The 139,453-nt window shown below is 46.3% G+C and overlaps 7 protein-coding genes across 17 annotated transcripts; 6 read left to right on the top strand and 1 right to left on the bottom strand.

Annotated features, from left to right (window-relative positions):
* Window positions 1–30,030: 30,030 nt before the first annotated feature.
* Window positions 30,031–52,591, top strand: GRIPAP1 (GRIP1 associated protein 1). Of its 3 annotated transcripts, none has more exons than XM_064278270.1 (26): window positions 30,031–30,107; window positions 32,217–32,283; window positions 32,425–32,486; window positions 33,501–33,527; window positions 34,525–34,632; window positions 38,091–38,241; window positions 39,187–39,371; window positions 39,561–39,608; window positions 40,267–40,298; window positions 40,407–40,454; window positions 40,600–40,699; window positions 42,133–42,210; window positions 42,409–42,501; window positions 43,205–43,339; window positions 44,192–44,287; window positions 44,625–44,837; window positions 44,972–45,085; window positions 46,018–46,095; window positions 46,196–46,291; window positions 46,398–46,454; window positions 46,550–46,649; window positions 48,292–48,422; window positions 49,576–49,698; window positions 49,827–49,920; window positions 50,843–50,979; window positions 52,041–52,591. In XM_064278270.1, exons 1-26 carry the CDS (start codon window positions 30,066–30,068, stop codon window positions 52,131–52,133), a joined length of 2,508 nt encoding a protein of 835 aa, XP_064134340.1. In that variant the 5' UTR covers window positions 30,031–30,065; the 3' UTR covers window positions 52,134–52,591. The 3 variants fall into 3 exon arrangements, with proteins under 3 accessions (XP_064134340.1, XP_064134339.1, XP_064134341.1); XM_064278269.1 differs by having other exon boundaries at window positions 50,825–50,979; window positions 52,041–52,590; XM_064278271.1 differs by lacking the exon at window positions 30,031–30,107 and adding an exon at window positions 31,706–31,731 and having other exon boundaries at window positions 50,825–50,979; window positions 52,041–52,590.
* A 3,539-nt stretch (window positions 52,592–56,130) lies between these two features.
* KCND1 (potassium voltage-gated channel subfamily D member 1) lies at window positions 56,131–62,293 on the top strand. The gene is made up of 6 exons (XM_003418016.4): window positions 56,131–57,251; window positions 58,901–59,063; window positions 59,166–59,249; window positions 59,507–59,605; window positions 59,871–60,121; window positions 60,920–62,293. The coding sequence occupies exons 1-6, from the start codon at window positions 56,131–56,133 to the stop codon at window positions 61,146–61,148; spliced, it is 1,947 nt and encodes a 648-aa protein (XP_003418064.1). The 3' UTR covers window positions 61,149–62,293.
* Window positions 62,294–65,223: 2,930 nt separating this feature from the next.
* On the top strand, window positions 65,224–98,301 carry OTUD5 (OTU deubiquitinase 5). Of its 2 annotated transcripts, none has more exons than XM_003418019.4 (9): window positions 65,224–66,506; window positions 76,865–76,958; window positions 89,519–89,583; window positions 89,671–89,827; window positions 89,918–90,066; window positions 94,320–94,523; window positions 96,460–96,661; window positions 96,750–96,863; window positions 97,247–98,301. In XM_003418019.4, the coding sequence occupies exons 1-9, from the start codon at window positions 65,913–65,915 to the stop codon at window positions 97,366–97,368; spliced, it is 1,701 nt and encodes a 566-aa protein (XP_003418067.2). In that variant the 5' UTR covers window positions 65,224–65,912; the 3' UTR covers window positions 97,369–98,301. The 2 variants fall into 2 exon arrangements, with proteins under 2 accessions (XP_003418067.2, XP_010595995.2); XM_010597693.3 differs by having other exon boundaries at window positions 97,244–98,301.
* Window positions 98,302–101,587: 3,286 nt separating this feature from the next.
* Window positions 101,588–106,026, top strand: PIM2 (Pim-2 proto-oncogene, serine/threonine kinase). The gene is made up of 6 exons (XM_003418022.4): window positions 101,588–101,834; window positions 101,963–102,072; window positions 102,745–102,795; window positions 104,645–105,017; window positions 105,476–105,652; window positions 105,753–106,026. The coding sequence occupies exons 1-6, from the start codon at window positions 101,774–101,776 to the stop codon at window positions 105,914–105,916; spliced, it is 936 nt and encodes a 311-aa protein (XP_003418070.1). The 5' UTR covers window positions 101,588–101,773; the 3' UTR covers window positions 105,917–106,026.
* A 4-nt stretch (window positions 106,027–106,030) lies between these two features.
* SLC35A2 (solute carrier family 35 member A2) lies at window positions 106,031–115,842 on the top strand. Of its 3 annotated transcripts, none has more exons than XM_003418027.4 (5): window positions 106,031–108,334; window positions 109,892–110,074; window positions 112,387–112,538; window positions 113,637–114,361; window positions 115,729–115,842. In XM_003418027.4, exons 1-5 carry the CDS (start codon window positions 108,244–108,246, stop codon window positions 115,754–115,756), a joined length of 1,179 nt encoding a protein of 392 aa, XP_003418075.1. In that variant the 5' UTR covers window positions 106,031–108,243; the 3' UTR covers window positions 115,757–115,842. The 3 variants fall into 3 exon arrangements, with proteins under 3 accessions (XP_003418075.1, XP_010595996.1, XP_023413652.1); XM_010597694.3 differs by having other exon boundaries at window positions 114,227–114,361; window positions 115,729–115,839; XM_023557884.2 differs by lacking the exon at window positions 115,729–115,842 and adding an exon at window positions 109,575–109,670 and having other exon boundaries at window positions 113,637–115,561.
* PQBP1 (polyglutamine binding protein 1) lies at window positions 115,246–120,245 on the bottom strand. 5 transcript variants are annotated; one of them, XM_010597697.3, is made up of 7 exons: window positions 120,104–120,245; window positions 119,624–119,723; window positions 117,613–117,724; window positions 117,268–117,380; window positions 116,799–117,083; window positions 116,485–116,548; window positions 115,246–116,315 (listed from the first exon to the last, which is right to left on the bottom strand). In XM_010597697.3, exons 2-7 carry the CDS (start codon window positions 119,688–119,690, stop codon window positions 116,159–116,161), a joined length of 798 nt encoding a protein of 265 aa, XP_010595999.1. In that variant the 5' UTR covers window positions 119,691–119,723; window positions 120,104–120,245; the 3' UTR covers window positions 115,246–116,158. The 5 variants fall into 5 exon arrangements, with proteins under 5 accessions (XP_010595999.1, XP_003418077.1, XP_010595998.1 ...); XM_003418029.4 differs by having other exon boundaries at window positions 119,624–119,708; window positions 119,995–120,199; XM_010597696.3 differs by having other exon boundaries at window positions 119,995–120,198.
* TIMM17B (translocase of inner mitochondrial membrane 17B) lies at window positions 120,206–125,070 on the top strand. 2 transcript variants are annotated; one of them, XM_003418033.4, is made up of 6 exons: window positions 120,206–120,464; window positions 121,239–121,338; window positions 123,027–123,090; window positions 124,388–124,516; window positions 124,605–124,715; window positions 124,807–125,070. In XM_003418033.4, exons 1-6 carry the CDS (start codon window positions 120,439–120,441, stop codon window positions 124,893–124,895), a joined length of 519 nt encoding a protein of 172 aa, XP_003418081.1. In that variant the 5' UTR covers window positions 120,206–120,438; the 3' UTR covers window positions 124,896–125,070. The 2 variants fall into 2 exon arrangements, with proteins under 2 accessions (XP_003418081.1, XP_023413655.1); XM_023557887.2 differs by having other exon boundaries at window positions 124,388–124,715.
* The last annotated feature ends 14,383 nt before the right edge of the window (window positions 125,071–139,453 follow it).

The following is a 139,453-nucleotide window of genomic DNA, read 5'->3' as shown; positions in this document are numbered from 1 at the left end:
CATCACCCAAATGGAGAGAGCCTGAAAACATTCCCATCGAGACTGGTAACCAGACAAGGATGCCCTTTATCACCACTCTTATTCAACATTGTGCTGGAAGTCCTAGCCAGAGCAATTAGGCTAGATAAAGAAATAAAGGGCATCCAGATTGGCAAGGAAGAAGTCAAAGTATCTCTATTTGCAGATGACATGATCTTATATGCAGAAAACCCTAAGGAATCCTCCAGAAAACTACTGAAACTAATAGAAGAGTTCAGCAGAGCATCAGGATACAAGATAAACATACAAAAAGCAGTTGGATTCCTCTACACCAACAAAAGCAACATCGAAGAGGAAATCACCAAATCAATGCCATTTACAGTAGCCCCCAAGAATAAAATACTTAGGAATAAATCTTACCAGAGATGTAAAAGACAGTCTTTTTAACAAATGGTGCTGGCATAACTGGATATCCATCTGCAAAAAAATGAAACAAGACCCATACCTCACTCCATGCACAAAAACTAACTCAAAATAGATCAAAGACCTAAATATAAAATCTAAAACGATAAAGATCATGGAAGAAAAAATAGGGACAACGTTACCCAAAAACAAAACAAAACAAAAACCCACTGCCGATAGGACAACGTTAGGAGCCCTAATACATGGCATAAACAGTATAGAAAACATTATATAGAACGTAGAAGAAAAACTAGATAACTGGGAGCTCCTAAAAATCAAACACTTATGCTCATTCAAAAAAAAAAAATCCAAAGACTTCACCAAAAGAGTAAAAAGACTACCTACAGACTGGGAAAAAGTTTTTAGCTATGACATTTCTGATCAGTGCCTGATCTCTAAAATCTACATAATATTGCAAAAACTCAACTGCAAAGAAACACATAACTCAATTAAAAAATGGGCAAAAGATATGAATAGACACTTCACTAAAGAAGACATTCAGGTAGCTAACAGATATATGAGGAAATGTTCACCATCATTGGCCATTAGAGAAATGCAGATCAAAACTACAATGAGATTTCATCTCACTCCAATAAGGCTGGCATTAATCCAAAAAACACAAAATAATAAATGTTGGAGAGGCTGTGGAGAGAATGAACACTTCTATACTGCTGGTGGGAATGTCAAATGTTACAACCACTTTGGAAATCGATTTGGCGCTTCCTTAAAAAGCTAGAAATAAAACTACCATACAATCCAGCAATCTCACTCCCTGGAATAGATCCTAGAGAAATAAGAGCCTTCACACGAACAGATATCTGCACACCCATGTTTATTGCAGCACTGTTTACAATAGCAAAAAGATGGAAGCAACCAAGGTGCCCATCAATAGATGAATGGATAAATAAATTATGGTATATTCACACAATGGAATAACTACACATAGATAAAGAACGGTGAGGAATCTGTGAAACATTTCATAACATGGAGGAACTTGGAAGGCATTATGCTGAGTGAAATCAGTCAGTTGCAAAAGGACAAATATTGTATAAGACCACTATTATAAGAACTTGAGAAATAGTTTAAACTGAGAAGAAAATATTCTTTTGTGGTTACGAGACGGGGGAGGGAGGGAGGGTGGGAGAGGGGCATTCACTAATTAGATAGTAGATAAGAACTACTTTAGGTGAAGGAAAAGACAGCACACAGTACAGGAGAGGTCAACACAATTGGACTAAACCAAAAGCAAAGAAGTTTCCTGAATAAACTGAATGCTTTGAAGGCCAGCGTAGCAGGGGCAGGGGTCTGGGGACCATGGTTTCAGGGGACATTTAAGTCAATTGGCATAGTAAAATCTATTAACAAAACATTCTGCATCACACTTTGAAGAGTGGCATCTGGGGTCTTAAATGCTAGCAAGTAGCCATCTAAGATGCATCAATTGTTCTCAACCCACCTGGATCAAAGGAGAATGAAGAACACCAAGGACACAAGGTGATTAGGAGCACAAGAGACAGAAAGGGCCACATGAACCAGCGACGACATCATCCTGAGACCAGAAGAACTAGATGGTGCCCGGTTTCAACCGATGACTGCCCTGACAAGGAACACAACAGAGAACCCCTGAGGGAGCAGGAGAACAGTGGGATGCAGATCCCAAATTGTCATAAAAAGGCCAGACTTAATGGTCTAACTGAGACTGGAAGGACCCCAGTGGTCATGGCCCCCAGACCTTCTGTTGCCCCAGGACAGGAACCATTCCTGAAGCCAACTCTTCAGACATGGATTGGACTGGACAATGGGTTGGAGAGGGATGCCGGTGAGGATTGAGCTCCTTGGATCAGGTGGACACTTGAGACTATGTGGGCACCTCCTGCCTGGAGGGGAGATGAGAGGGTGGAGGGGGTTAGAAGTTGGCGAAAAGGACAGGAAAAGAGAGAGTGGAGGGAGAGAGCAGGCTGTCTAATTGGGGAGAGGGTAATTGGGAGTGTGTAGCAAGGTGTTGTATATGGGTTTTTGTGTGAGAGACTGACTTGATTTGTAAACTTTCACTTAGAGCACAATAAAAAATTATTTAAAAAAAAAGACCCAAATTGAACTTCTAGAGATAAAAACAATGTCTGAGATGACATTGTACACTGGATGGGATTATTGGCAGATTACGCACCCCGGAAAAAAAGATTAGCAAACTTGAAGACATAACAATAGGAACTATGCAAAATAAAATGAACTGAAAAAAAAGACTTTTAAAAATGATTATTCATAGTAGCCAAAATGTGGAAATAATTCAAATGCCCACTGACTGATGAATGGATGAATAAAAGGAGGTATATCTATACAATGGAATATTATTCAGCAATATAAAGGAATAAATTACTGATACATGCTACAACATGGATGAACCTTGAAAACATTACGCTAAATGAAAGAAGCCAGTCAGAAAAGATCACAAATCGTATGATTCCATTTATATGACGTGTTCAGAATATGCAAATCTATAAAGATAGAAAGTAGATTAGTAGTTGCCTAGAGCTGGATTTGGGGAGTGGGGAATGACTGTTACTGAGTATGAGTTTTCTTTTTGGGGTGATGGTGGTTGCACAACTCTCTGAATATACTAAAAACCAATGACTTGTATACTTTGAATGGGTGAATTGTATGGTATATAAATTATATTTCAATAAAGCTATTAAAAATGAAAAAAAATTCAATATGTTAGCATACAATTCTGCAGATAAAGTAGGAGAGGTCAAAATAAAAGCTATCTAAACATGAAAAATAAAAGAGCTGAAATAATTCCTCACCAGCAGACCTGCACTACAAGAAACATTAAAGGGAGTCCTTCAAGCAGAATGAAAATGATACCATATGGAAATCTAGATCTCCACAAAGGCATGACGAGTGCAGAATTGGTAACTACATGGGTAAATATTATTTAAATCTCTTTAAAAAACAATAGACTTTTGAAACACACAGAGAGAACAATGTATTATGAGGTTCAAAACATATGCAGAAGGAAATGTATGGCCATCAGTAGCACACAAATTGGGAGGTGAGAAATGGAGGTATACTGTTATAAGGTTCTTATACTATATGTGAAATAGTACACTCTTATTGGATGGTAGACAGTGATAATTTAAAGATATATACAATAAAGCAACTACTAAAATAACACAACAAAGAGTTACAGTTAATAAATCAACAAAGGAGATAAAATGGTCTAAAAATATTCGATAAATAAAAAAAAGGTAGAAAAAGAGAAAGGGGAACAAAGAACAGGACAAATAGAGAACAAATAGTAAGACAGTAGATTTAAATTTAACTATATCAACAATCTAATAATAGAGCTTAAAATACATGAAGCAAAAACCGATATACAAATTCATAAAAAAGACCAGACTTCTCATTAGGGGAGAGTAATTGGGAGTGTGTAGCAAGGTGTATATGGGTTTTTGTGTGAGAGACTGACTTGATTTGTAAACTTTTACTTAAAGCACAGTTAAAATTATATTAAAAAAAAGACCAGACTTACTGGTCTGATAGAGACTAGAGGAACCCCCGTGCAGTGTGATGGATAGCTTTTGTGTGGCCCTTCTCGCCAGGGTCTTGTAACTCCCACCCAAGTGATTGGGTGGGACTGTGCAAATAAGGTAATTGTGGCCCACCAAAGGAACTGGTCAGTTTTGGCATTCTGCGAGGCTTAAAGTGAGCCATTCCAGAGGCACGAAAAGAGGATCCCACCACCACCGGGGAAGAACAACCAAGAGCAGAGCGCTGTCCTGGGAATCTCCTGGAACCAGGAGACAGAGAGAGAGAGAAACTGAGTTGTAACACAGAAGATGGCGAGAAGCAGTGTCAGAGAAATGGCGGCAGGAGAGACCAGCAGCAGGAGATGGCATGGTGGGCTTCCTGGCCCACAGAGCAAGAAAGCTGAGCGCCTTTGGGAAACAGGCTTGCTAGAGGAGTAGGGTGCCTCCGGACACTTAGTCTAGGTTTGCTGATCCACAGAGCTAGAGCTGAGCCCTTTGGCGGAGGCTTACTGGTGGAGCTGGGTGCCTCTGGGAACTTATCAGCAGAGCTAAAAGAGCTTTGTTACACTTGCTGCTTGGGCCGGGGGTCAGAGAGAGGCATGCCTGCAAGCACTGCTGGGAAGAAGCTGTCCTGATGGAAGACCTGTATCCTGAGTGTTCCTGAACCTGAATTGTAACCTGTTACTTCCCTAATAAACCCCATAATCGTGAGTATTGTCTGTGAGTTCTGTGTGGCCATTGCAAGGAATTACCAAACCCAACAGAGCAGTAGAGAGTGCTGTGGGAGGGACGGCTGGTGTCAGAATTGGTAAAGATGGTGGAGAGAGGAGGCATGTTAGACCTCCACCTCACAGGAAATCAGCCTTGGGCTGTTGATCTTGATTCTCCTTCCCCCTTGTGAAGACAGAGGAGGTCATACACTGCCCCCACGCCATTTTTACACCCCGAGACTATGGCCCTTAGACACCCTTCAAACCTGGAACAGAACCCACTTGCAGAGATGGCCTTTCATCCAAACAATAGACAGACCTATAAAGTGAACAATAACACTCCTGAGGAACATGCTCCAAAAGGGCAGCATTTGCCCAAAAACAAAGCTCAGAAGGCAAGAAGGGGCAGGAAAGATGGGCAAATGGAAACAGGGAACCCAGGGAGGAAGGGGGTAGAGTGTTGTCACAGTGAAGGGATTGCAACTAATATCACGAAAAAAATATGTATAAATTGTTGAATGGGAAACTAATTTGTTCTGTAAACTTTCACACAAACCACAATAAAATATTAAAAGCAAACCAAAAGAAACAAAAAAACTGATAGAATTGTAAGGAGAAATAGACAAATGCATGAATAACCATTCAGGTTCTCCGATATTAACATTTTACTACCTTTCCTTCATCATTCTCTCTTTCTCTCCCCCTCTCCCCTCTCTCATTGTATGTATGTCTGTATGTATATTTGTCTACATATAAACCAGTACCAGTTGCAGATGAGTCCATTTGACTGATGGCAACCCCATGTGTGCAGAGTAGGACTGTGCTCCATAGTGTTTTCAATGGCTGATTTTTCAGAAGCAGATCACCAGGCATTTCTTCTGAGATGCCTCTGCCTCTGGGTAGATTTGAGCCACCAACCTTTTCATTAGTAGCCAAGACCTTAACCATTTGTGCCACACAAGGACTCCTGTTTATATTATATATTAATATATATTATATAAATGCACACATATATATATAATATATATTATATATGTATAATGGAAACCCTGGTGGCGTAGTGGTTAAGTGCTACAGCTGCTAACCAAAGAAAGGGTCGGCAGTTCAAATCCACCAGGCGCGCCTTGGAAACTCTATGGTGCAGTTCTACTCCGTCCTGTAGGGTCGCTATGAGTCGGCACTGGGTTTTTTTGGGTATATATATAATATGGAAACCCTGGTGGTGTAGTGGTTAAGTGCTTCAGCTGCTAACCAGAGGGTCGGCAGTTCGAATCCGCCAGGCGCTCCTTGGAAATTCTATGGGTGCCATGAGGAGGGGGTCATTATCGACTACTCTAAACGATTTGTGCCTTTCCACAACGTCCTTATTAATAATTAAACACACAGGTTCTTGGCTACCCCGGACGCCAGAGGCCTCAGTCACCAAAAGGGTAAGAGAGAGAAAGAGCAAGCAAGCTTACGGCAAACAAACTCCAACGTCCAAAGTCTAAGGTCCAAAGTCCAGACACCTCTGTCACTCTTGACCGCGTTGTCTCGTTGGGCTCAGGAGCACTATATCAGGCCTCTATCTCAGCAAGACTTTCGTCAAGCAAGGGTCGCGGAGGGATCGACTTCCCTTCAGACTGAGTGGAGACCGGGGTGGCTCGAAGGCCAATCGCCCTTACCTCCATACTCAGCTGGCTCTGGGACCTCGGTCAATCAACCTCTCGCACAGGGAGTCCTCTGGTAGGTGAGGGGTTTCACACCGCCTCTCCACTGTCCGAAAGAGGGCGGCTCTGATATGCAAAGTTGAGTCTTAGTGTCTCTTCTTTTATACTCATTGGGCCTCTCTGAGCCCTTTTGGTTGGTGTTGATAAGTATTTGTTTATGACTTAGCAGGAGCTCTTTGAGCCTGTTTGGTTGATATCCGTAAGTCCTTGTTTGTGACTTAGTTGGTCTCGGTTCTTCTGTTGTTTTTCTTCTCTAGGTTATATCTTCTTTATCTCCTTTCTTCACATGTTGTTTACTTCTTCATTTGCTTTCAGGTAGCCTGCTCTCCACAATGGAGCATTTCTACTCTGTCCTATAGGGTCGCTATGAGTCAGGATCGACTGGACGGCACTGGGTTTGGTTTTTTTGGTTATATATATCAGGACCCCAAGACCATCTCCAGGTTCAGTGATTCACTAGGCTTCGCAGGACTCAGCATATAGTTCTACTCACAGCTAAGATTCATTACAGTGAAAGGATACACAATAGGATCAGCAAGAAAAAAAGACACAGGGGGAGAAGAGAGAAATCCATGCACAAACTTCCTTTTGCTTGTTCCCTCCGTTGAACAAAAGGAAAAGGCACATGGGGTGAAATGAAGTCCAGAGGAAACCAGGTGCAAGCTTCCAAGAGTCTTCTCCAGTTGAATCACACAGGACACACTTAATTCCTCCAGCAATGAGTTGTGACAACATGTGAGAAATGTTGTCTAATAGGGAAGTTCATTAGAGATTCAGTGCCCAGCAATGTACCAAAATTCCAGACTCACAGAAGGAAAGTAGGGGTTTAGCATGAACCATCACCATATGTTTGTCAGTTGGTCGTACTGTGGTAGCTTGTGTGTTGCTGTGATTCTGGAAGCTTTGCCACCAGTATTTCAAATACATGGGTCACCCATGTCAGATGGGTTTCAGCTGAGCTTCCAGACTAAGACAGACTAGGAAGAAGGACCCGATGATCTACTTCTGAAAAGAATTAGCCAGTGAAAACTTTATGAATAGCAGTGGAACATTGTCTGATATAGGGCCAGAAGATGAGCCCCTTCAGGTTGTAAGGCACCCAAAATACAACTGGGAAAGAGTTGCCTCCTCCAAGTAGAGTCGCCCTTGATGACATGGGAAGAGTCAAGCTTTTAGGACCTTCATCTGCTGATGTGGTATGACTCAAAATGATAATAAACAACTGCAAATATCCATTAATAATCGGAACATGGAAAGTACAAAGTACGAATCTAGGAAAATTGGAAGTCATCAGAAATGAAATGGGATGCATAAACATCGATATCCTAGGCATTAGTGAGCTGAAATGGACTGGTATTGGCCATTTTGAATCAGACAATCATATGGTCTACTATTCCTGGGAATAACAAATTGAAGAGGAATGGTATCGCATTCATTCTCAAAAAGAACATTTCAAGATCTATCCTGAAGTACAGTGCTGTCAATGATAGGATAATATCTGTATGCCTACAAGGAAGACCAGTTAATACGACCATTATTCAAATTTACACGACAAACACTAAGGCCAAAGGTGAAGAAACTGAAGATTTTTACCAACTTCTACAGTCTGAAATTGATCAAACATGCAATCAAGATACATTGATGATTACTAGCAATTGGAATACGAAAGTTGGAAGCAAAGAAGAAGGATCAATAATTGGAAAATACAGCCTTGGTGATGGAAATGAGATCTCATGATAGAATTTTGCAAGACCAACAACTTCTTCATTACAAATACCTTTTTTTTAACAACATAAACAGCAACTATTTATATATGTGGACCACTCAAGATGGAATACACAGGAATCAAATCGACTACATATGTGGAAAGAGATGATGGAAAAGCTCAATATCATCAGTCAGAACAAGGCCAGGGGCCGACTGTGGAACACTCAATTCCTCATATGCAAGTTCAAGGTGAAGTTGAAGAAAATTAGAACAAATTAGAGACCATCTCAAGAATAGATTTGACGCACTGAACAGTAATGACTGAAGATCATATGAGCTGTGGAATGACATCAAGGATACCACACATGAAGAAAGCAAGAGGTCATTAGAAAGACAGAAAAGACCAAAATGGATGTCAGAAGAGACTGAAACTTGTTCTTGAATGTAGAGTAGCTAAAGCGAAAGGAAGAAGTCATGAAGTAAAAAAGTTGAATAGAAGATTTCAAAGGGTGGCTCGAGAAGACAAAGTTAAGTATTATAATGACATGTGCAAAGACCTGGAGATAGAAAACCAAAAGGGGAGAACACACTCAGCATTTCTCAAGCTGAAAGAACTGAAGAAAAAATTCAAGCCTCGAGTTGCAATACTGAAGAACTCTATGGAGAAAATATTAAACGATACAGGAAGCATCAAAAGAAGATGGAAGGAATACACAGAGTCATTGTACCAAAAAGAACTGGACAACTTTCAGCCATTTCAGGAGGTAGCATATGATCAAGAACTGATGGTATTGAAGGAAGAGGTCCAAGCTGCACTGAAAGTCTTGGCAAAAAAAGAAGGCTCCAGGAATTGACAGAATACCAATTGAGATGTTTCAAGAAACAGATGCCACTCTGGAAGCACTCACTCTATGCCAAGACATTTGGAAGACAGCTACCTGGCCAACCAACTGGAACAGATCCATATTTGAATGCATTCCAAAGAAAAGTGATCCAAAAGAATGCAGAAATTATCGAACAATATTATTAATATCACATGCAAGAAAAATTTTGCTGAAGATCATTCAAAAATGGTTGCAGAAGTACATCGACAGAGAACTGTCAGAAATTCAAGCCAGATTCAGAAGAGGACATGAAAAGAGGGATATCACTGCTGATGTCAGATGGATCATGGCTGAAAGCAGCGAATACCAGAAAGATGTTTACCTGTGTTTTATTGATTATTCAAAGGCATTCAACTGTGTGGATCATAACAAATTATGGATAACATTGAGGAGAATTGGAATTCCAGAACACTTAATTGTGTTCATGAGGAACCTGTACATAGATCAAGAGGCAGTTGTTCAGATAGAACAAGGGGATACTGCGTAGTTTAAAGTCAGGAAAGGTGTGCATCAGGGTTGTATGCTTTCACTATACTTATTCAATCTGTATACTGTATTCCAAGCAGTTGGACCATATGAAGAAGAAAGCAGCATCAGGATTGAAGGAAGATTCATTAACAACCTGTACTTATGCAGATGACACAATCTTGCTTGCTGAAAAGTGAAGAGGACTTGAAGCAGTTACTGATGAAGATCAAAGACCAAGCCTTCAGTATGGATTACGTCTCAGTATGGATTACACCTCAGCATAAAGAAAACAAAAATCCTCACAACTGGACCAATAAGCAACATCAGGATAAATGGAAAAAGGATTGAAGTTGTCAAGGATTTCATTTTACTTGGATCCACAATCAACGCCCATGGAAGCAGCAGTCAAGAAATCAAGCAATGCATTACATTGGGCAAATCTGTTGCAAAAGACCTCCTTAAAGTGTTTAAAAGCAAAGACGTCACTTTGAGGACTAAGGTGTGCCTGACTCAAGCCATGGTGTTTTCAATCACCTCATATACATGCAAAAGCTGGACAATGAATAAGGAAGAGCAAAGAAGAATTGATGCCTTTGAATTATGGTGTTGGTGAAGAATATCGAATATACCATGGACTGCCAGAAGAATGAACAAGTGTCTCTCGGAAGAAGTACAGTCAGAATGCTCACTAGAAACAAGGATGGCGAGACTTCGTCTCACATGCTTTGGACTTGTTATCAGGAGGGAACAGTCCCTGGAGAAGGATATCATGCTGGGTAAAGTAGAGGGTCAGAGAAAAAGAGGAAGACCCTCAATGAGATGGATTCACACAGTGGCTGCAACAATGGGCTCAATCATAACAACGATTGTGAGGATGGCGCAGGACCAGGCAGTGTTTCATCCTGTTGTACATAGGGTCACTATGAGTCGGAACCAGTTCCAGGGCACCTGACAACAGCATGAACCACGTTATTTGTACAAATAATTTAGGCACGGTGAGCCACACTTAGGGAAGTGTTTTGTATCAGTGTGGGGAACTGCTTACCAGCCAAATCCCCAGATGCCAGCCAAGGGCCTACCTTGCAAACAGGTTTTTCTAAGCAGAGGCAGTCTCAGGCCTGCTATGTTAACTCTTCTGCATAAAGACATGTAAGAGAATGACATTCTCTAATGTAACCACAGTATGATTATCAAAAGCAGGAAATTAATACTGATACAATCCTATTGTCATTCAATTTTTGCCAATTGTCACACCTAAGTCCTCATAGTCAAATAAAAAATATTATTTTCTGGTCCAGGATTCAATCCAGGATCACATGTTGCATTCCGTTGTCATATTCCTTTAGTCTTCGTTAATATGGATCAGCTCCTCAGTTTTGTTTTTTATGACCTTGATGTTTTTGAAGAATATAAGCTAATTATTTTGTAGAATATCCCTCAGTTGGGGTTTGTCTCATGATTTCTTGTGATTAATTACATTCAGGTTATGCATTTGTGGCAGGAATACCAGGGAAGTGATGTTGTGCATTATACTAGGAGGCACGGAATACCAGTTTGTCTCTATATTGGTGCTGTTAATGTTGATTACTCGGTAAAGGTCGTGTCTGCCAGGTTTCTTCACTATCAAGTTACCCTTTCTCCCAGTATAATCAAGAAGCAAATTGTGGGGCAATACTTTAGTATTATGTACCTATCCTGTTCCTCATCACACTTTCACCTACTAGTTTTAGCATTCATTGATGACTCCTGCCTGAAACAACATTACAGTAGTGGTTGCTAAATGGTCATTATCTAATGCCATCATCCCTTCTACATTTAGTAGTTGGCATTCTACTGTAAGGAAGTTTTCTCTTCTCCTCCATTTACTTATTTATGTCAGTATGGACTCATGGATCCTTTTTTTATGCAGTCTCATTCAGTGGATGCTAAAACAAGATGTTCCAGGGCTCATCTTGTACTTTCCCTGCCCTAGCCCTAGAATCGGCCATTTCTCCAAGTAGCCCTGGTTCCTTTTAGTGGAAAGTGGTAATAAGACAAGATAAATCGACTATAGGCATATGAATTGGAAAAGAAGAAATAACAATATCTCTATTTTCAGATGATATGATTTTATGCGAAGACATTCAACTGTGTGGATCATAACAAATTATGGATAACATTGTGGAGAATGGGAATTCCAGAACACTTAATTGTGTTCATGAGGAACCTGTACATAGATCAAGAGGCAGTCGTTCAAACAGAACAAGGGGATACTGCCTGATTTAAAGTCAGGAAAGGTGTGCATAACTCTAGAGAATCAGTGATAAAACTAATTCTAATAATACAAGTATTCAGTAAGATAGAAGAATATAAAATTACCACTGAGAAATCAATGGTCTTCATATATACAAACAATAACCAATTGGAGGATATAATGATAGAGAAAACCCTATTTACAATAGAAACAGAGAAAATAATATATTCAGGAAGGAACTTGAAAAGAAATGTGAGAAAACCTATGTGACGTAAACTTTAAAATTGTTGTTGTTAGGTGCTGTGGAGTTGGTTCCAACTCATAGGGACCCTCTGTACAACAGAACAAAACACTGCCCGGTCCTGCCCCATCCTCACAATCATTGGTATGCTTGAGCCCATTGTTGGCAGCCACTGTGTCAATCCATCTCATTGAGGATCTTCCTCTTTTATGGTACCTTTCATGTCTTTTACCCATTTTTTATTTTATTTTTTAAATTATTGAGTTCTAGGAGTTCTTTAAATATCCTATTTACCAGTCCTTTGTCAGACACATGTTTTGTAAATATTTTCTCCCTTTCTGTGTCTTGAGTATTTGTTTTCTTTTTAATAATATTTTATTGTGTTTTTTTGTGAAGGATTACACAGCAGTTTGGGTTCCCGTTCAACAATGTCTACACAAGTTGTTCAGTGACATTGGTTACATTCTTCACAATGCATTTTTTATTTTTGACAACCGTATTTTAAAGTTTACATCACATAGATTTTCTTTCTTTTTTTTTTTGGGCAAACGTATTTTAAAGTTTATGTCACAGGTTTTCTCGTAAACTTTAAAATACCTTTGTCAAAAAAATGTATTGTGAAGAATGTAACCAAAGTCACTGAACAACTTGTGAAGAAATTGTTGTACGGGAACCTAAACTGCTGTGTAATCCTTCACAAAAAACACAATAAAATATTATTAAAAAGAAAACAAATAGGCAAGACACAGAACAGGAGAAAATATTTACAAAACATGTATCTGACAAAGGACTGGTAAATAGGATATTTAAAGATCTCCAACAACTCAATAATTTAAAAATAAAATAAAAAATGGGTAAAAGATGTGAAAGACATCACAAAAGAAGATATACAGATAGCCAATAAACATTAAAAAGTGTTTTTTGAAGTATTTTTTATAGCTTTCCCATATGACTCCAATGTGCAGATAAGTTAGGAACCACTGTTCTGGGTTTATCATAATGTTCTGTATCTTAGTAGGGGGCTGGGTTATACAAGTATAACCCACTGCAGTCGAGTCGATTCCGACTCGTAACGACCCTATAGGACAGAATAGAACTGCCCCATAGAGTTTCCAGCTTGTCAAATTCAAAGAATTAGGCAATTAAGATTTGTGTGTTTCACTGTATGTACATTTTACATACAATAAAACCTCAAAAGAAAAAAATGTAAGCAAATACTAAATTCTCATCAATTATATTAAAAAATGCATTTTTCAAAACCTGTAAACCTTTACAGCACAAAGAATTCACGTTATGGAATTCGAAATGGTGTGGCCACTGTAGAAAGCAGTTTGGTGGTTTCTCAAAAAGTTAAACATAGAACTATTGTATGACCCAGCAATTCTACTCTTAGATATGTACCCAAAAGAACTGAAAGCAAGAATGCAAACAGAAACTTATAACACCAATGTTCATTGCAGCACTGTTCACAGTTGCCAAAAGGTGGAAATGACCTAAATGTCCATCAACAGATGAATGGATAAACAAAATATGGTATATTACTCTGCCATAAAGAGAAATGAAATTCTGATACTTCTACAACATGAATGACTCTTGAAAGCATTATGCCTAATGAAATAACCAAACCTGTTGTGGTTGAGTCGATTACAACTCATAGGAACCCTTAGGACAGAGTAGAACTGCCCCATAGAGTTTCCAAGGAGTGCCTCGTGGATTCGAACTGTGGACCTTTTGGTTAGCAGCTGTAGCACTTAACCACTACACCACCAGGGTTTCCTAATGAAATAAGTTAGTCACAAAAGGATATGTATTGTATGATCCCACTTATATGAAAGAGGCAAATGTATGGAGATAAAGTTTATTACTGGTTAATAATAGGGATGGGAGGGAGGGGCAAAGAGGGAACCTTAGTTTAGGGGTATTTAATTTTTGTTAATGGTGTTGGAATAATTTGGAAACAGGTAGTGGTGATGGTTGTGCAATATGATGAATGTAACCAATGTCACTGAACTGTACATGTAAAAAATGTTGAATTGGCAAATGTTGTGTTACATATATATTTTTTTTACCATAATAAGACAATTTAAAAAGTTGAAGCACACAAATAAATGTATTACTCGCCTGCTAAAAATGCTTCGGTGGCTTCTTATTGCCTTTGAAATAAAGTCTAAATAAAAAAAGAACAAAAAGAATGCACCTTAATGTATGCAAATTAAAAAGAAACGACCAGGAGGCTAGGGGATCCCAGTATGGAATGGAGACTGTGACAACATAATCCAACCGTATTACAAACGTATGACATAACCTGACCGAAGAAGGTGGAGGTAAAAAGGAGCTGACCTAGGTGATTTTGAAATGGTGTATTGACCGGAAAGTACAAGACTAAAGACAAAAGGAACTGTACATAAGCACTGTAGTCTAGTTGGTAAAGTTGTTTCCCACAGAGGTGTGGGTTAACAATTTTGAAACTGCTGTACGTGTACACTGGGATTGGACAAATAAGTAAATGGATGGTGAATGGTTGGTGCCAGGTTCTTACCGTTAGAAAGGAAGGTTAGAGATAAGCAGGGGGGGAAAGCTAGAACAAAGCATGTGGTACTGGAACATCTGTATGAATTTATGTTTATCTTACAATACATACAGATAGATAGATAAAGAAATATAGACATGTGTCTGTGTACGTGGGTTAGTACACATACATAGATTTCCTAGTTCTGTTTACTGAGAGGGCCTGGAAGCAATGATACCCCTATAACAATAATCACATCCAGCACCCAGATCTGGGTTTCTAATACTATTCTCCAATTAAAGGAAGCAGGGCTTAGATTTTTATTTATTGGTCCAAGAAAGTGTAATATGTGCTGTAACAAATACCTCTTGTTGCATTTGGATAAATAACACAGGAGAAATAGAACAGGATATACATAACATTAGATAACAAGCTACTTGGTTACACACTGTAACACCCTTAAAAACACCAGATTTATTTGCACTACTACAAGTAATATTCTTAGTCTACATCCTGATAGTATTAAAAACCAAAAAAAAAAAAAAAAACAAACCTGGTGCCGTCGAGTTGATTCCGAACTCATAGCGACCCTATAGGACAAGGTAGAACTGCACCATAGAGTTCCCAAGGAGCACCTGGTGGATTTGAACTGCTGACCCTTTGGTTAGCAGATGTAGCACTTAACCACTATGCCACCAGTATTAGGCATAATAAACTTTATCCTCTATTGTCTTACATACCTAAAAGGCAAACGAAAGGCTTGGGCTGAAATTGAGTCTGCTCACTTCAACAATTCAATTGACGAAAACTTTGCTCTTTCTTAAGATCCTGGTGAAGAACCAGATGGTATCCGGTGGAAAACCAGCACCGTGAGTTTAAAGAGCCTGCCATGGTCACCATCTAGGAGCTCAACTAAGTCCAGGTATTGATCATCGATGTGGTATCTCGAATCTCCGATCAAAAGGAGGGAATGATTTAGGAAATAATATTGGAGTCATTATTCCCTGCCCTTGAGCATAGAGAATGTGACCCAGCTGGGGCTGGACTCACAAGGACTCACAAGGACACATCAACTGGGCCCTGAGGTATAAAAACAATAGATAGGATAATCTTGGAAAATATCTTTTAGGGAAACTTTCACAGAAGCCAGAACAGAAAAGACTTCCCACTCTTATCTTTTTCTACTAACATTTAGTGAATAGAAATTTGTTGGACCAATGAAGACCCTCCTGACTGTCTTAGTGAAACGTGTACCAATGATTGTTAAGAAAGGCAATTCAAAATGTAGGATGACAGTTTCCAGCCAACCTGTGAAAAGGTGAAGTTTTCAATGGTTTTGCCCATTTGTAACGTTAATATATACTGATGACTCTGTAAGCTTCTTTGGCCTCGGGCAGACATGGCTGTGGCAGCATGCTTGTCCGTTTTCCCATTCTTGCTTACTCTGTAATATTTCCTTAGACTCAGGCAGACATAGCTCTGGCAACATGCTTTGTCCGCTTCTCAGCTTTTGTCCTTTTGAATATATACCGAATAAAACTTTCTTTTTGCTTTACAAAAAAAATAAAATAAAGGAAGCAGGGCTTGTTGGAGAGATGGCTGATTCTAGGGATGTGGTCGAAAAATATATAAGATGAGCCTGGAACATCTTGTAGTGCCAGAAAGTAAGAAAGTGCTCAAAAAAACAAAAGAATGGGGTAGGTCAAAGAGACACAGGAGCCAACCTGAAAGAACTCCTATGAGCCAAAGCTGGAACAATCTGAGCAACAAAATAAATAATCTAATATTAAATTATGACCCAAAGTATAAAGTAAATATATAAGTCCATTTGTTGTTGGTTGGTTGCTGTTAAGTCGATTCCAACTCATGGCAACTCCACATGTGCAGAGTAGAAATGCTCCATGGTGTTTTCAAGACTGTGACCTTTTGGAAGCAGATCGCTAAGCCTGTCTTCTGAGGTACCTCTGGGTGGGTTCGAACCTCCAACCTTTCGGCTAGTAGTCGATCACTTAACCGTTTGTGCCACCCAAGGACTCCTTAGTTCATACTGACATGTATATAAATGATTAAATAAATAAACGGTAGATAGTAGACAAGAACTATTTTAGGTGAAGGGAAAGACAACACACAATACAGGAGAGGTCAGCACAACTGGACTAAACCAAAAGCAAAGAAGTTCCCTGAATACAACCAAACACTTCGAAGGCCAGAGTAGCAGGGACAGGGGTCTGGGGACCATGGTTTCAGGGGACGTCTAGGTCAACTGGCATAATAAAATGTATTAAGATAACATTCTACATTCCACTTTAGTGAGTAGTGTCTGGGGTCTTAAACGCTAGCAAGCGGCCATCTAAGATGCATCAATTGGTCTCAACCCACCTGGAGCAAAGGACAATGAAGAACACCAAAGACACAAGGTCAATATGAGCCCAAGGGACAGAAGGGGTTACATAAACCAGAGACTCCATCAGCCTGAGACTGGAAGAACTAGATGGTGCCCGGCTACCACCGATAACTGCTCTGACAGGAAACACAACAGAGAACCCCTGAGGGAGCAGGAGAGCAGTGGGATGTAGACCTCAAATTCTTGTAAAAAGACCAGACTTAATGGTCTGACTGAGACTAGAAGGACCCCTGAGGTTATGGTCCCCGGACCTTCTATTAGCCCAAGACTGGAACCATTCCCAAAGCCAACTCTTCAGAGAGGGATTAGACTGGACTATAAGACAGAAAATGATACTGGTGAGGAATGAGCTTATTGGCTCAAGTAGACAAATGAGACTAGGCGTGCAGCTCCTGTCTGCAGGCAAGATGAGAAGGCAGAGGGGGACAGAAGCTGGTTGAACGGACACGGGGAATACAGGGTGGAGAGGAACAGTGTGCTGTCTCATTAGGGGGAGAGCAGCTAGGAGTACATAGCAAAGTGTATTTAAGTTTTTGTATGAGAGACTGAATTGATTTGTAAACTTTCATTTAAAACACAATAAATTTTAAAAAAGAAGAAGAAATAAATAAATGGGGGAGAAGGGACAAATCTCTCATAGAGAAGAATTCCAAATAATTTATGTAGATATTCTGCCTTCAAGTAGGTGGAGTACAATTTCTTCCACCTTTTGTGAGTCATGTTTAGTGACTGGCTTCCAAAGAGTAGGATATTAAAATTCCAGAGGGGGAGCGGAAGGGAGAGATAATTTTACAGTGGAGAAATCCGGCATAGGTGATTAAGGTTAACATCATCTGTGATAAGTCATGTTGATAGCATGTACCCTGATATGATATGATATGATGAGAAGGACACTTCACCTTTGTGGTCTTCTTCCTCAAAACCCGTGATCTCAGTCTAACCATGAGAAAAATATCAGACAAACCCCAACTGAAGGGCATTCTATAAAATAACCTGACCAGTACTCCTCAAAACTATCAAGGTCATCAAAAACAAAGAGTCTGAGAAAATGTCACAGCCAAGCGGAGCCTAAGGAGACACGACAATTAAATGGAATATGTTGTCCTGGATGAGAACCTGGAACAGAAAAAGGATATTAAGGAAAAACTCAGGAAATATGAATCAAGGATGTAATAATAATAACCAGTTGCCTTTGCATCGACTCAACTCATGGCGACTGACCCCACACGTATCAGAGTAGAACTGTGCTCCATAGGGTTTTCTATGGCTGGTTTTCCAGAAGTAGGTCACAAAGCCTTTTTTCCAAAGTGTCTCTGGGTGGACTCAAACCACCAAACTTTCTGTTAGCAGCCAAGCTCAATAGCCATTTGCATCACCCAGAGGCTCCTGAACAAAGCATGTACTTTAATTAATAATAATGTCCCAATATTGATTCATTAATTGTAACAAATGTATTATAGTAGTGTAAGATATTAGTGATAGGAGAAATGGTGTGGGGTATACAGGAACTCCATACTATCTTTGAAATTTTTCTGTAAATCTAAAAATATTCTAAAATAAAAAGTAAAAAACAAAAACTTCTGAAAGACACAAATGTAGACTTGAACAAATGGAAAGTCATGCTTTGCTCTTAGACAGGACAACTCAACATTACAAGGATGTCAGTTTCCTTTATGCTGATTTATAAATTTACCACAATCCTAATAAAAATAGAGAGCTAGATAATTTGACTGCAAAGTTCATAGGGGAAAACACCATGCAAGTATAGCCAGGAAAACACTAAAAAAGAAGAGAATTTTTGGGGAGGGGGGAACAAGACTAGCCCTAGCAGACATGAAAAGGTACTATAAAGCCTCTATAAAACAGTGTGGTACTGGCACATGAACAGGCAGAAAGAGCAGTGGAACAGGATGGAAATTTCAGAAATAGACCCAAGTACTTAAGGAAACAGTATATGATAAAGGTGGTATCTCAAACCACTGAAGCAAAGATGGTCTTTTACAAAAGATGCTGGAACAACTGGGTAGCCATGTAGAAGAAGATGAAATTAGATCTACTCCACATATCATATGGAAAAATAAATTCCAAATCATCTAAATATAAATAATTAAAATTTATTGGCAGTAAAAGAGAGCATGGGTAAATTCTTCTTTAACCTCGGTGTACGGAAAGGTTTTTCTAAACATGATTCAAAATCCAGATATAATAGAATAAAATTTTGATAAATTTGACTACATAATTTTTGTAATTGCATGGAAAAAATAACACCATAAACATGGTCATCAGACAACTGACAAACGGGGAGAAAATATACGCAACATTTATCATAATAAATTGCTTACATCTCTAATATACAAAGAACTCCTGAAAATTGAGGGAAAAAGATCAAAAAGCCAATAGAAAACATGGGCAAAAGATGTGAACAAATTCAAACATTAAAAATTGTATTAAAATGGCCCTTAAACAGATGAAAAATGCTCAATCTCACCCGTAATTACAGAAATGCAGATTTAAACTAAGAGAGCAGATAAATTATGGTATAGCCATACTTTGGGATTTTACTCATCAATAAAAAGGAATGAAGTACTGATAAAAACAACAACTTGGATGAATCTGAAGAGTATTATATTGAATGAGAAGCCAGACACAAAAGAGTACATACTGATTCCATTTATGTGAGATTCTACAAAAGACAAATCTAATGTACAGTGACAGAAAGTAAATCAGTGGTCACCTGGGGTATGGGGATTTTTTTGGGATGGAGCACAAGGAAACCTTTTGGGGTGATGGAAATTGTCTATATCTTGATTATAGCAGTGGTTACATGGTTGTATACAACTGTGGAAACACACTGAACTCTACCCTTAAAATGGGTGCATTTTATTACAAAATGTATCTCAGCGCCTGGGTGGTGCAAATGGTTAAGCAATTGACTACTAATCAAAACGTTGGCGGCTTGAACCCACCCAGAGGTGAGTTGATTAAATTACAAGAGAAAAGGAATAGCCCTCTTGGAGAAATTTCCTGAACAGCAGGCAAATCATCTACTCCTATTTTAAAATGAGGGGGGGAGTACACTGAGATACTATTTTTTTTAAACCTCTCAGATCAGTGAAAATTAAAAAAATATGATAGCACATTGTGTTGGCAAACTGTGGGGAAACAGGCACTCACATACATTGCCAGTGGGAATGAAATTGGAACAGCCCTTTTGGGAGGGAATTTGGAAATATATAACTAAACTACATACACACTATTCGGAGCAGCAATTCCAGTTTCTTGAATTCACCATGAAGATAAACACCTCAGATAATAATAAAAAAGTGTTTCAAGTTCTCTTATCTTTCAGCAAGCAAGGTTGTGTCATCTGCATATCACAGATTATTAATGAGTCTTCCACTGATCATGATGCCAAATTCTTCTTCATATAGTCTGACTTCTTGGATTATTTGTTCAACGTACAGATTGAATAAACCCTGATGCACACCTTTCCTGATTTTAAACCACAAAGTATCCCCTGGCTCTGTTAGAACGGCTGCCTCTTGATCCATGTACAGGTTCCTCCTGAGCACAATTAAGTGTTCTGGAATTCCCATTCTTTGCCATGTTATCCATAATTTGTTATGATCCACACAGTTGAATGCCTTTGCATAGTCAATAAAGCACAGGTAAACATCTTTCTGGTATTCTCTGCTTTCAGTCAAGATCCATCTGACATCAGCAGTGATAGTCCTCGTTCCATGTCCTCTTCTGAATCCGGCCTGAATTTCTGACAGTTCTCTGTCGATGTACTGCTGCAATCGTTTTTGAATGTTCTTCAGCAAAATTTTACTTGCATGTGATATTAATGATACTGTTTGATAATTCCTGAGAGAAGCAATTACATCCTAGCAAGTAGCAGCGAACAGATCTTGGTTCTAAATACCATTTCCCCCACTAAAAGAAACCAAAGCTTCTTGGAGGAATGGGCAGATTCCAGAGCTGACCCTGGGAAAGACTACCGTGAGCCCTGAGCACCTTGTAGTCCCAGAAAGCAAGGAAGTGCTAAAAAAAGAACAATTTTTTTTTTTTTGTTGGGAGTGTGTCAAAGGGACACAAATCAACTTGAAGGTGCTTCTACTGACCAAATCTGGGACAATTTAAGTGTCAAAGGAAATAATGATAGCAATTTAATAAAATTAATTGGATGAAATAATAACACTAGTTAATACTGATATAAAATAAACAGAGGAGAAAAGAAAGTTCTTCCTTACAGTAGAATAAACAAAAAACTAAACCCACTGCCTTCCAGTCAACTCTTAGCAAGGCCATAAATCTTCAGGGAATCACACAGCCTCCTGGAGAGGGGCAGCTGAGCTCTTATCCACTGCACCACCAAGGCTCCTTACGGTAGAGTAAACCTAAACTAAACCCATTGCTGTCAAGTCAATTCAACTCATTGCGACTCTATAGGACACAGTAGAACCCCATAGGCTTTCCAAGTACCAGCTGGTGGATTTGAACTGCCACATTTTGGTTAGTAGCGGAGCTCTTAACCACTATGCCACCAGGACTCCTACAGTAAACCAGGGTACCTACAGTAGGGTAAACCAAACCCGTTGCCGTCCTGTCGATTCCAACTCATAGCGACCCTGTAGGACAAAGTAGAACTACCCCATAGTGTTTCCAAGGAGCAGCTTGTGAATTCAAACTGCTGACCTTCATGGTTAGTAGCCGTAGCTCTTAACCACTATGCCACGAGGGTTTCTTTAAATCCACAGTAGAGTAAAAACGGTAGCAACTAATAAATATCAATAGAATGTTGGCGTTAGAACATCATCAATGGATGCTGAAGTCAGTGGCTCGAAACATTTTATAGATAAATAGGATGATAAAGCAAGGGTGGCAAAATGTAAACAACTGATTAATCTGGGCAAAGATATATGGAATTTCTTTGTACCATTCTGGCAACTTTTCTACACGTACTGATTTAGGAAATAATATTGGAGTCATTATTCCCTGTCCTTGAGCATTGAGAATGTGACCCAGCTGGAGGTGGGCTCACAAGGACTCACAAGGACATATCAACTGTGCCCTGAGGTATGAAGACAATAGATAGAATAATCTTGGAAAATACCTTTTAGGGAACCTTTCACAGAAGCCAGAACACAAAAGACTTCCCACTCTTATCTTTTTCTATTAACATTTAGCGAATAGAAATTTGCTGGACCAATGAAGACCCTCCTGACTATCGTTAGTGAAACCTGTACCAGTGATTGTTAAGAAAGACAATTCGAAATGTAAGATCAGTTTCCAGCCAATCTGAAAAGGTGAAGCTTTCAATGGTTTTGCCCATTTGTAATGTTAATATATACTGATGACTCTGTAACCCTCCTCAGACTTGGGCAGACGTGGCTGTGGCAGCATGCTGGTCCGTTTTCCCACTTTTGTCTACTCTAATATTTTCTTGGACTCAGGCAGACATAGCTCTGACAACATGCTTGTCCGCTTCTCAACTTTTGTCTTTTTGAATATATGCCGAATAAAACTTTCTTTTTGCTTTACTAAACTTTGAGATGTTTTTTTCCCTACAACAGTTAATGGCGTAGTCGGCAGGATTTCTGAAGCTAAGTATCCGGTCGAACTCGAGGAGACCTGAACTGCGGGGCAAAAGCTAACAAAAGTCCTATTTTCTGGACCCACGTGTTCCTGTTCCATGTCCCTTCGACACCGACAGGGTGCGTGCTCTCAGAAAAGAAAACAAGCCTTTGCTTATTCTTTGTTCTCTTTCTCAAGTGTTGTTAAGCTTTGTTCGGCATATTTGTTTGGAAAACCGGTTGGTTGATTAAGGAGAATCTTTCTTAGATGTTTGCTTGATCGTTTGGCTAAGAGTGATATTTCATAACTCTTTAGGTAAACTACAGTTTAGGTTCAGATTCAGGAGTATGAAACATTAAAGAGGTAATTCGATTTTCAAAGAGTTCTGGCTCACCATAAGCCACAAAGTTTGGGCCTTTTTGTGACACAGAGAAAATCTAGAAAATAGTGCTCTGTTTTGCCAAATTTGCCGGGGGTGGGGGTGGGGTAGCAGCTCCTGACCTGTTTTGCCAAACTCTCAAGGGGAGATGGCAGCTCCTGAACTGTGTTATGAAATTTGAAGGGAGAAGTGGTGGTTCTGTACCTTTTTTACGATATAGTTTCTGAATGAGATCACAATGTGAAAATTAAAATCATCAGTAACTTTAAAGTACTTTCCAATTAGAAGAACTAGTATATTTAAGGTCTAAAATAAGAGACTAGGTCTCTAGCCAACAGAATGAACTAAGATCAAGAAGAGGAAACCAAAAGCTTGAACCTTAAAACTTAATGTCTTTGATAAATATTTGCCCCCTGCTTTTTTTTTTTTTTTTTTACTGAGACACCGGTTCGGGGTTCATATTTAAAAATACTATAAACTGAGTATACTAAAAGTAATTTGGAATTTCAGTGACCATTTTGTGTTGTCCTTTCCTCTTTAGAGAACTTATGTTTGATGCTCAGGTTTTGTCAAAAGTTTTAATATTCCTCTATCTGAAGCTCTGGCAAGTTAATAAGCTTTATCTAGAACCTGTTTTTTCTGTTGAATTGAGTCAATCTTACCAAAAAATTGCTACATACACTTTTAGGAACTAGGATTCCCATATCCGTATTTTGTGTGGTATTGTTCAGTGAATTTATGTGATCTTTCTGTCTCCTTTTATTCTAAGACCTTGTTTCTGGTCTAGAGTGTTGTGTCTAAGTTTCTGTCTTATATCAGGTTAAAGGCTATGGCTTAGAATTGTTGGGTTTTTTTAAGGCTGTCTTAGAACCTCAGTTTTTTCCTTGTTCAGAAAAACTGCATCTCGTGTCTTATGATTTAGGCTTTTAGTAGCTACTTAGAGAAACTTTGATATAAATTGGTCTATTTAAAAAGTACACCAAGATCTTTATGTTCCGTATGTCAGTCTTAGAAGCAAAACCTTTCTAAGTAACTTAAGTGAGATGTTATATGAAATGTCTTGTTTAAATAAAAATGATAGTTTTGTCTTAAAGTAAAAGTAACAGTTCCAGAACAACAAAAGAGAAATGAGTTACTACTGCCTTTCAAAAATGTCTAGGTGCACTTAAACATATATAAATTAATTGAGAGGACTCCCTTCAGCCCCCAGTCTCCCTAACTAAGAATTGATGGATTCCTTTACAAAGTTGCTACAGAGTTTTGGTATTTACTGGGTAGATAGCCTTTCAAAATGCCTCCTTCAATTTAAACATAGTGACCGAATCTTGTCTTCTACCTTGAGTTAAAAGGTAGGTAGAGCACGACCCAAATCACCCAGCCCTGAGCCACCAGGGTCAAATAAAAATCATAATGAAAAACCGCCTGAAATGGCCTGAAAAAATGTTTTCAACCTTAGCCAGAGACTTAAGTTATATCCATATCAATGAATTGGTCAATTAAACAGAGTCTTTGTGATTTCCAAAGCCAGTTGATAAAATTAGATTAGAAAAAACTGTAAGAAATAATAAAAGTTAAATAAAAACTTAAAATGTTTAAACAAACTATTTCAATTAGTTATGTTTTATGGTATACAGGCTTAAAATAATTTCTAAGACCTTTTAGATTGATGTTGAGTTAATAGATACCTGTCGTAATTTAAGCTTAAATATTTTTGCTTTATATACCACAAGAGAAAGGATATATGTATATTTGGGTCAGCTAATGAGTGAGTTCATTTTTGCCATTTTAAAGTGATGTAGTATAACAGATACACAACAAAGACAACTTTTAAGAAGTTTATTAAAAAGAAATTTATTTGATACAAAGTTTTATCTGTCTGAAGTTTAATGGTTTAATTTATGAGATTTTTAAGAGCTTTTATAGCATATAAAACAAAGAATTAGGTTTCTAGCTGTTAAAATAACAAAATTTTCTTTGATTTCTGAATTAAAGAGTTAATTTATTAGTAAAATCTGCCTCTAAAACAAAGGTTCGGTCTCTTATTAGAATAAGATTCCTAAGTCAGAAACCAAGCTACATGGTTCTAAAAAAAAAAAAAAGCTAAGGTTTTTATTTTAAGATCTTTGGTTAAATATCTTAAATATTGTTTCACAGTAACTTATGATAAACTCCTGGCAAGTTTGAAATTCATAGAAAGTCACATTTTTATAAAAGTGCTAAAAACATTTACTTAACATGTTATAAATTACATAGGCCCTGTTAAAATCAAGAGAAATGCTGAGTCTCTTTGGGTTAAAATTTATATGTTAGTATTTCTTGTTGTGTTTTTGCCTAATATTAAACAACAAATGCATAATATTATGTCATAATTTTATTATTATTTCTTAATTGCTAACCTGGTTCAAACCTTATTTTTTTAATCTAACATCATCAAAGCCAATCATTTGACTAGAAAATTCAAATTATTTACCTGTGAAGTTATTTTTTATTAACTATTCAGGTATTTACAGACTTGATAATCTTGGTATATTCTTAGTATATCCTGACTATATGATATTAGGTCTCAAAGTTATTATCTGTTACATCTGAAGTTCTTTAAAAATATGGTTAGTGGGTATATTTAGAAATATTTTTATCTAAAGTTTTCTAAACTAATTTTACTTGGCCTTTACATTATGCTTATAATTAATTTCTATCAGGTCTTTCACCATTAAGAATTATGTTTATAAATTAATCATGGCCATATTAAGTTTTGTCGTCTACAGATAAATTTTTACTTTGCTGATTTTCTGAAAACATTTGACCAGAATATCTCAACAAAAAAGATGGACTATATTGGACTTATGAAAAAGACTGTGACTAGACTAAATCAAGATTTGCAGAACTCTTATACAGAAGCTGATGGTTTTACAGACTGTGGTCAATCCAGAATCACATGAAACAGAAATTAACTACAGAAGACTGAGTAAATGAAAGGATATTATGGGTTTTATGTGAGAATATTTCTGATGTTTTAATGTCTTTCTTTCTGAAAATAATGCTTTATGGTCCCACTTGCCGGATATAAGAAACCATTTTCTTTTCTCCTAAATTATCTAATGGGTTTAGTGATTTTAACTCTTGAATTAGAAGTTCCTGTTGGTAAACATAAGAAAGTTGTAAATATCATAACCAGAAAAGTGTCTGAAATTTGAGCTATAATTTTATAAATTAGCATATTCTCTCAAAGAATGGTTTGTTCCTTACTAGATAAATGTTGCTATATTTATGTAAATACACAATCATAGGTTTTATAGAATGTGGTTGCTACAGAGGCACTTGAAAAAGTTACTGATGCTGCTTATGCATAAACAAACACCTCATGAGATTTGTTTCCTTGGTTCAAAGACCTTAGAGTCATGGTTCCATTGATTATTTTGGACAACTGGCCTAATGTTACTGTTTCTATTCTACCTCCTGATTTGTTGTATGGTGCCTGAGATCTTAAAAACCAGATTACCAATTACCATTTATTGAACATTTTTGATCAGTGATTCTATAACAAGGTCCTGATCCAAAGGAGGGAAATATGAGAGACTATATATAATTCTCCTGGAGTCCAGATTTCTGACTTTCATAGAGGTTGGGGCAACCTACATAGGCCATCGTTTTTGGGTGTCCTTTTGAACCTAAAGCCTTGAGAAAAAAACTGATTCCTGAAGCCACTTTGAGTCAAACAATTGTCCAAATAAACTAACAAGACCATTTTGCTCTGGGCGTTGTGCTTTTTTTTTTTTTTTGAAGAATTCAGTCTGTTTTGAGAAACTGACTCCAAAGATCAATAAATAGAGTTATGTTTAGGGTAAATCAGTAATCACTTTAATCAGTCTTCAAGACAATGCTGTATGAAATACCTGTATAATGCTTGTAATCAAAGTCTCACCATCTTGCTATGTAGAAAATTACATATCTTAAAGAAATCAGGTTCTCAGAAGAGATCAACCTCATGGCTCAGACTCCATTTTGTCTTAGATTCCACTTCTACTTCTAAGTGACCCATGACTGTTAATAGATAAACCAGAGGGGCAGCTTGCCCTTGAGAAGAACACTTAGTATATTTTAGACAGATTAACTGGAGACCTCCAACAGGAGAAGTCCATCCTGTATTATATTGCTAATCATGTATTCTTTAACAGAAACTTGTTTATCACATGTAAATTTTTCTGTACCTTCTTTTTTCTCTAGATGAACTTTGTGTGCTTTATAGATACATGCTTTTGTGTGGTAGATTCAACTAAACTAATTTAAATGATCCTTAGTGAATTTATGTGGGCAATCTCTTATTTAAATTCCTAGCGAATACATGGACAATATGATACTGGAATAAGGTTCTTATCTCTCACTGGTCAAGAATGAGCAGGTAAGGCCCGTAGTTTTCCACACAAGCAAAGCTTTATTGAAGAGGCTTGCAAGCGGAGACAAGGAGGGGTTAGAGCAAGGCATACCCTCATCTCACAGAACAAAAGACAGACCCAAGTTTTTTAAAAGTTTTTGGGCGGAAACATTCATGTTTATTCATAGACACAGGCCGGGATATGTTAACTAAGGTGCCTGTGTAGCCCCTTTCTAAGATGGCTCCTGTCCCAGAGGCCCGTGGCGTTCGTTGCAGGACTTAACTATGGGGTGCCGCGCCTGCCCAGTCTCTCTCTCCCCAGGTCCGATTCCCTGGCTGGGGCTGTAGCCCCTCACTGCCCCTGGTGGAAGGTCACACAGCGGTCACAGGTGGATGTTCTGTGCATGTCTCTGGGCCTGGTTTTCTCCAGCTGCTTCTGAAAGGCAACTTTAAAGAAGTTTGCAGGCTATTTTTAGATACTCTGCCCCATTGTTCTGGGGAATGGCTTTGTTTCTGCACCCTGGCCCATTTCTTGTTATTTTGTTTGCAGATTTGGGGGGCCCCTCTGTTCTTTCTCTTACAAAGTCTCTAGGTTCCACACTCAACCTCCCATTACCTCCCTGATCGTATAGTCTATTTCTCTTTTACTTGCTTCTCTTCTAACCACACCAGTCTCTTTGCCATTTCTCAAACAGGCACCCTCCAATCTCAGGGCCTTTGCTCCCTGTCTTAAATACACTCTGAGAACTTTTAAGATTATCTTTAGATATTCACAGTAAATACTAGAAAGGTAATGTTAATTTGTTATCCTTTGTAAAACAAGAGTCAGAAAAAGCCCATTGGTCCAACACTCGGGTATGGTTGGTAAATTTAATTCCTACTTATGGTATATTTAAATTAGAGAATTCTTAAAAATTTATCAATCACTATGGGACAAGTAACAGACAAAGTTGCTAGTGGGATAGAAACGCAACAGTGATCTCTGACGTTATAAAGCCAAGGTGACATGAGATAACAAAATAGCCTTAGATTTTTATTTATTGGTCCAGGAAAGTGTAATAATATGTGCTGTAACAAATACCTCTTGTTACATTTGGATAAATAACACAAGAAAAGAACAAGATATACAAATAGTATTAGATAGCAAGCTACTTGGTTAAATACAGTAACACCTGTACAAACACCAGATTTATCTGCACTTTTTTACTAGAATATTCTTAGTCTACATCCTGATAGTATTAGACATAATAAAACTTATCTTCTATTGTCTTACACACCTAAAAGCCAAAAAAAGGCCTTGGGCTAAAATGTTGATGTACATTGCATTTGCTCACTGACAATGGGATTGATGAGAACATCACTCTTAAGATCCTGGTGAAGAACCAGATGGTATCCGGTAGAAAACCAACACCATGAATTTAAAGAACCTGCCATGGCTGCCATCTAAGAGCTCAACCAAGTCCAGGTATTGATCATCGATGTGGTATCTCCAATCTCCGATCAAAAAGAGGGGATGATTTAGGAAATAATATTGGAGTCATTCCCTGTCCTTGAGCATAGAGAATGTGACCCAGATGGAGCTGGGCTCACAAAGACAAGGACACATCAACTGGGCCCCGAGGTATAAAGACAATAGATAGGATAATCTCGGAAAATATCTTTTAGGGACACTTTCACAGAAGCCAGAACAGAAAAACTTTCCACTCTTTTTCTATTGACATTTAGTGAATAGAAATTTGTTGGACCAATGAAGACCCTCCTGTCAGTTACTGAAACCTGTACCAATGATAAGAAAGACAAATCAAAATATAAGATCACGGTTTCTAGCCAATCTGAAAAGGCGAAGCTTTCAATGGTTTTGCCCATTTGTAATGTTAAAATATACTGATGACTGTAACCCTTGGACTCCCAGCATGCATGTCCATTTTCCCACTTTTGTCTACTCTAATATTTCCTTGGGCTCGGGCGGACCTTGGGCTCAGGCAGACATAGCTCCGACAACATGCTTGTCCACGTCTCAGCTTTTGTCTTTTTAAATATATGCCGAATAACATTTTCTTTTTGCTTTACTAAACTTTGAGATGTTTTTTCCCCTACAACAGTTTGAAATGTCAAAATTAAACTACCACACACGCAAAAAGATACAGAAAATGGGAATTACCCTAGTATTGAAATGCTGTCAAGTCTCATTTTTTTACTTTCCCAAATAAAAGTTTACTGCTTGGGCGGTGGGGTTTACAGAGATGGAAGGAAAGCACAAGAGAGGGTTACAGTGCATTTCAACACTTATTTCAAGTTCCTGGTGTTTCACCATTTTGGTTTTTTAAATTAAGTTTTTCGTTTGTTTCACTGCCATTCTGTCCTCTCTGGTATTTTTAATTTATTGGCGGCTAAGTCCTTTACCTAACATGGTAGTCATGGTAATAAAATAAGTGTTAAATTTTTAGAAAGAAAAGCCAAGGCCTTCAGAAGGGGCGAGATTCCCGTTCGGGGTCACCGGGAAAAGGGCGGAACAAGGCCAAAGCCAAGCTTCCGCTTTCATTTCTACTGTTCTTCAGTGAACCATTCTCATTAAAGGAGTACCTCACAAGGTTGATTTTCTGTCGGCATACACTTCCCTAGCGACGAGTCCACTCATCAGGCAGGGATGTCGTAATGTCGCACCACAATGGGTAGCCTATGCGAGCTCAAAAGCCAGATTAGATAACCTAATTCTGGTAAAACATACTAAAAATTCGCCCGACCTGTCAATTTTGTTCTCTTCGTCTCCAAAATACTGAACTTCCGGATTAGGCTCTTCCCCCTGCATTCCTGGTCAGTGGTTTGGTCCAACCCTAAGCCTGACAGGCGGCACGAGGTGCGTCTGCGCAGAAAGCTGTTGGGGGGGGTGGGGGGAGGAACATGGCGCAAGCTCTGTCTGAGGAGGAGTTTCAGCGGATGCAGGTGCCGCTTGCAGGGGGCTAGACCACAGGACTAGGCGACTAGGGGGCGGAGTAGAGAGAGGTTGTGCCACCGGCTCTGCGAAGGGGGTTGGCTGGGATAGACCCTGAATCTATGGGGTTTGTATGGAGAAGGGAAACAGCCTCTGAGTGGTGAGACTTGGATTCTGAGATTCTGTTGGGCTCTGAGGGGTTAGATTTAGTCAGCCTTGTGGACAGAGGACAGGCCTTGACTGGGAGATAACTTACTAAGATCTAGAGGGATCGAGACCTCTGCGTCCATGCGGGGGACACCATGGTCGGGCCATAACACTGGGCTTTGAGGGAAGGAGATCCCGAGAGGACGAAACCATTTTGTCTGGAGAGGAAGGAAGCGGGCGTTGAAATGTTTGCGTCACGGTGGGGAGCCCTAGGGACGGCAATACCATTAGCCGGTGGGAAGTGGAAATTTTTGTGGGAGATACCACTATGCCAGGGAAGTGAGGAAAGACCCCAGATGTAATTGTTCTTGGGAGGTGCAGATCCTGTGTGAGTGTGGTAGTGGACCCTAACAGGGAGCTGTACGATTGGATAATTCCAAATCCAAATCTGCTGCCATCTGCCGTCGAGTTGTTTCCGGCTCGTAGTGACCCTATGGGACAGAGTAGAACTGTCCCCATAGGGTTTTTGGATGATTAGGGGTGATCTTATCAGGCCTGGGGTGAAGAATATTCTGAATGGGTAATACCATTAGTCCTTCTTGGGAGGAGGACCAGAGGGAATGAAAGAGATACCATTGGACCTCATGTGGGAGAGATCAATGAACTCTTTGGGAGGTACCTTGACTTGGTACTATGACCACTTGACTCTTTTTCTTGGGGAGGGAGGCTGTGAGAGGGGATGAAGGGTGATAGCATTGCACCATGAGTGGGCCTTTGTTGAGGGAGTTTTTCATTGGGTAGGACCATTGGAATGACTGTGTGGAGAGACTCAGAGGGGAAGGCGCCACACCGTTGATCCTTGGGTGTGAAAAACCCTGAGTAGGATCGTGGGGTGGGGGGGAGGCAAGAACTCATAGTGAGGAAGGGTAATCCCACTGGGCCTTGAATGAGGGAAACTAATTGTCCCTGTGTGAGGGACTCTGAGGGTGGAAGGGTGAGACCATTGGGCCATGAATGGGGGAGACCCCTGTAATCTGTGGGAGGGGTTCTGAGTAAGGGTAATCCAATTGTCCCACCCAAGGCCTTGTGGAGGAGAGACCCCAGTGGGAGTAATTCTATCCCATTGGATCATAACTGGGGAGATCTTGAGGGGCAGGGGGGACCCTTGAGTGAGAAAAGTTGATACCATTGGGCTATGAGTGAGGGAAAACCATTGGACTCTGTTGGGTTGCTGGTGCTGTGAGAGGGAGAGGAAGGTCCTGGTGAGGTGAGAGACAATGGGTTTGGGAAGAACTGACCTCGGCCCTACAGGGCTGGTAGGGAGAGATGTGCTGTTTGGAGTGGCCTGTGCTTCACTTTCCTTTAATTCTTGAAGGAGGCCTGGGCATGTTTTTCAAGGCTTAGGTTGAGGGAAGGGCAGCTCCCTGACTCAGTGAAAGTTGAGCAGGGGAATACCAGGCTGTCTTCCTTTGGGAAAGAGAGAGAAAGGTAAGCCCCTGCCTCTACCCTCAGGGCTTCCAGGTCTGGTCAGGAGGATGCACAACATTCACTCCTGACAGAAAAGTAGAACAGTGTTTACTGTGTGAGAAAATCTACTCATAGCAAGAGAAGGGAGAGGAATTTTATCCTATGGGCGTGGAGAGCCACAGAATGCACATGAGGAATACCCTGACGTGGTCAGCATGGAACATTGGAAAGCACCCCGTGATGTCCTGAGTACAGAGTGAATTGGAGGGGGAGAGATGGAAGCAGCAGGGAGATGGAGGGGTGAACCTGGCTGGGGTTATAAATGGAGTTGGAGAAGGTGGGACAAGGGCTGAGCTCATTTAGGATGCAACATGCACAGGTCTTAAGGAGTGGCTAGAGAGGCACATGGAGGGTAGCAGGGTCCATGGGACTCAGGGGTTTAGTTCCCTCATGGCGGAGATGGGGGCACGTTCCTAATCCAGGTCTTTTCCCCGCTTCTCCCAAAGGCTCAGCTTCTGGAACTCCGGACAAACAACTATCAGCTTTCAGATGAGCTACGCAAGAATGGTGTTGGTGAGCCAAGAGGGTCTCATTAGATGAGGGTAGCTTTGGGGGGATAGAAGCCAAGGTTTTTTCCCTCAGAGGCCTGGCAGGGGGACCTTTCAGCTCCTTGCCACTGACTGAGGCCAATACTCCCTGCTTTCTCCACAACAGAGCTCACCAGTCTTCGACAAAAGGTCGCTTACCTGGATAAGGAGTTTGCCAAAGCTCAAAAGGTACCTCCCTCCACCTTACCCACCCACCTATCATTCCCTCTACCCATCTCACTCATTTATTTCTCCATTGAGAACAGTGAAACAGGCCTGTTGTTACATGCTGTTTTCATATAGTCATATTTAAAATTCTCCTGGAAATCTCCTTCACTTCCTAAATTTTATCTAATCCTGCTTAATCGATTGATTAATTTTAATTTACTCCTAATTCATTCCTAATTCAAATTAATTAGTCATTCTCATTCATTGACTTCTAGTTAAATAGTGAAATCTATGAGTAAATCTTCCTTGAATCTGCCCCCCATCCTCCACTCAACCTCCTGCCTTGTGCTGTAACCTTCCATGCCTGTCCAGGTACTGTTAGTAAAAATGAAGCTTAAACCTACCTCTCAGATCCTCTAAAGATGAGATAGAATATAACTTATCATGGCCCTGCAAGACATTCAAGGCCCTACTTTGTCCCTTTCTTCACTGCTCTGTCTCCATGCATAGCACAATGTTACGTATAGTATGTGCTCAATAAATACTGTTGAATGAAAGAATACAGAATGTAGAAAATCTCACAATCAGGAAGGCTGAACTTTTCTTTGGGAAGGTGGGTGATTCCTCAAATCTAGCACTGCCCTTGGATGGACAGCAGGGGAGTCCATTTTCCAGGCTGAATGGGAGGGATCCACATAGATGTGTTTGGACAGCTGTAGCAATGAAGCCATCATTTCTGAGCCCAGAGATCCAGCCCATAACAGGTTAAATACTAAGTCCTATGAACAGCCTCAACAGCTTAGAGGAAAGGGTGATTTCTGTGTGCTGGGGTGTCAAGGCCGAATTCCCCTTATTCATTCATCCCATAATTCCTGTCGGCTCCAAATTACACAAGTTCTGTGATTGAAGACTCCCCCATCCCCCAACTCCTATTATCATTTTTGCCCCTTAAGACTTGTCACAATCATCTTCATACCCTAGTGAGGAGGTCCATCTCTGTTTACCTTATCTCTCTTCCCACCCCCTCCCCTTTAGGCACTGAGCAAGAGCAAGAAGGCTCAGGTAAGAATATCCATGGTGGGTGAATGTGTCTGGGAGACTGTCTTAATGGGGATACTTCTGTATGCTGGGATCTCCTTGTGCTGGGCTTTCTTTTTTCTGTGTGTGCTCTTGCATCTGTGACTGTCTGTCTCACTACTCACTGCCATTACCTCTAATTACTGTTACTATCTCACTGCCACTGTCTGTCAATCTGTGCCTGTCTCTCTGTCTATTTTCTTCTCCTTTTCTCTCTCAGTCTCTGTCTGCCCCTGTCTCTGTCTTCCTGTTCCCCTTTTTCTGACTTTTGTTTGTCTTCCCAATCTTCTCTTTGTTTCTTCCCCATCTCCATTCCTATCTCTGTCATTTCTTTTTTCTTTTTTTCTGTCTCTCACTCCTTGTTTCTTGCCCCATTCTTCTGTCTTCCTGACTCTTATTTCCCTGACCTTCTCTCTCCTCTCTTTGTTCTATTCTCTCCCTGTTGATCTGTCTTTGTTTCTATCGCTGTCTTTCTGCCTTTTCTTTTTCTCCTTCCCATCCCTTTCTCCTTCCCTATCTATCCCCCTTTCCCCATCTCTCTATTCCTCATCTATCCCCCATCTGTATCCCTCTCTTCCCCCGACTCTCCCCCTCTCTTCCCCCGACTCTCCCCTTCCTGTCTTTCTCTCCCTCCCCATCTCTCCCTCTTCTTACCTCTGTCCTGTCTCTCGCCCCCTGCTCATTTTTCTCCCCCTTCCTATCTCTCTCTCCCTCCCCATCTGTAATCTTTCTTTTCCCCTTCCTTTCTCTCTCCCTGCACTCTATGACATTCTCTCTCCTCCCTGTCTCTCCTCTCCTTTTATCCCTTACTGTGTCTCTCTCTTTTCCCATATCTCTGTATCTCCTCATTTCCCCTGTCTCATGCTCTGTACCCTTTGTTCTCTCCGTGCCCCATGTCTTTTGCTCCCTTCACTGTTTCTTTGCCCCACCTTCACTTACTTTCTGCCCCTGTTGGAGAGCTGGCTCATGTCTGCTACTGCAGGAAGTCGAGGGGCTGCTGAGTGAAAATGAGATGCTACAAGCAAAGCTGCATGGCCAAGAGGAGGACTTCCGTTTGCAGAACAGCACGCTTATGGCCGAGTTCAGCAAGGTGCTGGTGCCGGGAATAACCAAGGGGTAGGGGCCATCTGGGCTGAAACCAGAGGGCACAGAAGATGGGTTAGACAGAGGCTGGCACTGGAGCACTGTCCATGGTGCTGAAACTTCCCGGATTGCTGCCGGAGGGGTCAGTGATTTGACAGATGGGGCCACTCACTGTGCTGGGATTAGAAGGCTGCAAGCCATGAGATCATCTGATTCCTGGCCAAGTCCCTCCTTTTCTTTGAGCTTCAAGTCTCCTTTTTTATGATTTAGGGCTAATGCTGTGGAATCCTAGGAGGGAGTCTTAGGTAAAGTTCTTCTACTTAATATGGGATAAAGAGATGCTCGAGCTCCTTTTCTTTTCTCTTCCTTTCCTTTGTCTGACATGATCCTGGGATTCTACTTCTTTCATATGATTCATCTTGGATCAGATAATTCTATCTCCTTAGTGATTTTAGTGTCCAGGCAGTCTTTAAACCTCCAGGGCAGTTGGAGACATTGTTTTTTTCCCATTATCTATGTTCTGTATCCATTGTTAATAATTATCTAAGGTTTTAATGTATTTTAAGGAAAAAAAGGTCCCATGGCAACAAAAGGGTATTTTCAAGGTTCTACTTGAGAATATAATAAGATCTTAAAAACACACACACACACACACACACACACACACACACACACACACACACCGCCCCCCCCCCTCAAAAAGAAGATAAATAAACAGGTACAATACCAGAGAAGCAGTTTAGGAACTAGTCGTTAAGAGTGAGGACTGTGGAGCCAGAAGGCCTAGATTAAAATCTTGGCTATACCTTTTAGTAACTGTAACCTTGAGCACATCATTTAACCTACCTGTTTCTTGGTTTCCAAACATTTAAAATGGAAATGATGATAATAACAGTACCTGTCTCATAAGGCTTTTGTGAAGATTAAGTTGTTGATGTATATAAACCATTTAGAGCAGAACCTTGCACACAGTATTAGGCACTAATATCCTTTTATTAACTTATTTCCCCTCAAATATTTCTTGACTTCTAGAAAGTTTTATATTCTTCCTGTGGCCTTGCCCTGCCTCAGCTCTTACCACCTCCCACCTGCTCTATTTCCACAGCCTCTTCACCAGGCTCCTCACTTCTAGCTTCCTCTACCAGTCCACACTACAGAGGTTGTTCTGACCTGCAAGTCTCACCATATCACTCCTTGAAACAATACCTTCCTGTGTGGTTCCCCGTCCCCTACAGTTTAGAGCTTCTGAAGCTCACATCACAGCTGACCTCATGCTCACATCACAGGTGACCTCACCACCTCCCTTCTCACTGCCTCCAGCCTCAATGGCATTATGACTCTTGCGGGGCGGGGCAGGGGCAGGCATCCCTCCATAAATCCAGCTCATGTTTCTTGACACCTATCCTATGCCAGGAGTCTCTGGAGGGTTCAAATGGTTAATGCACTCAGCTGCTAACCAAGGGGTTGGCGGTTTGAGCCCACCCAGAGGCACCTCAGAAGAAAGGCCTGGCAATCTACTTCCAAAAAATCAGTCATTGAAAACCCTGTGGAACACAGTTCTATTCTGACACAAATGTGGTCACCATGAGTTGGAATCAACTCAGCAGTAACTGGTTGTTTACCCTGTGCCAGGCACTGAGCCAGGCATAGAGACCTCTTTCATATTCTCTCTTCATCTTCTTCCAGGAACTGGAAATTCTCACTGAGAGTCCCAGGTTAAAGTCCTGGCCCACCACTTATTTGCCAAGACATTTCAGCTCAGTTATTCCTTCAATAAATACTTAGTAAGCACCCACTGTGTTCTCTTATGTTCTGGAAATACAGTTGTAAATAACACAGAATGACCCCCGCTCTCAGATAGCTTACATTCTAGGCATGGGATGGAGAAAAGATGTTAACATAGTGAAAGATAATAGTAGTGATAGCTGATATTTATATAGCATTTACTGTGTGCTAGGTCTTGCTTAAACTACTTCACATTATTAATTCATTTCATTCTATGAGATGTTACTATTAGTATCACTATTTAACACATAGGAAACCTTGGTGGCGTAGTGGTTAAGTGCTATGGCTGCTAACCAAAGGGTTGGCAGTTTGAATCCACCAGATGCTCCTTGGAAATGCTATGGGGCAGTTCTATTCTGTCCTATAGGGTTGCTATGAGTCGGAATCGACTCAACACCACTGGGTTTCTGGGTGGGTTAGTTAACACATGAGTGGGCATTGGCAGTTCAATGGTAGAATTCTTGCCTGCCATGCAGAAGACCTGGGCTCAGCTCTCAGCTAATACACCTCATGCACAGCCACCACCTGTCAGTTAGTGAAGGCTTGCATGTTGCTGTGGTGCTGAACAGGTTTCAGCATAGCTTCTAGACTGACTAGGAAGAAAGGCCTGGTGATCTACTTCTGGAAATCAGCCAGTGAAAACCCTGTGGAGCACAATAGTTCAGTCTACAACTGATTGTTGGGAGGGCGCAGGACCGGGCAGTGTTTGGTTGTTGTGCATGGGGTCGCCATGAGTTGGGGGCCGACTCAACAGCAGCTAACAACATTTAAGAGATGAGGAAAACTGAGCCCCAGAGAGATTAAGTCATTTGTTCTAACATCACATAGCTAATAAATGGCAGAGTAGAAATTCACATCCAGGCAGCCTGGTTTCAGAATCTGTACTTATACCCCTATGTTACAAAATTAAATTTAATTGTCATAAGCACTAGGTAAGAAAGAAATGATCGGAGTGCTGTGATAGAGAGTACTGTGGTGTCTGTGTCAGAGGATGTTACCTTAAAGGTGACATTTGAGCAGAGCCCTGAAGCCTGTAAAGAAGCTAGTCATGTGAGGAGCTCGAAGAAATTAATAGTGTTCTAGGTAGAAGAATATCCCAGGCAATGAAGTAAGAATTCTCTGTGGGCCTCAGTATTCTCATCTGAAAATGGAGACAAGGGATCTCCTCAGGACTTTGAGAACTGTACATTAGTCAGGAGTTCAACAGGGCCTGGCTTAGGTTTATTTGCATTGTATACTGCTCCAAGGCCAAGGGCTGACCCTAGAAATGACCTGAGATCTGTCTCTGGTCCCTGGGCTGAGAGGGAGCTGCCCCTGGGCCTAGAATCCAGGATATAAACCCATCCACAAAAGAGGGCTAGTGGTGGGCCTGTCCGTGGTGCTGACATCTTGTCCAAGGAACTTCCAGAGCAACCTGGGGTCTTGGATTGTGTCCTTGAAGTTGGGAGTGTGTAAGGGGGAAGTTGTTCTCAGTATCCTCCTCCTCTTTGATTCTGCTACTTGCCAGATGTGTGAATTTGAAGTTGCTTGACATCTCTGTGCTCCCTTTATCAGTAAAGGGAGGATAATGAGAGCAGCTACCTCCCAGGGTTGTTACAGGAATTAAATGTGCCAAGTGCTATGCGTGTTTCAGAGAATATCGTTACGATTCTTTCTGCTGCTTCCTCTTTCCCTGCTCAGCTCTGCAGCCAGATGGAACAGCTCGAGCGGGAGAACCAGCAACTGAAGGATGGGGCTGCCAGGGAAGGGGCTACCCAAGCTGGGAGCCTTGTGGACGGGGAGCTGCTGAGATTGCAAGCAGAGAATACAGCCTTGCAGAAGAATGTGGCAGGTGCTTGGAGACCCTTCTGGGGATGTAGGGACCTCAAGTCTTGAATAGGGCAAGGAAGGGTATTCCCTCTCCAGGGGAAGAAGAGAGGCTTCAGAATCAGACTTGGCCCTGCCACGAACCAGTGTGTGACTTTGGACAAGCCTTTTCACCTCTCTGGGCCAGTGTCCTCATCTACAAAGTGCAAATAGTGGTGTCTGCCATCTGGCAGATTATAGTACAGATAAGAGGTAGTACCGTTTTGCATTTAGTTCAGTGCCTAGCACATAGCATACGTTAAGAGATTAGATGATAGAACGTCAAAAAGGACATGTCTGTTAAGCAGAGAAAGTAAATGAAGGAGCATTGGGAAGTAGGGTCTGGGATGAAAGCTGAAAGAAAGCTTGATAGAGTATAGGAGGGTTCTGGTGTGTGGACTTTTGGAGAGCGGCTGGGGCTTGTGGAGTAGTGGTTTGGTGATCAGGAGGGAGACTTTGTGGAATGTGGGTGGGGATCAGGAGATTATAGGAAGAATTCTGAAAGGTCACAGCATTGAACACCCTATGAAGCACTTTTACTCTGTGCACATGGGTTCATCATGAGTTGGAAATGACTTGACAGCAACTAACAACAAAGGAGGCATTCAGCTCTAAGTAGGGGGTAGAGCATAGTGGGCATGGCCTGAGAATGTTGTAGGTGGGGTTTGGAGAAATGAGGATGGGGTTTGAAAAACCAGCTTGGGCTAATTTGATGGTATGCAGGATCTCAGTGGTTGGTGGGGCTTAAAAGATTTGTGAGAGCTGTGGATAGGGCTGAACCTTTGGTTTGTAGCTGAACGTGGCTTATGGTCATTTGGGGTAGGGTCTGTGCTACCTGAGGGGTCAAAGGCCAGTTCTCCCTCTATTTGAGGTATGGCAAGGATCTTTGGAAACGAACTTATCCATCATATATCCCTGTCCTACCCATCAGCCCTGCAGGAGCGCTATGGGAATGAGGCTGTGAGGTTTCCAGCTGTCAGTGAGGGCCAAGGTGACCCCCCAGGGGGCCCAGCCCCTACCGTCCTGGCCCCCATGCCATTGGCAGAGGTGGAGCTGAAATGGGAGATGGAGAAAGAGGAGAAGAGATTGCTCTGGGAGCAGCTGCAAGGCCTGGAGGTGAATTTGGGTTTGTTGGGGCTGGGGTGCCGGGAGGCAGGCAGATGCCCTGGCCCTATTTGTCGTCCCATGGAGATGTCTGTGACATCACCTTCTCGTGGGCTGACAGGGGTAGGGGAGGCAGGAGGGTAGGGGAAGTCAGATACCATACCCCTTCCTTGCTGATAACAACCCCATCCTTCCCTGCAGAGCTTGAAACAAGCCGAAACATCCAGGCTGCAAGAGGAACTTGCTAAGGTGGGGCTGCTAGGTTTTTCCCTGAGCTTTGCCTCACTCCACTCCCCACCTGCTGACCTTCCCCTAACAGGGCAGAAAGGGCATAGTACCTCCTCAAAGCCTCAATTTCATCATCTGTGGAACGGAGAAACTCACAGTTATATCTCAGAGTCGCTTTCAGTGTGAAATGGGTCCCACCATGTCTTGTGCATGGCAGGCCCCATCCCTTCCTTCTGTTTCCTCCCAGTTCTGCTTGTTTGTTTGTTCATTCATTCATTCATCCATCCAAGCATTTATGGACTGCTGGCGCTTGTCTTAGGAACTGGAGACCCAGTGGTGAGGTATTTAGTCATGGCTCTACTTGCCAGGCCTTCCAGCCTAGCTTTTCTATGACATGGCCATTGGTCAATATTCTGGGGGGCATGAATGCTGGGCTTTGGAGCTTGAGATCATGTTACTGCTAACCAGCTGGACAACCAAATTACATAATGCTTTTGAGATTCAGTTTCCCCATTTGTAAACCAATACACTCACTTCTCAGGGCTATTTTGAGGATTCTGTAAGATAACATAAGTAAATCCTGGCTTCCAGAAAGAACTTAGTAGGAAGTGTCTGTGATTATTAAGTTTATCTTTGCCTTATTAATATTATTGTTATCACTTGTCTGTCCCCCCTCCAGCTCTCCGAGAAACTGAAAAAGAAACAAGAAAGGTACGATTCTTTTTTCCAGAGGTAGGAGAAATGGTTTTGGAGGACTAGGAGGTAGGAGACTTGTGGAACGGACAACTGAAAAGTCTATGTCTGTTTTTCTGTGCCCAGTTTTTGCCGTCTGCAGACAGAGAAGGAGACACTATTCAATGACAGCAGGTAACTGCCAGGATTGGGACCGTTGGTGGACAACAGGAACAGTGCCCAGCAGAATTAACCGAAGGCTACTGGGGTAGAGCTGGGAGACTAGACCTCAAGCTGTGCCCACTGTCCCTAGCTGCCCCCTTCCCGCTATCACCTCCAGGAACAAGATTGAGGAGTTACAACAGCGGAAGGAAGCTGATCTCAAAGCCCAGTTGGCTCGAATCCAGAAGCTCCAGCAGGAACTTGAGGCTGCCAATCAGGTGAGGGCAGGTGGGGGGAGGCGGGGAGGCAGGCTCTGAGATCCCTGGGATAGGGACCAGGGCTAGGAGTCTGGGGAGGTTCGAGGTCCATAGGGGCTGGCTGGTGAGTCTGAGATTTCCTGTGTTAGAAATATTAGGGACTAGATTTTTTTTTTTAGATGGGTCCTAGGCCCCCTAGGAGCTAGGAAAATGGAAGCTGGGTAGCCCCAAGACTCCTGGGAGTTGGGATAGGAATCTGTATGAATCTAAGATCCCGGGGGTCTAAAGACTTGGGGGCTGTGTGCCAGGAGTCTAGATATATCTGTGGTCACTGGATTTATCTGGGATTGAGAATAGGATTTGAGGTGAATCTGAAGTCCTTGGAGGCTGGATGACTTTGAGACCTTTAGGCTCTGGAGTGTCAGTAAGTTTGAGACTCCCAGGGTCTGAGGACATGAGGGCTGAGTAGTCACAAGACTTCCAAATGTGGGAGAGTTGGAGCTGGAGACTGGGTACATTTGAGACCCTCAGCATCTGGGGGCTGAATTGGGTCTGAGATACCTAGGGACTGGGATCACATGGGCTGGGTGGTCCTGAGACCATGGGGGATGGGAACAAAAAACTGGTGAGTCTGAGACTTCCCAGGGGCTAGAGAAAAAGTCTAGATGTGTCTGAGGCTCCTGAAGGTTGGAGGTTGGATGAGTTTAAAGCTTCTAGGTTTCTCTCTAGAGGCAGTGAGTCTTAGGTCCTTTTGGATGAAGGATATGGTGACTTGTGGGTCTAAGGTTCCTCAGAGCTAGGAACACAGGTGCTGGGCGAGCCTAAGACCCCTGGGGACTGGGGATAGAAATCTGAGTAAAGCTGAGACCCAAAGGAGCTGGGGGCTAGCTGAAGATCCCCAAATGGTGGGGTGTGGGGGCAGTCTAAGACCTCACCAGGAGCTGAAAACTAGAAGGTTGTATGAGTTTGAGACCTCCAGGGTCTGAGACTGTGAGTTTGGATGAGTCTGAGGCTTTTGGGGGCTAGGGACATTGGAGTTGAGTGTGTCTAAGACCCTTGGGGGTTGAGGTCATGAATCTGGTATCCTGAGGGCTGATTGAATCTGAGATTTACAGAGCCTGAGTTTGTCTGAGAATCCTAAGGGCTATGATCTGGAATCTGGGTGAGTCTAGATCTCTTATAGATGGAGGCTGGATAAGTTTGAAGTCCCCAGGGGGACTAAGGTTGGGAGCTTATATATGTCTGAGATGCTTAGAGGCTTGGGACATAGGGGTTGAATGTGTCTGAGGCCCTAAATCTGGGTGAGCCTGAGACCTCTGATGGCTGGGTAGTCTGGTACCCTCAAGTGCTAGAGGCATGCTGCTGGGTGGTCAAAGAGGGAGTCTGTGTGGGTCTGTGCACTCAGGGGAGGCTCAGGTCTGGAATGCACTTCCCTGATCTTCTGGTCCCCAAAGAGCTTGGCAGAGCTGAGAGATCAGCGGCAGGGGGAACGCCTGGAGCATGCAGCAGCTCTGCGGGCCCTACAAGATCAGGTACATTCAAGGGGTGGGCCCAGGGAGTGGGGGTGAGGGTGCAGGGAGCCTGAATGGGTGATATACAGGCAGGCAAGGCCCCAGGGATCCTGCTCCCCCCGGTCTGGTTCCCGTGTGTGTGCGCGTGTGTCTCTTTCTCCTTTAGTTCCTGTCCCCGTCTCCTGGGCCTGCTCTCACCTGTTACGGGGGTGGGGCCAGGTGTCCGTCCAGAGTGCAGATGCGCAGGAACAAGTGGAAGGGCTTTTGGCTGAGAACAATGCCTTGAGGACTAGCCTGGCTGCCCTGGAGCAGGTACGGGACACCTGGAAGCCCTCACTGATCCCTCCCCTATCCCCTTCACCTCCCTCTGCTTCTGCTCTAATTGGGGCAGTGTGGTCTGGACCACATGCCGTTCTCCTGCCTTTGTTTTTGTTTCATTTGCAATTTCTCTCTGATCATCCATCTCTGCTTCTCTTGCATTCTAGTTTCTTCCACACCAATGAAGTGTGTGAAGTGTACTAATCTTAAGTGTACAGCTCAGTGAATCATATCTGTGTGTGTATATATATGTTTCCATGTATATACATGTATTTTCAGCTGCTCATAAGGTTCCATTGTACCCTTTCTCAGTCAATATCCCCTTAGAAGTAACCACTATTCTGATCTATATCATTTTAAGTTAATTTTGCTTGTGCTTTAACATCATATAAACAGAGTCTGACACCTTTTTTGTCTGGCTGCTTTATTGAGGCGTTATATCTTTGAGTTTTATCCATGTGTAATACTGGTCTATTCTTTTATTGCTGTATAGTTTTCCATTGTATGAATATGCTACAATTTATTTATCCATTCCCTTGATCTCTTTTTCTCACTGTTATTTTCTCTGAAATTCTCTCTCTTCCTGGCTTTTTTTCCCACCTCTCTCCCTGTCTCCCTGAAACTGGGAGGCCCACTCTCTGTGCCTGGCTCCCGGGACCCCTTACACTCCACTTCCCATCAACACCACTTTCTGCAGATCCAAACAGCAAAGACCCAAGAACTGAATATGCTCCGAGAACAGACTACTGGGCTGGCAGCTGAGTTGCAGCAGCGACAGGCTGAGTACAAGGATCTCATGGGACAGAAAGATGACCTGAACTCCCAGCTCCAGGTGACACCTCCAGTCCTTGTCTGCCTTCTCCTAGTTCCCTAGTAGTGGCTCAGTGGAGTCCCCCATGAGGTACAGTGGGAAGATTGTGGAGTCAAAAGGGGCTAGGCTTCAATCTGGCTCCCTAACTTACCAGCACCTGTGTGTCTTAGGACAAGTTATTTCACTTCTGTGAGAATAAGCCTCTTCAACTTCAATTAGTTAGGACATCCATTTTGATTCCATAATAGAAACCAAAATAATAGTAGATCAAATAAGATAGAAATTTACTTATCTCCCATGTAAAAGTCCAGTTAGGTTCTCCAGGGATAGAATGATGGCTTTATAATCGTCAATGACCCAGGTTCCTTCTACATTGCCATTCTGCCACCTTCAACATTTCTATCTTGTCATCCAAGATGATTACTCAAGCTCCCCCACCATCATGTTTGCGTTCCAGTTGGAAGGAAGGAGGAAGGGGGATGGGAACAGCATGCCTTTAAGAGCGTAATCTAAGTTACACTCGCCACTTCTGCACACAGAAATTAATCACATGGCCATACCTAACTGCAACGGAGGAGGAGAAACATCAGCTAGACAGCCATGTGCCCAACTAAAAATCCTATTGCTAGGGAAGTAGGGGAGAATGAATACTGGGGAACAACTAGCAGTCTCTGCCATACTTATCTATAAAATGAGAAAACCATCAGCAGCCTGAAACAGGTCAGTGGTCCTGCCACAGCCCCCAGACACACCACTGGGCCTCAGTGTGCAATAAGGGGTCAGGGTTAAGGGAGATGGTCTACCAGAAGTGTCCTAGGTTATTGGCACCCATTGGAGGCACTTATCAAACTCACCCCTTCATCCCTGCATTAGGAGTCATTACGGGCCAATAATCGGCTGCTGGAACAACTTCAAGAGCTAGGGCTAGAGAAGGAGCAGTTGAGCCAGGACCTTCAGGAGGCTCGAAAGGTGAGGTACAGGAGGAGTGGGGGTGGGAAGGGTGGGGATTGACCCAGCCTGTGGGGACAGGGGATGTGATGTAGCCAAATCCATGGAGATAGGAAGAGTAAAAAAGTTGACCAGTTCCATGATTGACCAGTTCCTTGGCCAAACCCATGGGAATGTGAGGGGAAAGAAAGTGACCAGGTCCGTGAGGATGGGTGAGTGACTTAGTCAGTTATATGGAGTAGGGGAGGGAATGGAGTCTGGTGAGTTCCTTGGGCATGGGGAGAAGGCGGTGGGTCTTTTTTGGTGCTGGGGCAGAAAGTTGACTGCCATCCTCCTGCCCCAAACTCCTGGCCCCCAGAGTGCTGAGAAGCGGAAGGCCATGCTGGATGAGCTCGCAATGGAGATGCTGCAGGAGAAGTCACAGCACAAGGAGGAGTTGGGAGCAGTTCGACTACGGCATGAGAAGGAGGTATTGGGGGTACGTGCCCGCTATGAGCGTGAACTCCGAGAGCTGCATGAAGACAAAAAGCGTCAGGAGGAGGAGCTCCGTGGGCAGATCCGTGAAGAGAAGGTGGGTGGGTAGATAATGATGTCCTTCCTCCTCTAAACTGAGGGACCACAGTTTTGCCGATGGGCCAGTGGTTGGCGGGAGTGAGGTGACCACTCCCGTGCCTGCCTGGCCCATTACAGTCTATTCCCTCCCAGGTCCGAACACGGGAGCTGGAGAATCTCCAGCAGGCAGTGGAAGAACTTCAAGCTCAGGTACACTCCATGGATGGAGCTAAGGGCTGGTTTGAACGGCGCTTGAAGGAAGCTGAGGTGAGTTGGTGGTGCCTGGTGAGGAGGGGTACCCATTCCAAGCAAGTGGAACAGGAGTGTTCAGGCCCTGGAACTTTCTAAGAAGCCTTTTGGAGGGAGTCAGGGAATGACCAGTGAATAGGACAGAACATCAGGTGTGCAGGGCTCCCCTGCCTTTTTGCAAATTTGAAAAGGCACCCCTTCCTCCTGAAACTCTGCTTCCATCTGTCAGAAAATTATAGTAGTACACTGTTTTGTTAGAATAAGAACTTTTATTACCGCTTTCTGGAAAATTTGTAATAATTGATAAGAGGCAGTGTTACGTAGTGGTTAAGAGTACAGGCTCTAGAGCTGGTTGTTTGCTTGGTGGGAATCCTGGCTGGACCACTTATTAGCTGAATGACCTTGCATAAGTTACCTTACCTCTTTTTCATCATCCATAAGAAGAGGATAACAATAGTACCTACTGTCTAGGTATATGGAGCCCTGGTGGTGCAGTGGTTAAAGTGCTTGGCTGCTAACCAAAAGATCAGTGGTTCAAACCTACCAGCTGCTCTATGGGAGAAAGATGTGGCAGTCTGCTTCCATAAAGATCACAGCCTTGAAAACCCTGTGGGGTAGTTCCACTCTGTCCTGTAGGGTTGCTATGAGTCAGAATTGACTCAATGGCAGTGGGTTTTGGTCTAGGTAAAAATGAGTTAATATAAGTGCAGTCCTTAGAACATTCCTGGAATGTAGTAAGTACTATTGTTAAATAAAATGTAAATGAAAATCTAGGTCTCTGATGTGAATGGCACAGGCTTAGATGTGACACTTTTGTATACTGCCTAAGGGCACACAGTGTTCCCTGCAGGAGTGTCTTTTCACTGCCCCACTGCAACCCTCCACACACACCCCTAACTGGGCGTAATGTCTTGTGAGGGCTGTGACCAGCCCTTGGACTTATCTTATAGGAATCTCTGCAGCAGCAGCAGCAGGAACAAGAGGAAGCCCTCAAGCAGTGTCGGGAGCGGCACGCTGTTGAGCTGAAGGTACCTGTGGCATGATGGTGTTCTCTCTGGGGAGTGGCAGGCCCTAGTCTTGAGGCTCAAGTTTCTCAAGCTGAGGCCTGACCTGCCTTCTGCTTTGCAGGACAAGGAGGAGGAGCTACAAGGTGTGCGGGATCAGCTCCAGCAGGCCCAGGGGGAGCGAGACAGCCACCTGAAAACTATCAGCAGCCTGAAACAGGTCAATGGTCCCACCATGACCCCCTCAGCATGCAGCAAGGGGCAGCGAGGGAGCAGACTATATGTTGCCATTCTGGCACCCACCAGCCAGGTTTTCTATCCCATAGGAGGTGAAGGACACAGTGGATGGGCAACGAATCCTGGAGAAGAAGGGCAGTGCTGCAGTAAGATGGGGAAGTGCCCAAGGAAAGCCCCCTCCTGGCCTGTGGCCTCTACCTGTGAGCCCACTGGGCCTCATTCCCCGCCTCTCTCCCTACAGCTCAAGGACCTCAAGCGGCAGCTGCACCTGGAGCGGAAACGGGCAGACAAACTGCAGGAGCGGCTACAGGACATCCTCACCAACAGCAAGAGCCGCCCAGGTGAGGGAACAGAACAGACACTGGGAGGCAGAGGCACAGGGAGGCTGGGCTTGGGCCTGAAGGCCGGAGGTCCTTCCTATACCTTGCTCTGCCCACACTTCTTTCTCTCCTGCGTCTTCTGGCCCTCTTGAACTCAGTCTGTCTTTTACCCTTTCTCTGCATCTGTCTTTCTTCTGTTTCTATCTCTGCATTATCTGTTTTTTCTCTGTCTCTATCCTTTGTGCTGTGTTTCTTCTCTTTCTGTCTCTTTCTCTATTTCATTTTGTTGTCTTTCTCTGTATCTCATGTCTCTCTGTCTCTTCTGTATCTGCTTTCTCTGATTCTTTCCTTTTTTCCTCCCTCTTTTTCTTCTCCCTGTCTCTTTATCTCTTTCTATCTCTGTTTCTTTTCTCTCTTTCTCTCTGTCTTTTGTCTGCCTATATCTCTGTCTCCCCACTACCCCTTCATACATATTTTCATGCCTCACTTGGTGTTTCCAAATCAATAGTATCCATTCTCTTATTCTCTAAATATGGACTGAGCTGCCTCACTCAAGTACAGGGCCCCTGATAGGAGGCCCTTAGGATCCCTGCCCTCTAGGAGCTCTCAGTTTAGCTAAGGAGACAGACTTAGAAGTAGGCAGCAACACCGTGGTGTTTTAATTATACAGCTAATCCAGTCTCTGTTTCTTCTACCACTTACGGCAGAAGATGCGGAAAAAAAACCTAGAGTTGCTTTGGCCTTTTTTTCAGAAGGGGATAGCCTATAAATACATTTAAATGAATAAATAAAGACAGTAATGACTCTGGCGCATCTCCTATGTCACAGACTCAGTGAAAACTTGCCCCTTCATCCCCCAACTCAGGGAACCCATGGAACCCCACTCAAACATTCCGCCCTTTATGGAGATCCCTTGGGGTGTGGTCTCAGCCCCCTCCCCAATATCCAGAGCCAGCCACAAGAGCAGCAGCACAAGCTCAGTGCCTGTGCTTTTAAGTGACGTGGCAAAACAGCTGTATCACCAAATCAATTTCTCTCTGAGGCACTCAGTCTCCTAAAGTAACCTCTCTTTATAAAGGAGGATTTTTTTGTTTCTATTTTGTTACAGATGAATGTAAGAATCACCAAACAGGTTAGAATTGTTTACCATACACTCTCCTTGTGTATTAGATTACATTCAGGTTTAGGTACATGGTTATGAGAGTCCATCTCCATCTTTTTTCTCTCTGTCTCTGTTCTGACTCCTGTCTTTCTCCAGGGTCTCTGTCTCTATCACCTGCTCCATCTTCTCTATCTTTCTGGGTTTTGCTCTCTACATGTGGGTGTGCATCTCTGTCCTCTCCAGCTGTCTGTTTTCCTTTCTCTGTACCCTCGCTGTTAGTGCATATGGCACTTCATGCCTGTGTGGATCCACATTTCTGTCTTTCTCCCAGTGTCTTTGACTTTGTCTCTCTTCTGTTGTGTGTGTTTGCCTAGGGAGGCCGTTGCTTCTTCTGTTTCTGTTTCTCTTTCCCTGTCCTATTGTCTGCCTCTGCCTTTCCCCATGCCCAAGTATCTCTGTCTCTTTCCATCTCTGTCAAGTCTATTTCTCCCTCTTCCTGCCTGTCACTGCCCTGGAACCCTGGGGGGTTGGGGCTCAGGTTCCTGTTCTCTCACTACCCAGGCCTCGAGGAGCTGGTTCTGTCAGAGATGAACTCACCAAGCCGGACCCAGACAGGGGACAGCAGTAGCATCTCCTCCTTCAGCTACCGTGAGATCTTGCGGGAGAAGGAGAGCTCAGCCGTTCCAGCTAGGGTAAGAGGCAAGAAAGAGCCTACTTCCCAGATTTTCCTACCGAAATCCTGGGTCCTTCCTTTCTCCCCCACCTACAGCCATCTCCTACTCTGGGCCGAGCACACACATCGTCTTGTCAAGTTTTCCCCAAGCTCAGCAACTTGGATTCAGATTTCTTAATGGGAGACAGGCAAATCATTCTCTCTCTGACTTTCTGTTTCATCCTCTGTGGGCTAATTCTACCTTTCCTGGTGCCATAAAGCATATGGTTCATAGTAGGTGCACCATCCATATATGCAATCCCTTTTTCCAACTTATAATATTACTTATTGTCATCTATCAGGTCAGCTTCCTTGCCAGCCCCTTTTATTTGGAAATAACATTTTATCATTCCATACAAAGTATGTGTGCATTGTAGAAAATTAAAAAAAAAAAAAAACAGATGAGCAAAGGTTTTTCTTGATTATTTTAAAATCACATTTTTACCATCCAGAGGTCACCACTGTAAATCCTTAGTTTGCCCCCTTCCAGATTTCTCTTTATATGTATATGCATATATATGTTTTTTATTTTAACATAATTGAGATTATATGTAACCTGCTTTTGTTCAACTGATTTTGACCTTCCCAATTTGATAAATTTTCATTTCATCTAATACTTTCACCTTCATCAAATTTCTCTACTTGGCCCCAAAATGTCCTTTATAGTTGGTTTTATGAAAACTAGCATTCAGTTTTGGAGCACTTGTTACATCTGGTTGTCTTATGTCCCTTAAATTCCTCTTTAATCTGGGGTAGTACCTTTTTTAATGACACTAATTTGTTGAAGACACCAGGCCAGTTCACACAGAAAGTCCCACCTTTTGGATTTTCCTGCTTGCTTCCTTGTGGTGTCATTTAGCTTGTTCCTTTTTCCCCTAGTTTTCCTGTTAACTGGAAGTTAGATCTCAATTGCTACAGGATCTCCCTTCCTCCTCTCTACAATGCTATGATGTGGTAGTTACTGCCTTTCCCCCTTTAGCCAAAGGAGGAGACAGAGTCTCTGAGGGTGCCAAGACCACCCTACAGTCCCCCCATCTACACTTCACCCCCAGTCTGGTTCTCCTTCTCACCCCATCACTCCTATCTGATAAGATGGGGCCTGGGGCTGATCTCACCTCTTCTTTTTCCCACAGTCTTTGTCTAGCAGCCCTCAGGCCCAGCCCCCTCGGCCAGCAGAGCTATCTGATGAGGAGGTGGCTGAGCTCTTTCAGCGGCTGGCAGAGACACAGCAGGAGAAATGGATGCTGGAGGAGAAGGTGGGTGCTGTCTGCCTGTTTGTCCCCACATGGAGTGCCCTTGAGAGATGAGTGGGGTCTGCTGGGCCCCTTCCCATGTGTGAACATGCGCAGTTGAGGGGTCTAAGGTGGACTGGGCCATCCTGCAGGTGAAGCACCTGGAGGTAAGCAGTGCCTCCATGGCAGAAGACCTCTGCCGGAAGAGCGCCATCATTGAGACCTATGTCATGGACAGCCGGATTGGTCAGTTCCCCCTTTCCTGTCCCTCACCCCTGGCCCAGCCCTCTCACCTGCCCCTGCTCTTTATTGTTCTATGCTGCAGCTTCTCTCCTCGCCTCTTGGAACTCAGCAAAGTTACTGACAAGGCTACACTGGTGAAGGGGGAGAGCAGGGAACAGCCTGCATCTGTGTGTCTTTCTCTCTGTTCTCTCTTTATCTTGGCACCTCCCTCCTTTCCATGTCTCTGTCATCTTTCCCTCCCAATCACTCTCCATTCTCTATTTGTGTCTCTGTGTCCTTCGTTCTCCTCGTATCTCATCTTCCTCTTCTCTCTCTCCCCTCTTCTGTCTTCTCCTTGTGTCTCTTCTTTCTGTCCCCCCTTCATCTTATCTCCCTGTTCCTACTCCCTCTCTATATTGTTCCATCTCTATAAATTTTCATTCTCTATTTTTTTTTTATATGTGTATTCCTTTTAGGGGTCCTTATCTCTTTTTCCACCCCTTGTCCTTTTCCTCCTCTCTCTTCCTCTTGCGCTTTCGCTCGTCTTTCCACCTGCCCCTCCCCTTGTCTTTGTTTCTTTCACTACTTTCTTTCACACCTTTCCTTCCTCTCTCTATTTTTTCCTTATTAACCAGAATAATACCGACTGACAGCATGCTGAGTGTTTACTGTGTGCTCTGTGCTTCACATGCTGTCACATACGTTGTTTCAGCCCCATGAGTTACTTATTATCCCTGTGTCACAGATGCTCAGGGTCATACAGCTAGTAACTGATAGAGCCAGGTTTCACATGTCAAAGCCTCCACCTCCCACATAACATGGCTTCTTCCCCCTTTCTCCCCTGCTCTTTGTTTCCCTCTTTTCTCCTGTCTGTCCATCTCTGCTCTGGCTTTGCCGAGGGGGTGATTCTCAGCCTGAGCCCTTGCAGATGTGTCTGTGGCTGCAGGCCACACAGACCGCAGCGGGCTGGGCAGCGTACTAAGAGACCTAGTGAAGCCGGGTGACGAGAACCTTCGGGAGATGAACAAGAAGCTACGGAACATGCTCGAGGAACAGCTCACCAAGAATATGCACTTGCACAAGGCAAGTGTGGCCTACCAGCCTACCCATCTGTCCATCCAGCCACCTGCCTGCTTACCACACTGGCTCATCTACCAGTGCCCCCTCTATCCACTCACCCACCTGTCCTCCCTTCCATCTCCCTACCCATACACTGACCTGTCCTTTGTCCTCTCATCTTCTCATCCTCCTATCAACTTACTCATCAGTTTAGTCTTTCACTCTTCCCTCTGTCCTTCCATCCACCCATTCATATGGACATTCACCCATCTTGTCCGTCTGCCCACCCTACTATTTACCAATATGCCCACCTACCCATTTAATCATCTACTCTGTGTCTTTCCACACATTTCCTGATGTACTTCTCTCTCTTTCTTATCTAGTCATCAATCACTCCTGGCCTTATCTTTCACCCATCCACCCAGTGACCTGCCTGCCTACCTGTTGTCCTCTATCTGTCCTCCCCATTTACCTACCACGAGTTCCCCCATGCATCTACTTGCCCATCATGCCACCCAAATGTTTCGTCCTTCTCTGGGTGAGTCCGAAAGAAGTCAGACCCAGTCTTTATCTCTGAGAAGCAGCCTTGCCGTTTAGTAGAAGAGAAGGTAGTGAGGATGAGGGTTTTATCCTCCAGCAGAACCATGCCACAATAGATGATCCACTCCCATATCTGTAGCTCCATAGGCTTTCCACATCCAGGCATACCTCTTCTTTCTTTTTATTTTATTGTGGTGAAAATACATAAACATGCCATCTCGACAATTTCTACAAGTACAATTCAGTGACATTGACTACATTCTTTAAGTTCTACAGCCATTCTTACTATCCTTTTCCAAATCATTCCACCTCCATTAACATAAACTCAATGCCTCCTAAGCAAAAACTCCCCAGACATACATTTCCTGAGCCCAGCCTACTGCTGGGGGCTTTATGAGCTTCTCTAAGTACCTTCCCAGCCCAGGACAGACATAGTTGGGCATTGATTAATGAGGCGAGAAGGAAATCACAGATGACACCCCGGGTTTGGTGAGGGAGCTACCCTTACCCCTTCCCTGGCCCCTGATGGCTCATTTGTTTCTTAGGACATGGAGGTTCTATCCCAGGAAATTGTGCGGCTCAGCAAGGAGTGCGTGGGGTCCCCTGATCCAGACCTAGAGCCTAGAGAGGCCAGCTAAAGACCTACAGGCTGCACTCACTCCCTCCACTCCCCACTCCCCAAGATTCCATTCCCTTGGGCTGTAATGGGAAAATGGAGGCCTGAGACAAAAATGAATAGGTTGGGAAACTGGACATTGAAGGGGTTGGAGGCCTCATGGCTGGTGTTAGTGACCCTGTCTTAGGGCAGAGGCCCTGGGGAATAGGGATCCTGAGGGGAGGGGCAGGGATTTCTTCTTGGCCTGGCTCCCAGGGACCTCTGCCTTCATCTCTGCATGAGCTCTCCCTCCCACAGACCAATTTTTTTTCTTTTTTAATTTATGTCTGGAAGCTCGGCTACTCTACATTTGGGATTGGGGATGTTGGGTGGGGGTGTGGTCCATGTTCAGCGTTTTAGCAACCTGTGTGTGTGTGTATATAAAGGCTGTGCAGCCAAAATACCATCTGGCCAGATGGGCCCACCCACTGACTCTCTGGTCTCGTTCTTTCCTACAAGGAGGGATGTGCTTGGGGTGGGGCAGGATGGGAGGGTCATTTGATTGGAATGGGGAGGGTGGTCTCTGGCTACAACTTTACTCTCCTTCCCTCACCCTGACCCTGCCTGTTTCCAGTTAATATTGACCAGCCCCTCAAACTAAATGGAGCAGAAATATCTGCAGCTATGTGGGTGAATGTATATGGGAATGTAGGTATGGATGAATGAACAAATGGGAGAATGGATAAGTGGTTGCATGGACTGATAAGTAGACATTTGCATGGACTGATGATGGATAGATTTGGGAATACATGGGCAGATGGATGGAAAGGAGGTTGGCTGAATAAATGGGTAGATTCATCAGTAGGTGGATAGGTAAAGGATGGACAGGTGGGGATGTAAATGGACAGATGGATGTATAGGTGCATGAATAAATGGACTGATGGATGGATAGGAGAGTGTATGGATGGATGAGCTAATGAATGGAAAGGGGAAAAGGTGGGTGAATAAATGATGGGTCAAGATACGGATGAATAACTGGACAGATAGATGAGTAGATGGATGGGTTGAGTAGATGGGTAGAGGATGGATATATAGGGATATGTTGGTGAAGGGATAGGTGGATGGGGTGAATATACAAATGGATGAGTAAACAGGTAGTGGATTTATAGCTAAATGTGTGCAGTGGAGGGATGGGTAGAGTAATTGGTTGTGTCGGTGGGGGAATGGGTAGGTGGAGGGATAGAGAAATGGACAAATCGGGTATGGTGAGTGAGCAAATGGAGGATTACGCTGGTGGGTAAATCAATCAAATAGCTAAAATTGGCTTTGTCTTACAGCTCCCCCATCACCACACACTTTTAATTACTAAAGATTAGGCACCCTCTGTGTGCCATGCCCTGTGTCATCCCCTTTCATATCATTTGTTAATGCTCCCAACAACAGTGTCAAGTTGGTATAACTCCACCTGACAACTGAAGAAACAATGCAAGTCACTTGCCCAAGGACACAGCAAGTCAGTGGCAAGCGGGGGTTTGAACCCACTCAGGCCTACCCAAGGCACTCCATACCCAGTGCTCCTGCAACCCAGGGGCAGAGCCCTCTAGGGAAGGAGGTGTGATCTGAGGCTGCTGAATGTGGACAGATAAGGGAGACTGCCCCTAGAAGTGGGTTCTACATCGGACAACCTGATTTGGGAGTGGGACCTAGATTTCCCCATCTGCACTCCCCTTACCCCCTACTTCACATCCAAAGACAGGAAGACTTGTGTTCCAGTCCCACAGCTTGTCTTGTTAGAGCTGGGGCTCTAACCCATGCCTCCCTTGGTCAGCAGCTATGGAGGCCTGGCCACCTAGAGAAATGCCCCTCACCGACCACCCCCTCCATCTTTGACTATTCCAGCCCTTCTCCTTTCTGGGGGTGAGGGGCAGGGAGGGGACACAGCGCTGCATCATTCCCCGTGGCACTCCACCCTGGGGCCATTAACAGACACCTCCCGAGATCGATCGATGGATCGGCTCTGCTAAGTGCTGCTGATTCAGGCGGGTGGAGGTGGGGGCCCCTTGGGGCAGAGGGGGTAGCACTTGGGCGGGGGGGGGGAGTCCAGGAAGGAGGTGGGACGAACTGGCAAAACTCCCTGCCACCCCCATTTTCCAGATGACGACTGAGGCCCAACCAGCTTTGTAGGAGGCGGAGTCTCCCCAGGGTCCCTCTCAGGCTGTGCTAGGGGAGGGGTCTCAGAGCCACAAGGCCCCTCCCCTGCCTCTCTCTCCACCTCCCGGCAAGCTCGGAGGGTCAGGGAGAGAGCCGGAGGAGGAGGAGAACTCTGGCAGCTCTGCAGAGGGGGCCGGGAGCTCCGGTGCTTGGTACCCCCAGCCGTAACGCTGTTGCCGCTGCTGCAGCGGGGACACAGGTGAGGACGACCCCATGAGGAGGGGGAGGGGGCCACCAATAGCACTGTCCTTGTCCTTCCCTGGTCCAGCCCCCACGCCCTAGCCCATCCTGGGACAGTCCCCAGAGGTCCCATTGGGCCTTGCCCGTCCAGAGCCTCCTTCCAGGGACCTAACTGCCTACCCCTGTCTGTGCCGCCTTCTCCTCTCCAAGGCCTGGCTGTGGTTGCTTCTTTTTCCTCCTCCTCCTGCTGCTGCTGTTATTGCCGCTGCCCAGCACACACCGCCAGCCCCTCGGGGTGTGGTTTCCCCAGACCTGCCCCCAACCGGTGGGACCCAGCCTTATCAGAGCTTCCCGGCCATCCAGCCTTCTGCCCAGCGCCCCCCTCCCTGGAGACACACCCAACTCCCTTTCAACATCTCACCCCCCCTTTCCAACCCTCTTTGGGGGGACCCCTCCTTCGTCTTAGTCTTTTTAGATACCCTTGGTGCTCTGGGGCTATGCCCAACTTCCTTCCAATTGAGTCCCAGCCTCTCTGGGTTCCCCAGTCCCCTCTTTCCTCCCCCCAGAACTCTTGAGAGTGTGGGCCCGGCTTTCTCAGCACCTCTAGAGACCCCCAAGGAAACCCCGGTGGTGTAGTGGTTAAGGCCTACAGCTGCTAACCAAAAGGTTGGCAGTTCAAATCCTCCAGGCGCTCCTTGGAAACTCTATGGTGCAGTTCTATTCTGTCCTAGAGGGTCGCTATGAGTCGGAATCGACTCAATGGCAACGGGTTTGTTTGGTTTTGTTTTGGTTTCTAGAGACCCCCAGGTACCTCTCAGACTCCTTAAAAATAACTCAGCCCCATATTTACTCCTTTAGATACCCTACTCCCATCTCCAGCCCCACTCCAGCCTCTCATCTCCTTCCCCAGAACTCCTGTGGAGTGTAGACACACCCCCCCAGGCTATTCTTGGCAGCTCGAGGCACTCCCAAGACACCTCTCAGCCTCTTTACAACCTCCTGGCTCTATAGCCACCCCTCTAGATAAACCAGCCCCGTTTCCAGATCCACCAGGGAGCTCCAACCCCCTTATCTTTTCCCCAGAAGCCTCAAGGGTTATATGGACAACCTGCCTCATCTTTCTGGAGCCCTTTAGAACCCTTCACCCCACCCAGAAATTCTCAGTCTCTCTCAAACACCTCTGGTCCCAGTTCTACCCATCCAGATGCCCCAACCTCACTAAGGGTCTCCAGCCCCTTTTTCCTCCCTCCAGAACTCTTGAGAGTGTGGACAACTCTCCAGATGTTTTCTGGCCCCTCTAGAGAGCTTCAGACATTACTCAGGCACATGCTAATAGAATCCTTTAATCCTCTCTAGACACTCCCTCAGGCCCTTCTCAGCAGAGACACCTCTTTTCTCCTCCTCTCCATGACCCCTAGCCCATTCTCAGTTCCTGAAGACATCCACCAGGTTTCCCATAAATGCTCCCCAAGTCCTTGCCCATCTCTCTATTTCCTCCTCCTCATTCCTCTTGGCCTCTCTAGACACCCCAGTTTCCTTGTACGGGTGGCCCAGGGCGTCTCCAAGCCCCCCTATTATCCTGGAGACAGCCACATTCTCCTAAACGTCACACACACCCCTAAGTCTCCGCGGGCCTGGGGAGCAGCAGGATGGCGGCAGGCGTGGCCACGTGGCTACCTTTTGCCCGCGCTGCGGCGGTGGGCTGGCTTCCCCTGGCCCAGCAGCCCCTGCCCCCAGCGCCAGGGGTGAAGGCCTCCCGAGGGGATGAGGTTCTGGTGGTGAATGTGAGCGGGCGACGCTTTGAGACCTGGAAGAACACGCTGGACCGCTACCCAGACACTTTGCTGGGCAGTTCGGAGAAGGAGTTCTTCTACGATGCTGACTCAGGCGAGTACTTCTTTGATCGAGACCCGGACATGTTCCGGCACGTGCTGAACTTCTATCGCACTGGGCGACTGCACTGTCCGCGGCAGGAGTGCATCCAGGCCTTTGATGAAGAGCTGGCTTTCTATGGCCTGGTACCTGAGCTGGTTGGCGACTGCTGCCTTGAAGAGTACCGGGACCGGAAGAAGGAGAACGCTGAGCGCCTGGCGGAGGACGAGGAGGCCGAGCAGGCTGGGGATGGCCCGGCCCTGCTGGCGGGCAGCTCCCTGCGGCAGCAGCTCTGGCGGGCCTTCGAGAACCCTCACACAAGCACTGCGGCCCTGGTGTTCTACTACGTGACCGGCTTTTTCATCGCTGTGTCGGTCATTGCCAACGTGGTGGAGACCATCCCATGCCGGGGCCCTGCACGGCGGCCCCCGAGGGAGCAGCCATGTGGCGACCGCTTCCCACTGGCCTTTTTCTGCATGGACACGGCTTGTGTGCTCATATTCACGGGCGAATACCTCCTGCGCCTCTTTGCAGCCCCCAGCCGTTGTCGCTTCCTACGTAGTGTCATGAGCCTCATCGACGTGGTGGCTATTCTACCCTACTACATCGGGCTTTTCGTGCCCAAGAACGAGGACGTCTCTGGCGCCTTCGTCACCCTGCGTGTGTTCCGGGTGTTCCGCATCTTCAAGTTCTCCCGGCACTCACAGGGCCTTCGGATTCTGGGTTACACACTCAAGAGCTGTGCCTCTGAGCTGGGCTTTCTCCTCTTTTCCCTCACCATGGCCATCATCATCTTCGCCACTGTCATGTTCTATGCTGAGAAAGGCACAAACAAGACCAACTTTACGAGCATCCCTGCAGCCTTCTGGTATACCATTGTCACCATGACCACACTTGGGTGAGTGCAGACCCTGGGTAGGGAGCTGCCCATTGGTCAGTTACACTCACCCTTTCTAGAGAATGAAGGTTAGACGAATGATTTTTCTTTTTGAACTTCAGTTTGCTCATCTGTAAAAAATGAGGGAGTTGACTTAATCTCCAAATCTCTCCTAGCTCTGATGCCTTAATTTTCCAGGTCAGAAGATTTGTGTTCAAGGATTGTCAGTTCTGTTGCTGTTTTCCTTCCCCTGGGCCTCAGTTTTGCCCTGTGTAAAATGAGAAATGATGATCCCTTCATCATCTAGAGGATTCAATGACACCACGATTGTGAAAGTTCTCTTTTTCTGTCTTGAGTACTCATGTCTCACAACCCTCTAGGTTTGTGTGCTGTGTGGGCACTACCTCTGTGATTTTGTGATTCCTTGATTGTCCCTAGAACAAGATATTTTCAGCATTTTTTTTTTACCCTCATCCCTTAGAGGAAATAGAGTTGGGGTAGAAGTATCAAATGGAATCACCAAACTCACTGAGTTCTTAAAGACATCGTCTGGGGCAGATACTGTACCTGATCCTTCTCTGAGTTTCCATCACTGGGATTAGGTATACAGTTGGTGCTCAGCATTTGTTGAAGGAATGAGCTTGCTCAGTGCCTTAACAGAGATACAGAAAAATTGATTTGGTGTTTCTAAGAAGTAGAAATGAATTCTGGTTGGAGGTTCAGGATGGACAAACCAATATGGAGCCCTGACAGTGGATTGGAACTGGGTGTTTTGACACCGTTTACCCTATTCATTCCTCACAACAACCCTGTCAGGATGGACAGCTGCCTGTGTCTCATAGTTAAGGACACAGTGTGGGATGACACATCAAAGAGCCAAGTTGGAGAGATTTTTGAGTAGAGTTCTGAATGCTTAAAATGAGTCAAAATAAAGAAATTAGGAAGGGCCATACTAGGGGGAGGGCACAGCCTGAGGAAAGGCCTAGAGGCTGGAGACTGCAGAGCCTGTGTTTCTGCAGAGGAGTTCTGGTTGTTCCTGGGGCCAGAACAAAAGTGTGCTGTGTGATCTTGGGCAAGTCAGCTATGGAACCTTCCTGAGCCTCAGTTTTCCCATCTATGAAACAAGTTGGTAAGGTTGGCTGTGCTCCATCTTCATGGGGTCATGTAGAGAAAGGGAGGGAGTTTCGAGACTTTCCCCTATTTTTTCATATGAGGACAGCTTCAAGGCTTCCCCTGGGGAAATAAGATGGGGTCATGACTAGAGAAGGTAAGACAGAGGTAGGCAAAACCAACAGAGCACTCCCCTCAGGATTCGGAGCCCCCTCAGCTGGCCTGTGGTGGTGAGGATCTCTCCCCAGGAGGCTATATTTACTGCCTGTGACTTCCTCATTCTTCCCTATGCTTGGTATTAATAGATTTCCAGCTGACTCAGATACCCGGTGCTCAGCTCAAATGGGGCAGCAGATGGTGGGGGCTGAGGGCCAGGCCCATTTCTCATTTGACTTCCACTGGTGGCCAGAGGGGTCATTTCCCACATTTTGCAGAACAGAGGGTCAGGGTTTGAATGACCAACCAGTCGCAGAGCTAAGTCAGGGTTGCTGGGGTGGTAGGGGGGACTAAGAGGGGGGTGGACACTTTTCCTAACTATGGCCTACCTCCTCCTGCCCCAGTTATGGAGACATGGTGCCCAGTACCATTGCTGGTAAAATTTTTGGATCCATCTGCTCACTCAGTGGCGTCTTGGTTATTGCCCTGCCTGTGCCAGTTATTGTGTCCAACTTTAGCCGCATCTACCACCAGAACCAACGTGCTGACAAACGCAGAGCACAGCAGGTAACCACACCTTCCATCTGAGCACTTCCTGTTCTCCCCACCTCAGGCCAGTCCACTCTGGTATTTATCCCCCTGACCCTTTATCTCCTCCTCTCTCTGTAGAAGGTGCGCTTGGCAAGGATCCGGTTGGCAAAGAGTGGCACTACCAACGCCTTCCTGCAGTACAAGCAAAATGGGGGCCTTGAGGTCGGTGAGAGAGACCCGTTGCCATCGAGTCGATTTCGACTCGTAGCAGCCCTATAGGACAGAGTAGAACTGCCCCATAGAGTTTCCAAGGAGCGCATGGTGGATTCAAACTGCTGACCTTTTGGTTAGCAGCCATAGCTCTTAACCACTATACACGAGAGTTTCCTTGAGGTGGGTTTCCCCCGATTGGGGGAAAGGTGAGCAATGACAGGTGGGAGGGAAGTGCTGACCTTATCTCTCTGCTCTGCCCACTCCAGGACAGCTGCAGTGGGGAGGAACAGATGCTGTGTGTCAGGAACCGTTCAGCTTTCCAGCAGCAACATCACCACTTGCTGCATTGTCTAGAGAAGACGACGGTAAGGCCTAATGGGAGGAGGCATGGCAAAGTGAAGGAGTTCCCTCTGCTGCCAAGCCAGCTCCCTCCCTGGGATGGGAGGCTCACTACTAATTGTGGAAATCACAGAGGGCTTCCTGGAAGAAGCCACAATAGCGCTGAGCCTTGAAGGGTGGGCAAGGGAAGGCAAGAGACTTCCAGAGAGGAGGGATCAGCCTGAGAAAAAGCATGGGGGTGAGATCAGCTCTCGTGGTGTGCCCTATGATTTGTCTCCCTTCTGCCCACAGTGCCATGAGTTCACAGATGAGCTGACCTTCAGCGAGGCCCTGGGAGCTGTCTCACTGGGTGTCTGCACAAGCCGCAGCACCTCCATGTCCTCCCAGCCTGTGGGAACCAGCAGTCTACTATCTTCTTGCTGCCCCCGCAGGGCCAAGCGCCGTGCCATCCGCCTTGCCAATTCCACTGCCTCAGTCAGCCGTGGCAGCATGCAGGAGCTGGACACGCTGGCTGGGCTGCAGAGGAGCCCTGCGCCTCAGAGGTAAGCACTCTTCCCACCTACTGGCCACACCTGAGAGCTTGGACCAGTGGGTCTGAGAAGTTAAGCTCGAACTAAAACTCCTCCATGCTGGGAGCTTGGGCTTCTCTTGTCTTAAACTCCTTGTTCTTCATTTATTCTTCCAACAAACATTAATTGAGCACCTATTGTATGCCAGGCACACTTTTAGGCACTTGGGATGTAACAGTGAACAGAACAAACAGAAAACTCTGTCTTTCTGGAACTTATATTTTAATGGGAGGAGATAAGTAAAAAACAAATACACAGATTATGTAGTATGTTAAACATTTGTTAAGTACCAAGGAGAAAAACAAATTAGGGATGAGGGATAGAGAGTATAGAGCAGGGGGTGATGCACTTTGAATAGTGTGATCAGGGAAGGCTTTACTAAGGTGACATTTGAGCTGAGACCTCAAGGAGGAGAGGGAGTGAGCCATGAGTATATCCAGAGGAAGAGCTTTACAGGCAGAAGAAACAGCCTGTGTAAAGGCTCAAAGGCAGGAGTGTGTCTGCACTTCAGTCACTTTCAACCTCTTTTCTCTCAGTATTTCCTACCTCATAGGGTTGTTGTGAGATAATGATACAAAGTGCTCAAAACAGTGCCTGGGACATAATGACTCCAAAGCACACACTCTCTGTGCCATAATCAAGGATGCAGGGGATGATGCACTTAGCATGGTGCCAGGGACCCAGTGGGCATTCAACAGATCCCATGATTGCTATGCCAAGTATTAAGATGACTTTTTAAGAGCCTTCCCTCTTTCACACCCTTGTCCACAGCCGCTCGAGCCTCAATGCCAAGCCTTATGACGGCCTTGATCTGAACTGCGACAGCCAGGACTTCGTGGCCGCCATTATTAGTATCCCTACCCCTCCTGCCAACACCCCAGATGAGAGTCAACCTTCCTCCCCTGATGGCAGCAGCAGCAGGGCCAGCAACACCCTCAGGAACTCCAACATGGGTACCCCTTGCCTCCTCCCTGAGACTGTCAGGATCTCTTCCCTGTGAGGGGTGGGTCTACCCTTCCAGAGGGCCCTCTTAATTCTTGGGGACTCCTTTCCAAAGCCATATCTTAGGGAAGCAGAGAGGGGAAGGCCTGGGGACCCCTTCTGCCCCCTACCAAGAACTATGCAATGGAGTTTCAGGGAATAGCCCACTTGGTGGGGAAGTAGCCAGAGAGTGGGAAACTTCTCCCACCCCACATGATTTTCCTGGTGAGAGCTGAAGTGCTGGGCTTCCACAGACCCCCGACCTCATTGGCCCCTCTCCCCTAGCTGGCCTCTTGCATGTTCCTTCTCTTGAGGCCTCAGAGGTAGGTAAAGCTCCCATCTGATTCTTGGGCTCTGGCCTGAGAAGTAAAGCTAAGATTTCTTCTCTCTGGCCGGGCTGTGGAGGTTTGGGACTTCAGAGAAAAGAACCCTCACCTCTGATCTCAGGTCCAACAACTCCAAGACTCCAAAGCTTAGAATGCAACAACCACAGGCTTCCATGGGCTGTGGCCTCAGCAGTGATCTGCCACTCCCAGGCCTTGGCTGAGGGGTCAAGCTGCCCCTCCCAACATAGACAAATAGCACAAACACACCAGCCCCTTCCCTAGCTGCTGAAAATGGGTCCCCGCAACCCCATCCTCTGCCAGGCCTCCAGCAAATTCTAGCAATAGCAACTGCCGCCATGACATTATGCAAAGCCTGTGCTCAGTCTGCTGCAGTATCTACATCTACCCTAATCAGAGGGACCACCTCTAACCAATCATCCTTCACTCCTCTCCTCTGGTTTGCTTCCTTCCTGGGTTGGGCTGGAGTCTGGACTGGCTGAGATAAGAGCCTGGCAGCCAGCAAGAGCTGGGCTGTGCTTGGAAATCATGGGCTGATTCCATATTTTTGGGCAGGAGTCCAGAACCGTCAGGGGCTGAGGCCTGGGTTTTTCCTGAACTCTGGGAGTTGTAGGAGGCAGGAGGAACTTCTTGATCTCCTCTTCCTTCCCCACAACTCCTTTTTACATGTTCCTTTCTCTTGGGTCACCTTCTGGAACTGTGCCTGCTGTCAGGCTGAAATCTGGCATCATCTCAGGTTCCCTGTCCCCAGCACTGACGTCATGGAGCTGGTGGCTGACAAAGATGTAGTTTCCATCAGTCAATAAAACCTAAGAGGAGAGATGAGGATTAAGCACCTCCTGGCTCTGGGGGCTGGGGGTCAAAAACACTCTGATTTCAATTCCTTTCCACTAGTAGGAGGGCTGGTGTGAGTAAAGGTACAGGGGGTGGATGGCTGGTTATGTGTTCTGGAAGATTGGGATCTAGGAGACATGAAAAAGGGTGGTTCCAAAATTGAAACTACAGACAGTGAGGCAGGCCAGGAGGTCTAGAGACATGCCTCTTTGGCCACCATCTGATCCAGTTCCCTCATTCACAGATGGGGAAACCGAGACCCAGAGCAGCACACAGTTGGTTAGAAGAGAATTAAACTCAGGTTTCCTGACAGCAAACAGCTCTGAATTAACCCTCATGAAAAGCATCTCTCAGTTTGGAGAAATCCCCTTCCTTTGGAAGTCCCCTTCATTCTCTCTCCCGAGCTACTGGCTACACTAGGTTTGTGTGTGGCTGAACTCTATGGAGAAATAAGAAGACAGACTTTGGATTAGGTTGACCTGGGCTCCAATCCTTGTGTGAGAAAATCACTTACCTTCTCATGCCTCAGTTTGCTAATCTGTGAAATAATCATTCATTTACCAAATATTTAAGTATGTATCATGTACTAGTCCTAGAGATACAGAGTTCAGCATGGAAGGCAGACAATTAAGCAATTATAGTGTTGTAGAACTAAGATCAATGGATTGCAGAAGCATGTAGATAGCAAGAGAACCTAACCTGCCTGACACATAAAGAATGCATTGAAGTTAGCCAGACAAAAGACAAAGGGGTGAAAATGTTTTAGGCAGAGGGAACAGCATGTGCAATGATCTGGAGGTTAGAGAGCAAGCTGAAGGTGTCTGGGGGAACTGAAAATACTTCAGTGTGGCTGGGGAGGAGAGTGTGAGGCTGTGATGAGGACAAGGATATAGAGATAGGCTAGATCATGAAAGAGCTTTGAAACTATGATACGGATTTTGGATTTCATCCTAAGGATAACGGGGACCTCTGAAGGCTTATAAACAGGAAAGTGTCATGATGAGGTAGGTGTGTTTCAGAAGGATCATTCTGGCTGTGGTGAGTGGATTGTAGAGAAATAGTCCTGGAGGCAGGAAGAGCAGTGAGGAGGCTTTTTAGGTAGTCCAGTTGGTAGGTGATGGTGGCTTGGACCAGGGTAATGGCAGCAGAGTTGGAAAGTCAAGAGATTTGGGAGATAGAATTGGCTGGACTTGGAACTGGTGGGCATGTGGGAGTTGAAGAAGAGGGAGTAATCAAGGTTTATTCCCAGGTTACTGGTTCAGGCAATGGCTGGATGGGCCATTCGCTGTCAAAGGAAACATCAAAGCTGTTAGTGCACAGTGCCAGGCACGTAATAAGCTAGCCATGATCATTACCCTGAGTTCAGTTTTGGATGTGCAGTGCTGAACAAATATCTAGTAGGTACTGGGATATATGGATCTGGAGTGAGATGGTCCTGAGAAGATTCAATGTGATAATGGCCATAGGCACTTGGCACAGTTTCCTTAACACAACAGGCCCAATAAATGCGAATCCCTTCCTTCCATTAAGTCTCATGCACAGAAAACACTACGAAAGCCCATTTATTACTGATACTCTTCAGGGAAGAACTTAAGGTAGCCAGTTAGGTGGTAATCAGAGAGCTTTCTGATGGTCTCTCAGTCAGCCTGTTGTATGGCTTGGATCCTAAGACTGACAGCAAATGCTCACCTCTTATACCACCTTTTTGGTTCATGAGCTCATTCGAACCCCGTTAACTACTCTGTGAGGTAGTCTATACAACAGCAATGACAAAAAAACAAACTCATTGTGGTCAGGTCGATTCCGACTCATGATGACTCTATAGGACAGAGTAGAACTGCCCCATAGGATTTCCAAGTAGCGACTGGTGCATCGGAACTGGGGACCTTTTGGTTAGCAGCCTAACGCTTAACCACTGCGCCGCCAGGGCCCCTGAAGTAACTAGGCAAGCATTACTATTCCCATTTTACACATAGGTAAACAAGAGACAAAATGACTTGCTCAAGGTCACACGGCTAGTAATGGTCTGTCTGGTCCTGGAACGGAGGTCTTCCTGACTCCAAAGCCTAGAGGGTCCTTCCACTGTACCACCAGACTAACTTGATGAGCACTTACTGTGTGCCACGGATGGCACCATATCCTTTACAAGCACGGACCTCTGATACTCATTTTGAAAAATTGGAATTATTGTTGCCATTTTACAGAGAAGTAAAAATTTAGAATGGGGGGATTGTTAAATGACTTGGAAAGGATCACTCAGAAGGAAGGGCAGAGATTGGATTAGCTCGCAGCTCTCCAATCACTCAGTAGCAGGGATTTTACCAACCCCATTGGGAGACCCTGGCTGGTAATAGAGCTGTTTGGTAAATACTCGCTTGTTGTACGCCATCGAGTTGATTCTGACTCACAGTGACCCTAGAGGACAAAGTAAAACTGCCCCATAGGGTTTCCAAGGCTGTAAATCTCTAGGGAAGCAGACTGCCACATCTTTCTCCCACAGAGCGGCTGGTGTGTTCCAACCGCTGACCTTTCCGTTAGCGCTAGACCCAGTAAAAACCACTTCAGAGAAAAAAAAAAAAAGGCTGTGCCTTGCCTGTGCACTAACCATTGCCGCATTGAGGTCAACGCTAGGGCGAGAGGGTGGTTGTGCCAGAGGGCGTGTTTGCTTCCCAAACTCCTAGTCCCCACGGTGCGTGTCTGTCCCACGATTGGCCCGTCCAACGTAAGTGAGGGTGTCTCTTCACCAATCAGCGCAGAAATCGACTTGTTGCCAGGGTGAAGCGGCATCCGCCTCTCTGCTCCACGGGGATTTGCAGGTGGGTGGGACCGGAACTGACGCTACAAGGGAACGCTATGGCCTGGGAGTTTCAATATTTTTCAGTCAGTCCAGCTGAGTGCGGCCAAGTTGGAAGTTTGAAGGGGAGGGGCTTTCGTTATCGCGCATGGAGCAAACCTCGCAGTTCTTTCGCAGTACCCATGCCCGCGAGTCAGAGCCTCGGGGAAAGAAGTGAAGACCAGAACCGGCCAACAGAAAGGCAGGGAAGGAGAGTACCGACTTTAACTGAAGTCAAAGGCGGAGGACACAAGAGGGCGAACGCTCGCCCCTGATTGGTCCAAGGCCATCCTTGAGGCCCCACGCAGCTGCCTTGATTGGTTGGTACTCTCAATTGTGGCGGCGGCGGTGATTTTGCCCACGTACTTCCCAAAGAGGGGCGGGTCTGTGCCCTGGAGTGCGTGCGCAGCGCCACCCGGGCCCCACCCGGTAGTTCAAGAACCTGGGAGGGGGCGGGGCGAAGAGGCACTTGTTTTGGTTCTGTTTCCTTTGAAGCAGAAGGCAGGAACGAGCATATCAAAAAACTTGCTGAACTTGGAGAGAACGCTGCGAGAAACTCGCAACAGTACCTTCACCTTGGACTTCATATCCGGGTTCTCCTCCCGGCGTAACCCGCGCACCCACCGAGGGTTCTCGAACCGGTGCTTTAATCCCTTTATCCGGATTCCGCCCTTCCCGACGTCCTTCGCGCACAACAGTAGCCCCCCCCATCCGGGTTATCTCCCAGCGTGCCCCGCGCCGGGTTTGCTGGGGGGTACTCGGCGGTGCCGCCATGACTATTCTCCCCAAAAAGAAGCCCCCGCCTCCCGACGCCGACCCCGCAAACGAATCGCCGCCGCCCGGGCCCCTGCCCCCGGCGCCGCGCCGCGGCGGGGGTGTGGGCGTGGGCGGCGGCGGCACGGGCGTGGGCGGCGGCGACCGTGATCGTGACTCGGGCGTCGTGGGGGCTCGTCCCCGGGCCTCGCCACCGCCTCAGGGTCCGCTACCGGGGCCTCCAGGCGCGCTTCATCGTTGGGCGCTGGCCGTCCCGCCCGGCGCTGTGGCGGGTCCCCGGCCGCAACAGGCCTCTCCACCTCCGTGCGGAGGCCCAGGAGGTCCGGGCGGTGGTCCTGGCGACGCACTGGGACCGGCAGGGGCGGGCGTGGGTGGGGCGGGCGTGGTGGTGGGCGTGGGCGGTGCTGTGGGCGTGGGCGGTTGCTGCTCCGGGCCGGGGCACAGCAAGCGGCGGCGTCAAGCCCCTGGGGTTGGCGCGGTTGGCGGAGGTAGTCCTGAGCGTGAGGAGGTCGGCGCTGGCTACAACAGCGAGGATGAATATGAAGCGGCGGCAGCACGCATCGAGGCCATGGACCCTGCCACTGTTGAGCAGGTAAAGGTTGGGAGGCAAGAGGTGTATGGGATGGTGGATGGGATCCCTAGACTGGGTAGGGAACCCAGGAATGCTGGTTTGAGAAAATGCCGAGGGACTTAGGTCTTCTCTCGGGGCCTGACACTCCTTTCTTTGGTAGTAGGGACATGAGACACTCTTCCCGCTGGACTCAGAGGCCCCAGATAAGGTGTGAGACTTAAACATGGGCTCTGAGGTGTCTTACAGAGCCCATAGTAGTAATTATATTGTCAGGGACCTTATCATGTAGGGTCAGTAGGTAGGAATTCCTCCCCCCGCCCGGAGAGACAGGTAGGATGAGTGCCTCCGGAGAGGGGAGTCTATGTTCAGGGGCTTGAGATCCCCTTTCTTCTCGGATAGGAGCTTGAAACTCCCTCTCCCAGCCCACTGTCACTGAGTAAATTCTGACTCACAGTGACCCTGCAGGGCAGAGTAGAACTGCTGCGCGTAGGGTTTCCAAGGCTGTAAATCCGCACAGGAGCAGCTTGCCACATCTTTTTTCCTTTGGACTGGCTGGTGGGTTTGAACCACTGACCTTTTGGTTAACAGCCGAGCGCTTAACTGCTGCACCACCACTGCTCCTACTCCCCTCTCCAGGGAACCCAAATAGGGCGGAGACCTCAGAGATAGCTCCCGAGTGTCTCCACGGGATCTATAATCTTTCAGGGACTTGAGAGACTGCATGGAACAAGCTCTCCTCTGCAGGGGAATGAGGCACAGGCTCGTTAAGCACTGGGGTTTGAGACTACTTCAAGGGTCCTAAGCCTGACTTTAGGGACCTGAGACTCCTAGAATCAAGGGTCTGACATGCACATGTACATATCCTTTAGAGATAGACGTCTGAGTTTTCCCTCAGGGAGATAAGATCCCTTTCCACTTGGGGACAAGGGCCAAAACCTATCCCCAGGGACCAGAAACTCTACTCAGGTTCATATGAATCATCTCTTCTCTGAGTGACAAGTCTATGGTTCCCTTCAGTGGCCTGACACCTCCCTCCTTGGGGACAAGAGTCTGAGCCTCTCTAGGAGCTTAAGCTTCTAAGGGTGGGCCTCCCTTCCCCTCTCCCCCAGCCTCCCACCAAGGGCCTGAGCTTTCTCTCAAGAAAATAAAGACTCACTGCTTTGGATACTGGGGCCTAAGACCTCCCTGCTTATGGACTGGTGTTTTCAAAGACTGAGCCTGAGGCGTCTTTGGGGGCCTCATATCCCCCAGCAGAGGTTTTCAGGGAACCTTTTGTGTCTACATGAGGTTATGAGACTTTTTTATCCCAATTGTAAGGGACTGACTGACAATGTAGTGATATAATCACTACCTCCCCTGTCTCTCCCCCATAACAGGGGTTTGAGGTCCCCTTCCCCAAGAGACTGAGCTAATTGTCAAAGACAGAGGACCCCTGCCTTGGAACCTCAAGCCTGAGGCCACTCCTCAGGGGACATGAGCAGCATGAGGTCCCAGGGATGGTGTCTGAGGCTTTCCCATGGATCTTCAAGGGCCTAGGTCCCCCTATTTTAGGGTGAAAGACCTGAGACCCACTCCACCGAGACTTGAACTTTCCCTCAGGAACAGGAGACTCATACCTACCCTAGTGATGGGTGTGTCTCTAGGGTTGAGGTCCGAGCTTCCCCCTCGGGGAACTTGAGGTACCCCTCAGGAACGGAGGACTTCCCCCGCCAGAACTGAGCACTGACACCTTCCTCTTGCGGTGTGGATACAGAGCCGCTAAGGAAACAGGGACCTGAGTTTCCCCCCAGGGGTGTGAACTTTCCCTCAGGTGCTTGAGACACCTCCCCCACCTTGGGACCTGAGACCTGAGCAGGCCCTGGGAGTATGTCATCTAATCTCAGACAATATATACTCAAGTAATCAGAGGCCTTTTAGGGACATAAAATTTCCTGCCTTGGGGACTTGGGCCTAAGATACCACCACCTTACTTGCGAAGTGAGTCCTGAGAACTCCCCATTCCCTTTGGGGACACGGATAGAGTAGGATTCTGGGTTCTAAGGAAAAGAGTCAGCTTCTCAGGGGCCTGAGCTTCCTCTCAAGGACAAGAGCTCCTTCCCCTTAGGGCCAGGGGACTGAGCCTTCCTTGGGTGTGAGCCCCTCCTCACTAGGTGATCCTTTTTTGCTGGGGAGGGGGACATGAGGTCTTCCCCAGAGTATGAGGCCTTACCCATTGGACAAAAGAACCTGAGTGCCCTTCAGGGTCGTAAGAATCCTCTACCCTGAGTTTCTTCAAGCCTGAGACCTCCCCTCAGGAACTGGGAAATATTCTGAATCTGTACCTGACCCAGCTATACTTGCTTCGCACTTCTAGGGTCAGGGAAATCTTCTAAGTATCCCAAACTCCTTTATTTCAACAAGACTTTTTCTTGCCAGAGTTAGGGAAGGGGTTTAGGACATCCCACTCTAGGGAAATTTTCTGCCCACATTCCTCTTCCCTTTGGCTCAGGTAAATCTTTTCTGTATTTCGTAGGGACTGAGGCCTTGTCTTGACCCCCCCCCCCCCGCATCTTTGTTACCGTCCCATCTATCATGAATTACTTCCAGCAGGGTAATTTACTTGGACCCACAGGATCAGGACCAGGAGTTGTTTCTTTTCCCTCTGATTGGGGTAAAGTTTGCTTTTCTTCCTCAAAAGAAATAGAGAACGATACACCCCAGGTCCCAGGGACAAAGAGGAAGAATGTCCTGTGCTGTCATGGTGACTAGAAAAACATCTCCTTATACCTCCCTTGCATCTCCTAGGATCGAGTCCCTCCGTTATACTTTTCTCCATTAAGAATTGTGTGCTCTTGAAACCTTGCCTTCCCAACAACAGAGGAGAGGTTTCCTGTCCTCTCACTCCTTGGGGCAAAGAGAGGAGGAAGATGTTCCTCTTCCTGCCTCAGCTGGTCTAACTTGGGATCTTGTGGGGATAAGAAGAGGGGAGATTCTTGGTCCTAAACTGTCACTGAGGGCTTTTGTAGCCTGGAGGCCAATTGTGTCCCTTGGGAAAGAGGGGAATTGTTGCAGGGAAATTGGGATGGTGCAAGTGGTCCCTGTTCTGACTACTTAGATTTCCTGTTTGTCCCAATGCTGTGAATGTACCCCTCTTCCCTTTAGGAGCCCTTTTGGTACCCTGAGGTTGAGGTGCTGGGGAGATAGTGATCTTAGGGGTTTCCTTTCCCAGATGTGACTGCCTTGCTGAGTCTACCCTGTGGGAAGGATGGCTTGTAAGCATCCTGAGTTTGGGTACCCCACAGAACTCTTTGAGAGGGGGGACACATGCTGAAGAGGGCCACTGGTTGAAGAAGCTGGACCTTTCAGCGTAGCCAGTGTACCTGGTTTCCAACTCTGGCTCTGTCAGGTCTTTGCTGGGTGAACTAGAATAGGTTCTACTTAGGCTTTCTGGGCCTCAGTTTCTTCACTGGTCAGATAGGGACTGGTGAGGTATCACTTTGAGATTTTACAGAACTCACTCCAGAGCTCTCTGAACCTGGAAGTGACAGAAGATGCTGTGTGTCTTGAGGAAGAACTGGGTTATTCCCATCTCTTCCCTGCCCCTCTGTTCCCTCCCAGGAATCCAGGCTTGGTGGGCAGTATAAGCGGCCTGTTTAGTGTGAGGCTCAGGGTTGATGGACAGTGATTTTTGTGGCCAGCTGTGCTATGGTGAATAAACTCGTGGGATTGCCTCTTGGAGCCTGTTGGATGGTATGGGAGTAGGGTTGTGTATGGAAAGAGTTTGGGCCTTGGAGTTGGACAGGCCTAAGTTCAGACCCCAGTGTCTCCTGCTTAGCTGCTTTATGGTTTAGACAAACTACTTCCCTTCTTGGCTGCCTTTCATGCGGAAGTCCACCCATGCTCAGGGTTATTGAGTGTGTATATACCTGGTCTTGCGCACCTCGAACCTTGCCTGGTTTTTCCTCTTGCCCAGGGTGGGCAGTTGGTCCCAGGATCATCTTGGTTCATCGTAGGAGCCCTTGCCCACCCTTCGTAACCCATCTCTGGTAGCAAAGACCCATCATTTGGCATCTAGAAACCTGCAGATTCCTTGGACTGTTCTTACTCTTTGTGGAATTGGGTAGCTAGCTGGTGGGGAGGTAGGGTTGTATACTAGGAAGTGATCTCTGCTAAGGCAACCTGGGTTTTGAGTCCTGTTTCTACACTAACCTTTCGTGTGGTCTTTGGGCAGTTCCCTTTTGTGGGCCTCAGTTTCTCTGTCCATAAAGTGGATAGCAGTGAGGAGGTTAGACTTACTGCTCTAGCTATCCATCCAGCTCTGAAGCAAGTCCTAATCTCTTCTTCAATGTCCTGCTCCCCACCTTGCCCCCTGCAAAAGTTGTAAGTGGGACCTCTTGACTTGGGATGTGCTGTTTTTTGGGACTGCGCTTTCAAGTTTCAAAGCAGTAGTTCAGCCTCCTCCTCCCTGGCTGGTCTGTAGGTCCTTGTTTTTTTGGTTTTTTTTGAAGTAATTTGTTGTTGAGAACATACACAGCAGAAGATATACTAATTCAGCATTTTCTACCTGTACGATTCAATGACATTGATTACTTCCTTCAAGTTGTGCAACCGTTTTCACTCTCCTTTTCTGAATTATTCCTCCACCATTAACAGGAACTCACTGCCTCCTAAGTTTGTTCTGTAACCTTTTAGTTGCTGTTGTCAGTTTGAGCTCATATAGATAGTTTTTTAAAAGAGCACAATGCTCAAGGCAGAAGTAGTTTACTAATTAAGCTAAATTATTGTTTGGTTTAAGGAAGACTTTAGGGGGTATTTTTGGTTTAAAGATTATCTCAGGGCAATAGTTTGCAGCCTCTATGGCTCCAGAAAGTCTGGATTTCATGAGAATTTGAATTTCTATTATGCATTGTTCACCCTTTTTATCAGAATTCTTCTATAGGATAGAATATTCGATCAAGATGTTAGGCCCTTGGGTTTTTAAAATTACTATTTTAATAGCTTTATTGCAGTATAATTTACATACTATACAATTCACCCATTTAAAGTATACAGTTCAGTGGCTTTTAGTACATTCACAGAGTTGTGCATTCATTGCCACAATCAATTTTAGAAAATTTTCATTATCCCAAAAAGAAGCCCCACACCTGTTAGCCATTCTCCTCCAATCCCCTCATCTCCTCCCAGCCACTGAAAACCACTAATCTACTTTCTGTCTCTATTGATTTGTCTATTCCGGACATTTTATGTAAATGGAGTCATGCAATATGTGGGCTTTAGTGACTTGGATTCTCTGATTTAGCATATTTTCAAAGTTCATTCATGTTGTAGCATACCTCAATAATACATTTCTTTTTCTTGACAGGTAATAGACTTTGGGATTTTAATCCCACTCCATTAGTGGCCTAGCAATAGATTTGGGGCCTTGCCCTTCTCTTCCTATTCCTTTGCCCTGGAGGGCTTGGATTGGTCTGCAGAGAGCAGTGTGTCTATCTGTGTTTCTCATTGAATGGGTTGCCTGTGTTTGGCCTGTGGAACCCAAACAGTGTTTGGGGGGAGAGGAGTGGTCTTGGCACCAGGGTTGCTGGGACAGAACTGTGAAGCCCAGAATACTAAGCACCTCTTGGCCATGGGCTCTAGGAAGACATCTGTACACAAGCTGCCACTGCTGCTGCCACCTTCCCCTGCCCCCTCTCCCATTCAGTGACAGCTCATTCATCCATAGGCAGGATTCGCAGCTTCCCAGGCTGAGGATTCCAAGCCCCTGCTGCCTTAATTCTGCCCCTCTCCCTGGGGGGATGCTAGGGAGATAGATTCTGCATGATGGGAGACATGGCATGTTGCCTCACAGCCACAAGGCCTGAGAGCTCAGACATTAGTAAGTGCAACGAGGGGGTTGTATTAGTTTTCTGTAGCTGCTGTGACAAATTACCACAAACTGGGTAGCTTAAAAAAACAGAAATTTATTCTCTCACTGTTTTGGAAGGCAGAAGTCCAAAGTCAGTTTCACTAGGCTGAAACCAAGGTGTCCCTCTAGAGGCTCTAGAGGAGAATTTGTTCCTTGCCTCTTGCAGCTTCTGGTGACTGCCAGCATTCCTTGGTTTGGGGCTGCATTACTCCAGTATGTGCCTCTACACATCACCTTCTCTGTGTATCTCCTTTTCTGTCTGTACCAGCTCTGCCTCTGTCTTCCTCTTATGACACTTGTGATTGCATTTAGGGCCCACCCAGATAATCCAGGATAATCGCCTCATCTCAAGATCCTGAATTTAATCACATTTGCAAAGGCCCCCCCATTTTTTTTAATTTTTATTGTGCTTTAAGTGAAAGTTTACAAATCAAGTTAGTCTCTCACACAAAAACTTAGATACACCTTGCTACGTACTCCCAATTGTTCTCCCCCTAATGAGACAGCCTGCTCTCTCCCTCCATTCTCTCTTTTCGTGTCCATTTCGCCAGCTTCTAACCCCCTCTACCCTCTCATCTCCCCTCCAGGGAGGAGATGCCAACATAGTCTCAAGTGTCCATCTGATCCAAGAAGCTTATTCCTCACCAGCATCCCTCTCCAACCCATTGTCCAGTCCAATCCATGTCTGAAGAGTTGGCTTTGGGAATGGTTCCTATTCTGGGCCAACAGGAGGTCTGGGGGCCATGACCACCAGGGTCCTTCTAGTCTCAGACCATTAAGTCTGGTTTTCTAACGAGAATTTGGGATTTGCATCCCACTGCAGAGGCCCCTTTTTCATCATACGGTAACATTTACAGGTTGCAGGGGTTAGTACCAGATATTTTGGGGTGTCCATTATTCATCCTGCTACAGGGATGTTCTTGTTCCCTTCCAGGGAGAGGAAGGGAACTCATTAAGTGTTCTCTTACTGGACAAAGCCCTGTAATATTTGAGTCTGGCTAATATCCCTATTATGGGAAGCTTGTTATTCCCATTTCACAGATTGGGAAACTGGCTCAGAGCAGTTCATCACATGGCTAGTAACTGGCGGAGCTGGGATTGGAATCTAAGTCTGTCGGGTCCCACAGCCTGCTCTGACTTCACCTGGGCTTTTGGACGGGTAGGTCGAAGGGTCTAGTCTCAGCCCCTGGGATCCCCTTCTGTTAGAGAGCTTTCACTAGCCTTTTGTGGAGGCTCAGAGATGTGAAGGATTGCGCACAGGGTCAGCAGTGTGCTTGCAAGGTTCAGGGCCTGGGCTTGACTTTCTCAGTCCAGGGCATTGACGTAGCTTAAAGTTACCTATAGCTGGAGCAGCCCTCTCTTCATGGACCATTTTCCTAAACAACTCCCAAGTCAGCGTCTTTCTTGGAGGCTCCCATTAGGAGTTAACAGTCCAGTTTGGGGAGGGGAGAGACTGGGCTAGGAGTTCCTGGGGACTCCCTGAACCCTTTCTGGAGCCCAGGACCAGACCTCTCCCCCAAGGGAGAGAGAGAAGAGATTTCAGCCAGAGTCCAAACTCTTCAGGCTGCTGGTGCCAAAGGTGGCTAGGCATCTGGCCCCCAGATCCGGGCCCAGATAACAATCTGGCTGCCCCAGGACCCAAACCACACTTGTGCAAGGGTTGTACTCTGGCCTCCTTCATTTTTAAGGACACACCAAGCTCTACCCAGGATGGGCTGCCATGCCTTTAGCCAGCTGCTCATGTGTACTCTCCTGCTGACTCTAGACCAGGCTTTGCTTGTACCCAAGCCCAAGCTGCTTTCTGCCTTTGTAAAATGAGAATAATGCTTCCTGCTACCTGGAGCTGTGGGAAGGACAATTAAATGAGGTCACTCGGATCTGTCACCTGGCGTCCAACAGGCATTCAGCTAATATGAGTTCATCTTTCTTCCTTGCAGTGCCCTGCTTATCTGCCTAGTCCTACTCAGGACTTTAACCTGGCTCAACTCCTTGCTGGGCCTAGGCATCCCTCGTGCTTTGTGGCAGAAGTGGCTTCATTTCTCATCCAGTTAGTTAAGCATTTGTTAAACTCTTGCTGTTTTAATCCTTTGTTCAGGTGGCACCTCCTCTGAGGTTCCAGCCCTAATGGCTAGGTCAGATCCCTTCCTCTGTGTTTCACAGCACCCCTGTGTTCACCTCTTTCATGGCCCTGTTCACACTATGTGTGGTCATTGCTGTTGCCTGCACCTTCCCTACCAGTTTGTGAGCTTATTGAGGGTGGAGACAAGTCTGATCCTTTATCTGTCCTCATTGCCCACCCCAGGGTCTGACTCAGTAGCTGCTCTCCTCTTTTTTTGATTTCCCTTTCCTCTCTCTAGCTCCTTTTCCCTCACACCTGGGGGCAGGAGGTTGCTGTGTTCCCTTCTTTTTTTTAGAACTTTGCCTTCTGTTGGGTCTGGGGCTATGATTATAGGTGCAAACATCGCTGCTGGAGACCCCTGCTGTCTGGGGAAGACCATCACAGGCGGGCTTGGAAAACTGACTGGGGCAGACCCCATGGTGCCAGGAGATGGCTGAACCTGCAGGGAGTGGAGATGGGCTTGTGGCAACTGATTGGAGTGTGCTAGTCCACAGCCTCCGGGGTGGAGGGGTACCTTGGCTGCTGGGATGTTGTACACAAACAGGAGTCTTTGTGCTGCCCGTAGAAGCCTGTTAAAGGGCTGCCAAGTACCTTTGTCATCTCTGGAAAGCCAACCACACTTTCCTGAGGTGCGGGCCCTGATCATAGGGCTGGCTGGATATTCACTTGTCGCCCCCTTCTCATCTCCTCTTGTCCAGCCACTCATCCAAAACTTTCTGAGGGTCTCACAGTTGTACATTATCTCTATGCCAGTCTATCCCTTCTGTGACTGGTGGCCACCTTTCCAGTGTGTGGCACGTTATTAACAAAGCCTCCTCAGGTCCTCAGACTCCTCTGAGCTTCTTGACAGCTCTGTCAAGTAGATCATATGTCCCTGTTTGATAGGAAAATGAGGCTTGGACAGTTTAGACAGCTTACCTGAAATCATGCAGCAAGTGAGCGGCCAAGCTGGGGTTGGAACCCAGAATTCTCAGCTTCCAGAGCTCGTGCTTCCAACTTTGCCCAGGAGTAGGGGGCTGGCCTTGCAGGTGATTCTCTCTGGTCAGCATTAGCCTGGATCCTATAAATCCCTGGGCAGGGTGGTGTCCCCAAGGAGGAAGTAGGTTTGGGAACCTGTAGTCCCCAACCCTGATACAGGATCAGGCTGGCTGCTTCTAGTGACCAGCAGAGGGCATGAGGGGCCTGGGAAAGGTCTCCTGCTTCTTGTTTTGAAATGGAAAATATGTTTCCAGTGATACATGGTCAGGTCGTTTTTTTTTTAAGACATCTGACAACATACATGTGTACAGGTTTATTTAACTCAAACTTTTGGGGCCAGATGGGCTTTGGATTTTAGAAAAAATTTCAGAATTTAGAAAAGTTGACTGGTGTGTGTACTGTGTATCATGTGACACCTCTATTGGGGTCTGAGGCAGTATCTCATAAACACTTGAATATTTCTGCATCGAAATGTTTGAATATCCACCCCCAAATGGAATAGGTAGATTCTTGTCAGTTCAGGTTAGGTTGTAATGCCAAATGAGTTAAAGACTTTTGTTTTCAGAGTTTTTTGGGTTTTGGAATTTTGGATGAGGGATTGTATACCTTTATAAAGAAGGAGGTGGAGTAAAATCACCTGTAATGTCAACAGCTAGGGATAATGTTTTGTTGTATAGCTGTCCCAATTTTGTAGGGGTATATGTGTGTGTGTATATATAAAGGGAGCCCTGATGGTGCACTGGGTAAGAGCTTGGCTGCTAACCAAAAGGTGGGCAGTTCGAATCCACCAGCCGGTCCTTGAAAACCCTATGGGGCGGTTCTACTCTGTCCTGTAGGGTCGCTATGAGTTGGAATCCGCTCTGCGACAGCAGGTTTGGTTTTGGTACGTATATAAACATATACACCTGTTCAATGTGTTTAATTGCAAACAGGATCACGCTTTGTATACTTTTTGCCTTATGCAACATATTTTGAATTCCTTAGCTATATGTGGGGCTCAGGATGTAGGCTCTTGGCAGTCATTGCCTCCTCAACATCTCTCCGACACCAAGTGGATAGCGAGTCCTAAAGTGAAGCTCCTTAAGGTAGAACCAGATTCTTCACTTGCCAGGTCTGGGCCTCTGGTTGCCTGAGGGAATGCTGCTGCAGATAGGGTCTCTGCTCACAGGGCAGCTGGAGTCCCCTCTGGGAGCAAGCCTTATGCTCCTGCAGAGACTGATTCCCTAAAATAATGGGCCTCCTCCTGCTCCACAGGCATGGAATGGTCAAGCAGGACTGAGAGCTTTACCCTGCCCTTTGTACTCTGTCAATCAGCTGGACCCCTCAGGAGCTCGAGGGCAGGCTCCTGGGAGGGGTACAGGTCCTCCTTGTTGCTGACCCCCCTACCTCTTCCTCCAGCAGGAGCACTGGTTTGAAAAGGCCCTGCGAGACAAGAAGGGCTTCATCATCAAGCAGATGAAGGAGGATGGCGCCTGTCTTTTCCGGGCTGTAGGTAAGTCTCTGCCTTAGCCCTCAAGGGCCTAGGGCTGCCCCTGAGCTGTGTCTCAATTGTCAGGAGTAGCCCCTGAGATGGGGTTGGGGGCAGAGTTAGCTGGTCTTTTAACAGTTGCCAACAAGTCTATTCCAATTTATGGGGGACTCCATGTGTGTTAGAATAGAGCTGTGCTCCATAGGGTTTTTTCTTTTTCGGTGTTTTTGGTGAAAGTTTACGCAGGGAATTAGATTCTCATTTAACAAATTTTATACGTATTGTTTAGTGATATTGGTTACATTGTTCACGATGTGTTTGCATTCTCCTTATTTCCATTTTGGTTGTTCTGTTTCCTATCCTTCCTTGCTGTGATCTTTGGTCTAGGGTAAATGTTTACCATTTGGTTTCATCCAGACGATTATTTTGAGGCACATAGTACTCACAGGTGATATTTTATGGGCCATTCTGTCATTTGGCTAAAAGGTGACCTCTGAGAGTGGTTTGAGTTCCAAGTTTAAAGAGTGTCTCAGGGTGATAGTCTCGTGGTTCATCCAGTCTCTACCGGTCCAGTAAGTCTGACATTTTTTTAGAAATTTGAGTTTTGTTCTGCATTTTTCTCCCATTCTGTTCGGGACCATCTATTGAGTCTCTGGTTGGAACAGTTCGTAGTGGTAGCTGGGCACTCCATAGGATTTTCAATGGCTGATTTTTCAGAAGTAGATCGCCAGGCCTTTCTTCCAAAGCTGATCTCTTAGGGACTCCTGAAATTTAGTATCTGGCCTTTAGCCCTCAGTCATGAGACAAGGTGGTGGTGTAAGAGTAATAGTAATAGCGATCAAGAAAAATACCATCATTTATGGGCAGATTAATCTGTCAGGTACTACAGAAAATTTTTAAAATTTTCCCCCAAACCAGATGAGTGTAGGGACTATTGTTGCTTCCATCTGTCACGTGAGAAAAGTGGCTCAGAGATGGGGAATGACTTGCCCAGGGTCAAACAACTAGCAAGTGGTAGAGTCAGGATTCAGATCCTGGGTTACATTAGCCTGAGGCCCGTGCTCTTAACTACAGCACACTCCTGTCACTCTGGGATATGGGACATCTGGGTTTGTACCCAGACTTGATCTCTGGGGCACTATAGGCCTTTATTCCCCCATTTGTACATGTATGTGCGGGGCTGGAGGGGAGCATCAAACTAGGTCTTTACAAATTTCTTTTAACATAGAATTATTTCTAACTTACCCAAAAGTAGACTGAATAGTGAACCCTAATGTACTGTAAAAATGGCGTGGGGGCTGTGTCTGACTTCTTGTAACTTCACAAGGAGGAAGGAGAATCAAGATCAGCAGCCCAAGACATGCCTCTTCTCTGTACCATCTTTACCAATTTTGACACCAGCTGTCCTTCCCACAATACTATTTTTCTGCTGGGTTTGATAATTCATTGCAATGGCCACACAGAACTCAGACAATACTCAAAATTATGGGGTTTATTAGAGAAGTAACAGGTTGCAATTCAGGTTCAGGAACACTCAGGATACAGTTCTTCCATCAGGACAGCCTCTTTTCAGCCAAGCTTGCAGGCATGCCTCTCTCTGGCCCCTCTGCCCTGCTCAGGCAAGTGTTACAAAGTTCTTTTAACTCTGCTGATAAGTGCCCAGAGGCACCCCGCTTCACCAGCAAGCCTCCTGCCCGAAGGCACTCAGCTTTTTCGCTCTGTGGGCCAGGAAGCCCAGCATGCCGTCTCCTGCCATTGTTTCTCTGCTATCACCTCTCAAGAGTGCTCTCTGTCTCCTGGTTCCAGGAAATCTCAGTGCAGGGATCCCGGGTCCAAAGGACATGCTCTCTGTTCCTGGTTGTTCTTCCTTGGTGGTGGTGGGATCTTCTCCTTCTGCCTCTAGGATGGCTCATTTCAAGCCCAGTGGGATAGCAAAACTGACCAGTCCCCTTGGTGGGCCACAATTACCCTATTTGCACAGTCCCACCCAACCGCTTGGGTGACAGTTACAAGACCATGTTAAAAAAGGCCACACAAAAGTGATCCATTGCACCGCAGGTCACCCCCTGGCTTTTCTAGCCATTGTTCTTTCATATTTGAAGGATAACTTTCCCCTTCCAATCATTTTACCAATCTAAAACAGTCATTAACAATTAGTCCTTCAGTAGGGCAAAAGAGTTTTCATGGTGAGGTTACTCAGGTACCAGGCACTCAGTTCTGCTGCGGGTGTCCATCTGATCTGGTCAGGTTCTCAGTAGTCTTCTCAGCTTGACCCTCTGTGGCCTCTGATAAAATTTAATAGAGAAAATTATTTCCTTGCTCTGAACCTCATGAGGTATCAGCAAAGCAACCCTTTAAGGGCCTTTATGTTCAGCCACTACTCCAGTCCAGCAATGCCTCCTTCTTAGTCTGCTTTTTCACACGTACAGCTTCTACAATTACAGTTTTTACAATCTCAATTAACTGGTTAACAGTCAGAACTCACAATTGAATCTTTTAATCCTATCAGCATCTTCCCCTACCCTCTCTTCCCCAGACCAATCAGGAAAAGAAGAAACTATTCACTGGGGATCTTCACTTGTCCCCCTCATTTAATGTAAGCACACTCATGAAAGTATATAAGCCCATGTCATGCTTTTATTCCCCTCCTCCCATTTTAGATAACCAGTGTTTAAATTGCCCATCCCTGTCAAACCAGTACTCTGAGGAGACAAGCATGTTCCTTGGTCTTGAAGAATCATTTGTTCCTGTTGGAACTTCGAGCATCTGCATCCATAAGCAAAGTCTAGTCCAGACAGAGCAAGCCATCAGATTGCAGTGATCTACACCAGTTTACTCTGTCAAACATCTTCCTTTTCATAGGGTCAGGTTCATCCTTGGCCATCCAAGCTAGGTCACAATGGGTAGCAGCCTTAGGCTTGAGAGTTCACACACACCTCCTGGCATGTGAGACAGCCCCTTCTCTCTCATTCCTAGCCCCCTTGGACTAGGTCACTGGGTTCCACCCATAAACTCAGGAGTCCACACAACTCCTTTTACTTCTGACCAGCCAGCCCTTCCTCTCTCTCATCCCTAGCCCCCCCCACCCCCGCCGTGGGCTAGGTCAGTGGGTGGGCAGTGGAACATGTGCGAACTCAGCCCATCTCTTCATTGCTGTACTTCTATTTCCACTCATGAGTGGACCCAGGTGGTCACCACAAGCAAGCATACCAAGCTGTCTACTTGCCGGCTCCTTTAACTTCCAGTCCTGGAAGGGGGGCTTCTTCTGATGGACACTTAATTTTCCTGGCCGGATGCATCCGGAAGAAAACACTTGCTCAGAATTCAAACAGCAAAACACTTTTTTTTTCCTGCAAATCCTTCCTTCAAATGCAAATCTCCGGTTCTCCCAGCAGGTCTCCATGATTCTGCATGTCTTTTCAAATGCGAATTTCCTACTCCCAGGGGACACCGGTGGGGCTCAGGTATGCATAGGGCTCCTGCATTCTCAAACCAGCAGCCTGAGTTTTTTTCAGGCAAATTCCAGCTCCGCTTTTAGCACATCCTGTTGAGGCTGAGGGGTCGAGGCTGAAGGTGGAGGTGCATACTCTCTGTAATCTGTAATATCCAGTATTCATTTCTATCATACATTTAGGTCTTTTTTTTTTTTTACAGCACTAGGTAGGAGAAACATTCAATATCCATTGTCCATTCAAATAGACGTATAACCCTTTTTAAAAGCATTCCAGTTGAACCTTCTCTGCCCCTTGACTGTCTTCCATTCATATGCATATGGTCTTGGGCCTCAGGCTGGGTGGTAGACCCTGGCCCCCTATCATCCTGTTTATCTGGCCTAGCTTTTGCCCCAGGCTTTTTTTCTCTTTAGCTGCAACACAAATTTTCTTTCAGCCCTTACAGGTAACAACAAGCAAAGTAACCACCTAAGAATCAAAAGTTTTACTTCGTAAGCCCCTTTGTTCTTTTTCTTACAAAGTTCCATTCTTCCATTCTTTGTCTCTAGAATCCTGCTTCCTTCTGAAGCCAACTGTAAAAAACAATGGGAAGAGGGGGTGGTGTCTGACCTCCTCTAACTTCACAAGAGGGAAGGGGAATCAAGATCAACAGCCCAAGGCTAATTCCAATAAAAAAAAAAAAAGGAGGTCAAACATGCCTCCTCTTTCTACCATCTTTACCAATTCCGACACCAACCATCCCTCCCATGACACTCTCTACTTACTTGCTGGGTTCGATAATTCATTGCAATGGTCACACAGAGCTCACAGACGAGACTCATGATTATGGGGTTTATTAGGGAAATAACATTACAATTAAAGTTCAGGAATGCTCAGGATACAGTTCTTCCGTTAGGACAGCCTCTTCCCAGGCATGTTCACAGGCATGCTTCTCTCTGGCCCTCGGCCTCTGACCTACTCTAGCAAGTGTTACAAAGCTCTTTTAGCTCAGCTGATACCTGTCCAGAGGTACCGTACTCTGCCCGTAAGCCTTGGCCCAAAGGCACCCAGCTTGCTCACTCTGTGGGCCAGGAAGCCCAACACACCACCTTCTGCCGTTGTTTTTTCTGCCACCGCTTCTTGAGAGCTCTCTCTCTCTGTCTCCTGGTTTCAAGAGCTTCTCAGTGCAGGGATCCCAGGTCCAAAGGACACGCTTCACTCCTGTCTCTTCTTCCTTGGTGGTGGTGGGATCTTCTTCCTGCTTCTGGTATGGCTTATTTCAAGCCCAGTGGGATGGCAAAACTGACCCATCCCCTTGTTGGGCCACAGTTACCCTATTTGCACAGTCCCACCCAGTCACTTGGGTGGAAGTTACAAGATGATGGCTAGAAAGGCCACAAAAAAGTGATCCATTGCGCTGCATGTACCCATCATCCGGCTTCCATGGTCATCAACATATGCCAGTCTTGTTTCATCACTACCCTGCCCATTCTTTTTCACTCCCCTGGAACAGTATTTTAAAGAAAAACAAAACATTAGATCATTTCATTTATAAATATTTCTGTGTTTCTCTGACAGATCAGGATTTAAAAAAAAAATTGCCAGTGACAAAATGCCATTATCACATCTAATGAAATTAATTCTTAATAACAGATAATATCCAGTCTAAGCTAGTTCTTTGAGGCCTCTTTGATTCTGAGTCTGTGACCTAACAAAGAGTTGTGAGGTCCAATGCTAGTGTCCAGGGAAAGCTGGAAGTGTGACTGATCCTCCCTTTGGGGCTCTGATGTCTACCAAGGAAAAGTGCCTTCTGATAGGAGCTTTGAGCTGGGAGTCTAAAGACCCGTCTTTTAGTTCTGGCCCAGACTCATAACTTCTGTTTGACCCTGTGCCTCTCCTTTCTCATCTGTGAATGGCATTGATTTTGAGGGCTCCTCGAGTCCCGTCTGGATCTGCTGTTCTCTCAGTCTGTGGGTCCACCTCATGTCTACTGGTGGGCTGGACCAACTCAGACTTCACTCTTTGCTGTGCCACTGATTCTTGGTGTGACCTTGGGCAAGTAGCTTTTTCTTCCTGAGCCTTTCTTTATCTGTAAAATGGAGATAAAAAGACTTTAGAGTTGTAAGGATTATGTGAAATTACTTAGGTAAATCCCTTTAGTGCCTGACACATAGAAGATCCTCATGGAATAATACCTACTTGGAAACCCTGGTGGTGTAGTGGTTAAGTGCTACAGCTGCTAACCAAAAAGGTCGACAGTTTGAATCGGCCAGGCACTCCTTGGAAACTCTACGGTTCTACTCTGTCACAGAGTCACTACGAGTCAGAATCGATTGGATGGCAGTGCGTTTTTTTTTTTTTTTTTTTTGCCACCAAGTCAATTCCCACTCATAGCGACCTCATAGGACAGGGTAGAACTGCCCCATAGGGTTTCCAAGGTTGTAATCTTTATGGAAGCAGACTGCCACATCTTCCTCCTACAGAGCAGCTGGTGAGTTCAAACTAGTGACCTTCCAGTTAACAGCCGAGTGCTTAACCACTGGGCAACCAGGGCTCCTTTCATGGAATAATAGCATTGGTAAAGCCCAAACACTGCTTTCAGTGGCATCTCAGAGCCCCAGATGTTTGTTGAATGGGCAGAAGGTTCAGGCAGTGGACTCTGCTGGGCTGGGAGAAGCCCCAGTACTCCTGCCCTTCTAGTTCAGGTTTGTGTTCTCCCTGGGATGTTTCTCAGAGAGGTAGTTAGGTTTAGGGGTGTCTTGGACAGAAGGAAGGCAAAGAAAAACTAGGTGGGGGCCTTTTATGTGCCTGTTGACCCTGTGCTTAGTCCTCAGGCTATATGTGGGGTAAGCAGGGCTGCTAGTGAACTTAGGATCTGGTGGGCCCCACCCCTGTTGCTCAGAGAATGCAGCTGGGCATCTGGGTCTTGGGCCGTCTTTGAGGCAGACTTTGGGGCTGGTGAAGATTTGGTTTGTCCAGTAGCCTGTACCAAGAGCAATGTGTGTGTGTCTGTCTGTCTAGCTGTTCCCTTCAAGCACCCCCTAACCCTCCCTTTCCCCCAATTGTGGCCTTTCAGTAAGGGACCCAGGCTTACAGGAAGAGTTGATTGGGGCAGATTGAAGGCCTTTCCCTATCAGCACTATGGCTACCACATTTCCCCTGACTGGGCTGCCCTTGGCTTTTCTCTGTAAAACCTCAGAAGCCCCATGGCCTCTCCTCAGAAGTAGGTGGCGCCTGGGTCTCTAGGCCTCACCTGGAGGTTTCCCTGGGGCAGAGTGCATGGTACATGTGCCTGGGAAGGGTACTTTGTCTATAGGCTTTCTGCTGCCCCCTGCTTCCAGCCCAGCCTGAACAGGTGCAGGTAGCAGTTCTAGACTCTGGCGAGACCTGCAGTCCTATAGGCTCCAACTTCCTGCCGTGTGTTGAATAGCAGAAAGAAAACATAATTGAGGGGAGTGCAGACATAGAAGGCAGTCTGTTGTTCTTAACCACCAGTATGTGCTAGGCATTCAGCTGGATGCTTCAGGCTCGCCTGCAAAATTGAGATCATTATCCCATGAGATAGGTGAGAAGATTGAGATGCAGAAAAAAGAAATGACGTGCCTCAGGGTCATTAGTGGCAGAGCTGGCATGGGAACCCAGGGATGTCCAAAGGACACGTTCTTTATATGAGCCCTAGGTTCTTAGCTCGGCCTTCAACTGACTAGGTGACCTTGGCTGTATTCCTTGACCTCTCTGGGCCTTACTCACCTCCTCCATCTAGGAACACTTGGCCCTATACCCTTGGGAATCCTGAGGCAGGTGGCTTTCTGTCTTCTGTTTTGCCTCTGAGGTCTGGGTGTCCCCATTGTGAACCAGCATCCATTGCTTGTGCCCAGTTCTCTTCCACCACCCCCTATCAGTACTGATCAGCATCACTGAAGGCTTGGGTGGAGTGGAGGTGAGAACTGAGTCCCAGAGGTATCCTGTGGCCCACCCTGCCCCCAGCCAGGCCCTGCTATTCTCAGATAACCTCCTCCTGGAAACGTGAGTCTGCATTTCTCCCTCCCTTCCTCCCTCTCCCCACGTGGCTTTGACTCAGCAGAAACCTCTGGCCCTGGCCCTGGTCTTGTGGGCAAAGTAGAGGCCATATGTGTGTTTGACAGCATGGGCAATGGGAGAGTGTGCGTGTTATAGCGATGAGGCCCAGAAACATAAGCCAGATGCACTCCTCTGGTCCTTTTGGTCTTTGAACATGGCCCATTAGTGCTGGGAGGGGTGGACCTTGGATCAGTTTTGACTGTTTTATAAGTGGAGAAACAGGCCTCAGAAGAAAGCCAGGACCATATCTGACTCACACAGCCAGTGTCAGAACATAGGTGTTTGAGGTTGAACCAGGCCACAAAAGGAGAAGATTCCAATGGGCCACTTCCTATACACTAACTTCCTTTGACCTTTCTCTGCCCTGCCTCTTTCAATTTTCCCATCTTTGCTATGGGAATCCTTGAGCAGAAGAGCTAGACATCTCAGAGACCAGGCTATCAAGGGGGCTGAGTTCTGTTGTCCCTCAGCCAGCTCCCTACTGAGGTTGTGGTAGTTGAATCCATGGGCTAGGTCACAACCACAGCTACTTGACAGGCAGGCGAGGCCTTTTTCCTGGCTCATCTATTTAGCGGGGCCGTAGTTCCCACTGGACCAGGAGGGAAGTGGGGGACAGACTAGGCCCTTGGTTCCCCCTGCAGCACATATGTGTGGTTTGTTCCCTGCAGACTCGAAGCTTCCTTTTCTGTCATTAGCTGAACTTGCTGTAGCTCTTCTAGCTGGCAGGCATGTAGCAACCTGGGGGGTAGTTCCCATATGCCTCTAAAGCAAATGGTGGAGCCCTGTACTTAAACTGCTTTATAAAAATAGTCCAGGTTTTCCACATAACTACTGGGTAAATATTGATTCCATGTTAACCTCGAGGAGGAAGGATTACAGAGGTTTGGGGGACCTTACCCTAGGCAGCAAACGAGGTTGAAGCAGGTCTATTAGAGCTTTTGGTTATCTCCGCAACCCCTGACAAAGGCTAGAAAGAAGGTAGGGGATGCTCCTCAGTTTGTACAGCCTCACATCTTGTCCAGCCTTAAGGTTTTCCTGGTTGATGGCAGGGACATTTGCTTGTTGAATGAGATACTTCTCTCTTACGGAGTTTTTGTTGGATATTTGGTCCCAGAGAACATCTTGGGCAGGATCTGCTGGCTGTGTGTGCCCACTTATGCATTCCTGTTCTTGTGTCTTTGTATACTCAGAGAAAAGGAAGAGGTGGGGTGTGGGAGTAAGGTTCATGCTGACCTCTGTGGTCCGAGTGAGGGGTATAGCACCTGATACCTGTTATCCCCTTCCCATTCCCAGGCCATCCCTGGGTTCCAGCTGATTCCTGTTTGTGGGGAATCTGAGGCAGGCAGGATCAGACCTGGCCCCTAGGGAGCCAAGCAGCTTATGTGATAACGTGGATTGGGGGTGGGAAAGGTGGGTAATGTCACCTGGAGCCAGCAGTGCTTAAAGTCACCAGTTACCCCCTTGAAAGCCTGGCTTCACCTTCATTCCACATCCCTACTGGGGAATGGTTGAGAAAGGGCTGCTTTGCCCTCAGAACCAACCTTGCCCCATGGCAGATGCTCTGGTCTGCAACGAGGGAAGCTATGCCTAGCTCTAAGCTTAGCTTTTGGGATGTGGAGTTCCATAGGCTAAGGTTTCCAGCGCCTGAATTCACCTGTTCCCAAATGTGTCACCTTGGGCCAGCTGCGGCACATTCCTATATCTCAGTATCCCTCTTGGGAAAAGTAGGCTTGTTTTTGTGAGAATGAAATGAGTTGGAGTGTGACAAACCCTTGGTAGAACTAGTGATAGTATTGTACTGAGAATTTCTGAGCCCTGTTTGGGTTGAGAACAGAGGTGGGGCATTGGGGGACCCCCATCCAGCTGGACTCTGGGAGGGGAGAGCAGGTGCAGATTGCCCACAAGTGCAGCGTCAGCAAGAGGAGAAGTTTCGGTTTCTATCAAAACAAGTTATCTGAATTCCCCTACTTCTGCAGATCCACTGGACTCTTCTTTTCCCCTACTTCGGGCCCCCACACAGGGAAGTCCAAGTCTGGTCCCCAGCCCCATGTGCCAACCTTCTGGGAGGAAGAGGAGGGCTTTCTGGATGATAGAGGTGGGGCTAGAAGAATCAAAAAAGCTAATCCTTATTGAGTACTCACTATGTTCTTAGCCCTGAGCTGAATGCTTTTCCTGCTTTATATGATTGAAAAAACAACTTCTAATCTCCCTTGTTGGGGAGGTACTATTGCTGTTTCCTTGGTTCAAAGGTGCACATTTTTCCCCACACTAATAATCCCCAAATTAGAGTACATGTTATAATCAGTGTGGTGGGGTTTTTCCCTAAATAAACTATGATTAAATACATGTTGTACCATACTACTTATCAGTGGTATCTTAGAATTGAGAGAAGGTGATACTTTACACTTTACAGATGAATAGAGCAGTGTCATAGCTTGCCCACATTTAAAGACCCTGTTTTGTGAAGCCTGTCTTATTAATCTTTGCATTTGATTGCTAAAGTTTCAAGCTAAGGGTACAGAAGGTGGGCTTGTGAACCTTTGGATTCAGTAAAGGTAGAGAGACAGTCCTGTTTGCCATGAGGATGGACAGTAAGAGGAAAGATAGCCTGAGTTCAGCATTTGGGGCTTTTCTCTGGCTGTGGAAGTGCAACAAAAAAATGAGGAATGGCTTAATAAGCGTTCCTGGAAACATTACGGCTGATGTGCGGGTAGCTAGGAATCTGAAGGAGTCCTGATACTCATGACAAACATAGCTCCTGTTTCCTGAACACGTACTGTGCCTCATGTGTTCAGCAAACTTTCCCATGTAGTCTTGACAACACCTGTGAGAGGAAGAGGAATTTCTTTCTTCACTGTATGGATGAGGACATTGAGACCCAGAGAGGTTAAAGGCTTTTGTCCAGTGTCATACAGCCTGGAGGCAGCAGTCTTTCTGCTAGGCTTTGATGCCTCGCCAAAGAGCAAGGCAAAGGAGTTAGTGGCAGGAACATGGGACTCTCCTGCGATTCTCCCCTGCTCCCTTCCTTATTCCACAATTTCCTCTCTTTTCCCCATTTTTGTGCATCTGGGATCTAACGTGGGTAGTTAGATATTATCTCCCAGGCCTGGAAATGAGGGTTGACCCCTTCTACAGGAGATAGTTTTCTCCAACACTTCAGTATATCTCTCAGAGACTGGCAAGCAGACTCCTATTTTACCCCTTCCCTCCCATTTTAGTTCCTGTTTACTGCAACTGCCGACAGCACTGCCTCCCTGGAGCCCCAAACTCTGCCTACAGAAATAGCTCCCCAAGCAGCTTGGGCAGCCACAGTGGGCTCTGTGGTCCTGGCTTCTAAGAAAGGCAGCAGTAAGGGGCCCCCAGCCTGTGCACAGGCACGTGACTTGCTGGAAGTGCCACTGAGGGGTGGGGGTGGGGATGGGGAGAGTGTAGCCACAAAACCCACATCCTTGTTTACATTGGTGAAGGGGCTACCCCTTCCCGCCTTCACAACCCCCACCCCCACCCCAGGTCTCTGTACCTCTGAGAGGGCTTGAGACAGAGGCAGGGCTCATTTTCTGTCTCAGAGCAGCCTTTCGTTATCTCATAGAACCCTCTGGGGATGGAAGCGGGGGAGGACAGTAAAGGCATTCTTCTGACCATTCAGCTTGGTAGACTGATGATCATGGAAGAAATCTGGAGTTCCATTCCCTGTGTAGACCTGTTCCCTACCCCAGTGCCCCAGGGAGAACCCATCATAGCAGCACTCTCCCCGGGGAAACAAAGGGAATTTCCCTCTTCATCTTCAGTGATAGAAATCAATCTTGCTTGACTTCTAAGTCCGCCTTAATTTCCCAGGGAAAAGACCTGCCTGGCTCCCCCAGCCTGTCCATTCATTCAGCAAACTTTACCTGATTTCCTTTACTGTATCAGGCCCTGAGCTGGGGGTAGATTTAAACGTGAGCTACCCTCTGCCCTCAGTGAGAGTGCAGTGTGATGGGGCAGATGAAGGCCTGCAGCCCTTTGATACATGAGGTAATAGAAGCGCCCTTTGGGGGGTGAGAAGGGAAAACTATGTTAAAGGACACGTTGGTGCTTAACAAGTAGGCAGCCAAGGAGGAGGGAAGGGCATCCTGGAAAAGAGGGAATGTCATGTGTGAAGATCCTCAAAGCAAAGAGGGAGCCTGGTTCCTTCTCTCCTTATTTCAACCAAAACCCCGTGACACCTGGACCCTTTGGACTGCAGGTTACCTTTTGTAATTTTGGCTTAAGTGTGTGTGTGTATGTGTGTTCTCTTTCTTACTAGACTGTGTTTCTTGCAGGCAGGGGCAGGCTTTTCCTCACCTCTGTATCCTTTGCAACACCCCGCATTCACGCCTCGCTGTGGAGAGCCCAAAAGCGAAGGGGACTCTAATTTACTGAGTGACTACTCTGTCCCAAGCCTAGTGCTGGTCACTTTACACCCATTACCTCATTTAATCCCAGAAAAGGCCTGCTAGATAGTTATCCATCTTGTCCCCATTTTACACACGAGGCATATGAGCCTCAGAACACTTGCCTCTGGTCACTCAGCTCTCTAGTACCTGGCAGAACTGGGCTTAGAGCTGAGATTTTATTTTGTTTTAATCTACAGAGACAACACTGACTACTGGGAGTCAGGAAAGTTGAATTCCAGAGTTGACTCTGCCACAGACTGACTTCCTGTGTGACCTTGGGCAGCCACAAACTCTCCCTGAGCCTCAGTTTCCTCATGTGGAGAATGAGAGGGGGGTGGAATCGATGGTGCTTGAGGCCATTTATGGGACTTAAAGTGTTTGTTGACTTGTCTGAGTGGCCGGGCAAGCTCTAGATAAAGTCATCTGCCCAAGAGGCCTCAGGTTGTATCCCTCTCATCTGAACTCTCTTGTTCCTCAAGACTGTCTCTGCCTCTCTTTTTTGCGTGGCCCCAACCCAACCCACAAAGGGAAGAGCTGTCTAGGCCTTGGGGTAGGAAAGGGAGCTTCCCAGGCCTCCCAGCCCACAAGAGTATTCCTTGACTCAGGACTCTTCTCTGGGCAGCTCCAACCCCAGCCCCTCCTTTCTTCTGTCCCACAGCTGACCAGGTGTATGGAGACCAGGATATGCATGAGGTTGTGCGAAAGCACTGCATGGACTACCTGGTGAGACGTTGTGGAGGCCTTGGGGCAGGGGCAGGGTGGGAGGATCTCCTCTCCACACAGACTTTGACCCTTTCATCTTTTCTACAGATGAAGAATGCTGACTACTTCTCCAACTATGTCACAGAGGACTTCACCACCTATATCAACCGGAAGCGGAAAAACAACTGCCATGGCAACCACATTGAGATGCAGGCCATGGCAGAGATGTACAACCGTCCTGTGGAGGTGTATCAATACAGCACAGGTACTTCTTTGGTGGGTAGGTGAGAGACTGATGGTCTGAGCCTGCCCTACAGGCCCACTGTGGGTACTCCCTCGTTCTCTCTCTCTGCAGAACCCATCAACACATTCCATGGGATCCATCAAAATGAGGATGAACCCATCCGTGTAAGCTACCATCGGAATATCCACTACAATTCAGTGGTGAATCCCAACAAGGCTACCATTGGTGTAGGGCTGGGCCTGCCGTCATTCAAACCGGGGGTGAGTGGGTCCCTGTGCCCAGGATAGCTGCTGAATATAAAGGCTAGAAACCTCTGTTGAAGTCTCAGTTCTGCCCCTAGCTCACAAAAATGTCTCGCCCCTTCTGGGTCTCCCTTGAGATCTCACCTCTATAAAATTAGGGAGTTACCCTAGGTAATCTCTCAGGGCTCATTCAGTGGTCTCAGTTTGCTTCTCTATGAGCTGCTCACCCATCTTCTGTGCCTATTGAGAGCTGGCATTTAGAATATGGAGCCAGATTTAAGAACATTGAGCCAGGACTTGATCTGGGTTATCTTAGCATCCACCTGGATCCCCCTCCCAACTCATAGGAGTTACAGACAGCTTCAGTCATAGAGACCTGAAATGTAGGCTGGCCCCACCACTTGCTGGCTATGGGACCTTAGGTAGATGGTGCAGCTAATCTGAGCTGGCAGCTTGGCTGATACAGGAAGTGCCTAACACTGGGACCGGTGCGTAGTAAGTACGTAGAAAGTGAAACATGTTTTCCCAACACACGCTGACAAATTCTCTTTCTCTCTCATAGACAGAGCCTGCTGGGGATTTTGATATCTTCTATTTTGGTTTCACTTCCTAGAAACAGAAAATGCTCCTCCTCGTTTTAGGAAACACGTACCCGACCATCAGTACACCCTCCATTATAAGCGTTTTTAAAAATAAACTTTTAAATTTAGAAAAGTTTTAGATTTATAGAATTACTGAAAATACAGAGTTCCCATATACGCCACACCCAATTTCCTTTATGATTAACGTCTTATATCAGTGTGACACTTATATCACAACTAATGAATCGATGTTGATGATATTATTAATTAGACCGTACATTATTCAGATTTCCTCAGTTTGTCCTTAATAACCTTTATCTGTATCCCATCCAGGATAATACCACATTATGTTTAGTTCTCATGTCTCTAGGCTCCTCTTAGGTGTGACAGTTTTTCAGACTTTCCTTCTTCTTCTTTTAGTTTTTTTATCTGTTTACTGTCTGTGTAGTTTTACCTTTTCTGGAATGTCATATAATTGGAATCATACAGTATATAGCTTTTCCAGACCGGCTTTTTTCACTAACACACTGCATTTAAGATTCTTCCATGACTTTTTGTGACTTGATAGCGCATATTTTTTTTTCTTTTTAAAATCTGAATAGTTGGTTTTCTTTTTATTAATAAATGTTTTTTATGAACAGTTTCAGATTTACAGAAAAATTGAGACAATAGGACAGAGAATTCCCATGCATACCCCCTCTTCCACACACATAAACACACAGTTTCACTATTATTAACATCTTAAATGCTACATTTGTTACAATTAATGAACCAGTATTGATACGTTATTATTAACAAAAGTCCTCATGCCTCCTTAGGCTCCTCTTGTCTAACATTTTGTCACACTTGTCTTTGATGACCTTGACAGTTTTGAGGAGTACTGGTTTATTATAGGATGCCCCTCTGTTGGAATTTGTCTGATGTTTTTCTCATGATTAGACTGGAGCCAGGAGTTTTAGGGAAGAGAAGCACAGTGGTAAAGTGCCATTTTCATCACATTCTGTCAAGGGATATTGTATCAATATGATTTATGACTGTTGTTGTTGACCTTGATCACCAGGCTGAGGTAGTGTTTGTCAGGTTTGAGGTGGGGAGTAATGCTCCATCTCCTCGAGGGCCGAGTATCTATATAAATTACTTGGAATTCTTATGCAAGGGAGATTTGTCTCTTCTCTTCCATTTATTTGTTCAGTCTACTTATTTCAGTATGGACTCGTGGATATTTGTGTACTGGGTTATAATCCAATACTACTTTTATTTATTTTGTTGCTCAAATTGTTCCAACTTTGGGCATTGGGAGCTCTTTTGGTTGGTTCCCATGTCCCTTTGACATACTCCCATCACTAGCAGTTTTGTTTTTGTTGTTTTATTTTTTTGAGAGTAGAGTAACATCTCATTACTTTCTGGAACTGCAACATGCACACCCTTCAGTTAGGTTGCTTTATATATTTGTCATACACTTAAGATTCTGTTTTCATAGACATATGCTGCATTTCATCCTGGGGTCCCCTGACCTCCTAAATGATTTTTTTTTAATGTGCATGCATTAAGGTATACAGAATAGTTTCACTATCCTAAAATCCCCTGTTCTCCACTTAATTTGTCCCTCCTCTTTCCCCATTAATCCCTGGGAACCACTGTGAAAAAACCAAAACCCATTGCTGTCAACTTTATTCCCACTCATAGCGATCTTATAGGACAGAGCAGAACTGCCCCATAGGGTTTTCAAGGCTGTAAATCTTTACTGAAGCAGACTGCCACATCTTTTTCCTGTGGAGCAGCTGGTGGATTCAAACCGCCAACCTTTCGGTTAAAACCACTGTGCCACCAGGGCTCCTACCATCCATTTTGCCTTTTCCAGAATGTCTTATAATTAGGATCGTATAGTATGTAGCCTTTTCAAACTGGCTTCTTTCTCTTAGTAATATGCATTTAAGATTCCTCTATATCTTCTAGTGGTATAATGGCTTATTTCTTTTTCCCCTCATTTTTGATGGCTCTTTTTGTTGCCGAATAATATTCCATTGTATGGATGTACCAGTTTGTTTACTCATTCATCTATTGAAGGACATCTTAGTTGCTTCCGGTGTTTGGTGATTGTGAATAAAGCTGCTATAAACTTTTATGTGCAGGTTTTTGTGTGGGTATACGTTTTCAGATCACTTGAGTATATATCTAGGAGTGTAATTGCTGGATCATGTTTTAAGAGTATGTTTAGCTTTTAAGAAACTGCCAGACTCTCTGCCAAAGTGGTTGTATTGTTTTGCATTTCTGCCAGCAGTTAATGAGAGAGTTCATGTTAGTGTTGCTCTGCATCTTTCATCAGCAATTACAGTTGTCAGTGTTTAGATTTTAGCCATTCTATTAGATTTTTTTTTATTAGATAGGTGTGTAGTGGTATATCATTGTTGTTTTAACTTGTAATTGCTTGATGACAAATGAGGAAACCCTTGGTGGTATAGCGGTTAAGAGTTCTCCTGCTAACCAGAAGAAGGTCAGCAGTTTGAATCCACCAGGCACCCCTTGGAAACCCTACGGGGCAGTTCTACTCTGTCCTATAGGGTCACTATGAGTCAGAATCGACTCAGTGGCATTGGGTTTGGCTTTTTTTTTTTAATGACAAATGAAAGTGCCCTGGTGGCGCAGTGGTTAAAATGCCCGACTGCTAATCAAAGGTCAGCGGTTTGAACCCACTAGCCGCTCTGCCGGAGAAAGATTTAGCAGTTTGCTTCCGTGAAGATTTACAACCTTGGAAATCCCCGTGTCAGTTGTACTGTGTCCTGTAGGGTCCTTATGAGTTGAAATTGACTTGACGGCAGTGGGTTTGTGTTTTTTTTTGGTTGATGGTAAATGATATTGAGTATCTTTTCTATACTTATTTTCCTTCTGTATATCATCTTTGGTAAGGTATGTGTTTAAATCTTTTGCCCATTTTTAATTGGCTTATTCCAGCAGAGTTTTACATACTTTTTGATTGTTATCTACATTAAAAGATGACATTTTACATAATTACTTATAGCCCACATGCATTTGTGTGTGGTGTGTGTATGTAAAAAATAGTCAAAATGAAAGTTTTAGGAAACAATACACTTATTCCCCAGAATTTACTCTGATATTTTTTATTTTTTTTTTAATGTTTTTACAACTCACAGCCTGAAAACAGTATTCTCGTAAAATGTCCCACAACTCATAGCACCCCATGCTATATAGTAATACTGCCCCTTCATTCCCTCTCACACCTATACTGCTTCCCCCACCCACTTACTTGCTCACATTCTACCTCTACCCTTTGTATGCACAGCTACCTTCTCAGATCATCTTTTCTCTTTGTTCCCTCTGGGCTTCTGAGCATTGTGAAACTCAGTCATTGGTCTGTGGGGCTTCTGTAAACTAAGGCCTAGGCTAGAGGACACCTGTCTGTCCCAGACTTAGTGCCTCAGTTTAATTGTCTTGGGGCCAGGGCCAGGGCTTCTGAGTGTAGGAATTGGGAATGACAGGCTGCATAGTCCAAATCTGCTTATTCTCAATATCTGATGCATAGGCTGTCTGGCAGGGGATGTTTAGCCAGAGTACGTGTCTTCTTGTCTCCTGTTTTCTGGGGCCAGTGGGCCTACCTTCTCTGAGACAGTTCTGTCTCTAGGATAAAGTTGAGAATGTCACCCCACATCTGTGTTCTTTTCCCCTTTGCAGTTTGCAGAACAGTCCCTGATGAAGAATGCCATAAAAACATCGGAGGAGTCATGGATTGAACAGCAGATGCTGGAGGACAAGAAGCGGGCCACAGACTGGGAGGCCACCAATGAGGCCATTGAGGAGCAAGTGGCTCGGGAATCCTACCTGCAGTGGCTGCGGGATCAGGAGAAACAGGCCCGTCAGGTCCGCGGCCCCACCCAGGTAGGTCATGAGCCCTGTTGCTCACCTGGCCGAGAACCCATTATTCCCATGCTCTGACCCCAAACGGCAGAAAAAAATTAAGCTGTTTTGACATCTGGGAAGAAAGGAAGTTACCAGCCTAGTCCATACTTCATTTTGGCATTAGTCTAGGCATCTGCCTTGGAACTCTCAACACCTGTGCAGAACAAGCTCTTACGGAGTGAGGGAGGACAGTGGCTGGTGGTTACATAAGAGATACATAAATTGTTTCAGAGAGACAGGCTTTTGTTGAATGACCCATGTGTGCTAGGCTCTGCTGAGGATGTAAAATCAGATCCAGCCTGCTCTGCCCTCAATGATCCCCTGTCTATTGAGAGAGACAGACACATCAGTGGGGGCCTCCACCCTGGCTGGGAGGCCAGTGGAGATGGGGGGCTCTGGTCAGGCTTCGCAGAGGAAGGTTGAATTTTTAGGGCAGGGAGGGAGCAGGGTGACAGGCATTTGAGGACTCAGATGGAGTTTGGAGTGATTGTGTATATATATATGTTGGCAAGAGCTGAATAATTAATTCACCAAATATTTATTGAAGGTCTGTGCCAGGCACCATTCTCAGTATATGGGGTACATTAGTAAGCAGAGCAGGCTAAGATCGTTGTCCTTGTGATGCTTGCAGTCTTATAGAGGGAAGCAAAATAAACAACAAACATAATAAGTTAGTTGAGGTGCTATGGATGAAATTTGGAGAGCAAGGGTAAAAGGAATGGGTAGGGCTGAGTGGGGAATAGGAGTTGACAGTATTAAATAGCATGTCCAGGGTAGGCCTCAGAACAGGAGAGATTTGAGCAGAACCTTGCAAGAGGTGAGGGGAGTCAGTTAAGCAGGTATGTTAGGGAAGGAAGAGGGTTGGGCTTTTACTCTGACTGAGGAGGAATCCATGGGCGGATTCTGAGCAGAGGAGGTAAAGGATCTGACTAAGGATTTAACAGGATCCCCTGGCTGCTGAGTGTAGAACGGAATCTGGAGGATGAGGGTGGAAGTAGGGGTACCAGTGAGGAGGAGGCTACTGCGTAGTCCAAGTGAGTGGTGATGGTGCCGGCCGTGGGAGTGGTGAGAATGGTTTGGATTCTGAATATATTTTGAAGATGGAGGTAACAAGACTTTCCCGTCAGATTGGGCTATAAGGATGCTAGAGAGAAAAGTTAAGGAGCTTAAACTTTGTCCTGTGGGAGAGTTCCTGTGGTCCGTTCTGTGATTGGAATGATGGTGACTTAGTTTTTTAGTGCTGCTGTAATAGAAATCCCACAAGTGGCTGGCTTCAACAAACAGATTTATTTTCTCACACTTCGGGAGGCTAGAAGTTCAAATTCAGGGCACCAGCTCTAGGGGAAGGCTCTCTTTGTACATTCTGGAGATGATCCTTGTTTCAGGTGTTCCTCAGTTCCTTGATGATCTCTGCGTGGTATCTGTTTCCCCATTTGTGCTTCCCTGTCCCTGTGTTGGAGCCCTGATGGCACAGTGGTTAAGAGATTGCCTGCTAACCAAAAGGTTGGCAGTTCGAATATACCAGGTGTTCCTTGGAACAGTTCTACTCTGTCCTATATAGGGCCTCTATGAGTTGAAATCGACTTGATGGCAACAGGTCATGTCTTTTTTTTTTTTTTGGGTCCCTGTGTCTAATCTGCTCTTTTTATATCTCAAAATTGATGGTCCTAAGTTTTTTTTTTTTTTTAAGTAACGTAACAAAAAAACCCTGTTCCCAAATGGTATTACATCTACAGGTAGAGGGATTAGGATTCCAACACATGTTTTGGGAGGACACAGTTTATTCCATAACAGCGACCTATGTAGAAGCTGTATTGTAGCCAGGATACTAGGAAGGGAGGGAGCACTCAGGGATGGGACAAGGGAGGATCATGGCTGGTGTTGATCCTTGCCGCCTTTTCCTTCCCCACTGCAGCCCCGGAAAGCCAGCGCCACATGCAGTTCAGCCACAGCAGCAGCCTCCAGTGGCCTGGAGGAGTGGACTAGCCGGTCCCCCCGGCAGCGGAGTTCAGCATCATCTCCTGAGCACCCTGAGCTGCATGCTGAGCTGGGCATCAAGCCCCCTTCTCCAGGCACTGTCTTAGCTCTTGCCAAACCACCTTCACCCTGTGCACCAGGTCAGTGACTTGCTCACAGGGAGCGTGCTATGGTTAGGAAGTGCTTCCTGGGTCCTGGGCCCTGCCTCTGACTGTCCATCTGCCCCAGGTACAAGCAGCCAGTTCTCGGCCGGGGCTGACCGGGCCACCTCTCCCCTTGTGTCCCTCTACCCTGCTCTGGAGTGCCGGGCCCTCATTCAGCAGATGTCCCCCTCTGCCTTTGGTAAGCCTCCTCTGTCTTGGGGACAGGGACCAGCTGGGAGTTGGGGAGATACTGGAGGAAGAAGCAAGTTCTAAGAGGGGGCTTTTGGAGACTTGGTCATCTTCCCAAGAAAAGGAGAGGGGTGCTGGAGGGAATTTTTCAGCCCAAGAAATCTACCCCAGAAGGTGTCTGAGTGAGGTTTTTTAGGCCCAAAGGAGCCTTCTCCTTAGAGAAAGGAGTGAGAGGGGCCTTGGGTGGGGTTTTCATGCTGTGTGTGTGTCTGCCCTTCAGAGAGGAGTGATAAGGGGCCTGGATAGGGTTCCTTCAGAGCCAGGGTGGGCAGAAGGCAGACCGAGACAGCTCCAACTTCACATCATCCTTCTACCCTTCCTCTTGCCCAGCAGGTCTGAATGACTGGGATGACGATGAGATCCTAGCATCGGTGCTGGCAGTGTCCCAACAGGAATACCTAGACAGTATGAAGAAAAACAAAGTGCACAGAGACCCACCCCCAGATAAGAGTTGATGGAGACCCGGGGACTGGAGACCGTTTCCCAACCCCATCACTCCTACCCTCTGGTGCCACCCCACCTTCTTTGGCTTTCTTCCCTCTTGCCTTCTTCCCTTCTCCCTCTTGTCCCTCCTTTTCCTTCCCCCCACTTCCCTCTGGCTGGCCCACCCCTGTGTCCCCTCTCATAGCTGCCACCACCACCACGTGTCTCTCTGCCAGCTGACGTGCCCTGTTGCCCCCTGCACAGCACCATCCCTGCATTCCACAGGGGACTCGGGCAAGGGTGCTGAAGGTAGGCAAGAGGCACACAGACAAACCACCTGGCCGCCAGGCAGCCCCAGAGGAGAGACATTCAGACAGAGGAAAATCTCCCTGCCCCTCATTCCTCCCAAGATCAGAAAAACTTGTCCCCTCCCCCAAAATGATGCCAGGGAGGTGGGGGAGAGAAGTGGGGAATCCCCTTCCCAGTACCTCAAGAATGTCTGAGCCTTCAATTTTGAATTTTTCTTTATTAAAATGTACTTTTATCTTATAAAATTAACCAATCAAAAATGATCTAGACAACAGCATTGGCTCTGTAAAGATGGCATCTCTCTGGTTTGGGGAACAGGCAGGCCATGAGGTATGGAGGGGGCACAGTAGTGCGGTTCTGGCCTCCAGCTCTATGGAGGTGCGTTGAGCTGGGGTGGGGGTGGGTAAGCAGGTATCAGACTGGCTTTGGACAATGAGACTGACCTTGCTGCATTCCTTTTGCTTCCACCACCGCCAGTCTCTCTGGAATCTCAGGGTTGGGGGGCATCCTTGGGGATCGTAGCCGCCACCCAGGATTTGAGCGTGGGGAGTGGGAGCAGCCTCAGCAGATGGGGCATCTGTGCCCTGCAGGTATTGATAAGATCCGCTATCTGTAACGTCCTTGGCACAATAAAACCAAATGTCAGTTTCCTCTGAGCGGCTCTGTTCTATGTGGGGCAGAAGGTGGGTGGGCCCATGGGCAGAAGAGGAGATGGCACAGGCCTTGACTTGACCTCTGAGGTTCCCATGCTCCCCAGTAGGGCCCGCCTGGAGGCCTGAAGTTTGTTCATATTGGATTAATTCACTTATTAAAATCTCCGTGTGGGACGTATTGCCACCAAGAAATCTCCATCTTTGTTGCCCTTACACAGTCCTGGCACAGATGCAGCCTGCCCATCCTGTTTCTTGGGGGTGTGCTAGGGGCAGAGGATCGTGAGCTCCTTGAGGGCAGGGACTGAATTTCCTGTGTGAATTTCAGCTTCTGCGCTTGCCTCGCACGGTAAATGTTTGCCCTTGTGAGTTGGAAAGGCACAACTGACACTTCATAGCAACATGAGTTTGGTGGGAGAGCAGAGGGGCCTCTCCAACTGTATTTTAGCAGCTAAGGAACAGCCCAAGCTCTCTTTTTTCATTTCTCCCAGTCCTCTGACACCTGTCCCTGCCCTTCCTAGGTACAAAGCTAAGGCAGAGAAGAATGGCTGCCAGCCCCCCTCCCAGTTTTCGCTCACGTTTTTTATCACTGTCTCTGTAATGGGTCCTTGTGGAAGGATGTGTGTTGGCTCTGCAGGTGAGGGCATGGCTGTCTGTGTGTCTGAGGGGCGTCTCTCGAGTCCAGTGGTCAAAGCATGTGTATGCTGGAGAGTTGGTTTAAAATCTTTCATGGCTTTTTACTAGCTGCGTGGCCTTGGTCAAATCACATAACCTCTCTGAGTTTCACATCTCCCATTTATAAAACAGGGTCATTAATGTCTACTACCTCATTTTTTTTTTTTTTACCTCATGCTCAGGTTGTGAGCATCAAGAGAGAATGCATATGGTTGATGTAATATGCGACTGGGCACAGTGCCTGGCACATTCTGAGAGTGCAGATGTTAGCGGGTGTTATTTATTATCCTAGTGTTGAAGTTTCTGCGCCGTTTGCCCCTGCCTACCTCTCCTTGCTGCTCTGTCCAGTTTCCTTGGCCTCTGCCTGAAATTTGCCTTTACCCTGTCCTCAGCCGCCAACCTTGTCATTCAAGACTGGTAAAGGGTCACTTGAGAAGCTCCGTATGACCCTTTTCATATTCTTCCCCTATCTACAAATATATCTGCTCTCCCTTTTCTCCAGGAACTGTACTATAAACTTCTGGGCAAGGGCTATGACGGTTGACTGATCTGTGTATCTCTAATATCCATTCTACCTTCCCCAGGGCCTGGCAGCCTTACAGTAGACCCTTAATAAATGATGGATGAATAAGGACCCTTAATAAATGATGGATGAATAAGGGGGAGGTATATGTGTGTATTTGCTTTTTGGGTGTTATCTGTGTGTGTGACTGTTGAGTCCCCAAGTCTTCATGTGCATCTCACAGAGTGTCTCCAATGGTGTGTGTGTGTGTGTGTGTGTGAGAGAGAGAGAGAGAGACACAAGTCAGATGGTAACTGGTACTCTTGACAGTTTGTGTCTGTATGTGAGACAAGTATGGGTCTGTGACAGTGCATCTGTGGTTTCTATTTGATAGGGTATGTTTATTCCTGTGGCAGATTCTGGGAACTATTTCTGGACAGTTTGTTTCAGTGACAAGGCTGTATGTATGTGTCTGATGATGCATGTGTGTCTGTGGCCAAGTACACTGTCTACCCGTCTATGTGACACTGCATATTTCTGTGGGTCCATCACATCAGTATGTGTGTGTACCTTTGAAGCAGTGCATCTGTGTATCTTCCTGTATCAGACTCTGGATCTCGTTTCTGGTACAGCACAAGCCTTTCTGTGACAGTGTATGTCTGATGCTGCCCATGCCTTAGTGACAAGTTCTGTCAGTGTGTCTGACAGGACATTTCTGTATCATTGTCACATGGCAATGTCAGTCTATGCGTGAGTCTCTGGAGTGCCCGTCTTTGGTAACAGCAAATCTCTGGATGTCTATTTCTGACAACTCTGTGTCTTTCTCTGCTACAAGTGGGTGCATTTCTGGGTGTCATTCTGGGACATAACTGTTTGTGACAGCATGCCTACCAGGCAGTGTATGTTAGTCTATAACAGTGCATGTCCCTGTGTGTCTAGGAGTTTACATGAATTGGATGGTACATGTTTGTGTCTGTTTCTTACATGGTATTTTCCGTCTGTGTCTTTGGAGTGCATGTCTTTCTTCCTGGGGTGGAGAGCCTCTCTGGCTATTTTTCACATCTTTGTGCCTGAGGGTGTTAACCACCTCCCTAGCGGCCTCTACCGTCCTCTCAGTCCCCATCTCATCCAGAAGCACAGCCCCACTCCACCTCTACTCTAGCTGGCCCTCGAACCCTATCAAACACCCTCCCTTGCTGTACCTGATCCTAAACATGCTGGCTGGGCCCACAGCCAGGTCTAGCCACGTGTGGCTAGGTTAAATCCAAAAACCAAACCCGCTGCCATCAAGTGGGCTCAGACTCAAAGCAACCCCATAGGACGGAGAAGAACTGCCCCATAGGGTTTTCAAGGCTGTAGATCTTTACAGAAGCAGACTGCCACATCTTTCTCCCGCGCGGGGGGGGGGAGGGGTGGGGGATGCTGGGTTTGAACCGCAAACCTTTCAATGAGCCGAGCGCTTTAACCACTGCGCTACCAGGGCTCCCAAAACACCCCGCAGGCCGCCCCTCTGGGCGCGTGGGAACGCTGCCTTTGACCAGCGCGTTCCCTGATGGTGGTCGGGGGATTACCCCTCCCTGGAAGCTGGATCGGTTCTTCCCAGAGCCCCTAACTTCAGTTTCCGAGGTGGAGGCTGCCAGTCTCAGCGTGCTCAACTTGGGGGAGGAGCACCTATTGTGACTAGGTCCTAGATAGCCTTAGACTCCATCTTTAGAAGCCAGGACTAGCATTATCTCCATGCTAATTTCGAGATGGCTGCGGTAAACCAACTTCCTAAGAAAGGAGGCGGCGTTGATTTTAAGAAGTTTTTATATATGTATGAAAAACAACCCCGCGCAACCAAAACAAAAGCGGGTGCTGCAAAGGGATTCCCAGAACCGGATTCCTGTTCGCGTGCGTCCCACCTCGCCCCCCCCACTCCTTTGCATGGAGGCCCCGCCCCGCGCCGGAACCAGGCTCGTATTTGCATAAAGGGGTACTTAAGCGTTGAGGGTGGTATGCAAATAGGGATTGCCTCCTATTGGCTGGGGTACAGCAGGTGCCGCGTCCGGATTGACCAAAACCAAGAGGGCGGGGCCGTCGCCCCTGGCGACTCTCCCTGGCGGCGCGTGCCCAGTCTCAGAAGCGTTGGCGCTGGCGCGCGCGGTGGATCCTAACGTTGCACGGTCTACTGGCGTGCCCGGGCCACCAGTTTCCCTCCCTTCCATCCTGGCGCCCCCTGGTCCTGGTTCCGCGGCCGCTCTGCCCCGGGCGCCCCCGCCCTGCGGACTCAGCGGACACAATCTGCGCAGCGTCTCCTCCATGTTGACCAAGCCTCTGCAGGGGCTCCCCGCGCCCCCCGTGACCTCCACGCCGCCCCCAGGTGAGCGCAGCCTCCCTTATCGCGATCAGGCAGGGCGGGTTGGAGTACCGGGGGGCGGTGCGAGGGGAGGGGGGTCGCGTCCCGGCTAGGTGCGCCGCCGCCCTGACTTCTTCACCTCGGCCGCGTAGGAGGCAAGAATCGGGAAGCATTCGAGGCGGAGTACCGACTCGGCCCCCTCCTGGGCAAGGGGGGCTTCGGCACTGTCTTCTCGGGACACCGTGTCGCAGACCGACTCCAGGTATTCACCACGAAGGTCTTGGCGTGTGTATAGTGGGTGGCGGGCTGGAGGCCGAGATGCTGGCTGATTGGGGGAGTGAGCCTGCAATGTGTGTAGTAGGCGTCATGAGAACCAAGATCCGGTTGCTGGGGGATGTCCCTGTAGGGGCGGGGGGTGGGGAGGGACTGTCCAGGTAGGTATATGGGGCTAGGTTTTAGAGCGATGATTCTGGAGGTCCAGGGAGTGAGACTAGGGAGTGGGGGATCATAAAGACACTAGGCCTGGGATCGAGGGGACGTGTGTGTGCGTGCGAAGGTGGGGAACCCAGGTATGAGATTTTCGGGATTTTGGAAGGTGTCTAGTGTGGAGTCGTGAGGACCAAGACCCTAGTACAGAGTTGATCAAAGATTTGGGGTGTCAGGAAATTCGGAACTCAGAACCTGGAAGTGAGGGGTCGTTGAAGCCTGAGAATGGAGAACCCCAGGGTTAAGGATGGTGAGAGGGGTGAACTTGGTTCTGAGGACTTGGAGGAGGGCAGAGGAGAAACCTTGGCTCATTGTGGGGTGTGGCGTGGTTGGGAACCAGAAAGACTAGGCTGCTGGTTGATGGAGAGGCACTGGAAGTGGGCAGAGAGTCGACTGGGAGGGGCCTGGGGGTCACTTGCTGGTCCCCTCACTTGGCCCTCTTCTCTAGGTGGCCATCAAAGTGATCCCCCGGAATCGTGTGCTGGGCTGGTTCCCCTTGGTGAGTATCTTTGGAGTCCTTGACCTGTAGACTCCATCTCTGAGGATGGACTCACCCTTTCTTTTCTAGGGGATGGATGATTCCCGGGGCCCTGTAACGGTGAGGACGCCACTACCAGCCCTTGTTTACACCCCTGAGCTGATATCCATCACCCCATTCTGTTCTGACTCACCCCAATTCTCCTAGAGCTCTGGATTCTCCCCTCCAACCTTTTTTTTCTCACCCACCCGCCAAACACTGCTTTGGGGGCTGCCCGCAGGGCATGCTGGTGAGGAAAGAGGGTCAGAGGTCACTGGTTGCCAAGGTGATGGTGATTGCTCTTTCCTGCCGTTAGAGCGCTAACGAACAACAGGGCAGGTCTGGGCAAGTTGTGGAGGCGGGAGCGCCTCCTGGTGGGCTCTAGGGAAACTGCGCTTGCGCAGCCCGTGGGGCTTAGAGGGAAAGGATGTGCCTGCGCTGCAGCGAGATTTGCATTACCGTGAGAAAATCTGTCTGCGTCTGTGCAAGTCAGTGGGCTGGCCGGGAGAGGGCCCCACCTCAGGCAGAAAGGCTGCCTCTAACCATCCGTGTGTCTGTACTGAGCTTTCTAGAGTGGGTGGGGTGACTTTTGTGGCCAGTGAGATTTATGGCTTTCACTGAGACCGACTGTATGCCTCAGGCTTTGGGTTCATCATAAAAGCTTACCGTGTTCCAAGTTCCACTGAGCACTTTTCATTCAACACTGTTCTAGGTGCTTGTTGACAGTGACAAAATATCACACGATGACATTTATTGAGTTCTTGCTTTGTGCTAGGTCCTTTGCAATTAATTAATTTCAGCTACTTAACAAATGCACTATTCTAGGCACCTGGCAAATATTATATTTATTGAGAATTTTTGTGTTAGGTCTTTTTCTACTAATTTACTTGTTAACAAATATTTATTAAGCCCTACCCTGTTACTGGAGTCCTGGTGGCACAGTGGTTAAGAGAGCTTGGCTGCTAACCAAAAGGTCAGCAGTTTGAATTCACCAGCTGGTCCTTGGAAACCCTATGGGGCAGTTCTACTCTGTCCTGTAGGGTCGCTGAATCAGAATCGACTCAACAGCAATGGATTTGGTTTTTGGTATACTCTTACTACCAGAGTCCCTGGGTGGTGCAAATGTTTAATGTGCTCGGTAACCAAAAGTTTGGTGGTTTGAGTCTACCCAGAGGCACCTCAGAAGAAAGTCCTGGCGATCTACTTCCAAAAAATCAGCCATCGAAAACCCTATGGAACACAATTCTACTCAGACACACATGGGGGGTCGCCTGTAGTTGGAATCGACTTGATAGCAACTAGTTATGGTTACCCGTTACCAGGCACTGTTGTAGTGCTTGAGATAGGTCAGTGAACTAAACAAACGATTACACTATAATAATGTTTATCAAGCGTTTACTCCATGTCAGACCGTATGCTTTAAAGTGTTTTCATCTGTTTAACAAACATTTATTGTGCACCTACTGTGTGCAAAGCTACTGTTCCAATCTTTTGGGATATGTCAGTGAACAAAACAGATAAAATATATTACATAATGGTTTTTATTAAGTGTTTCCTCTGCTGAAGGCCTTTTTGCTAAGAACCACTTTCATTCTTCAACTATTTATTAAGCTCCTACTACGTGCCTGATGTGTGTAGGCTCTTTGCTTCTTTCACCCTCTCAATGGCTCTGTGAGTTTGAGCCCTTAAGATGATGAAACTGAGGAAGTGGGCTGTTAAAGGCCACACAGGCCGCTGAGGAGCTATGGTTTGAGTCCACATGAGAAGTCAACCTCAGAGCCACTGCCCTGACATATATCTTCTTGCTTCTCTCCCTGTTTGCTCCCTCCAGACAGACTTGGCTACATGCCCACTCGAGGTAGCACTGCTATGGAAGGTGGGTGCAGGTGGCGGGCACCCTGGTGTGATTCGCCTGCTTGACTGGTTTGAGACACCAGAGGGCGTCATGCTGGTCCTCGAGCGGCCTTTGCCTGCTCAGGATCTCTTTGACTACATCACAGAGCAGGGCCCACTGGGTGAAGGCCGAAGCCGCTGCCTCTTTGCCCAGGTAGTGGCAGCTGTTCAGCACTGCCATGCCTGTGGAGTTGTCCACCGTGACATCAAGGATGAAAACATCCTGATGGACCTCCGCCGGGGTTGCGTCAAACTCATCGATTTTGGGTCTGGCGCCCTGCTTCATGATGAACCCTACACTGACTTTGATGGTAAGATTTGCCTAAATCTCACTGGGGGAATTTTTTTACCTTTATTGTTACGATCTCTTGACCTTGACTCCAATGCTGGAGTGACCTATAACCCTTGACTCATATTGTACCTTTATAAAGTTCTTGATTTCTAATGTTGGGGACTCTCAAACCTTGCCCTCTGATAAAATCCATCTTCTGACAATGTCCTGACCTTGTTATGGGCTCTTATTCTGGTGAGGGGACCTTGCTATTCTGAATGCACTCTTATTCTGATGAGAGTACCCTATTATTACCTTAAGTGCATTTATTATTGTGATAGGACCCTATTATATTTAAAGTGCTCCTTTTCTGGTAAGGGGGCCCTGCTCCTATAATGAATGCTCTTTAATTCTGGTGAGGGGACTGTACTTCCTGGGGAGAGTGGTATAGGAGAAGGGCATTATCAGAGAGTGGTCTAACCCTCAGCTTGCATGCAGGGACAAGGGTATACAGCCCCCCAGAGTGGATCTCTCGACACCAGTACCACGCGCTCCCAGCCACCGTCTGGTCACTGGGTGTTCTCCTCTATGACATGGTGTGTGGGGACATTCCCTTCGAGAGGGACCAGGAGATTCTGAAGGCTGAGCTCCACTTCCCTGACCATGTCTCTCCAGGTGAGGCCCTCACTGGCCCTAGCCCAGCAAACTCCATCCCTCCCAGGGACTGATGTCCCCCTTACTGACTGCTAATCTCCCTTGTGCTTCTGCCCTGCAGACTGTTGTGCCCTAATTCGCCGGTGCCTGGCTCCCAAGCCCTCTGCCCGGCCCTCACTGGAGGAGATCCTGCTGGACCCCTGGATGCAGACACCAGCCGAGGATGTACCCCTCAGCACCCCCAAAGGAGACCCCAGCCCCTTAACCTGGTCCCTGCTACCCTAAGCCTATCCAGGCCCTCACTGGCTGGAATAGCCATCCCATGGCCATGCTACCATGCTACAGAGATAGTTGGACATCTGTTGACCTGGTTTTACAGGTCATTAAAAATCCAGTATTACTAGGGGAATCTATAGTGTTACTACAGGGGTTGGGGATCAGGGGTCAGAGGACATACCAGTCTGCCCAGTCCCCATTACAGTCCTGCTAAGGAGCCTTCCTCAGAGAACCTATGGTCTCTTTTTCTGGAGGGGGGACTTCCTTGCTTCTCGTTTTGCTAGGGATGTTTATTTGGTTGATGTTAACTTCCATTCTAAGCCCCAGGACTTTTATTCTGACGAGTTGCAACCCCTACACTGGCACCTCCTACTATCAGCACATACACTTAGTTCAGATGCCCTTACTTGGGCAAGGGTGCTTTCCTTCAGATACCCCAGCAGCTCATATTTTGACAAGGGGACCCTTTCCCTTAGTCTAAGGTCCCATATTTGGTCAAGCTGCCTGCCTACCTCAGCCCAGCTTTGCTTATTCTGGGGGAGGCAATGCCCTACTGTTATCCCAGGGCTCTATGGTTTTTTTTTTGTTTGGTTGGGTTTTTTTTGGTGAGGGGATCCACTGTGGGGTTTTTTTGTGTGTGTGTGTGTTTGTGTGAGGGGATCCACTGTTATCCCAAGTGCTCTTATTCTGGGGAGGAAAACCCTACTTCCATGACTTGGGAAGGAATGGGGAGATTGGCAACATCAGAGACTAGAATGGGGCAGATGGTTTGGGGGGGGGGATGTGAAGGGGGAAATAAGTTTTGTTACCTGTTCTGGGGCCCTCCTTTCCAACTTTTGCAGATTCTTGCTGCCTAGGAGCCAGGATTGTCCAGATTAAAAAAAAAAAAAGTAAAATACACATGTATTGGGGGTAGGGAAGTTCCACATGTGCTCTCTCCCTTTCCCCCCTGCCTGGATTTAAAAAGCCATGTGTGGAGGCCCACTATTTAATAAACATAATAGAATCAGAAGTGACTGCCTATTCATAGATCCAGCAAGGCATTTATAGAATGTTTACTGTAGGCTGAGCCAAGAGGGAGATTAGATGGACATCTCCTCTTTGAAGAAGCCTCAGTCTTGGAAACCCTGGTGGTGTAGTGGTTAAGTGCTGCAGCTCCTAACCAAAAGGTTGGCAATTTGAATCCACCAGGCGCTTCTTGGAAACTCTATGGGGCAGTTCTACTCTGTCCTATAGAGTCACTATGAGTCGGAATCGACTCGATGGCATTGGGTTTGGTTGTTTTCAGTCTTGTGGTACCTAAAGAATTTGTATGGGTTTATTGAAGCAGCACTGCAAAGAAAAGCTATTTCCCCCCTAGAACTTACGTAGCTGTTAAGTATTTGCAGAAGTGCTCCACTGGAGATAATTGGGAGACATAAAAGATGCTTCTCCCTTTACTTCCCCTTACCTGCTCATCCTCTCATCTCTACTTCCTCAACTCTTGACTTAACGTGCCCTGCACTATTTTATCTTGGCTTCACTTGTCCTGACCTCAGCTGTCCCCTCCTGCCCTGCTTTCAAATGCTATCTACTCTGCGAGCCTCTTTGTCTGCTGGCGTACCTGCCCTGCCCTTTCCTGCTTGCCCCTTACCGGCTGACTTAGCCGCTGCCATCTCACTTTTCCATCCTCAACGGTGGTTCACCTGTCCTCCCCTCTTCTTTCAGCCTCAATTCTGTGCTTTCCTAGTTGTATGTTCTCAATTGTTCTACTTTTATATGCTAGCTTGCCTACTTGACCCTCACCTGCTTATACTCAATTCTCATTTCCCTCTCTCATTGCCGGCGGCTCCCCTAGGGGGCGGGAGCCTAGCTGGGAGAGAGGAAAATGAAATTTCAGTCCAGCTGGGAAGGACCCAGGAGTTTCTGATACAGAAAGGGAAGTGCCAATAAAGAGCCAAGATAGATGTTTAAAGTAGGGGGAGGGGACAGACCCAATGCTACTGAACCAATGAGAGGAAGGGAAAGGATGTGCGGGTGATAAATGGAAAACGGGATCAAAGAGGTGGGGGAACAAGAAGAGGGCGGGTCTAATGGTGGAATGGACCAATAAAGATTTGCAAAGTCGGTGTGAGGCCGAATTGGCCGTATCCTCAGTCTCCCGGTCCCGATGGAATTTGGAAATCCCCAGGATGCCCTCATATTCAGCCTTAAGGAGCAGGCGAAGAAAACCACCACTCTAGCGTTTTTTAGCGTACCCTGCACTTCCCCTCTTCAAGCCGGAGACCCGGAAGCGGAAGTGACGGACAAGGAAGTGACCTGCTGTTGCCCTGGGGACAGGCCGGGCAGATGCCAACATGGCAGCGGTTGGGGCTGGCAGCTCAACTGCGGCACCCGGGCCAGGGGTGGTCTCCGCGGGGGCGTTGGAGCCTGGGACCACGAGTGCGGGTGAGACGGGCTGTGGCCGAACAGTCCGCAGTAGGGGAGGGTCGGATCGCTGGGGGGCGGGATGGTTCCTCGCTGGAGCAAGAGGGAGCATCCCGTATAGACTGATCTACGTCTGTGGGGGAGGACGGAATGGACCATTGTGAGTGTGTTGAGGCAAAGCAGAGACCATTCTGAGGGTGCTTGGGGGTCCGTCCGCATATGCAGAGTAGAAACTGCTCTGAGTGCGAAGAGTATTTTTGGGAGGCAAAGACATTCTGAGTGTGTGTGAAGTTCCTTTCCTATAAAAGGAAGAGACTTCCGAGGGTGGGGGGGGGTCGTCCTTACTGAATGGAAGGACCGTTCTGAAGGGTGTGGTTACTTCCTTAAAAAGGGACAAGGACCATTGTGAGTTTGGGTGGGGCAGGGCCTTCGTTATATGAGTAGGGGGTCCGTTTTGACAGAGGGACGTCCTTCATTATAGGGGGAGAAGACCATTTTTGAGGGAGGGTTCCCTTCCTAATGGAGGTTGAGTTCATTGTATGTTGGGGTGGGAGGGTCCTTCCGTATATGGTGGAGAAAGAATGTTCTGAGAGTGCCAGGTCCTTCTTTATAGTGGGGAGAGTTCCATCGTGAGTGTGGGTAGAACAAGGAATAATTCCTTGTCGGGGATGGGGGTGAATGTTGTTGTTGTGAATGGGGGTGGGAAGAGACGATGGGACCATGTGGAGTATAGGGAAATGTTTCCCTATCTGGTTGAGGGAACCAGACTATTGTCAGTAGGGTAACCATTTATTATATGGTGGTTCAAACCTTGGGACAGTGGGGGAATCACTTATTATATTTGTTAGACCCTTCTGGGTCAAGAGGAGTCAGTTGTCATAGGAGGGAGGGGTTGGAGAGACCATTCTGAGTGTGGGGAGGATCATTCCGTATGGGGTGTACACCATTCTGAGTGTGAGGGAATCGAATCATTTCTTAGGTGGGAGAAAGACCATTACTTAGGGGGTACATTCCTTACACAGTGGTCTCATTCCTTGTATTAGGGTATCATTCTTTACATGAGACAATCCTTCATTAAATACAAGTATAATTTCATATAAATCTTCTGTTTTCTCACCCCTAAATTGGGAATCCTCATAGTTCCTTTGGAATTCAGAGTGATACAGGGGTCCATTGAGGTAATCCATATAGATCCCTTAACCCAGTGACAGGCATATAAAAAAAAAAAAGAATGTAGTTGTTGGTATTCTATCTGAGGGAGAGTTACTTCTCACTCAGGAGAGGGAGAGGGGGGGTCGAGGTGGGTGTCCAGGGTCTGCTCAGCCACCAGATACCTCAGTAAGCATTCCAGAAATGGGCTGAACTGGGTGTGGCCCTTTCTGGCTCTTGCCTGTGTCTGAGGCAGTGGAAGGGGGAGGGTCAGGCCCTCATTGGGTCAGCGTGGAACAGGCAGAGGGTGAAAGTATTTGTGGCTAGGAGAATCCTGGTTGAGAAAGAAGAAAGGGGCAGGTGGTTGTGTGGCTACACCTCAGCAGCTTCTGACCCTCTCCTTTCCCCTTTCTCCTTCTGTTCCCACAGCTCACCGGCGCCTCAAGTACATATCCCTAGCTGTGCTGGTGGTCCAGAATGCCTCCCTCATCCTCAGCATCCGCTATGCCCGCACATTGCCTGGGGACCGCTTCTTTGCCACCACCGCTGTGGTTATGGCTGAAGTGCTCAAAGGTCTCACCTGCTTGCTGCTGCTCTTCGCACAGAAGAGGGGTACGAGTGGGGGGACGGGAGTGGTGCTGCACTGGGGTTGGCAGGAGGGACTCTGTACATATGTGAGTGCTCACATGGAAGGTCTGTTGGGGGAGTATCTGTGTCTGTGAAAATGCCTGGGGAGTAAGTGCAGCTAAGCTTTTTCTTCCCCACCCCTCCAGCTATAAGTAGCTGCATCTTTACTTTTATACTCCTGAGACTCTGGGAGCCGGTCTGTGTGGGTTGTAGGAGTGAGACAGTCTATGCCCATAAGAAGCCCACAGGATAGCGGGGGACTCGTACCTGGTGATTTATTTACTTTTAACTTTTTATTATGGAGAATTTCAATTGCATGCAAAATTGGGGAGAATAGTAGAATATCCATGTACGTATCACCCAGATTCAATGATTGTCCACTCCTGGACACTACCATTCAACAGCATCAGTGATTATCCACTCACTGCCAATCTATGTCTGTTTTCCCCTTGCCCCTTATTATTTTGAAGTAAATAACTATAATAACTAAGTTCTCCCTCAAAAAATTAATAATTCAAATATTAACAATGAAATAATCAAATATCCAATTAGTGTTAAAATTTATAAATGTTTTTAAACGTCATTAAAAAGTTTTTAAAATTTTTAATCAGGTTCGAATAAGAGCAGTGTTCTGTTGACATGTCCTTTAAATCTCTGTTAATCTTTAGGTTCCCCTTCAACTTTTTTTTTTCCCCTCTGATGCAATTAATTTGTTGAAGCAATCAGATCATTTGTCCTGCAGACTTTGGGTAGTTTGGATTTTGCTGATTGACACCCTGTGGTATCATTTAACATGTTGTGTCCTCTATATTTCCTAAAAATTGGAGTTGAGTTTATCTACTAATTTAAATACCTCCTTGAAGGGCTTCTACTTAAAAATGTTCTCCAGTTGTTTCTCTTTAAAGGGATTGCATATGAAAGGAGAGAGCTGAATTATTTGGCTGTGCCCTAGGCATTTACATTGAAGAATACATTCCTATCCACTCATTAACTCCAGGTCCCTGGGATACAGCAGTTTAGAAACCTACCTTTCATTTCTTCATTGGTTCAGTAGATACTTAGGAGTAGACGTAATATGTCAGGCTCTCCACTGGCTGTGGAGATACACATGTTAGTAATGCAGACATGAATCTTGCCCTCATAGGGCTGATATTTTAGATGGTTAGAAAAAATAGCTACAGACTTAATCATAGGCCAAACCCCAAAAGATTTTTTTTTTTTTCTGAAATAGTTTGATAGTAAAATCTGGCCTGATCTGGTGTGGGGCTTTTTGTATATTTGTGTTCTTTATTTGCCCTATTTGCTGTAAGTATTCATACATTTCATTGCAGAAATATGAATGTCTTGATTATGGTGTTTAGTCCCAGACCCTGTTGGGTGTGTTATGTAATACATCATGTACATGTATCATGTTACCTTCCTAACAGCTGGAAAACTTTGAATACCAAAACCCATCTGGGCCCAGAGGTTCTTGGTAAGGGATTCTAGACCAGTAATTACTCCAAGGCTTAGTGTCAGGAAGGACAAGCACAGGGTTTTGTGAACAAGCAGCAGCAGGAGCTCCTGGAATAACCTTAAACGGTGGTTGCACAGGTCTTCCCTGAGGAGCGACCCTCAGTTGAGACTTAAAGATGAAGTGGCAAAAACATAGGGCAAGCTTTGTAAAGACCCTGAATGTGTGTGTTCGAGGATTATTATATAGTAAATGATTCTCATTTATGCATTGGAGCAGGTCCCAACTGGACTCTCCCCTTAATGCTGAAACCTGCATTCTCCATGTGTCAGGGGCAACTTCTTGGTGTGTCTAGAGCCGATGGCAAGATGCAGTTGAATGGCAGCTTACAGGCCAGTAAGGAGCAAGGATAAGTCTAGCTAAAACCCCTCCTCTGTTTATGTTAAAACAGTCTTCCATCCACACTCCTAGAGCTTCTACTTCATATGTTCCTATTTAATGATTATTTCATTGTATAAACTTGTATTGAGGACTTTCCCTGAATGGGACTCTATGACAGGGAGGTAGACTCCAAGATGAGTGAAATATGATCTATGATTATTAGCCACTCATGGTATTCTGGATGATTCTTTTGTGTCCAATTAACTGAGTATTAGAAATGCCTACTGGGGACGTGGTTGTGCTGTAGGAAAAACAGAGCACAGGATTTATTCCTGCCCTTGGGGGTCACGGTCTGGTGGGGAAGACATAGGGACCAGGCCTGGATCTAGCCTTTAGGGCATCCCCATCTTTGTAGTTGGTGCTAAAAAGTCCCTACTCCACTCCCCCCCTGCCCCCCGCCCAGGTAACCTGAAGCACCTGGTTCTCTTCCTTCACGAGGCTGTCCTTGTGCAGTATGTGGACACACTCAAGCTCGCAGTGCCCTCTCTCATCTATACCTTGCAGAATAACCTCCAGTATGTTGCTATTTCCAACCTACCAGCTGCCACTTTCCAGGTGAGCCCCAAGCCTAGCATGGCCCCAGGGGAACTGGCTGGTTTTGGGGATATGGGATGTGGTGGGAGGACTGCAGAAAGCAGGGGCTGTGTCACCTTCGGAATGTCCTTGGAACTCCCTCAACCCCAGATTCCTCATCAGTGAAGATTGGGAAGGGAAATGGTAATACTACTCACTGGGCTGCTGGGATGATGACAAAAAAAAAAAAAAGTACCTGTGAAGAGCCCTTGGTTGGCAATAAGCTTTAAGCTATTTTTGGGCAGCCTTGTGAAGTGCTTAAAGATCCTGAATTCTGGGGCCAGGCTGCCTTGGTTCAAATCCCACCTCTACCACTTTCCAGCTGTGTGAATTTTCCAGCTGTGTGATATTGGGCAAGTCACCTTTCTGTGCCTTAATTTTCTCATCTTTAAAATAGAGGGTTATTAACAGTGCCCGGAGCCCTGGTGGTACAGTGGTTAAGAGATCAGTTGCTAACCAGAAGGTCGGCAGTTTGAATCCACTCCTTGGAATCAGGAGGGGGCAGTTCGCTTTGAGTCGGAATTGACTTGACAGTAATAGTAACAGTGCACACCTCATATGGTTGTGAGAATTAAAAGAACTATTTCATGTAAAGTGCTTAGACTCACACCTGGCACATAGTTAAGTGCTATGTAAATATTTGCTAATGTTATTGCTGTATGGTTGGTTAATATGTAATCAACACCATTTATCAAGACCCCTCTCTCACAAAGCGCACTATTTATTCATTATCTATACTGTGTGAAGTGTTTTACATACATCAGTCCTACCTGACAGATGATGATGCCAGGGCTCAGACGGGGCAAATGCTTTGTCCCTAGTCACACAGCTAGGAAGTAGTGGGGTTGGGATGTGGATTTGGGTGTGCCCAGGGACGTCCTGGCATAGCCATCCTGTTGTGTACTTTCTGGGAGTCAGTCAGCGGCCAGTGGCTGGGATTGTTGCTATTTTTATTGTCTTCTACCCCCACCCTGTCCCTCCATTATGCCTGGAGGCCCACAGTAGGTGCTGTCCCCCATGGGCTCACATTGGGATCAGGGTCAGGGTCAGCCCTCAGTGCCTTCCACATGCCACTCGCAGGTGACGTACCAGCTGAAGATCCTGACCACGGCACTGTTCTCCGTGCTTATGCTGAACCGCAGCCTTTCACGGCTGCAGTGGGCCTCCCTGCTGCTTCTCTTCACTGGTGTCGCCATTGTCCAGGCGCAGCAAGCTGGTGGTGGGAGCCCACGGCCACTGGATCAGAACCCCGGGGTAGGCCTTGCAGCTGTGGTAGCCTCCTGTCTCTCCTCAGGCTTCGCAGGTGTCTACTTTGAGAAGATCCTCAAAGGCAGCTCAGGCTCCGTGTGGCTGCGCAACCTGCAGCTCGGCCTCTTCGGCACAGCACTGGGCCTGGTGGGGCTCTGGTGGGCTGAGGGTACCGCTGTGGCCCACCGCGGCTTCTTTTTTGGGTACACGCCTGCTGTCTGGGGCGTAGTGCTCAACCAGGCCTTTGGTGGGCTCCTGGTGGCTGTTGTTGTCAAGTACGCCGACAACATTCTCAAGGGCTTTGCCACCTCCCTGTCCATAGTACTGTCCACAGTTGCCTCCATTCGCCTCTTTGGTTTCCATGTGGACCCGTTATTCGCCCTTGGTGCCGGGCTTGTCATCGGTGCCGTCTACCTCTACAGCCTTCCCCGAGGTACAGCCAAAGCCATAGCTTCCGTCTCCGGGCCCTGCATGCACCAGCAGCCTCCGGGGCAGCCACCACCGCCGCAGCTGTCTTCCCACCGTGGAGACCTCATCACGGAGCCCTTTCTGCCAAAGTCAGTGCTGGTGAAGTGAGGGCTGGCAGTGGTGGAGGGGGGAGATACAGAGGGAACTGGGGTGGAGGGCGTTGGGCATCTTAAGGTCTCAAGTCTCTGCTGGGGCCTGGCTCTTCTGGGGCTGGAAGGCAGTCTTTTCTCCCAGGTCATTGAGACGTCGGGGATGTGGCATGGGACTAGGGCTAGGCATCACATCACCCTTCCTGGTAGGCTTGCCCCCTTTTTCCTGGAGGGGTTTTTAGAACTGCTGCCTCTGCCCCAGTCCAACCCCTTTGGGGACAGGGTTGGGGATGTCATTCAAAGCTTTTTTGTCTGCCTCCCTCTGCTGGTGTTGTCCTCTCTCACATCTGGGAGTCCCAGCCATTCCTCCTCTTTAAGAACAAATTGGACAGAAACCTACTGCTCTCTAGTAAATCACTAATGCCTACCTGTGGGGTTCAGTTTCCCATGGTTTGAGGCCTTCTCTCCTCCCTCACAACCACACTGGATCATGTTAGTAGGTTGGTCTTCTGTGTGGCCTTGGGGCTGCTTCTCTGACCGAGACCCTTGAAACTGGGCTTCTTGTGAATGCCCAGGAAGAGGAAAGAGCAATTATTCATGGCTGCTGAAATTTTCACATCAGCCTCTTCTGGGGGAGGGTGCCATAGGGGCTGTTTGTTTTTTAGTGGTTTTTTTTTTTCTTTTTTGATCAACAATATAATCAGATAATTAATGATCCAGGGTAGAGGAAGAGGGTAAGGGGGCCCTTGCTGCCAGTGGCTGAATCGCATTCAATCTAAGACACTGTCAGCTGCCGGATGCAGTTATTTTCTGATATCCGGAGAAGAAAATTAGAGCTGTCAACCACACTTTTGATACCCTATTGGCTGTATGATGCACCCTTATTGTTTGTGTGTGTGTGTGTGTGTGTGTGTGTGTGTGTGTATGGGGGGGGTCTTAGAATTGATGAAATGTGGAACCTGCCCCCTGCATTCCCCAAAGCTTATTAACCTCTTAACTCTATGCCAGTGTGTGCACGCACGCGTGTGTGTGCGCGCACGCGCGCCTGGGAGATGCCTGGGTTCTTTGCTGTTTGTAAATAGAGCTATTGGATCTTTATTTTTGATTAATTTGTTCTGATTTTTTGGTTTGTTTTCTAAGGAACTGTAATGAACAAATGTCAGGATACGCAATGCCAAATAAAGATGTTGTATTTATTTAGTCCACGTGCAGCTTTCTGATCCAGGGACCCGCACTCTCCGCGTAGGCGCTGTTACTAACCCAGGGGTGTCAGCCCCACTGCTGTTGCCCTTCGCTTGCTCAGGAAACCCACCTGCCAGCCCATCCCAGCTTTCTGTGTTTTTCTTTCCTTCCCATTCCCACCACAGGTTGCTCACCAAGGTGAAGGGTTCGTAGCTGCTGGGATTGAAGACGTTGGCCTGGTCTCATTCTCCTTTCTTGCCCTGGCCCAGCTGGGGCCAAACTCTGATCAGTATTAGGGATGGGGTGAGGTAGACACCAAACTCCCTGTCTCCACCAACCTCTGCCCCTAAGCAGAGCTGGCATGACTAACTTTTCTCTTGTTATGAGGATATGGAGAGGCACTTCCTCAGCCTCCAGCCCTGCCATCCTCATGTCCTTGCCACCCCCATGCTATTTCTTAGGTGAGTTTTGCAAATAAAATGTGTTTTGCATCTTGCTGGCTTGGGTTGGGAAGCCTCAAGAGACAGAGGGAAGGAAGCACTCAGGCCTCAGAGGCATGATCCACAGAAAAGCTTTTATTAAAAACCCCAGAGCCGGGGCTGTGAGGGCGAAGGTTCAGTCCTGCTGCTTGGTTCGGGAGGCCTCAGCATTGGCCCGGAGCACAGCCCCTGGGGATGGGTATGGGCGCTGCTGGAAGAGGGGCCCGGCTGCGGTTGTGTCTGCACCTGTCTTGGCCTCGTTCCGCTTGGGGAGCCCTGTTGACCACGTGCCCCTGGGGGTGATAGAGGGTCAGGGGTGGAAATGTGGGATGTGGTGCCCCCTCCGCCACCAACCCTGACTGATAAATAGGGGAAAGGAGATAGGAGGAAAGGGATGGTGTCCACTGGTGCAGTGAGAGTCATGAGGGGAAAAAAAAGGGCTCATGAGGGGTTGTCACTTACCGGGGTGCATCCGAGTATGAGCTGGGGTCCATGGGATCTAACTCTTCATCCTTTCGGCTTGCCACTGTGGAAGTAAGTGGGAGGGTGAGGGCTTTAATCCAGGTATGAGGAACCCTTGATTACTGAACATCTCCCCACCCCCCAGCCAGCAGTAAAAAATGGAACACTTGGCTGCCATGGGCTGTAGCACCCTTATCCTGTGCTCATGCTTATCCCAGGCCCCAGCTCCAGGCACCTGCAAACATGAGTAAGTGCCTCAAATTCTGCACCATAGGCATCTTGCTGCACCCTAGTCCCAGCCCTGCTCAGCTTACCCTTCTTGCTCTTGGGATAGGGAGCCAGCTCCTCCCGGCGGTGGTGACGCCGTTCTTTGGCCTCTTCTCGGTCTGCCTTGTCATACCCGCGGTCCCGGTCCCGATCTCTGTCCCGCTCTCTCTCTCTGTCAACCTTGTCATAGCCACGCTCTCGGTCTCTGTCCAACTTGTCCTGGCCTCGGTCTGACTTGTCATGGCTCCGGTCTGACTTATCGTGGCCTCGGTCCGACTTGTCATGACCCCGGTCCAACTTTTCGTGGTTCCGGTCAGTCTTCTCCTCAGCATCTGGGGACATGAAAGCCTTGAAGTGACCTTCCTCCTACCCCAGGCCCAGCAGCCTTTGCTTTCAATAACTTCTCTTGCTTGGTGCTGGGCCTATCTGGTCTCGCCTTGATCCACTATAATTTACCTGACCCCTTTCTGAAAACTGCTAGAATTGCTCCAGGCACCCTTGGATCTGCCAACTCACCTACATTACTGCTCCTGAGCTTCTTGGCAGACTTGGTAACGACAGAGTTGGGGTCATGTGGGGAGAGCCAGGACACGAGGTCTGTGTCCACATTCCAGTAGTAAGGGAGCCCGCTGTGGGGCAATAGGAGCAAGGGAGGGAGGGAGGGGAAGAGTGTCAGTACAGATGTCCTCTCCTTTGTCTCCCCAATCTCTGCCCATACCTGCCCCTGTCAGGACTCCACAAGGAGGACCCCCAGATCTCGTCCCTTGTGTCTCCTATAAACCCCAAGGCCAAGGATAGCACAGGAAGGGTAAGGGTACAAGTTATTCCCCCTTACCCCCCCCCCCAGGTCCCCAGACTCACCAGGAAGGGTCAAACACCTTGTACCAGCTTGGTGGCAGGCCTTCCAACCGGGTGGCCTCATAGTCCACAGGATCATCATCATAGTCCTCAGCAATGATCTCTTCCTCTGGCTCTAGCAGGACAAGGTGGGGGGTAACAGTTAAGGGGAATTCTCATCCTGTCTCAAGGCCCGGAGGGACACATATGCTCACACTTATGCACTTGGCCAGTCACAAACCACACACGGAAGGCACATGCCCATGTGTATGCCAGGAAGCAGATAAAAATACTGCTTGCAAAATTCAAATATCTGAATATCAAAAAAAAATATCCAAATCTATTGTTTCTGGGTTCCAATGGTAAGTCATACTGTTCTCTGAACCTATCTGATTTCTGAATTTGGACAGGGATTCATCAAAAAAACTTATCCATATCTATTCAGTGCCTGAGTTCAGATAGTATGTGACGCTGTGTTATCCAAATCTATTTGAATAAAATGAGTTCGACAGCAAGGGGTTTTTCTGAAAATCTCTTCAGCTCTCAAGCTTGGCAAATACAGGATTTTTGATCCCTGTATCTTGAATAGCAAGGGATTTATCCAAACATTGTTCTGAAGCCATTCAGTTCCTGAGTGGCAAGGTGTAGTATTGGCAAAGGGCCTGACACATAGGCCTGCAATAGATGTCAGTTAATAGAATAAAAAGGGTGTATACTATCAGCTCAGTGCCTGGCCCTTAATAGGCCTATAACAGATTTCAGCTATGGATATAATTAACAATGAAATGTATATGTCAGCAAGAGCATAGCACCTGTCAAATAGTATGTCCAAAATAGTTGTCAGCTCTTGTCATTAGTATTGTTATTCAGATGTATGTCATCAGGACAAGACCTGATTCTCAATATGCTTAAAATTATATCAAGGATCATTATCAGTATTATTAACCATAAGGTCTATGCCTGGCACAGAGTAGACCTATAGTTAATGTAAATTTCAATATGATGAGCAATAAGAAGTATTTTTCAGTGCCTGGCACACCGTAGGCCAAAATTAATGCCAGCTTTCAATATTATTAACAATAAAGTATAAATATTAACAGCAGCAGCACAGTAGGCCTAAATGATAAGATTCTTGCTATCCCTTATTTTATACTGTGAACAGTAATGTGTATGCCAGGCACTTACAAAACAAAACAAAATAAACAAACCCATTGCCATCGAGTGGATTCCAACTCATAGCAACCCTACAGGACAAGGAAGAACTGCCCCATAGGGTTTCCAGGGCTGTAAATCTTTATGGAAGCAGACTGCCACATCTTTCTCCCAAGGAGCAGCTGGTGGATTCGAACCACCGACCTTTCAATTAGCAGCAAAGTACTTAACCACTGTGCCACGAGGGCTCCACCAGGCACTTAAACCCAAAAAACTCACTGCCATCAAGTGGAGTCCGACTCATAGCGACCCTACAGGACAGAGCAGAACTGCCCCATGGGGTTTCCAAAGAGCAGCTGGTGGATTAGAACTGTTGACCTTTTGGTTAGCTGCCAAGCTCTTAACCACTGTACCACCAGGGCTCCTTAGGCCCAAAATACATGTTACTTACTGATAAGGTGAATAATATAGGTATATATTATCAGTATAGTGGCTGGCACAACAGTAGGCCTGAAGTACATGTTACCTATCAGTATTGTGAACAACAAAGTATCAACATCAACACTGTATTTGGCACACAGGAGACTGCAGGAGATGTCAGTTATCCTTACTATTAGATACTTTGTTATCACCCCATGGAACCTGGAATGCAATAAACCAAAACAGGCATCAGCTGTCACTATTATTAAGGCGGCTAAAATATCTATCCCCCTTGGCACATAGTAGGAGTGGATGTCAGGAATCCATATTATTAACAATAAAACGCCTTTCATCCCACTGCTTGGCTCACAGTAGGCTCATACTAGGTATCGAGTGTCAATATCAACAACAAAGTGCCTGTCAAGCTTGGCACATGGTGGGCTCATCTGCTCTTAGCTCTCACCAGGCTCCAGATGTTTGAGGATGCCTCTCTTGGCCAAGCGGGTCTGCAGCGCCACGGGCAATGGCATAGCGGGTAGCAGACGAACCTAGAGGCAGACGGACTAAAAATCAGATCAGATGAGAATTAGAATCCAGACCCTGTAACCAAGCGCCTCCCCCCAAGCATATACTCATCTGACCCCCACCTCCCCATCTGCAGTAGTTGGGCAGACGAAACCTACGCGCTAAAAGGTGGAGGAGATAAGTGGCAATATCACCAAACTCTCATCCACCCTCTAGTGCTCGCGTCCCTAGTTCCTCTTCCAGGCCCAGGCTCCGCCCAGCGCCAAAGGAGTCAAGCGTGTCTCCCCCGCGCCCCAGAAATGGGCTCACCCAACGTCCCCCAAAGACTGCCGGGTGGGAGGAACCAAAGCGCTGAAATGGGGGATCAAAGTGCAGAACCTCCTCCAGCTCCAAAAGAATGCGTCCACCCTGGTGTTACCAATACAGTCTCGCGGGCAGTGGAAGGCTGTCAGACAGGCCGCCTCCCTTTCGCCACCGCTACGATCACCGGAACCACGCGACTAGCTCCTCCCAAAGCACAGACGGAGGCCTTTTCTCCCCGAGCCTTTAAGTAACTGGGAGACGCTCGGAGGCTGCGGAGGACAGATGACGCAACCGAGGTGGCCAATGAGAGTGTGCCTTTGGACTTACGTGTGGTGAAGCGACTCAACTCTTGTCTTGGAATAGGTGGAAAGCTCGCGCGCCTGTGTGCGTTTGCACTGGGGGCGTGGCTCGGCCGGATCTGGCCTGACTGCGCGGCCGAACGCCGGCGCCATGGAGGAGTACGCTCGGGAGCCTTGGTATGGTGATGGGCACAGGCATAGGGACTGTTGCTGCGGGGCCGTAGCCGACCATGGGATGCGGGCGGGAGAGGCACCGGCCACGCAGCTCCACCTCACAGACTCTGGAGACTTAGAAACTTATCTCTTTCCGCTTCCTCGCTTGGTTCCGCCCACCCAGACTTGGTTAAGAGGGGCAGCAACTGTGCGCCTGGAGGACGTGCGGTACAGGACGAACCACTTCCCGTTGCCCCTGACTTTGTATTTCCCAGCACCTCTTTGTTAACGACAAGTGACACGCTGGTCGAATCCATTCAGCCGGGGCGGGGGGGTGGTGGTGCGACACCAAGCAGAAATCTGCAGGGTTACACGTGTGGTTTTCCCCAGGTCTCTTTAGGTAATGGAGGGCGGGGCCTGAATGAGCCTATTGTTGGCAAGGAGGGAGTGCTGGATCCTCCCCACCGTCTGCTCTTGGGTTTTTCTAATCGTGCTTGATTAAATGGTTAAATGGGGGGAAGGGGGCGGGGCTCGATTGGACACGCCCATTGTTGGAGAAGGGAGTGCGACTTACCTGCTTTAATAACAGTACTAGCTAGCCAACACTCCTATAGCACATATTTAAATGTCCCAAATCTTTGCATGTATCATTTCATTTTTGGTAAAGCAATTGACTGATTCCTTAAGGGGAAGGAAGGAAGGGGGCAGGTAGGGCGAAGAAAGACGTTGGCAAGAGTCTCTGCGTTAGGGCATAGGGGAGGGCTCACGTTAACCTCTTCCTCCCTTTCCCTCTTGCAGCCCATGGCGCATTGTGGATGATTGCGGTGGAGCCTTCACCATGGGTGTCATCGGTGGTGGAGTCTTCCAGGCCATCAAAGGCTTCCGCAATGCCCCTGTTGTAAGCCCTGGCCTTGCCTGGGTGGTGTGGGGGTTGGCTCACCAGCCCACATGGATACTGCTCGGAAAACTGCATGTAGCTGCTAGTCACATGCACTTATTCATCCTGATACCTGCTCACCTATTATGTGCCAGGCCTGGCTTCCAGATATAGGGTCTTGGGGGAACTGCAGATGTGGCCTCTGTCCCCCATACCCCCAACTGGGGCTCCTCTGTGGAAATGTTGTCTTGTCAAAACAGTCATCATCAAATCCTAGATGTGTGTACAAAGCCAGACAAATTTTACGTGGAGGGAGATTCTACGTCAGAAGCCTGGCTAGGGGAAGGTGATAGAAGTTTAACTGACAGAGCGAAGGACAGCCCCAAAGTTGAGAAAATCTTTTTAACACAGTCAATTACCTTCTTTCCCTGACAACAACCCCCGACCCCAGGAGATCTAATCAAATGTCACGGCTTTAAATGCTATCCATTTGCCAAGGTCTGTGCAATTTATGTATCTAGCTCTGTCTCTCCCCTCAACTCTAGACCCACATACCCAACTGCCTGCTTGACATTGCTACTTAGATCACTAATCTTAAACTCAACAAGTCAAAACTGAGCTCCCGATTCCTTCCCAGACCTAATCTCATCCGTCAACATCATCTCGGGGAATTATAATTCCCTCTTTCTAGTTGTTTAGGCCAAAAACCTTGGAGTCATTCTTGACGCCTCTTTTTCCCTCACAGCCCATCATGCATCTAATCCATAAGCAAAACCTGTGTAGTCAGCCTCCAAAACATGTATTCCCAAATCAGCAACTTCTCACCACCTCTGCTGCCACCATTCTGGCCTGAGTCCCCATGATTGCTGTAGCCTTCTCACTCATCTCTCAGCTTCTGCCTTTACCCCCTTAGAACCTGTCCTTAACACATCAGCCAGAAGGGTCCCTTAAAAAGGGAAATTAGATCCTCGTCCCACCTTATAATTCTCTAATAGCTTCCTGTTACTCTTAAAAGCTAAACTCCTTACCATGCCTTACAAATCTAACTGCCTACCTTTCATAGCCCATCTTCTACCACTCTCCTCCTTGCCCACTCTGCTTCACCCTCTGTGATCTCCTTGCTCTTCCTCCAACACCCCAGTCTCATGCCTGCCTCACAGCCTTTGAACTTGCTGTCACCTTAGTCTGGAACACTTTCCCAGATCTTTGCCCAAGTCTCCTTCTCATCAGCAAGGTCAAGCACAAATGCCCCCTCCTTAAAGAGGCTTTTTGTGACCACTGAGCCACTATCATCTATCTTCATCCTGTTCCCTCTAGAGTGCTTATTGCCGTCTGGAACTGTTTTGTTTATTGGTTTGTATCCTTACTCAATATTGACTATTCCACTATAACATGAACTTTGAAAGGGCAGGGACCAGGTCTCCCTTGCTCACTGCTGTATCCCTGCATATAGCATGGTGCCTGGCACATAGTAGGTGCTCGATAATCATTTATTGCATGAATGAATGAATGAATTAGAATTTCTCAACCCAGCTCTGAAAGCAGTCATGTTGGGGTGTTCCCCAGCCTCCTAGTTCTTGGCTGCTCCATATCTCTGCCCTGATACCCATAACGGGTCTCCCATCCCCATTCCTCCTTTAAAAGCCAGAAATCCTATCTGCCAGTGGCCTCACCCTGCCCTGATTCCCCCCCTCCTCACTTTCCCCCAGGGAATTCAGCACCGGTTGAGAGGTAGCATCAGCGCTGTGAGGATTCGAGCCCCCCAGATTGGAGGTGAGAGGCTTCAGGAGACATGAGATATGATGGCAAAGTTGGTGGGAGAGAGGGTTGCCCCTTTGGGTCTAGATATCATGTTGGTGCCCAGATTCCAGCCCCAACTCTGCCTGGGATTTCTTGAGGGGAGAGGGAGAGAGAGACTTGCTGTCGTCGAGTCAATTCCAACTCATAGTGACCCTGTAGGACAGAGTAGAACTGCCCCATAAAGTTTCCAAGGAGTGCCTGGTGGATTCGAACTGCCAACGTTTTGGTTAGCAGCCGTAGCACTTAACTGCTATGCCACCAGGGTTTCCTGGGGTGGGGGGAGGTGACATTTCCCAACAATTTAGTAGAGGGGTGAGAGTGTGGGTCCTGGAGTTTAAATCCAGGCCCTGGCTCTTTCCTGCTGTGCGACCTTGGTCTAGTGGCTTAACCTCTCTGAACTTCTTTAACATGGGATGATCATAACAGTAACCACCTCAGTACTTTTGTAATTTATGGGTCAAACATTTACAGAGTATATACGAAGTTATTAAGATCGCTGTACTAAGCACTTTAATATTAACTAATTTAATATTTCATTATTAACTTTATTAATAATCTAACAATTAATATTAATTTAATATTAACTAATTAAAAATTTTAGAAGTCAAATAACGTACGGTACCAAGAATAGGACCTGACACACAGTAAGCCCTCAGTCAACATTTTAACTATCATTTTCATTACCTGGCTTTTCTAACCTGTGCCCTTCTCCCTGGTGGTGCAGTGGTTAAGAGTTCAGCTGCTAACTGAAAGGCCTGTCGTTTGAACCCACCAGTGGCTCTGTGGGAGAAAGATGGCAGTCTGCTTCCGTAAAGATGCACAGCCTTGGAAACCCTATGGGGCAGTTCTACTTTCTCCTGTAGGGTTGCTATGAGTCGGAATGGACTCAGTGGCAAAAGATTGGTTTAGTTAGTCCTCCCTGAAAGCAAGATCACAGTTCCAACTGTGTGGTGGTTACAAAGATCAAAGTTGCATTGTTAAAAAAACATACAAAAGATGGATCTGCTTGTAAACATTTTTCAACTCACTGTAAAGTATTGGCACTGGGTTTTTTTATAAAGCATTGGTGGCCATTGTGGATGGCTTGAAATGAGAGCTACCACAGGACGGGAACAGACGGGGAGTATGTCCTGGGAGTTTCCCATCCACCTCTGTTTCTGAATTTTTCTCCCCATTCTTGGGCAGAGCATTCGGGCTTTGGAAGTCCCCAGACCCAGGTACGTGGAGTCTCGGGAGTTCCCAGAAACACTAGGCCTTGGTCTCCCTTTAGGTAGCTTTGCAGTGTGGGGTGGCCTGTTCTCCACAATTGACTGTGGCTTGGTGCGGATGCGGGGCAAGGAGGACCCCTGGAATTCTATCACCAGTGGAGCACTGACTGGTGCTGTGCTGGCAGCCCGCAGTGAGTACCCCTGGCCCCTGGCCCCAGCCCCTTCTTCCCTGTTCTGCCTGCCCCCATCGCAGTCTTTCTGCTCCCTCCACTCCTCCAGGTGGCCCACTGGCCATGGTGGGCTCGGCGATGATGGGGGGTATCCTGTTGGCACTCATCGAGGGTGTCGGCATCCTCCTCACTCGCTACACTGCCCAGCAGTTCCGAAATGGTGAGTACCTGGCAGACATTGGCCAGGGAGGGGTGGCAAATGCTCCACCTAGCCTTCTCTGCTCGCTCTTACCTGATTCTCCCCTCCCCAGCACCCCCATTCCTGGAGGACCCCAGCCAGCTGCCCCCCAAGGAGGGTGCCCCGGCCCCAGGCTATCCCAGCTATCAGCAGTATCACTGAGGAAGTGACCGCCTAACACCGCTGCCACCGTGGGAGCCCCTCCTCGGTTCCCTCCCCCATGACCTACCTCGAAGGGAGGGCTGGCTCCCAGTTGGCCCCAGGGCCCTCTCTGCTCCTTTGTCCCAGGGTGGGTATGGGGCACCCCAGCTGCCCTGATGGATGGGTCCCCTTTTTCTCTCTCAGGGCACTGCAGTCCCACTCTCACATGTAACAAGTTCTCACCCCAGACCCTTTGTGTGGTGCCCTGAAGAGTATTTAAAGCCAGTTTTGAAATGCTTATTTATGTACTCCTTAGGGTTTTTGTTTAGTGGATTTGAACCACCCATAGAACCCTTCCTCAGATAAGGCACAGAGCGGTAGGACTTGAACTCCCACAGAGAATGGGCTCCAGTAAATTGTTGCCTGATTAGTGCTGTGCTCTGGAGCAGCCGAGCCAATGAAGCATACTCCAAGCCAGAAAGAGTGAGAAAGTTTATTTAGGAAGTGATACTACTGGGGACCCGACAGTAACACAGACTGTCTCTATGGAGTTCCAAAAAGCAATTTTACATTAGAGCTTATATAGAATTTTTACAAGGGTTAGAAGTGTCTTTGTAGCCAGTAGGTGGCATGGCCAGAGGAGTTATTCATTACAAGGTAGTGACAAGAGACTCTTTATCAGATTAAAAGAGATACATGCCAGACATTTCCTTATCAGGCTAAAGATATACATGTGAAGACATCTGGGCTCTAATCTCCATGCTGGGGGGGTCTTAAGTCACAGGTGGCTGGACAGAACAAGACAAACTTATTTGCATCAGACCAAAACAAAGAACAAAGTCATTAGCAAAGGTATGCAAAGGAGGAGGCAGGCAGAGGAAGGAGAAAAATCTATAGGTTCATCATGATGTTAGTTATGTCAAGGTCTCAGTCGCCCATTTTGAAAAGGAGAAAACATACTGCGGAGTATTAGGGTCACAAAATGTCTGTGGAATGAATAAGCAAGAGGGAGACATGAATCAACATGAGGTACATATACGGGGTGTGTGGGGGCCAAGTGATGAATCATACACAGAGGAATGGGTTTAGAAAAAAATGAGTAGACAAGCGTTGCAGGGATGGTAGTGGTGGTATGGTTCTGCAGGTTGCAATCCTGGCCCCCCACACACCCCAACACCCCTTCTCATACATCCCCATCCCCAAGGCTGGGAAGCCTGACCTCACAAGGAGCCACTCCTTTCTGAATATAAGTCACTCCACTTGGGAAGATAGTCCCCCTTCATGTGGCCTAAACCTAGGATGGAAGTAAGGTTAACGGAGACCTGGCTACCTCAAAGCCTATGTTAGTCTCCACTTCCGTACTACACAGACACTTCTGCTCTCTGATGCTCAGTGTTGACTGTAAGTTTTTTTTTTAAAGGGCAACCACAAAGAACCAGAAATGAGTATTTCAGGGTGGGAAGATTATGGGAAAGAAATTTTGGGGGCACCACCCCAAACACTGTCACTTCTGTGTGAACCCCTACAGGTGTGGGGTAAACATTGTCTCCTCCAGACCTCTCCACTGAGGTGCAGATGCTGTCCTTTCTTTGCAAAGGGCTCCATAGAGGTGGAAAGTGGCAAACCCTGTCTTATCCATTCACATGCCTCAGAGGCAGAAATGTCCTTCCAGTGCAAATGCCACAGGGAGGCACAAAGGCCTCCAGAGAGAAGACAGCTGTTGTTTTCTTCACACAAACTGTAACAGTAAGTGCAACTGCATTGTGTGCAAATGGCCCTATGGAGACAAAAAGTCCTTATCCTGCAAACAATTGCAAAGAAGTGGAAACCTTGTCTCTCCCTTAAAAAACCACCCCGTAGGGTTGCAAATGCAGAGTCCCTGAGCCTCCGAAGACCCCAATGGGGAGCCAGTGGCCCCCACTGGGGACAGAGGTGTGACACTTGGCTTGAGTGACTCAGTGCCAAGCAGTGGGTGGCTACCCAGGCTCAGGTGAGTGCTAGCCGGAGGTAGAAGTCACCTGCACACGGCGCTTGGCAGGGCCCCAGTCTTGAACCTGCAGCTCCTCAGGCATACCAGCCAAGACACACATGCCTCTGTGGGACTCAGGCACCAGTCAGACCCAGGGTATTCAAGGCTGCTACCCTTCTTGTTTTTGCAGGCCACCTCCTTCAGTCCTGCCCCCTCAGAATCCTCTAAGGCCCTGTCCTTCCTTTCTTCCAGGCCCCATACCCCTGTATTTCCAGGTTTTACCCTGATCCTATCAAGCTCTGTCCTCTAGGCCTTTCCCATTCCTTAAGCACCAGGCTCCCCCGCCCCCCAGTCTCCACACCTTCCTGTCTCAAGGCCTGACCTCCAGGCGACTCCCTTTCTGGCTCACCCCTTCCTCTTTCAGCACTGCCCTCCATGGCTTCTTTCAGGCACTTTTTCCTTTATATATAGACTCAGGCTTCTTTAAGGAGTTCTGGTGGTGCAGTAGTTAAACGTACAGCTGCTAACCGGAAGGTCGGAGATTCCAACCCACCGAGTGACAACAGTGGGCGAAAGACCTAGCGATCTGCTTCCACAAAGATTACAGTCTAGAAAACCCTACGGGGCAGTTCTCTGTCATAGACTTGCTATGAGAATCAACCTGAGGGCACCTAAGGACAATAGGGAAACCCTGGTGGCATAGTGGTTAAGAGCTAAGGCTGCTAACCGAAAGGTCAACAGTTCGAATCCACCAAGATTGCCCTGCAAAATATGGGGCAGTTCTCTTCTGTCCTATAGGGTCACAATGAGTCGGAATCGACTGGATGGCAATGGGTTTGGTTTTTTTGTTTTTAAGTAAAACAGGCTCCTCTAAGGCCCCATCCCTATGGGCTCTGCTCCTGTAGGTCCCTGACTCGGCAACCTCTAGACCCTAAAAAAAAAAAAAAAACTCATTGCTGTCTTTCAATTCTGACAGCAATCTTGTAGGACAGAGTAGAATTGCCCCATAGGCTTTCCACGGCTGTAATCTTTAGGAAGCAGACTGCCACATCTTTCTCACCCTGAGCATTACCCTCCAACCTTTTGGTTAGCAGCCAAGAGCTTTAACCACTGCGCCACTAGGCTCGTTCTATCTTGACCTTATTTCTGCCCATTTTCAGACCTTGCCCCCCCCCTTTTTTTTTTTAGACCCTGCCCCTTCAGGCACCGCTGTGCTCTGCTCTCTCGCCCCAGGTTCACAGTTTCAGGTTTTGGAGGGTGGTTGGACCTGTAGGGCCTTGGAGTGATTCTGGGTGGCTTAGCTGCTGGTGGCAGTGTTCAGGGCCTCCTCCTGTTCTGGCTCGGGCTGCCGCAGCCCAGAAGGGCTGGGGCTAGGGGGGACCCGAGTCACAGAGGAGGGAAGGGATCAGCACGAAGTTTAGAACCAAAGCAACTGGGCTTCTTCGGCAAGAGTTGTAGGGCAGCTTTGGACTGTGGGTGGGGCTCTGTGTAGGACTGGTGTCAATGGCATCACCTGACAGCAACCTGCTCCTATTTGGGTTTGGGCCGCTGGGAGTCGTCCATCTCTCTGAAGCTGGGGCCAGGGTGAACCTAGGCCTTGAGCCCCCTGGTTCTCTTCCTAAGAGTAGGGACTGGGTGGAGGTCAGACCCCATTTGGTGGGGGAGGGACGACAGAGGTGGGGAGAAGGTGAGAGTGAGACAAATGAAGTAGTGAAAATGTTTTTTTCTTTAGTGCTTTAATATTAGGGAGAATATGTTTTCTCATTTGTTTTAATATAACTATAAGCTGTGATTAATCTCTAGTCCTTGGAAAATGGTGCAGGCTCTGTTCAAAATATAGCTGAGCAGCCTGTTCCCCTCTTAAACATAACAAACACCCTAATACCTTAAGACATATTTTCCCTTATTCGAAATAGGCAATTGAGAGCTTGACATGGCTAATGCCATAATGATGCTCTAAGTAATCTCTGAACATTTTTTTAATTGCACCAGCTGCACCAGTCTCCTCTGAAGGGGTGCGGAGCTATCTCAGCTCCTGTGGCTTTAATGTCTCCTTTGTTGTCTTGAGAAACAGCCTTCAGCCTCCAAACCGACAAGAAGGTTTGCTTTCTTGCTCCCTATCTCAGCCGCAGCGGACTTGGCAAAACAGCCCCACTAGCCGAGAGATTCTTATGAGAGTTTTTCAGCCTGTCATAAATACACTGATTAGAGTCCAGGTGCCTGACATGTTTAGTTTAGTAAAGAGTTTTTGTAGTTGTTTTGTGACGTATAAGACTGTCTGTAGACTACGTGCTCAAAACATTAAGTAACTGTGATCTTTTCCGTATAAAACCTTCCCATCAACCCTTTAGGGCAGACAGAATTTGGGAGAAATTTAACCCCCTCTGTCTCTTGAATACTGGTATTCAATAAAGCCTTCTTACTGCTTACCTCCTCCTGTCTCAGTATTGGCTTTGCGGCAGGCGGCTCAAACCCGCAATTTGCGATAACAGAAATAGAAATGGAGAGAGGGATGGAGGTGGACAGAGAAAGGGAGAGACAAAGATGAGAGAACCTGGGAGATATACATATTGTCACATAGGGAGATTGTAATGGAGACAGGAAAGACACATACGAGAGATAGGAGGAAAGATGCAAAGAGAAAGAGCAGAGACACTAAGAGAATGAGAAGTTGTGGAAGGGCCAGAAATGCAGGTAGAAAGATGGGAAGACACTCAGCGGCAGATGGAGGCAAATGAAGGAGAGAAGGCAAGGAGACTGGTTCCATGGTGGCCTGGAGAGTTGTGAGCTGGGCTGAGGGGCTAGATCAGGCCTCCTCAGCCCACCTGCCTGCTTACCTTCTAGGTTGAAGGGGCTGGGGGAGGCAGAGAGATGCCTGACCTGCATCCCTTCTCTGGCGCTTTCCTTCTCTTCTATCTCTCATCTATAATTTAATCCCACCTGCTTCTAACAAGAATGTTCGTGGCTCTCCCTCAGGTCCTTCTTTCCTGCCTTCATCCCCATTTCCTCTCTGGCTCTGTCTTGATCTGTGTCTCAGCCCCCTCCTCATTTCTCTGCTTTGATCTCCCTGGCAGGTAGTTCCCACACTTCCTGTGGCTCCTTGGTTTGCCATCTCTGTGACCTCAGGGGAAGGGGGGGTAAGAAGTTAGAATCAGGGAGGAACAAGGGGACCCAGCCCTGACAGTAGGGTTGGGGATCACCCTATCCACTGCCTCAGGGAGAGACTCCAAGAGGCTGGGGAGAGACAGAGATGGGGAAATCAAAGACAGGCAGAAGAGAGAGTGATGTAAAGGAAGAGAGATAGATTGAGAGAATTTAAAAGCAATGGAAGTTTCTCTGGCAGAGAGACATAAAAAACATAGATATCAAGAAAAAGAGAAGCCAGGGTGTACAGAGATGCAGATAAAAGAGAATCCAAGAAAAAGATAGTTATATGACAAGTAACAAAGACAGGAAAAGATACATAGAATAGACATGAAAAGGAGGCAGAGACCAAAATTCAGAGAGATTCAGAGGGGTAGAGAGAGTCAAAATGAGAAAAAGCAAGAAAGAGACAGAGGTGAGAACGAGATAGAGCAGAGAAAGTGAGAGAGGCAAGAGTTGAGAAAACAGAAAAGGAAAGAGAGTTGAGAGAGCTGAGAAACACTGCTGAGTTTTCCTATTCTCTTCAATGGCAGTTGGACAACGGGCAGGATGGGCAGGGTAGTTCTGACACCGCTGTGCCCTTCCCCCTGTCATCTAGGTGGGCAGGAGGGCCACCTCTCCTGGGAATACATACTTAGAGATTGACGTCCTGACTTTGGGAACTGGGAATCACCTCAACAGGCCTGTTTAGGGCCAACCTCTGAAGCTGGCAAATGGGGATCACCTCTGCAGTGTCAATGAATTACAAGCATATGGCTATGTCTGTTCTGAGGTGGCAGAGAAACCTTCCTTTAGTTATCCTCATTGTTATTAGGTACCGTCCGGTTGGTTCTGACTCATAGCTAACCTCTGCACAATGGAACAAAACACTGCCAGGTCCTTGCACCATCCTCACAATCATTGTTATGCTTGAGCCCATCGTTGTACCTGCTGTGACAGTCCATCTCATTGAGGGTTTTCCTCTTTTTTGTTGACTTTCTACTTTAACAAACATGATGTCCTTCTCCAGGGATTGGTCCCTCCTGATAATATGTCCAATGTACATGAGATGAAGTCTCTCCATCCTTGCTTCTAAGGGATATTCTGGCTGTACTTCTTCCAATACAGATTTGTTTGTTTTTCTGGCAACTAATTTTTTTTTTTTTAATTTTTGACTGCTGCTTCCATGGGCATTAATTGTGGATCCAAGTAAAATGAAATCCTGGACAGCTTCAATATTTTCTTCATTTATCATTACGTTACCTATTGGTCCGGTTGCAAGAATTTTTGTTTTCTTTATGTTGAAGTGTAATCCATATTGAAGACTAGTCTTTGACCTTCCTACGTAAGTGCTTCAAGTCCTCTTCGTTTTCAGCAAGCAAGGTTGTATCATCTGTGTATTGCAGGTTGTTAATGAGTCTTCCTCCAATCCTGATGCCGTGATCTTCTTCATATAGTCCAGCTTCTCAGATTATTTGCTCAGCATACAGATCATATAAGTATGGTGAAAGGATACAACCCTGATGCACACCTTTCCTGATTTTAAATCACACACTATCCCCTTGTTCTGTTTGAACGACTGCCTCTTGGTCTATGTACAGGCTCCTCATGAGCACAGCTAAGTGTTCTGGAATTCTCATTCTTTGCAATGTTATCCATAATTTGTTACGATCCACATAGTCTAATGCCTTTGCAGTCAATAAAACACGGGGAAACATCTTTCTGGTATTCTCTACTTTCAGCAAAGATCCATCTGACATCAGCAATGATATCCCTCATTCTACACCCTCTTCTGAATCTGGCTTGAATTTCTGGCAGTTCTTTGTTGATGTACTTACTGCTGTAACCATTTTTTAATTCTCCTCAGCAAAATTTTACTTGCATGTGATTTTAATGATATTGTTCAATAATTTCTGCATTCAGTTGGATCACCTTTCTTTTGAATGGGTACAAATATGGATCTCTTCCAGTTGGTTGGCCAGGTAGCTGTCTTCCAAATTTCTTGGCATAGACAACTGAGTGTTTCCAGCTCAGGCTGCTAACGAAAAGGTTGGCAGTTTGAATCCTCCAGCCGCTCCTTGGAAACCCTATGGGGCAGTTCTACTCTGTCCTAGAGTGTCGCTATCAGTCAGTGTTGACTCAATGGCAGTGGGTTTTTTTTGTTTGTTTAATAAGGTAGACCACTTAATACAACTATTATTCAAAGTTACACACCAACCACTAGTCCCAAAGATGAAGAAATTGAAGATTTTTTACCAACCTCTGCAGTCGGAAATTTACTGAATATGCAATCAAGATGCACTGATAATTACTGGTGATTGGAATGCGAAAGTTGGAAACAAAGAAGAAGGATCAATAGTTGGGAAATACGGCTTCGGTGACAGAAATGACGCTGAAGAGCACATGATACAATTTTGCAAGACCAATGACTTGTTCATTGCAAATATTTCTTTTCAACAACATAAACAGTGACTATACACATGGACTCCATCAGATAGAATACACAGGAATCAAGTTGACTACATATGTGGAAGGAGATGAGGGGGAAGCTCAATATCATCAGTTGGAACAAGGTCAGGGACCCACTGTGGAATAGACAATTGCTCACATGCAAGTTCAAGTTAAAGCTGAATAAAATTAAAACAAGTCCACAAAAGCAAAAATATGACCTTGAGGGTGGGTATATCCCATCTGAATTTAGAGACCATCTGAATAATAGATCTGACGCATCGAACACTAATGACTGAAGACCAGATGAGTTGTGGGATGACATAAAGAACATCATATGTGAAGAAAGCAAGAGGTCATTAAAAAGACAGGAAACAAGCAAATGTTTCTAGTGCCCCTGGGGAGCACAGAAGTATCCTGTAGCCAGTGATAAACCAGAAGCATCATGCAATATCAACCAATTCTTTTTGGTACAGTGACTGTGTATTCTTTGAACTGATGGTGTTGAAGGAAGAAGCCCAACACCTTAGAACCTAAGGTCAACACCTTAGAACCATACAGGACTTAGCACATCTCAGAAGATGTGTTTGTGAACAAATAACCTCCAAGGACAGTCCACTCCCCTGTGCCCACTCCCCAGAAGTTAGATTGCAGCTTGGAGAAACTGAGAGGTGTACATACTGAAGTCACAGAAGAAATTGGGTTAGGTGGGGCAGATGGTAAAGGAATTGAGATTTCATTTTGTAAAAGGAAAATGTAATATGCTGGTTATTTCATTGAAAAAAAAAAAAGTAATCTCCTTTACCCCTATCCTTTGTATTTTGCAATAAAAATTTAGTGCCATAGACCTAATTGTTTTTTCTTATGCTCACTAAATAAGATTCCAGGGCTCAGCCTTAAGAGTGATTGTCTTTATAATTAACTAAAGGAAAGAAAGAAAAGACCAAAATGGATGTCAGAGGAGACTCTGAAACTTGCTCTTGAATGTAGAGTAGCTAAAGCAAGTGGAAGAAATGATGAAGTAAAAGAGCTGAACAGAACGTTTCAAAGGGCTGCTTGAGAAGACAAAGTAAAGTATTATAATGAAATGTGCAAAGGCCTAGAGTTAGAAAACTAAAAGGGAACAACATGCTCAGCATTTCTCAAGCTGAAAGAACCAAAGAAAAAATTCAAGCCTCAAGTTGCAATACTGAAGGATTCTATGGGAAAAATATTAAATGACATAGGAAGCATCAAAAGAAGGTGGAAAGAATACACAGTCACTGTACCAAAAAGAATTGGTTGATATTCAACCATTTCAGAAGGGAGCATATGATCCAGAACTGATGGTGTTGAAGGAAGAAGCCCAAGCTGCACTGAAAGCATTCGCCAAAAACAAGGCTCCAGGAATTGACAGAATAGCAATTGAGTTGTTTCAACAAACTAATGCAGTGCTGGAGGTGTACCCAGCGGCACCACAAAAGAAAGGCCTGGCAATCTGCTTCCATAAAGATTACAGCCAAGAAAACGCTATGGAGCAGTTCTACTCATGGGGTTGCCATGAGTCAGGATCAACTTGACGGCAGTGGTTTTGGTTTTTGGTTCATTATATAGTAAAAGAATAAAAATATGCAAGGGAATGATCGACAATAAATTCAGGATTGTGGTTACCTCAGAGGGAGGGAGGATGATGGGATTGGGTAGGGGAACCTAGGTGGGTTCAACTGGAGCCGAAATATTTTTTTTTCTTAAAACTAAACTTGAGGAAATTGGTAAAAGATTTGTTGGAGTGAGAGTTTACAGGTATTCATTTTTTATTCTTCATTATTGTGTTTGAAGTATTTAATAATTGAAGAGATTGAAAATAATCCTACTGCTGTTAAATTCCATTTATAGATTAATTTGGGGGACACACTTATCCACTGTTGTTTCTTCACATCTGGAACATGTCTCCCCATTTATAGGTCATCTTTCTTCAGTAAAAATGTACAGAGCCCACACTTTCCTTGTTAGGTTTATTCATAGGAAGTTGATGGACTTTGTTACCATAACCAACACTATCATTTTTTATTACAATTTGTAATTTTAGGTATATGTATAGGCAATCTATTTATCTTTGTATTTTGTAATCCTTCTTGTGTCTAGTTACCTTGCTCACGTCTCTAATTATTAGATCGAAGAGATTTTTAGATGATTCTCTTGTATTTTTTTAAGCAAATAATGTCAGTACACTTCATCCAAAGACAGTAAGAAGCATACCATAGTTGAACAAAGTTGGGTATATAGTCATTGCCATGAAGGAGAATATACATCATGGGAAAATGTGGGGGTATCTTAGTAAAAAGATGTTGTTAGAAAAGACTTATTACAGGATTTGGGCTTGTGTTAGATGATTTCAGGAATGGTTAAAGGAAGCAGAACTTTGCTCTGGACTCTATGTTGTCAGGAAGCGGGGGTAATTCTGTGATCGAGTATCTGAATAATCTTTATCTAGAAGGCAAGAGGAATGAAGTGAGGCTAAAACTGTAAATGGCAAAGAAGCAGCAGTCACTTAAATTAGCCAGAATGTTTGGTGATCATCTTGCAGAGGCAGGATGGACCTCCCCCCCTCCCCCCGCCACCCAAAATTTGGTTTGGATATCAAGACTGATGATGCCACACATGCAACATGAGAGTATGAAAAAGTTTATTACTCACATACTGAGACCTTCTGGGGGAGAGCAGTGCAGGCTCCCAACTGCGTGATGAAAACGGCCTGAGAGCAGGGAAAGGAGACGAGGTTGGGGTTTTATTGTGGTTAGACGGTGGGGCCAGGGTGAGGGTTCCCACTCGCCCAGTGGGGCTTGCGTGGTTTGTGCTTCCTGCCGGTGCCAAAGGAGGGAGCACCTGGGCTTTCTTATCAGCTTGCCCGAATGTAGGGGGGAAGGGAGAAGGATAAGACTTCAAAATTGTCAGCAGACAAACATAAAAAATGGAGTCAAACTCTATTACAGTCAGATGAAGCCAGGCTGCCTGACATTATTCTATGGTATTCTGATCTTCACCATTGCCAAGATTTTGCTGATCTGGAGGTGGCTCAGAGAAAGTGGTATGTAGTAGGACTAGGGAGTCCCTGGGTAGTATAAAGGGTTAATGTACTCAGCTGCTCTAAAAGGTTGGAGGTTCAAGACCACGCAGAGGAGTCTCAGAAGAAAGGCCTGGCGATCTACTTCTGAAAACTCAGCCATTGAAAATCCTATGGATCGTAGCTCTACTGTGACACACATGAGTAAACGTCAGAGTTTACTCAACGGCAACTGGTTAGTAGGACTAGGTAGGGTTAGTCTCTCACACTCCGTTTGTTATAGGGTGGGTTGTTGAATCCTCTGATGTGACAGTGGCTGCACAGTAGCATTTAAAATTCTGGACAAAATACATTGGCCAAATGTGACATAGGCAATTACCAGGAACAGGATGATTATTTGGTCTTGTAATGGACCCCAAAGACAGGGGCCTAGATTACTAGACCCATACAAGGAAACAAGGCCCAAAGTCCAGGTGGTCTGTTTTAGAGATTCAGATGGCTTTTGCTTTTAGACTCATCAAAGGCTGTTCTACTTGACCTGTGTAGTATTTATATAGGTGCAGCAATAAGTATTTGTTAAGGCACAAACTCCCCCTTGACTATTAAATGGAAATCAAGAGTTAGGCAATTGTTCGTGACAACTCTGGCTAATGAATCGAAATTTAAACTGTTTTGTTATGCTTCTAGAGTAGAAGTTACATCATTTGTGACATCTACCAGGGTCAGAGGAAACCCTGGTGGCTTAGTGGCTAAGTGCTATGGCTGCTAATCAAAAGGTCAGCACTTCGAATCCACCAGCCACTCCTTGGAAACTCTGGGGCAGTTCTACTCTGTCCTATAGGGTCGCTATTTAAGTTGAAATCGACTCGATGGCAGTGGGTTTGGATTTTTTTTGTTACCCAGGTCAGAGACGAGTTTTGGACCACCTTTTCTAATTGACTCGATGGCACTGGGTGGGGGGGGTTCCAATTGTATTATCCCCTCTGTGGGAATTGCAGCTCACGTGAAGTCAATTCTCCCAGTAGGGAGTTCTGAGCAGCCCATGCTTGCCTCATTTTGGGTATCCTCAGGGAAACATGGACCATGGGAGGGGTGGTCATTTTAAGTATCTTAATGTCTCTAATAACTACCCTGAATATACAAGGTAAGTTAGAGAGCAACAGGCAGGGGTAAGCCTGATGTCTACATAAGTAGCAGTAAGTATCTTAGTGGAGCACAGACTACCATAGGTGTATGTGTCATTTATCACAGCAGGAACTAGCCAATTTGTATCCCTCCAGATGGGCAGATAATTGAGTTGAGTTAAATAGTAGCAGCAAACCAGGCTGAAGTGTCTCTGAAAAGAAGAGTATTGTAGCCAAGCATAGCCCCAATGTTAGTTAACATTTCCATGGGCGAGGCCCTGCTTGTAGGGTTGTAATAATCTCAACAGAAGCACTTTATGAGGTCAAGGTCCAAATTTTAAAAAGCATTTTATTGTATTTTTGGTGAAAATATACATGTAAGGTCCAATTTTTATAAGACTGAGATTTGGGATTGATTTTTTGAGGGAAACTTAAGTACCAGAAGGAAGCTTTACAAAGAAGGCTACCTTCTGAGGTATTTAAAGAACAGCTATTAGATTTTTGTCAGAGTTTTAGGTGAAGGAGGAGGTCCACAGATGCTGCAATAAATTACATTCAGAGCAGCAGTTATGGTCTGAGAAAACACACATGAGTTTTGTTTTTTTCTTAAGTGGCAGAGGAAGACCATAGGCCAAAAGTAACAGGGTGAATGGGGAGTTATTAAGGGGTGCTGAGTTTCTGTTTGGGGTGATGAAAAAATTCACAAATAGATAGTGGTCATGATTGCACAACACTATGAATGTAATTAATCTCACTGAATTTTACACTTAAAGTGGAAACATTTTTGCTATATATATTATACCACAATATTTTATTGTGCTTCAAGTGAAAGTTTATATTTCAAGTTAGTTTCTCATGCAAAAATTGATACACACATTGTTATGTGACCCTAGTTGCTCTTCCTATAATGTGACAGCACATTTCTCCTTTCTAACCTGTATTTCCCGGGTCCATTCAACCAGTTCCTGTCCCTTTCTGCCTTCTCATCTTGCCTCCGGACAGGAGCTGCCCATTTAGGTCTCATGTATCTACTTGAGCTAAATATTCACAAGTATCATTTTATGTCTTATAGTCTGGTCTGATCTTTGTCTGAAGAGTTGGCTTTGGGAATGGTTTTAGTTTTGGGCTAACAGAGAGTCCAGGGGCCATGTCTTCTGTGGTCCCTCCTGTCTCAGTCAGACCATTAAGTCTGGTCTTTTTACTAGAAATTGAGTTCTGCACCCCACTTTTCTCCTGCTCCATCAGGGACTCTCTGTTGAGTTCTCTGCCAGGGCAGTCATTGGTGGTAGCCGGGCACCATCTAGTTCTTCCGGTCTCAGGCTGATGGAGTCTCTGGTTTATGTGGCCCTTTCTGTCTCTTGGGCTCATATTTTCCTTGTGTCTTTGGTGTTCATCATTCTCCATTGCTCCAGGTGAGTTGGGACAAATTGATGCATCTTAGATGGCCGCTTGCTAGCTTTAAGACCCCAGACACCACTCACCAAAAGTGGGTTGCAGAACATTTTCTTAATTAACTTTGTTATGCCAGTTGACCTAGATGTCCCCTGAAACCATGGTTCCCAGACCCCCGCCCCTGCTACTCTATCCCTCGAAGTGTTTGGTTGTGTTCAGGAAACTTCTTAGCTTTTGGTTTAGTCCAGTTTTGCTGACTTCTCCTGTGTTGTGTGTGTCCTTCTGTTCACCTAAGATAATTCTTATCTACTACCTAGTGAATAACTTTCTCCCTCCCTCCGCACTCTCATAACCATCAAAGAATGTTTTCTTCTGTGTTTAAACCTTTTCTTGGGTTCTTATGATAGTGGTCTCATACAGTATGTCTCCTTTCGTGACTAATTTCACTCAGCATAATGCCTTCCAGATTCATCCATGTTCTGAGATGTTTCACAGATACATCGTTGTTCCTTATAGTTGTGTACTATTCCATTGTGTGACTATACCATAATTTGTCCATTCATCTGTTGATGGGCACCTAGGTTGTTTCCATCGTTTTGCTATTGTCAACACTGCTGCAATGAACATGGGTGTGCATATATCTATTCCTCTGATGGCTCTTATTTCTCTAGGATATATTCCAAGGAGGGGGATTGTTGGATCCTATGGTACTTCTATTTCTAGCTTTTTAAGAAAGCACCAAATTGATTTCAAAACTGGTTGTACCATTTACCATTCCCACCAGCAGTGTATAAGTGTTCCAGTCTCTCCACAACCTCTCCAACGTTTATTATTTTGTGTTTTTTGGATTAATGCTAACCTTGTTGGGGTGAGATGGTACCTCATTGTAAGTTTTGATCTGTATTTCTCTAATGGCTAATGATCGTGAGCATTTCCTCATGTATCTAGTAGCTGCCTGAATGTCTTCTTTAGTGAAGTGCCAGTTCATGTCCTTTTCCCATTTTTTAATCGGGATATTTGTCTTTTTGTTGTTGAGGTTTTGCAGTATCTTGTAAATTTTAGAGATTAGGCACTGATTGGATTTGTCATAGCCAAATTTTTTCCCCCGGTCTGTAGGCTGTCCTTTTACTCCTTTGGCAAAGTCTTTTGATGAGCATAAGTGTTTGATTTTTAGGAGCTCCCAGTTATCTAGTTTCTTTTCTGGTGTTTGTGCAATGTTAGTAATGTTTCATGTTCCGTTTATGCCATGTATTAGGGCTCGTAGCATTGTCCCTATTTTTTCTTCCATGGTCTTTATCGTTTTAGACTTTATATTTAAGTCTTTGATCCATTTTGAGTTAGTTTTTGTGCATGGTGTGAGGTATGGTTCTTGTTTCATTTTTTTGCAGATGGATATCCAGTTATGCCAGCACTATTTGTTAAAGAGACTGTCTTTTCCCCAATTAATGGACTTTGGGCCTTTGTCAAATATCAGCTGCTC

This window comes from Loxodonta africana, chromosome X (genome assembly GCF_030014295.1).
Source record: "Loxodonta africana isolate mLoxAfr1 chromosome X, mLoxAfr1.hap2, whole genome shotgun sequence".
Classification (NCBI taxonomy): domain Eukaryota; kingdom Metazoa; phylum Chordata; class Mammalia; order Proboscidea; family Elephantidae; genus Loxodonta; species Loxodonta africana.
Note: the sequence above shows the minus strand (reverse complement) of the source record. Positions and strands in the feature narration are given on the sequence as shown.

What these genes read in the sequence shown, in the direction of transcription:
- PQBP1 (XM_010597697.3), bottom strand. Translation starts at nt 119,690, where the DNA reads ATGCCATTGCCCGTGGCGCTGCAGACCCGCTTGGCCAAGAGAGGCATC. An exon ending in AAGGTGTTTGACCCTTCCTG is followed by an intron (nt 117,381 to 117,612) that starts GTGAGTCTGGGG and finishes ATTGCCCCACAG; the next exon opens with CGGGCTCCCTTACTACTGGA. An exon ending in CTATCCCAAGAGCAAGAAGG is followed by an intron (nt 116,549 to 116,798) that starts GTAAGCTGAGCA and finishes TTACTTCCACAG; the next exon opens with TGGCAAGCCGAAAGGATGAA.
- PIM2 (XM_003418022.4), top strand. Translation starts at nt 101,774, where the DNA reads ATGTTGACCAAGCCTCTGCAGGGGCTCCCCGCGCCCCCCGTGACCTCC. An exon ending in TGCTGGGCTGGTTCCCCTTG is followed by an intron (nt 102,796 to 104,644) that starts GTGAGTATCTTT and finishes TGCTCCCTCCAG; the next exon opens with ACAGACTTGGCTACATGCCC. An exon ending in CCCTGACCATGTCTCTCCAG is followed by an intron (nt 105,653 to 105,752) that starts GTGAGGCCCTCA and finishes TCTGCCCTGCAG; the next exon opens with ACTGTTGTGCCCTAATTCGC.
- KCND1 (XM_003418016.4), top strand. Translation starts at nt 56,131, where the DNA reads ATGGCGGCAGGCGTGGCCACGTGGCTACCTTTTGCCCGCGCTGCGGCG. An exon ending in AGCAAAATGGGGGCCTTGAG is followed by an intron (nt 59,250 to 59,506) that starts GTCGGTGAGAGA and finishes TGCCCACTCCAG; the next exon opens with GACAGCTGCAGTGGGGAGGA. An exon ending in ATTGTCTAGAGAAGACGACG is followed by an intron (nt 59,606 to 59,870) that starts GTAAGGCCTAAT and finishes TTCTGCCCACAG; the next exon opens with TGCCATGAGTTCACAGATGA.
- GRIPAP1 (XM_064278269.1), top strand. Translation starts at nt 30,066, where the DNA reads ATGGCGCAAGCTCTGTCTGAGGAGGAGTTTCAGCGGATGCAG. An exon ending in CTGAAAAAGAAACAAGAAAG is followed by an intron (nt 40,299 to 40,406) that starts GTACGATTCTTT and finishes TTCTGTGCCCAG; the next exon opens with TTTTTGCCGTCTGCAGACAG. An exon ending in AACTTGAGGCTGCCAATCAG is followed by an intron (nt 40,700 to 42,132) that starts GTGAGGGCAGGT and finishes TGGTCCCCAAAG; the next exon opens with AGCTTGGCAGAGCTGAGAGA.
- TIMM17B (XM_023557887.2), top strand. Translation starts at nt 120,439, where the DNA reads ATGGAGGAGTACGCTCGGGAGCCTTG. An exon ending in GCTTCCGCAATGCCCCTGTT is followed by an intron (nt 121,339 to 123,026) that starts GTAAGCCCTGGC and finishes ACTTTCCCCCAG; the next exon opens with GGAATTCAGCACCGGTTGAG. An exon ending in TCGAGCCCCCCAGATTGGAG is followed by an intron (nt 123,091 to 124,387) that starts GTGAGAGGCTTC and finishes GTCTCCCTTTAG; the next exon opens with GTAGCTTTGCAGTGTGGGGT.
- SLC35A2 (XM_023557884.2), top strand. Translation starts at nt 108,244, where the DNA reads ATGGCAGCGGTTGGGGCTGGCAGCTCAACTGCGGCACCCGGGCCAGGG. An exon ending in GCCTGGGACCACGAGTGCGG is followed by an intron (nt 108,335 to 109,574) that starts GTGAGACGGGCT and finishes TATCTGAGGGAG; the next exon opens with AGTTACTTCTCACTCAGGAG. An exon ending in AGTAAGCATTCCAGAAATGG is followed by an intron (nt 109,671 to 109,891) that starts GCTGAACTGGGT and finishes CTGTTCCCACAG; the next exon opens with CTCACCGGCGCCTCAAGTAC.
- OTUD5 (XM_010597693.3), top strand. Translation starts at nt 65,913, where the DNA reads ATGACTATTCTCCCCAAAAAGAAGCCCCCGCCTCCCGACGCCGACCCC. An exon ending in ACCCTGCCACTGTTGAGCAG is followed by an intron (nt 66,507 to 76,864) that starts GTAAAGGTTGGG and finishes CTCTTCCTCCAG; the next exon opens with CAGGAGCACTGGTTTGAAAA. An exon ending in TGCCGTCATTCAAACCGGGG is followed by an intron (nt 90,067 to 94,319) that starts GTGAGTGGGTCC and finishes TCCCCTTTGCAG; the next exon opens with TTTGCAGAACAGTCCCTGAT.